Here is a 144179-nt window from a genome sequence, read left to right on the forward strand (position 1 = left end):
AGTGGCTACAAAATCACAGGGCTTACTGAAAGCGTTGGGTGAGAGGATGGCAGTGGGTTGGAGTTAGAACCTCTGACGAGCTTGGCAATTTGCCACCAGCTTCACGGGCTAAAAAACATTTGGTTGGTCTGTATTTAAGAGCACAGATCTTCATTATCAAAACAATCTGGACTGAAAGGGGATATGCCTTCTAAATCTCTTCTGGATGTTTGTTAGTATGAAAGGAAAGGGGAAAGATTTTTCGACCAACCCAGCTGTAATATAAAGGGTGACAGTTCTTCTTGATGTTGACGGTTGCTTGATGAAAAAGAATACTACTAATTTTGATAATTAATTATGTTAGGAATACAGAGATGTTAGATATTTCAACAATTATGCAAGGGTTCCGAAATGCCACAGCCATTTTGTTTCTAGCAGATTTCTAATTCTCTTGATGAATTACGAAGAAGACCAGCGTCCTGACAGCGACTTGCGAAGTTTCTAACTCATGAATAGGCCCATATCTGATGTAAATTAAAGCTGGGATTTGAGAAAGACTGATCAAAACAAAATGTTTGCAGTCAACAATGATCGCGACAGCGGCGCGCCTCTGCTGCAATTTGTTGCCGCCGCCGACCTTCTCTTAACAGCACGGCGCCTGGGTTCTAGTTGTATAGTAGAAATCTCAAAACAAAAATATAATAATATAAGGCAGCGTTATACAACCAGAGGGGAGGGGGCTGGCGCCCCCCTTCCTTAAGGCCCCCCATGGGTAATTTACCTAGCTTTAAAAATTTTGACGACTGCAGGCCATCGTGAATTCTAAGTATTGTACTTTATTTTTGAATTGCAGCAGGATATTCAGCCTCATTGTTTTAGTGATTTATTGTGCATTAGGTCTACTCTTCATTCTCACGGTTCAAGAGGTAGTGTTGATTTCTATGTACCTAGAGGCATTTCTTCCCGTTCATGTCTTTCTGTTTTTTATAGAGGTACACGGAAATGAAATAGATTAACAAGTAATATTAAGATTATTCGAGACCCCCATATATTTAGAAACACCATTAAGGAATTGCTTTTTGTAGAATATGACTTTTGATTGATTTATTTATTTACTGTGGGGGTTATGCTGATATGATGTTCACGGAGGAAAAGCAAAGAAATGATGTTTTCTTTTACACTTATTGTTTAGTATGATGGTATTAGTGGTGTCGGTGGCCAAGTGTAGTTTTGTTTTAAGGATTTAGTTTTTTCTACCTCCCCCACGGACAAATTTTCCTTTTCAGGTGAGGTAGAAATAATTTTTGTTTATTATTTGTTCTGTCAATAAACCCTTCTCTCTCGCATACGATGTTTTTAAATCTCCTTTGGGTCTCTCTCCTTCAACGACACAAGGCCGTTACCTTGGTTCATTATTTGAATAGATTCAGAGCGTAAATTAGATACAAAAAAGAATATTAAAGCCTACAACAAAGGGAGTGAGTAACGTAAAAGAATGTAAACTGGAACCGGTGCCGAAGAAAAAAAATATAATCATGCGTTCAGCGTTTAATAAGTGTAAAGATGAGGCAAAATTAGTGCAGTATTAAGTGTTTATCCCATTTCTGAAAGAAGCACAATCATAAAGTTTGAAAAGTGCCAAAAAATGCCAAGCACAGATGGCGTCGATGATTTTGTTCGACACTAGCGCCAGTTTCTACTTTATAAGCTGCCCATACTCTTTGGCCGATAAAGTTTGAAATTAATCGAAATCATCGTAGTATTAGAGAACTATGGAAGTTTTATCTTAGTTATCGCAATTGATGCCTATGAGTTCTGGAAAATATACCTCCTGAAGCTAATATAAGATGCATTTTGATTACTCGACCAAAGAGGGAAGCAAACTTTGAAGTTATAGCAAGACAACACAAAACTAATAAAGCCTCATTTTCATTTAACGTTTTACAGACTGTACGTCAAATTAGTCAACCAATCAGAAACCTCGTTTTCGTAAGCTGGTGTGAAAGAAAAAGTTGCTCGCAGTTCCATTAGTTGATTTGCTTTCTGATTTTCCATAAATCATCAAATGAAGACACGGCTTAATACAGAACGCAGGCTCATCTATGAGTAAACAGCAATTAATGCAGCCTAGCTTTTTTAAATGGCGATAAGAGTTGTTTAATATTGTGTACAAATAATTTTTAGTTAAACGTAAACGAGATCAGCGCCAATTGCGAATTAATTTTATGTTTCCAGGCCATTATCAATAATATAGATGATCTTATGCAGTTTACTGCAAGTAATAACAAGAAAGTTCATATTTTGTTGATGAAAATCCACGTCTAAAGTTTTGCACTTACAACTGACCTCAAGCGGAACGAACTATTTATGGAAGTTTTGCAACCAGTGATTGAGGTGAGGAAAAGGGGACGACAAGAAATTAATCTTCATGGTGACTCTGAACGGGATTGTCGTCAATTTCTATAAAAGCAATGCTATACAACCAAACCATCAGATTCCCACTATTTTACTTTGGGCTAACGGCAAAATTCAAAGAGACATAAACAGGTAAAGAAAACGACATGTTGAATCCACTGAAACCATGGAAAGGAATTGAAAGCGCAAAAAAACAGTAACTATTTTGCCATGTAAAATGGGTCTGGTTTTTGCTGTTTCTCGGGTCGAACAGATATAATTCTGATTTAGTTATGTTTGTTTCACTTCATCTTAATTTGAGGGTAAAATTTCAGCAACCACATTAAAAGTTCGAAAGTTCTTTCTTCAATCGTATTTTTGTTGTTGATGCAAGATGGAACACTTTGACACAGAGTGAAACTAAGAAAAAATATTCATTACATAGTTTATTTACTTTACGTACCTCATTAGGTAAAGTAAATAAGATAATTGGTTAAAAATAAGATATGGTCCTCTATTACAGCTAACCTAAGTACCCGATAATTTTTTCTGAGGACTATACGTCACTCTTACTAGGAGGTAGCATCCTTGTACAGATATTGTGGCAGTGCTCTCTTATTCTCACCCTAGGGGCAGGATGGGGAACCTTAAGCCAAATGAGAAATACTCAGAACAAAACAAAGCTTTGACCTGTTTTTCAGACCTCTGCTCCCTGAAAAACTTGGTATAGGCCCGTTCGTTCCCTTCAAAACATTTATCTAAAACCCTTGATTCACTTTATTTAAAACATTTTTTTTCTTGAGAAGGAAACGATTATTTTGGTATAGAAGTAGGGTATATATATATATATATATATATATATATATATATATATATATATATATATATATATATATATATATATATATATATATATATATATATATATATATATATATATATATATATACATATATATATATTAACATAGAACAAAAAAAATACGTAAGGGGCTTCATTACCCCCGTAAGCAGAAATTCGTTTTGGGGAAGGGAACGCATTTTTAGAGGGTGTATTTTAAAACATTACGAAACAGGCAAATCATATGAGAACTACATGATTTCTATGATTATTTACAGGAGTACATATGAAGATAGTGATAATTCGGGGTTAAAGCCTGCATCATATGCTTCTCAACTATATACATGCCTGTGTGCTGTCATGGATGACAACTTCTTCGAAATTCCAGCGTTTCCTAAGAACAACGAAAAGAAGGAAGAAATATTCAGGAAAATTTTAAGTTCTTAGCTACACAAGCTAATGATAGCGGAATTCTCCTATTTACAGATAAAATGTGATATTTGCATCTGTCTTAGTTCATTTCTGTGTTAAAGAAGACAACAATTCTTACCCTTGTTTAATAGTTTGAATCCTTTTCTGGAGTAATAATTTACCCTAAATTTTCTTCCACGACCAGTAATGACAATCCACAGATTATAAACCTACTTCAGATCTTAACTGGAAATCAACCAGCTACCAGTGGCTTAAATGTGGTTACAGGCTGAGCTGTACTTTCATGATCATCCCTCTACGGCAGAGTATGGGAAATTGACAAGAGAAAAAAACATCTTCTTCAAGGAAAAAATTAAATAAAATCGGGTAGTGCTTTCCGGCAAAATCATAAAGCTAACCCGGAATACCAGGATAGAAATATTACTTAAATTAATTAATATTTTCTTTTTCATTTTTTTTACTTCTTATTTACATGGGTCGAAGATTCTGGCACTTTGCATAGCCAAAAGAGAGCAAGACGTTATGTAAAGCTTAGCTCATTTTATTTTAGCTTCCCTTTAACTTTTTTACTTTCATTTTACTCAATTTTATTTTCATTCGTTTTTAAATGAAATAATTTTATTATATTTTAACTGTAGGAAGCAGAGGCGCCACCCAACCAGAGTAGAAGATCTAAGAGTAAACCCCATAGAGGCTGGCTGTATCTCTCCAACGAGTCCTAATTGATAGCAAATTGTCTTTTTGGTATTTGTATAGCCTTGTGTCGCATGATAAGGAGACATGTTAAGAAAACAATTCTTACTTTAAAATATGTATAATGATCCTAGTTCTTACATTATCAAACGGGAGAACCTTTATCATCAAGTCTTTCCTCTAAAAATCCTCAAAAGAGAAAAAGTTTCCAAATATCACCATGTTGAAAATTAAATGCTTAAGTATTTTTAAATTGCCTCCTAATAAGTTCTTTTATAGATAGCGTTCATGCCGGTCTTTTTAATATTTTTTTTTTTAAAGAGCAGTGGCGAAGGGCGAATAGCAGTGGCGTAAATACAAAATATTAATAGCAGGGGTTAGGTTAGGTTACAAAAGATGCACGGAATTTTTTTTCACTACTTTTTCTTTAAACATATTTTTTGACACAAGCGCTAAACACGTGCTAAACTCTGTCTATAAAAAAACTTATTTGGCGGCAGTTTACAGCGGCAATTTCAAAAGACTTAAGTAACTTGGTACTTTTACCATGGGTTTTGGAAACAATTTCTTTTAAGTTAGAAAAAGAAGGATTTTCAGAAGAAAGACTTGATGATAAAGGTTCTCCCGTTGGATAATATAAGAACTAGAACCATTATACATATTTTAAAGTAAGAATTGTTTTCTTAACATGTCTCCTTATCATGCGACACAAGGCTAAACAAATACCGTCTTTTTTTTTCTAATGGAATAATTTTTTATATAGAAATAAAATCTTTTTTTTTGTCTGAAATTTGCACTTATTAATCATTAAACTACCCTCTGCTGTTCTGAGGATATTATGGTAGTTTCTGACTATTTCCCCTTTGTGCTGGATCATAATGTAGAAGAATGTTATAATTCAAGTGCATGCTTGTACTGGTATCAATAAAGGAAATAGATTTTGCTTTCTAAATTTTAGTTTTTTCGACAACTAGATTTTTTTCGTTTCCTCATTTTCTAATTTTACTATTTTTGTGTCATATTTTGACATGCACTTTCTAATACGAACATATATGGTTAGTTCTTCTAAACAATCCAAAGATGTATTGCCTGCCTACCCAATTGAATACCTCATAGAAGGTTTCCAGTACAGGTATATTCCTCAATTACAAGGCTTTTGTTCATATTGGATACTGACAAGTGTGGAAGCTCCTTTAAAATTACGTAATTGTCAAAACCTTTATTGCCTCTTCCTATACTATTGTTTTTGCTATGGGACTTAAGCCACAGGGAAGTAAATAACACAAAAAAAGGCGCAACATTTGTTATTTTCGAGTTAGCATACAAAAAAAGAGGATAATAAAGATGCACATTTATGGATATGTAATCGTTATCTTTCGGGCACCAAATGCACTTCAAGCCAGCAGGGGCAGGATGTAACAAATCGTCGAGAATATCCAGGCCCCCAGCCTTTAACAAAGCTAACAGTCACTGAGTCATGCTGACTTTTGTCTGAGATTCTGTAATCAAATAACACTACACTATGCCCATGTTGTATTCTGTGAACTGGCCACTCAGCAGAAGCCAGCAACGAAGAGGTAACAAAAACAGGGTATTTGGATCGGTTGTAAAGGAACACAGATGAACCTTCGTACCAGAGGATCACACCTGAAAAAATAAATTATTATCATTGAAGTTTAGAAATATAAATTACCCGTAAAAGTCGTTTATCTATATGACCAATTTCTATCTAGACTTCCACTGCCAAGCTAAAGTCTCATTACGTCAGAAAGATTTGTGGAGCAGCAGATACAACTACGCCTCGCAGTAAAGCTTGCGTTTTGCATTTCCCGTCAGTTATTTGCCAAAGAGCCAGACAACACCAAACGTTAGTCTTATGCCCAAGAAACGACGATAAAACTCATAAACGAAAAACTGTTTCACTTCTATCTCAAATCACAAAATTTATTGTCATTAACGTTGTGACAGCCTAGACAATTTTCTGAGCTTTGGAACCCCAGTAAAACACTTAGTTTACAATGAGAAGACAAAACTTAGCCATAAATACACCAAGACACTCACTTTACATGGCGCTTTCTTTGGCAGCTCTATAAGCTGTAGCATCGGACACAAACCTTCTAAAAACACAACTAAATTCCTAACTGATAACCCTTACAATATTTAACTGAAATGTATTAAACCCTCCAGGTAGATATGGATGACAAGACTGTAGCCCTTCCCCCCAGAAGCCAAATCTAGCAGGAACAACCGAAACCTCAACTGCAGCTGTTGGCCAGGTTTGGTTGAGCTCCACCAGGCCACCTAGTAACTAGGCTGATGAAAAGGGATCATGGCCCGACCACCACAGGTAACATCCCTGTAAATGATGCTACTAATTTATCGAGCTTTTACAAACCCATTTCCATCCTGCCTCCAATCGAAAGCAGTGACCACGTTAGTTTGATCTTATCTTCTGTTACTAAGACTAAACAACCATTTACAATTACTAAAATTACTTTTAGCCTCTTATTGATTCAAGGACTTTACGATTTTGACTCCGTTGAAAACCGATGAAAAATGTTCAACTTCTTACAATACAGATAACATTTTTGAAGGGACTTCTTCTCTTTAAAATTTATTAAGGTATAATAATGAATCCCATTTTCCAAAAAAAAAATTGAAGTGTTCTAGTGCTGTCCCTTGTGTGAATGAAACTTTAGAAAACCCTATAAGAATAAAGATTAATCTTTTCAAGCAAGGCTGTGTAGCAGAGGTTAAAAGCCTTAAGAAAGTTATTAAGCAATTAATTAGATCATTTGATAATCATAAAAATCACACAATCATACATTTAGACTCCAATAAACCCAAGCAAAATTAAACCGTCCTTTTAAACCTCGTCTATACTTGAAAAGTCCATCTGAAATATATTTTCATCTCACTTAACTTGACAAAGCCCAACTGTACCTCTGCTACTATAAGCCCTAATTCTCCTTCTGCTATAATATAAATAAAATCCACAACCTTAGAAAATCCGGTATTTACCCTTGGGACTCTCGAACTGGTTTAAATTTAGTCTTTATCAGACAAAATTACTGAAAGCAAATGTTTTCAACCAAATTACAAGCTTTGGTGGATTGTCAAATTGTTGGAAACATGGTTTTATAATACCTGTCACAAAGAAATCAAATAATTTGAGTTTTGCCAAAGGTATGCACCAAGGAACCCCTTTGGTATCCAAGGTCCTTTATTTGGAAAAGGGGGCACGTTGTTCCCGTCTCCAAAAAGTGTTTTGGTATTAAAGTGAAACTTTAAGGAAAGGCTGAGATGGATATTGACTTTAAGGAATAAATATCAGTATAGGTATATTAAACTGACAATCCACTGTCATTTGTCTGTTTGTTTTGTTTTTTTCGATAAAGCCTAAATTATGTTCTGGTCTTAAGAAGGCATGGGGGTTGTCAGCACTAGTCATGTTAATTTTTGCTCGTTTTGAGTTTGAATCGGTTATTTAATGTAATTTCTGTTCGTTTTGAGTTTCATTTATATGTTGATAGTAATATTTGGTAGTTTTACGCTTGGAAGAATATTTGACTTTATTTCTGCCCATTTTTGGCTTAATGAGCTCTTTAATTTTCTTTGTAAAACTTGTTTTGTGGAAAAAGTTTTTTTAAAATTAGTACAAATATAAGGCAGCGTCATTCAGTCAGGGGGCTGGCGCCCCAGCCCTGCCCCCTTATGGGCGCCCATGAAAAGATCAATCATGTTTAAATAGGCGTGGCTATAAGATTGTAGTCAGCCTAACCCAACTTTCTGCATGAGGTCCAAGATTAAGAACCTGCTATCGTTGTTTAGGGAAGATACATTTTAGTCAAAATATTTGTCCAAGATCACACACTGTCCAAGTACTGGGGGTTTTTACCCCAAATCCTCTTCATGTAGTAGATATGATCTGGCTGTTCCAGCCCAAATTTTTTGTCATTAACGATGTGACAGCCTAGACAATTTTCTGAGCATTGAAACCTCAGTAAAATACTTAGTTTACAAATGAGAAGACACAACTTAGCCATAAAGACACTCACTATACATGGCGCTTTCTTTGGCAGCTCTATAAGCTGTCGCATCGGACACAAACCTAAAAACGCAACTAAATTCCTAACTGATAACCCTTACAATATTTAACCAATGAAAATCGATGGAATACCAATGAAAATTGTTCAACTTCTTACAATACAGATAACAGTTTTGAAGGGACTTCTTCTCTTTAAAATTTATTAAGGTTTAATAATTAATCCCGTTTTTCAGGGGAAAAAAAAATTGAAGTGTTCTAGTGCTGTCCCTTGTGTGAATGAAGCTTTAGAAAACCCTATAAGAATAAAGATTAATCTTTTCAAGCAAGGCTGTGTAGCAGAGGTTAAAAGCCTAAGAAAGTTATTAAGCGATTAATTAGGTCATTTTATAATCATAATAATCACACAATTATACACTTATACTCCAATAAACCCACGTAAAATTAGACTGTCCTTTTATACCTCGTCTATATTTAAAACGTCTATACTTAAAAAGTCCATCTGAAATATATTTTCATCTCACTTAACTTGACAAAGCCCAACTGTACCTCTGCTACTGTAAGCCCTAATTCTCCTTCTGCTATTATATAAATAAAATCGACAACCTTAGAAAATCCGGCATTTACCCTTGGGACTCTCGAACTGGTTTAAATTTAGTCTTTATCAGACAAAATTACTGAAAGCAAATGTTTTCAACCAAATTACAGGCTTTGGGGGATTGTCAAATTGTTGGAAACATGGTTTTATAATACCTGTCAGAAAGAAATCAAATAATTTGAGTTTTGCCAAAGGTATGCACCAAGGAACCCCTTTGGTATCCAAGGTATACCCCATTACACTTTCCCAATCTTACAAAACTGTACAAAAGCTTTCTTTGCAATTGGCTGCAAATCAAAATTATTCCTCGAATTGACGTCAGACAATATGGCAATTTGAGTTTTTGCGCCTCTACCACTCATTACCTCCTGCAACCGTTACACACCATCTTAAGCAACAACCAAAGGCGAAACGTTAGGCTAAACCCTGCCTAAGTTGGTCTCCAAAAACCCTTTGAATTGGTCGACTTTAACTCAGCCCTCTTTTAGCAAATATCACTATGTCATACAACCAAAAGCCAGACTTTAAGCTAAACCCTGCCTTAGTTGGTTTCCAAAAACCCTTTGAATTGGTCGACTTTAAAATCCCAATTCACTGACTATTGAAGCACTATGAACTCAGCCCTCTTTTTAGCAAACATCACCATGTCATCCCTCTCGAACGGATCGTTAGCGGTAAAAAACAAAAAATACATTTCCCTGGTCCCGTCCTTACTTCCTGTGGAATTTCCCAAAGAACTATGTCGGGGTCACTTTTATTTCTTAAAATAGTTACTTAAATCGGCAACGAGTTACCTTGTCGCCCAGTCTTAAATCGAACATCCACATTGACAATACTACTAAACAGGCTAACATATCCCTACCTCAAAATAAGGATTTTTCAAGATTTGGATGCCTAGTAAATCATATTATTTGCATTTAAATATCATTTGTCCGGCCTTTATTTGAATACATATATTTTTCATTATCTTCTAAACACCGTTAAAATACAAATGCCTAGCATTCATCTTTTAAAGAAGACAACTTTGGCCGCCCTAAATAACAGACGCGAGATCCTTTGCATCAGCTTTAGTCGAAAGGCTATAATTAATTCCCACACCTAGGAACTATTTCCTCCCCGACCTAGCCCAGTTAGGACTTACCTCCTAAGCGGGAAAGGCAAATAGCCTTTCCCGCTATTCCCACTTAAAAAAAAAATACCTCCTAAGCGGGAAAGCACGAAAATATTAAAAATATTAAAGTTAGATATTAAAATATAAAAAATATTAAATTTAAAATTAAATATTAAAAATGTTAAAATATCAAAGTTAGATGAATGCACCATAAAGAAAATTCGAACATAAATATAAGTACCGTATAATACGTAAATTTGTACGGTATATACGTACCCATATAAATGTTAAAATATGTTAAATGTAAAATGTTAAAATATCAAAGTTAGATGAATGCACCATAAAGAAAATTCGAACATAAATATAAGTACCGTATAATACGTAAATTTATACGGTATATACGTACCCATATAAATCACTCCAATCTACTGTCGAACTGAAAAGTATATGAGCAGCTCAATTCCGTCTTTTATTACCAGGATTACTGTTTAGTGCCAATTTAATTGGTGTTTACTCAAGTTTAAAAAGCATATGCTTTCTTATTTTTAGTTGATATTTATCTTTGACGATTGTTTTAATTTAGTAATTTTCATATATTTTGCAGGTTATTTTTCTTTTGCAATTCCTATCGGTTTTCTTCGATTGACCTTTTTGCGTTTCCCTTTCAAATTTGTGTAAATATTTTATATCTTTGTTTTTTTATTGCATTGTTTACCCAGTTGATTTATAGTGATTTAGTTGTGTTAATCTTTTTTTTTTTTTATTTTAATTGACAAAAGACACAAATTTGGCCAGCTTTGCTTGTGATAGTCGTTTTCAAATAAAAGTCATCTTATCTTAAATTATTTGAAAAAAACTACGTTTTCTAAAGAGTTAAAGAGGCTGAGTTACAAGGTCGAACCTTAAAACGTACAGGGATTACGAGGCACAGTTGGGGGGCTTCCGCCCCCAAACCCCCGCTTTCGCAGCCTTTAAATAAAAAAAATAAAAAATTTTAAACTGAAAGTAAGCAGCGACATTAAATCTTAAAACGAACAGAAATTATTCCGTATATGAAAGAGGCTGTGCCCTCCTCAACGCCTCGCTCTTTACGCTAAATTTTTACTTTCTCACAAATCTTTTTTTAAACAATAAAAACTTTAGCGTAAAGAGCGAGGCGTTGAGGAGGGCAAAACTAAAAAACTAAGGTTTTTCGTAAATGTAAATTCGGGGGATAATTTTTTCGGTCTGAAAATATCAAAAGGCCCTAACAGGTCGAATTCTGCTTCGAATGAGTCCTCATTCAACCGGATCCGTGGCCAACTGTGGCCTGTAGGCGTGGCAAAAAGAAAAAAAAAAAGAAATGATGATGAATTTTAAGTGGCTATATTTGGTTTTTTGAAAACAGGGAAGGAGTGATCGGATAGAGCTGAAATTTTGAGGATAAGCTCCCGGGCCCTAGGAAAGCTTAACCTCTAAATTTCAGTCCAATCGGACAACGTTAAAGGGGGCTGTGGTGGGAGGGTCCAAACTTCCGGCCCAGTTTACCCCATGAAGATAAAGTCGGAGGAGGATGAAATTTTGCAAGTTTCTTAGTTTGAGCTTGGGCTACAAAATGTGATTACCGCCGTCTCTCTGCGACCTCTAGGACCTGAAATCGCTTAACATTGTGGTGTGTCGCCTCTTTATAGAGGCACAAGTGTGCCTCCTTGATGAAAAGTAAAGGTTTTCTATAAAGCTTCCAATTTGCCTTAACAGTTTATTTCTTAGTTCTACGAATCGTTCTAACGCTATTATTCTATAAAACACATTCGGGAAAGTTTTAGATTCGAATATACATTTGCTAAAGGAAATAGAAAATTTTTATGCTTTCATGGAAACAAACATTCCCGGTAGATTTTTTCCAATCTCTAAATTCTCAAAAAAGACCTTATGTTTAGCATCTTTTCATTAATTTTAATATACATAATAAAACAGAACCTTACCAGGTCCAATTTTACCCATAGCTTTCACTGATTTTTCGGTGCTATAATTATCTTTGGTTAAGCTAAAGAGACTCAATGTTGGGGCTTCAGGAGGAGTTAGTTCAAACGGAGCGGCGGTTATACACAAGGCAGGACTAGATACAGGGCAGAGGTGACCGACTCTGACAGAACCTTCCCAATAGGCTAATGTAGCCCAATGACCGGGATCTGAAATAAAAAAGGTCGCATTAAAGGCCTGAATAAAAAAAAAAAAAAAAAATGGGAATAGGAGGATATTCACTCTCAGTCATCTGAAACTACTTACATTTTCTACTGTATTTCTGTTGGGGCTTCGAAGTTTCACAAAATAACAAGAACAGCTTAAAATCTTCAAAACAAGGTCTTCAAAATATTCAAACACTCGTGGAAATATTCAAAGTAAGGTTCACAGTTAATTATTTTAATAATTAGCTGCCTCGTTTTTTTTCAAGTTTTATTTAGTTTTAGTTCCTAACACCGTATTCATTCAATTATAAATAAACCGTAAAATCGAGCTTTTCATTAGACCACTATTGGAACTTCACAAGTGAATTAACCAAAATTTAGTGGATTTAACAAATATTCACAAATCATAGTCAAATTTCTAATTGTAGATATAACTCTCATTGGGTACTTGTTAAGTACAGTGACCACACTCAAGAAGTGAAGTTTGGCTAAAATCCTATTGAAACATACCAAAATATGATAAAAATATAATAATTTAGTAACAAAATTATGGAAATTACAACGAGAATTATGGAAAGCAGGCCGCCCAGAACACATTATATTAAATATCTAACCTAACCAACTATACATATTAAATATTTAATCAAAATATACAAGCTTAGTAGTTTATTTCGCTCAGCCTAAGCTGATTATCTCCGAGTACACACAAAGAAACCAACAGAGAAACCGGGTTTAAACAGATCACACTTCTTGAATGTGGTCGCTGTACTTAACAAATACCTCAAATTATTTTCAAATTAAATTTTCCTTGTTTTCTTTTTTTTTGTCTTTTATTTTCTAAAATAATTTAGTATATACATTTAAAAATCTAAAACTTCAGATAAATAATCCGTTCAGGACTTCACCGCGTCTTTGTACATGTTCATGGTATATGGATAATTTGGCTAACGCGACTGTATGCGTTGGCACAATATGGCACAATAATTGTTGGCTAACTATTTATTTGACAAAATATGCCTATCCATTAATTTCCCTTGCCGTAAATGATGCATATTTAATCACTTACTACCAATGGCCACAACATACGTAAATAAAGCAACAGTAAAAAGTAGTACAATAGTAAAAGTACTAAAGTAGTAGAAAAGTAGTAAAAGTAGTACAACAGGAGTAGACAAGTTACAGTATGCAGCTTCTTTGTTTGTTTTTTTTGTTTTTTTTTAATCACTTACTAACACTGGCCACAACATACGTAAATAAACATACTGGCCACAACATACGTAAATAGGAAAAAGTAGAAGTTGAGTAGACAAGTTACAGCAAGTAGCTCCTTTGTTTTTTGTTGTTTTTTTTTAAAGCAAACTTAATAAAGTAACATATATCCATTTTCCTTCTCAATACTACACTAAAAAATAACTTTCCCTGTCACCATGCATAGATGTGCCTTTAAATACAAAAGGGTAGTGGCACATTCAGGGGCGTGTGCATACCAGCTTTTAAAAAGTATTAGAAGATTATTTCAGTGTTACTGTCTTGACCTGAATCACAGCAAGTGTATGTTTAGCCAATTTACTGTTTTTTCTCTTATTTTGTAATATTTGTGTTTCCTTAATATTCAAAAACCATAAATACACAGAAATAATTTGAGTTTATAATTTTCCACTCTCTAGCGATGCAGAAGTGAGGGTAATATTTCAGAACAAAAAAGCTAGATTTTTGAATACAATTCCAAATCGTCCAAGAAACCAATAATAAAAATTTCTTTTATCTGGTGTTCACTTTTATTGAAAACTACAACTAGAAGTGCTACTTAGTAAATTCGTTATTTTGACGCCCCTTGTTTTAATGTAGATACCTTAGGAACCACCTGCCTAGCAACTGGATTTTAGAATGCTAAAGGGGTTCCGGGGGTAAAAATTGAACAAAGAAAAACGCAGAAAGAGTATAATTCTTTCTTTAATTCGGATCTTAGTGATACCATTAATAAAAGAACTAAGAAAGGGAATGTAAATGAAAAAAAAACGGTATAGATTAACTGATTCCCTGATAAGAACTAAGATTTAACTTACAATAATTGAACAAAGACAAAATCAAAATTTGTTTTTTATTATTTTCTAGGAGGAGAAACAAACCTTTATTTTTGCAATTTATATTTTCAGTGTCTTGATTATCTACATAACCCTATCCAGTCTAGAGGGAGGAAGGGGGGAGGAAGAGAGGAGGTATGGGCGGAAGAGTGACATAGACTTAGGAATGAAGAGGTATAGTTACAATCGATTATGGTTACACCATATATTGGTACATACAATTTGCCAGGGAAAAAATAGGACGGTGCTAAGTAACAAAATGAAAGTAGAAATTTAAAAATTGCGAACTGAGTTTTTTTTATATATATACATATGATTATATACGTATATACATGAGGGCCAATAAAGAATTTATCTATCTATTATTACAACTAGTAAGTTCCTGGCCTTTCACAGGATGTGATCTCGTCAACATTGAGTCACGTTCTAGCACCATTTTTCAGCATACCTCGGTGGCAGGCTGCGGCAGATATTTCATTCGTGCCACAAGTGGCAACTGATGAAACTTCAGGTACATTTTCAACTGCATCCAAACCAAAACTGGAGTAAGATGAAGGCGATGAATTTGACAGACGACCTGAAAGAAAGAAACGAAACTCTAATTTGGTAAAGATGCTGTTTTAACGGCCTATAGGGTAAAAAGAAAAAACAAAGAGGTATTAAAACCTCTAGAGGACCCAAATGGCACCCATTGCATATTCCTAATTATGTATATAGCAACGTATCTCCTTCAAATGAAGAAAAAAGTTAGTTTGTACTAATCAAAGTAAATTCTATAAAGAAAAACAAATCGAAACCATTTGACATTCAATAAAACAAAAAATAATTATTTTTAAGCATCTGAAGCTTCTATAAGGAAAAATGTATTCAAGTATATATCCCTAAAGACAGACAAGATGGTCGAGAGACTGGGGAAGTCTTAGACGCCATAAATCAAGATCCCCTGGGATTTTGTACGTCTTATTCCCCTCACGACTCTACTAAATTTATGAAGGGATTTCTCGCCAAGTGCAATCATTTCGACCCCACTGAATTTTGATTAGAGATATGTTGCCTTCAAGTAATGGTTTGCTGGAAATAAACTTATCTCTCAGTCAACCATCGGCTAAGGCGTCGATCATATACACATATGATCGAAACGAAATATGATCGAAACTGGCTTATGATCGAAACTGGCTTAGTATAACACATTTTAAGCCAGGATAGATCCTTTCTTCTAAATCCATATATATTAATGTTTACTTGTACAATTATGTGCAAGCATTCATGGCTGCAAAATGCGACATTTTTAGTACTTCAGGACATTTTTTAGTATTTGGTGACATCAGTACACTTTTCATCTAAAATGAACACCTACCCTTAAAAAATAACACATTTTAAGCCAGGCTAACTCCTTTTTTTAAACTAAATCTATAAATTAAAATGAATGTAGCAGATTGACATTGGATCAAACTCAAATCAACGACAATTTACTTGCTCGAATTTGACGGACAGAGACAACAGAACAGTTGGCCAACATTACTGCCTAACACTTTATTACATTGTGTTTAAGGAAGTAGATATAAGTGAAGCATGAAAGGAAAAGACGAGCATATAAATATTAAGGAAACCAGTTATAATACATGTCCTTTTTTCAATAGTTGATTATACTTTACTATTATGTAGGAAAATGTGTCTGATACATATATGACAATCCTGTCATGGTGACAGAATTAGGAGGGCAAGAGGAAGCCCACAACCTTCACACCAGAAAGAGGGGTACCAAAGGCACATTCACTTTCATGGTTCTTAAACAGAGGAATTAATTTTTTAATCCACCCCCCCCCCCCAGAAAAAAGTCGGTAGCTGCAATGTCCCTGCTTAATCTAATTAGTCATAGGGATAAGGGCAACATTACGACGGATTCTGTTCATGTCTCAAGTTTATATGTAAGGAAAATTTGGAACATTCTTGAAAATCAAGTTGTAATCTGGGATGAGGCGAGAGGCACTACGCTGTGAAAGCAAAGGTAGGCTATACCTAACAAATAATTAAATCAATGAAAAATCGCTTTTTAAGTTGACATTAAAACTCAGAACCAGATTTTCAGCTGGACTTGGGTGATTTTCGAGGATAGTCTCTTCAGATGTGCGAATAAAAAATTTTCGACGATCAATAATTTCACAGAAGAGAAGGGACCCGGTTTAACTTTTTGAAAATTTTGATTGATGTATGGGGAAATTCATATATCAATTTAGATTAGGAGGGGGAGGCTAATAAATGCACATGATTAGATTTATATAATTAGTTGGATTTTTCTTTAATATTGTTAGTTTGCTTGTGATTGTGCCGAAACTGTTAATATATTTTGAATTTACAATAAACCGAATCGAAGAAGACTATGCCCTCCAGTTTTAGCATATTGTGATGGATTTTTGTTGTTGTTACCAAAGCAATTAATCGTGTTAGCATATTAAAAAGTAATTTTGATCTTCTGGATGTATCCCCGAGTTTATTGGTGATCGTAGGATACTAGCAGTCAACTATCATATATTGTTGAATTCGCACCCTTCATAATTTTCAAATATTTTCATTGGCACTGTACTAATTTCAATTATGATAATATTTAAGAAAAAACATCAAAAGGTTTTGCTTCACCAAAATTTTGAGATTTCATTAAAAACAAAAGCACACTAGAAATTGATTATGATGCAATTTAAGCCCACTCGATAACGATGACCATATGGTAGGTATGTCCTTGAGAAACCATTCTCCGGTGATTAAAGCTGATATTGCCCTACAAACAGCAAATTTTGATAGTGTGCAAGATAGTTGAGTTTGACAAGCGGCATCAACCTCCGGGAAAAGTGCTGGTGACCTGGCCCAAGTTGGTAGCTTAGGGTGATAGATTGTCCCACTCACAGTTCCATGGCTGACAGTTTCCCTCTTTGTCAAGCTCCGACTTGAAAGACGCATTAGTGGGTGCAGTCACCGGACCATCTTACAGGTGGCTCCAGTTATCGACAAAACACCCTGTGAACAACGTTTTGGCGCATTCTAGCCATTACCGATTGCTTTGCTAGCTTATATGTGTTCTGCAGAGTTGTTGACCTTCAATATAAGTGAGGAGGGGAGAAAACTTGGGAAATCTAATCCAACTTCATAAACTTCTATATTTCCGTGAATTATAAAATGTGTTTTTGAAAATGCAATCAGGTAGAGCAAAAATACTACCCATCAAATTTGATCGAGTCCGAAAAGATATCCTAATTGTAACAGGGTCTGAAAAATTAGATACAAATGTAGCATAACAAGTTATTTATGCAAATGCATAGCGTCAGTCAGTGGCGGATCCAGAGAGGGGCTAGGGGATTATAGCCGCCCCCTCCTCTGGGTATCCAATTTACACTAGATAAAATGGGTAATTTGTTCTGTTCGGTTGCCAGCCTTATTATTTTTAGTGAGCTTATTATCCTGTTTCTGAATTACTGGAGCATATGGAATCAGATAAGGACTCAGAAACGACACCTAAAGCAGTTGCCTTTGGAGCCGCATTAAGAAGAAGTGACATTATCATCAGTTTAAACACGGCTGTTCATTGCTTAGCTCATACTATAAAACTTAGTAAATTTCTCCAAGACCCCGAACAAGACGTATCAACTGCAAAAGGTTATATAATGTCAATACTGAGTAAACTCAAACAAATGAGATCGGAAGTAGACATTGACTTCAAGAAAGTATTTGCATCTTCACAAGCCACAGCATTGCAATTAGGCGAAGAAGTAATCTTACCCCGAACATGCAGTTGACAGACTCGAAGAGCTAATGTCCAGCTACCAGTTCAAGATGCAGAACAGTATTACAAGGTGGCAATATACATTCCATTTTTGGATCACCTTATTTCTGAGTTCAACATAAGATTTAGTTCCGTAAGTGAGGTTTCACATCTGCAGGGACTAATTCAATCTAACTTTTCTATGGAAGCTGCCATTATCTACTATGAGGATATTTCTGCTTCATCATTAGAGTTATCCGCAGAGATTGGACTTTGGTGAGAACATTGGAAATCGGCAATCCCCAAGAATCTTCTAAACTTCTATGTACTTTTCTAATGTACATTTCTACGTACTTTGAAATCTTCTATGTAATTTTCATCCCCAATAAAGAATTGAATATGATTTTTTGAACTAAATTTATGAAACCTGCCGATGTGACTATGTAAGGAATGTCCAGACACATCATCAAACCTATAATTACTTTCGTATTACCACTAGTGAGCTCTCCTCTGGTCAAGAAAGATAGAAGTTTCAGTCCCTCTACAGTAACAAAGCCTTCTTGCCTTCTTGATTAGCTCGTCAATAGAATTTGGATCAGATAATTTAGAATCTTTCTGGATCAATTCCTTGTACCTTTGAAATATCTGATTCCACTTGTTAGCCATGTGAGAGCTCACTTTCTTAGAAGCACTTTCACCTTGTTACCACTTAGGGATGTTTCAAGGTGAAAGTGCTTCTAACGAGAGAATTCAGCACTTCCTGAAATTGCTTTCAATTCATATGGCAAAAGTGATAGATCGTAAACTTGTACGAGTTTTTCTTTTTTTGAATTTACAGCCTTCCTACTTTGGTTTTACATAAAGGATCGATATAAATCATTATAAATAGGGAATATGTAATGCATTAATGCATTATACTAACTTATTATAAGGTAGAACCACTAAAAATGTACATACAGGTATATTTTAAAAACTTAATCATTCGAAAAATAGTAATATCAGCACTAAAAGTATTTCCGTACTTGAAATAAAAATGTAACAGCTTTCAATGTTCAAAAAGGGTCAGAGCATGATATGTTAATGTAAGCACATTTTAATGGCTTCAAAATAAACTCTCGTTAATAAAGAGTTAAAAAAGGCCTAAAAATGTGTCATTTTACACTTACATTTCAAACGTTTTCCCAAGGAGGGCCCCCAGACCCCCCACCTTGCTGGGGGTATCCAATACCCCTCAGTCCTTTCACCCCCCAAAACGCCTAGCCCCCCCCTGGCCTATTCTGGATCCGCACTGGCGTCAGTGTTAGAGACCAGGGTCAATTTAAAAGACAAAAGATGAAAACTGCTCATTCTGGTTCAACTTCACAAAAAGCTCTGCCCACTGTGTGTGATTCCTCAGAGTGTGCATGATATGGTTAAGCACCCAATCTTTCACGGGCTGCTGAAAAACCAGAGCCTCAGATTCAAAAACTTAAGATACCCTTTATTTAGCTAGAACCTAGTAAAGAACGAACCACATTTTCACTACTTTTACCAAGCCGCTCTTTAAAGTAATCAGGGAATCAGGCAACAGAATCGACCAAGCATGACATCATACCTTTGCCAAAAAGATACGTGAGCCATATCATTTTCTATTTGAAGATATAGTTTTTGTAAAAAAAAAAAAAAAAAAAAAAAAAAAAAAAAAAAAAACTGAATTATTTAACATCCTCTTTTTTTAATTGCAAAAGGTAATAGATATAATAATTTCCTTTTATATGAGTCCTTAAACACCTCTATGAGCAGTACTGAGAAAATTAAGTACTAATTTATAAATCTCTCAATAGTCTTTTACAGACCGTGCATGATATTGATAACTTTTAATACACAATTATAATTCTCTAAAAAACTGAACCAAGCTGAGTTTTCAGTACATCGCAACTGCTTAGAATTCTAAGGATTTGGAAAATACTACGAGTTAGTTTATTTATTCTAGTTTTGTTGATATACCTTGCCAAATTCGCGAGCGTTAACTTTCGTTCGTTTTAAGTTTCAACTTCACTCTTTACTTCTGCAAGAAAAACTTAACTTCTTTAATTTTTTTTAACGTACACATTAAACCTTAAAAAAAATTTTTGTTTAATTTAGGCGATGCAACTAAAGAAGTCAAAATGCATTTTGTTTATACATGACATGGTTTTTATATAAAGGTTATATTTCATTAGGATTAACCTAACTTCACTTCTTGGGTGTGTTTCGTTTAATTAAAAAGTACTCGTGACATTAAATATAGGTTTTATTCCCTACCTTCTTTAAACTTTCCCACAAAATATAAAACTTTGTCACATAACTAAAGAGTACGGGGGGTATTTTGTCACCGGTACCTTTGAGAATTCGCACATATGAACTTTAACTATTCTCATGAAAAAAAAAAATGAAGGAGATTTTTTTGATTGAGTGTTTTTTTTTCAAATTGTGTTTTAGTTTTCGCTTACTAAGGGGACTTGGGGGGGGGGTACACAAAAGAGGGGACTATAAACCTCCGGATAAGGATTTCGACCAGGGGATTACAATGGTACCCGATATTATGCTTCTCATCTTGATCTTGTCTCCTTGTTACATTGATTCAGGACTTTAGCACCGAAGAGGGACTTAGTACATTTTTGCATTGAGACGGAATTTTGCTAGTTTTATGTACCACGTCAAGAATAACTCGTTTTGGACAGAACCAAGTTTAAATTATTTACATGCTTACGGTTTTAACTCAACAGACAAAGTCCCAAAGCACAAAACGAACAATTGTAACATCTAACTTTATTAGATTGGTCTAACGCCCTCTCCGAATGTTAAAGAATGTGTAATTACACTTTTTAATCAATTACACTTATTCCCAAATGCAACGTTATGCTCTTGCCATAGCAAAGATGACAGCCAACAGAAATAATTTCGAGCTTCCTTGTGCATAATACTATTAGAAATCAAATACATATTTCTACCAGCTTTCAAAGTTACATGTTAATCAATGGTGAAATTACCCCAAAGCTCGCATAGGTCTTTGTTAGAGAGGGCCAGGGTTATTGGATTGTGTACGGCACATGCGCGGAATTCTGCTTTATATTCTAAGAGTTGGAAAATCATTGAAGACCCTAAATGAACCAACATTTCAAGCCTTAGAATTTACCTCGTTTTCTCACCAGGTCATGACTTGTTTTGTGTGTAAACCAAACTTTCACAGCCCCATTTTTTTCCTCCAATATACAGGGTTAAGTTCCTTGCATAATTTCGGCTCTAACAATATGCAGTATGCTCACCTTTTCTGCTAATATATATATATATATATATATATATATATATATATATATATATATATATATATATATATATATATATATATATATATATATATTTTTTTTTTATATATATATATATATATATATATATATATATATATATATATATATATATATATATATATATATATATATATATATATATATATATATATATATATATATATATATATATATATATATATATATATATATATATATATATATATATATATATATATATATATATATATATATATATATCTAATGTATGCCCCAGCTTATTCGCATACTTTTGGGCCCTTACCCCTTGAACTGTGTTGCAAGTCTCCTGTAGACCTATTTTTTAACATTTCAAATATTCAGAATGAGGTTGGGATGCCAAATTTTGATTCGTAGTCCAGTGGGGTATAAAGATCCATGGAGGCTAAAAAGATGCGGAAGGGAAAATGTCTGCCATCTGACCATATTTGATCCTTAAAAAGAAGTACATTTTCAATTCCAAATCAAATAGGTTCCCTCCCAAGCTTCTAGGGTCCCCTGTTCTATAACAGAGTATGTCGTACTTATCGCTATTTGGATGGTGCTCTGGATTTAGGATCCTTTGTCCGAGAGGACGACGGTTCGAATTCTAGTGTACCCAATTATTTGGTTTGGGACAGGGATCAGTGGCGTGACTCTGTAAGCTCAGCCAGAGTCGACCCAGCTTTAAATGGGTACCTGGAGAAATCTGGGGAAGGTAAACAGGAAGGGCGTGCGAAAGCACAAGATGGTTGGCCCCCAACCCCTCATTGCACTTCCAGGCTGAAGGGTCATGAAACGGAGATCAGCACTGCCGGTAGGGATTGTAAAGTCCAATGCCGTATTCTTCAGCTTTTACTTATTTGGATATCCCATTTCCCTAATATTGTTTTTTTAGAGCTGACAGATACACAAACACAACTAACAATTTTAAGCCTAACAAAATGCGCTTTCTGTGCCTTTAAGGCAGAAGTAATGTTAGTCCTTGCAAATTGACAAATTTAGAAGGGTAGATTATTCGCAAGGAAAGCAATGCCCTGCAGTTTCTGTCAACAGCTCAGAAAATTATCATATGTTTTAAATTGAGAAAATAGCCGATTATTGGCAAATTCGTTAAATTTTTCATCTCCAATAGAGGATCTTAGTATCATACAATTGAGAATACCTAGATGGCACTGTGGTATGTGAATAAAACTTTCGAGTGAACCCCTTCTACAATTACACTATCTTAAATTCTTAATTTAAGTACTCAGACAAAGAACGACAAAATAAGAAATGAATTTGTTAATTGCATAAAAACATATATTTTGATTTTGACATAAATGCACAATATAAGTGCCTTGCGACAATTTGAATTATCAACTTGGTGGAAGTGATGAAAGACTTAAGCTTATGAGAGTAAAGCCAAAGAAGATCTACCAAGACAGGTCAGTTCTATGAGCCATTTGAAGGTAATTACAGACCAAAAATGATTCAATGATTTATGACCAATCAGCAACAAAGGAGATGTCCATGCAGCATATGAAGCAATTTATAAACAGAATAAAATTAGATAAATTATGTTTTTTTTGGATCTTCATTTAGAAAATAAAATATATTCTTGCCCATCCTGCATTTTCGCGAATTGGCATCACCAACATTGGCTTAGTACCATCTGAAGTATTTATTCATTTTGCTTGTGATTTGACGTTATAAAGGTTTCGTAGAAATAAACTAGATATTTTCAACAGAATAATCCTGGGAAATCGCTGCATTCCCTAAAATTTAAAACAAGTTATTCTCATGAATTTTGCAACGCCATCTAACTACTTGAACTAGTCAAAATTTAAGATAAGGCTTAAGATGGCGTGGCAGGCATCAAAGTAAAAACTACATAAAATGTGGATTTAGAGGCCCTTAATAATGAAAAGCGTCGTTAATCAAATACATATTTACAAAACTGCTTTTTGTAGTACCAAAACATGCACCATCAACAAGAGAAACATGACCAAAAATACATTTCGGATATTTGTAGAAGAAATGACAACAGGGTTATTATGAACAAATAGCTACCATGGATAATCATCAAGAACAAGACAAAATCGCTCTCCCATACTACATTAATTAAAATTTAAGATGTCGCCTTATACCTTCAAACCACGATACCATCCTTAGCTTATCTTTGGATGTTTATGACAAACTTAGAAAATATGTCATTGAGCCATGTCCAGCAGGACCTTATATCACCTATAGTTCCCTTCTTAGCTGAATAAAGAAAAAGTATAATTTCTCCAACAGGAAAACATATATCAAGATCATAGGGGAGAAAGAACATGTTAAGTTCCAACTATTTTCGGGTTCCAATTAAAAAACAGGGGAGGAAAAGAAAAAGTTAGAAAAATGAAAAACCTTTCAGATGGTCGTAAATGGACTGCGATATGGAATTAAGCGGACAAGTAGGGGACGCACTGGGAGAACAATCCTTTTTTCGTGATGCTTCGCTCAAGCTCGATAAGTAGGAATAACCTGAAAATACAAATGCTTACTGTTAATTATAGGCTTTCAAAAACATTAAGCATTAGTAAGTTACCATTAAGGTCCAATAAGTGTTTCTAAGTAACCGTGATTTAGGGGGAAACTATTCCCCAACCCATATTAACATGAATACCGAAGTTTTTTAATTATCTACCATTAACTTGAGGATCTTTCCGGTGAATATACACATTAAATACATAAAAATTAAATAAAGTTCGGTAATACAGACAAACTACCCCAATGAGCCAGCCTTATACATATATAAATGAATCGTGTAGATGATAAAGACCCTAAAATTAGTTGTATCAAATAACAAAAAAAAACAACATAATTTTAAAAAGTTGAGCCCCCCTAATATACATATATATATATATATATATATATATATATATATATATATATATATATATATATATATATATATATATATATATATATATATATATATATATATATATATATATATATATATATATATATATATATATATATATATATTAAATATTTAATTAAAATATAACTGCATAGATACCGTTTATCTCGCTCAGGCTAAGCCTTGCCATCAAAAGTAAATTCCGTGGGGAAAAAAATTGTGCTAGACGTAGCCGACAGTACTAACATATATCCATTTACCCTACTATGTCAACTGGGGTCGTCCACGAAATCCCTATACGTCTTCATTTTCTTTTGTTCTCATTCTGAGCACTATATTGGCGGTCATTTTCCATGTAGCCTAGTATAGTAGTCATTTGTATTTGTGATTATGAAACCGGTTTTCTGAGATCTAATCTAAACGTAATTCTTGAGTGTGTTTCGTTTAATTAACAAGTCTTGAATTTTTAACCAAAGCAGGCACGTACACGGGATGCGCGGGAAACCGCGCATATACCCATCCCCCAAAGTCACAAGCTTTATACCATTTACCCAAGAATTTCTTGTGTTTTCCATAAAATCGTCCATTTTTGTTCCTCTTTTCGAAGTTGTACCTCCACTCCCCAAACTACATCCTACACACGTGCTTGCTCCGGAGTGACCCAAAAACCCTGAATGCTCCCAAACCCTGATTTCGTAGAGGCCAGAGTGAAACATCTAAACAAGGTAGAATCGAAGAGAAAAAGTCTTCTATGACTCCAATGCTTAAAAGTGGCATTGGTTCCTGTCTGAAACTTTAAGTCAGTGTGAGAGTTTAATTTGAGAAATGAAAAAGAGAAACAGTTTGATGAGTAATCTTACTCGTCGGATAGGTACTTGTCGGTTATTCGAAACACATACAAGAAGGAAGTTACGTTAATCATAATAAAAAATAACAAAACATGATGATAAAATAATACTTGAGAAACAAAATTATGCAAACCTAACCCCCACCCCCGCCCCCTAATGTGCAAATATATAGCCCAAGTTATAGAAGTCCAATGCATTCTGTTTAAGTCCAATGCATTGTATCATCCGTCACATGCTTTTGTAGTTATGAAACCGGTTTTTTAGATGTAACCTAAGCGTAATTCTTGAATGTGTTTCCAAGAACCGACAAGTACCGTCGGATATTTTTATTTCAGATGAAATTGTTCATTGTTCAATGAAATTGTTCATCAATTACGCACCACTGACCTAACGTAATTGTATTTTCAAAATTTGCCTAATTCGGCCTATGCCGCATGAAAATGCCATAAAACGCATGAAAATGCCATTTTAGTTTGTTTTTTTATCTTCAAATATACCAAATAGTGATAAAAATCCCCAGTTTTTTGTCACTAGAATGATTGTAATCAAGAACATACTTTCCTGGCATAAAAAAACCGGACATTTTCTGGGGATTCTATGTTTTCAGGAAATTCCATGAGCAGTACTGAGAAAATAAAGCACTAATTTATAAATCTCTCAATAGTCTTTTACAGACCGTGCGTGATATTGATAACTTTTAATACACAATTATAATTCTCTAAAAAACTGAAGCAAGCTGAGTTTTCAGTAAAACGCAACTGCTTAGAATTCTAAGGATTTGGAAAATACTACGAGTTAGTTTATTTATTCTAGTTTTGTTGATATACCTTGCCAAATCCGCGAGCGCTAACTTTCGTTCGTTTTAAGTTTCAACTTCACTCTTTACTTCTGTAAGAAAAACTTAACTTCTTTAATTTTTTTTAACGTCCACATTAAACCTTAAAAAGATCTTTGTTTAATTTAGGCGATGCAACTAAAGAAGTCAAAATGCATTTTGTTTATACATGACATGGTTTTTATATAAAGGTTATATTTCATTAGGATTAACCTAACTTCACTTCTTGGGTGTGTTTCGTTTAATTAAAAAGTACCCGTGACATTAAATATAGGTTTTATTTCCTACCTTCTTTAAACTTTCCCACAAGATATACAACTTTATCACATAACTAAAGAGTACGGGGGGTATTTTGTCACCGGTACCTTTGAGAATTCGCACATATGAAATTTAACTATTTTCATGAAAAAAAAATGAAGGACATTTTTTTCATTGAGTGTTTTTTTTTCAAATTGTGTTTTTAGTTTTCGCTTACTAAGGGGACTTGGGGGGGGGTACACAAAAGAGGGGACTATAAACCTCCGGATAAGGATTTCGACCAGGGGATTACAATGGTACCCGATATTATGCTTCTCATCTTGATCTTGTCTCCTTGTTACATTGATTCAGGACTTTAGCACCGAAGAGGGACTTAGTACATTTTTGCATTGAGACGGAATTTTGCTAGTTTTATGTACCGCGTCAAGAAATAACTCGTTTTGGACAGAACCAAGTTTAAATTATTTGCATGCTTACGGTTTTAACAAGGAGTAGTAATATACCCACCTTTTCTACTAAAATGTGGCAACGAAGAAAAGGTAAAAATCCAAAATTTGTGGGCCCTTGCATCTAGGACTGTGGTTATCATACTGTCCCCCAGATGTACATGTTTGGATGTCTCGGTTATTCAAAAAGAAATCGCTATCTCAAAATTATGTTCCTGCATCACTTAGGGTTATGGAGTGCATGGGATAAAAAAGACACGGGAGGGGATTTAGTTGCCCTCGAATTACTTTCGGCCCTAGAAAAAAAATTCAAACCTTCTATTTCCGATCGTATCAACATCGTCCCCCATCTGGCTAAACTCATGGCACCATCGATGCGCATTGCCTGTTAATATCAACACTGAATCTTTGGCTATGTCTTTTCTTTTTTTTTTTTTTTTCTTTTTTTTTTCATTCAGGCTTGAGCAAATTACTTGCCGCCACAAAATAATAATAAAATAAATTTGGGCTATATATTTGAACATATGGGGGGTGGGGGGGGTATCGCGAGGCGGCATGCAAAATGTATTATCTGTGATTATTCTATAGATTATGAGGTAAGAATGATCAACCTAACTACACTTCTTAGGTGTGTTCTGTATAATAAGTAGTTACCTACTAAGGAATATAGGGTCGATTTCTTAATGTTAGATCCAGTTTTGGAGGTTAACCCTTTCCCCCTTTAATAGGGGTATAACTATTTTTCCTCGTTTGGACCCTCCCCACAATTGAGGATGACCTCCCATCCTCCCATATTCGTGTCAATAGCCCAGTGCTGGGATGCTCACAAGGATTTTATTGTTAAATTTTCTTCTATCCATTTAATAAAAAGGAATCTTAAATTTCATTTAGTTCAGGATTACTTTTAATTAAGCGTCTTTTCAATATGACTAAATTATTTGTTTGGATTGTTGTTCTAGGTGAATGTGGGCCTCTCGGCTATCTTTTAGTATGAATTTATATTTAATAATATTGATTTTTTTTTTATTTATATTTATATTTGGATCCTGGGCTAGGTACTACTTTCATATTATTGTTGTATTCTTGTATCTTTGCCGTCGTAATTATCTTTGTATTGTAGCGTAATTTTTTATTGTATCTTTGTCTAGGCCTAGTTTTTCGAGCTTTTCTCCCCATGGGCCTATGTCAATTATATACATGTATATGTTAATAATAAAATGATTGAACTTGAACAGTACAGAAACATGACCAGGCTGGTTTGCATTGAGGACCAAAGGACAAATAAATGCGACCACAATTTTACACAGCATACGATACAACAATCTTAAGAGTTCCTTTGGTACTCCTTAAATATACCCACTCTTTTATATATCTCAAACTGAAGGCTCGATGAAAAAAACGTTTTGACGGATGATGCAAGACACCGCTGTAGAGAAATACAATGCATAGCGTGGTTTTAATTGCGTATACGATATTTAAAGTGTTATTTTTTTTCGGGGGGGGGGGTTACCTAGATTAGGTTAGGTTTCGTATTTAATATATGCCATGCTTTGCCCCCATCCCCTAATGTGCAAATATATAGCCCAAATTTGATTCTAAACTGTTATATATTCATCCTATTTTATTTTATTTCATTAGCATACAAGCAGTATATACAAGAGTGGATATATCGAAGGAATACCGTTCCTTTCAAAACAGTCTAATAAAGTTTATGGTTACACTTAAATAACGCAAACCTTCTTGAGTTGAAGCAAATACTGAACCACCTTATACATTATCTCCAGACCCTTATAAGTAAACATAAAACAAGCAGGAAAATAGGATCAAGAGGATATGACTTCTAAATTAGGCTACAACTAGGGCCCCCGGAAGCATTCTACGTCTGGCGCCACTCAGTCGGTCGCCAGAACAGGGCTTGGCTTGATGTCGCCTTGGCGAAGCAAGTAACATTACGATTAATGTATTCAAAGCTTTCAACTGCACCGTGGGTGTTGTATTCAAAATGAACGACTTGTAGTCAAGCAACGGAAATAAGAAAACACATTTCACAGTCATAGCGCTTATTAGCCAGATAAAAAGTTTCAGACATGCAAGACTTGGACGAAAAAATAATAATTAACAACTTAGCTTAGTAAATATAATGAAACTTGATTGCGCTAAAAAAAATTGTGAACGACAATAATGCGTTAAGAAACATTTAAGCGATATGGCTAAAATCTGTAGTAGGTTTAATTGCATCAATTTTAGCTGAACTTAACTTTGTGTTAACTTTAACGGTACTGTTCTATTAACTGGGCTCTTTTATATAGCGCTAGTTTGGTTAATGCTAATGAAAAAAAATAGGATGAATATATAATAGTTTAGAAACAAATATGGGCTATAGCCTATATTTGCTCATTAGGGAGAGGGGGGAGGCAAAGCAGATCATATATTAAATACGTAATCTTATCTAACCTAGGTACCTTCCCCCCCCCCCCCCCTAAACCCCAAAAAACAACAATTTAAATACAGTTCTTGCCTTTGTTTACATACCAGAAGGCATTGTAAACCTGTTTTCATAACGCGTTTCGATCTATTTCGTGACTGGTATGCATTGCCGTATTCAAAAGAGCACGATTAATAGAATAGTACCCTTTATTCTTTTTACTTTAAGGCAGGCAAATAACACAAGGGGTTCCTGTCCCCTAGAAAACCTCAAATATTAATAATTTCCTCAATAGTTTCTGACAAATTTAATATAGCCTAATTCACGCATTTTGTCGGTCTTTCAAACCCGACCCGAATCCAAGGGGTTGTTCGCTTCTCACCATCTGGTGTACATTTTCAACAGCCACGTGTTCCAAAGAGTTCCGCCACGCTTGGCACACGCCGCCTGTTGCACATCAAAAGAATCGAATTTGTAAGCTGATTTAAAATATATAAAGTTCAATAAGTTTAATGTTACCCATTAAAAAGCTACCGCTATTGAGTCATGCAACGCAAAGCGTGGTTTTCATTGCGTTTACGATATTCAAACTGTTTTTAGGGGGTTTAGGGGGGGAGGTAACTAGGTTAGGTTCGGTTACGTATTTCATATATGGTATGCTTTACTCCCCACCCCCCTAATGTGCACATATATAGCCCAAATTTGTTTCTAAACTATTATTTATTCATCCTATTTTATTTTATTTCATTAGCATAAACCAAACTTGACTTCTTTAGCAGTATATAAAAGAGTACTTTTAATACTTAAGTACCGATTCAGCATAATAGACAATCCCACTATAGACATTTCAAGCTCATATCTACAATTTTTTTTCCCAGAAGAAATGTCACGGATGCGTTTTTTCCCAAGGATGATCGTATCGAACTGATAGTCCTAGAGGGTTTGAATGAAAATTAAAAGTTCTAGTGCCCTTTTTAAGTGACCAAAAAGATTCTGCCACGAGAGTGACGTCTTCTGCCATTTTATAAAATTATGATTTTGGCTCAAAAAGGACCAAATTGCTATCGATTGAAAATTCTGAGATAGTTATCGATTTCAAAGTATGAAGTAGATAATTTCGAAGACCACACTGCCTTTCCATGACGATAAATAAAAGTTCAAATAGGGATAGTTTTACTACTGATGACGGTCACTGTATATGTGACCGAAATATCTGGTATTTTGTGAATTTCTATCACTGTTATCATCATCACTGTCTATTAAAAGGATTTTATCCCTATTTGAACTTTTATTTATTCAAAGTATGAAAAAGCGTATATTGATCTTCCCAGCTACAGAGGAGGAAGTAATGTGACACGGTGGTGCAGTCGTTCCTGAAAATCCACGAAGTCCATAAAACAAATGGTTAATATCAACATTTACCATAATACTTGATTTAACTAAGTTGATTCACTTGATTTTTCATCAAAGTAAAAAAAATACATTATGTTGAGCTTTGGAAATCCTCTAAAATACGACTAGTAGGGGAAAGATACGGAAAAAAATGGTCGAACCAGGAAAAAATTGGTATAGAAATTATTTTTGCACCACTGTGTTCAGAAAAGAGAGCTCTACAACATATCAAAAATATAAATCTCCATCCCTTTTCGAAATTCCCCTTTTCTCACGTTTTTCGCGCCAATTTCTTAGGTATGTCCAGAATCAGAGAATGAGGAACCGTGAAAAGAAAAGTAGTTTATTGATGGTTTTTCTTTTAAGAAACGACAGTTTTTGTGCTCATTTATTCGACAGAAACATCACGTTTAATCATTTCATTCTTTTTTATGTTTTGTTTTTTTATGAAGTAAAAAAAAAAAAAAAAAAAAAAAAAAAAAAAAAAAAAAAAAAAAATCAAGCGACACACGATCACGGGGTAAATAAGTTTTGACCAGGAAAAAATTGGTACAGAAATTGTTTCTTCACCACTCGGACCGGAAAAAAATGCTTAACAACATATCAAAAATCTAAATCTCTAGCTCGATGCGAAATTGTTTTTTTTAATGTTTTTTTATTTATTTTCTCAAAATCCGGGAAAAAAATTAAAAACGTAAACTATAATGTTTTACACATCTTTTTAGATCAGCTTTTGGCTCTGAATTCATTTCTGATACTCATTTCGTTACCTTACCAAAAGAAAAATATTTATCAGCAAAAAAAAAAAATTGGGAAAAAAACTGTGTCTTAGGGGAAAAAAACTTACCAGCGTTTATCAAGGTCTACTACGGAATAAGGAATGACGAAACACCATGAGACAAGGTAGGTTTTAACTTAATGCGTTCAGAGAAAAGCTTTTATCTTATTTTTCAAATATTTAGAAATTGCACATTATCAAAATGTAGGAACTAGATTTTTCATCATCACAGTTAAATGTTATTCTTCTTCATTTAGTTCTTCTTGAAACTTTGAATTGTTGCACAAGCTTCCCTTACAGGTACGGCAGGCTATAGTACGCTCAAGTCCGCTTTTCTTACAGGTACACTTTTCAGTATCACAGCTGTCAATACGACAAGAGCATTTGATAATTTTCAGCAGCTGAGACGGAGCGGCAGGGAGATCTGTTTTTATTGGCGCAAAAACTTCATTATCCTGCAGTTTCCATCCCAGGCGTAAAGGGTCTACTGGGTTCTCGAGCCAGATTTGAACTTGGCAGTAGACACAGAGCGAATGGTACTTCGCTGTTGCCTGAATTGGTGGCAGTTCTTGTGGAAGTATAAAAGTGGTGGTAGTGCTCAATTTTCTGTGAAAGATTATCTTTCGGGCAGTGACCAAATTCGAAACATCCGGGCAACCGTACAGTATCAACAATGCTCGCTCTCCTGCTGCCACAATATCGTCAAGCGATGTGAGCTTGTCGCCAAATATAGCAGCGCTGTCCCTGAAACTCTTGTTGGAAAGTAGCAGCTGAACGGCTTTGCCGTTTCCTATTCCGAAAAGGTGAGAGGTTGTGTCACAACCCAGTAGGGCATGACAGAGCGGTATCCGATTGCTGACATCTGTTCCTAGCTTCTGCTTCATCTCACTAACACCTCAAGCTGAACTAGTACCGCAAAACGTGGCTTCAGGTGATAAATATAAACGCCTGGAACGCGAATCTGATCGACTGATCAGAAGAACCAAGATGTCAGTATCATCAGCAACCACGATTGTGTTTGTAAGACTAGCAGCTTCTACGGCTTTTTCTACAATCAGAACGTCGGCGTCTCCTTCCGAGTGGAAAATTCGGAAACCAACGGCTTCCAAATGATTGCCGAGCAGCTTCAGGAAACGTCCTTTGTTTGTCTTACATGAAAGAAACTCTTCTTTCTTCATGCAGAGGGTCATCTCTTCGGTGAAAAAGACTTGGCGGCCAACCATCCTTGCTCGACGTAAATGGGTAGCATCTTTGATTGTTGGACCACCTTCATATCCGTCAAACACAACGATCGCACTAGGGTACCATGCTTGTACGTAATGGACGTATGAAGCAAAGATGACCTTGAAGGTTGACCCTACCTTCCATGGAATTTGATGTAGAAGAGAACCACCGTCCAAGACGATACTACGCACAGATGTAGGTCTTGAGGGTGACTGAGACTCAATCCCACAAGCTTGAAAGATCGCTTTTGTAAGCTCTGGCTTATTTGCTTTTCTCATAAGGCCATCACTTTCGAAAAGAGAAGGAGGAATCGTACAAAGTTCGTACTTGAAGTATTCTTCTCGGAGGTCAGTTCGTTGGGCTACTATTATAAACCGCTGGAAAAGGAGCGCCGGATCTATGTGCACTACCACAGAGGACCCCGCCTTTTTGGCATTCATTAGGGTCCCTTGGTCTTCTTGATGATAACTTGATGATAATAGGTCACTTGATGATAATAGCAATTAATCTTTCACAGAAAAGTGAGCACTGCCACCACTTTCTTGCATCCACAAGAACTGCCACCGACTCAGGCAGCAGCGAAGTACCACTTGCTACGTGTCTACTGCCAAGTTCAAATCTGGCTCGGGAACCCAGTAGAACCTTTACGTCTGGGATGGAAACTGCAGGATAACGAAGTTCTTGTGCCAATAAAAATAGATCTCCCTGCCGCTCCGTCTCAGCTGCTGAAAATTATCAAATTCTCGTGTCGTATTGACGACTGTGATAGTGAAAAGTGTACCTGTAAGAAAAACGGACTTGAGTGTACTATAGCCTGCCGTACCTGTAAGGGAAGCTCGTGCAACAATTCGAAGTTTCAAGAAGAAGAACTTAGTGAAGAAGAATAACAGTTAACTGTGATGATGAAAAATCTAGTTCATACATTTTGATAAAGTGCAATTTTTATATATTTGAAAAATAAGATAAAAGCTTTTCTCTGAACACATTAAGTTAGAACCTACCTTGTCTCATGGTGTTTGGCGCTGAGGTGTTTCGTCATTTCTGTTTATTGTTGTTTAGTCTTTTTTTTCTTAGCCTTTCGTTTACATAGCCAAATAGACTACAAGAACGACAAGCTTATTCCGTAGTAGACCTTGATAAACGATGGTAAGAGTTTTTTTCCCCAAAGACACAGTTTTTTTCCAAATTTTAGTTTTTTTTTCTGATAAATATTTTTCTTTTGGTCAGGTAACGAAATGAGTATCAGAAATGAATTCAGAGCCAAAAGCTGATCTAAAAAGATGTGTAAAACATTATAGTTTACGTTTTTAATTTTTTTTTTCTCGGTTTTTGAGAAAATAAATAAAAAAAACATTAAAAAAAAACAATTTAGCATCGAGCTAGAGATTTAGATTTTTGATATGTTATTAAGCATTTTTTTTCCGGTCCGGATGGTGAAGAAACCATTTCTGTACCAATGTTTTCCTGGCATAAAACTTATTTTTCTCCTACTAGACACTTTAACCCTAAAGAAGCTTGTATCCCCAAGGGTTGAAATAGCCGTTCCAGATAGTATATCCAAGCTATGTTTAGTGATGTATAATTGCATAATTGTATAATTACGAGTAAGTAATTGTGATGGAGGGGCTGTGGGTCATTATGTAGGAAGGGGTGTGTGTGACAGACTAAAAACCCATTTCAATACCCAAATTGTCTAACTCTCCAAGTTCTTTCAGATAAATTTGAAAGGGGTATGGAGAGGAGGGGGTAGGAATTGATTTGTCATCTCCTTTCATTTAGACTAAGCCTGAGGAAGGAAATCGAGAAGGGTGATACCTCCCTTCTTATTGCAGACAAATGTGTCTGATATTTATTTTACGGATTCTTTGAACTAAACTGACTTGCGTTTCTTTCATAAAATTAATTTAAAAAACTTTTTCCACAAAATAAGTTTTTCAACAAAAAAGTGAAGATCTCCATTAAACCAAAAATGAACAAAAATAGAATCAAATAATCTAACAAGCATACAACTACCACAAATCAGTATCAATAAATAAATGAAATCCAAAAGAAACAGAAATTAAAATAAATAACAGAGGCAAACTCAAAACGAGCAGAAATTAATATGATTAGGGTTCTAAAACCCTGTGCTTTCTAAAAGCCAGAATATAATTCGTACTTTACTGAAAAAATGAATTTACTGAAAAAAATGTGCATTGTCAGTTTAATAAACATATGGTGGTATTTATTCCTTCAAATCATAATTTATTTTGATTTCTTAAATTTATAAAAATGAAAACATTAAAAAAAAATTCAGTAAAGCACAAATTATATTCTGGCTTTTAGAAAGCATAGAGGTTTACAACCCTACTCATATTAATTTCTACTCGTTTTAAGTTTAAATTTCTGTTCGTTTTTTACATAGTCGTTTTCCCATGAAAAAGACTAAGCCTCTTCTAAAGTTCTCTAAGCCTCTTCTAAACAACCACCCCTTCTATAAAAACCTTAATTACCCCCTGGGCATAACTTACAACCCTTGCCCATAATCTCCGGGGTTTGTTTAAATCCTAAAAGCCTTGTTATAAGATATTTAGACTATTTTGAATAGAATGGCTACCTCAAATTTCTATTAGATGCATTTCAGGACAATACGACGCGGGTGTGTGTGTGTGTGGGGGGGGGGGGGGTAGCTTCCCTTCGATCACTTTGACTCTTAAAAAGAGCACTAGAGCGTCTGATTGCCGATCCAATGAGCCCCCTCTGCGGTTTATATGACCATACTAGTAGTAAGGCAATAGGGAATCCGAGTAGTGCTTGCGTAATTTGTCATACCTCTCGCCTGAGGTATGAATATACAGTGTAGTCTAACCGGTACATTGGCTTACCACGGGTCAGTCACCTATTACTACGAACGGTACTTGTCTTAGCAGACGGGTTTTTATGAGGTAACACCCATTTTCTTGGGGTCAAACGGTGATACAGCGGTGGTTAGTAACTTGACTACTTTTTTTTTTTTTTTTTTTTTTTTTTTTTTTTTAAACTTGGCTACGTATAATGTACTCAAGCAATAACCCTATAAATGTTCAAACACTACATTCCGAATGTCATTATGTTTTAAGACATTGATTATAGTACATTACATTTTATTAACTTTGAAAACAATGGATTTCTCAATTTTCAATGTGAGTACACTTTCACTCTATAGCTGGTATTTTGGGTATTTTATGTATTTATGATTCGGAGCTCCGTTCGGCCCCAATTATAGACGTTCGCTGATGATAAACGCCATAACTGTTAAAGCTAAATATATTGAGTTTAGAAAACGTGAACTTATCAAATATATATTCATAGTTTTGGGTTTTATATTTGGGAAATTTTTAATGTCAATTTATAACAGTAGTCCCTGCAATAAAGCATATTATGGAATAGATGAATTTTAAATTCCCCCTTTTAAAGAACAATTATAACCTTTTTAAAAATTGTCCTTGACACGTGATCATATGCGCGAGTGCCATTTAAGACAGTTGTATCCGTTAAAAGGGCTGTTGGTTAATTTGGGGTAGGACCAAAGTTAGATTCACTTAAGCCTTTGCCGCTTTTTCAGTCTTTTTGGGTAGAAGGACTGCTTGAATGTTGGGCAAAATGCCTCCTTGGGCAATGGTAACCCCCGATCGGAGCTTCTTCAGTTCTTCGTCGTTTCTAATGGCAAGCTGAAGGTGACGAGGAATGATGTTACTAGATTAATATGAAATTGAAAGTAAATCTTTGTTACTAGGTTAATGTAAAATGGACATTCCTCTGAAATATAAGAATTATTATACTGTATTTGGATTTTCTTGGGTCAGAATTCTTAATAAAGTTGGAGGGGAAAAAATTCCCGCCGCCCCCCACCCCCATCAAGTGTGGATAAAATAATTTTGGAATAAATAATTTTTACTTTTTCTGCTCTATTTACGAGATGTCAGACATTTCAATTCTTCTTCCAGCAGCGCAAGTTTCTTTTTCAAACATTCTATCTCCGTTTCAATATCTTGAGTCCGGAGTCGCTTCTGTATTCTGTAAGTTAGAGCATCGTCCGTAGTTCTTTCTTTTGAAATTTTAAAAAAATATTGAGGACAACTCTTAGTTTTCTTATAGCCATTTATTTCAGTGTGATCAGCCTGTGAGGGAGGTGGGTGGGGGTAACTATTTAGTTTAAGAAATTAGTTTACTAGTAGAAAAATGCTTCACTACAGATAGGGCTATTGTGTTTTTCTGAACTTTCTGAGAGAGGTGGGGGGTAACTTTTTAGTTTAAAAATTAGTTTACGAGTAAAAAAATGCTTCACTACAGATAAGACTATTGTGTTTTTCTGAACTTTCTGAGGGAGGAGGGGGTAACTCTTTAGTTTAAAAAATTAGTTTACGAGTAGAAAAATGTTTCACTACAGATAAGGCTATTGTGTTTTTCTGAACTTTCTGAGGGGGGATGGCGATGGTAACTATTTAGTTTAAGAAATTAGTTTACGAGTAGAAAAATGCTTCACTGCAGATAAGTCTATTGTGTTTCTGAACATGTGTTTTTTTCCGAACTTTCTGAGGGAGGAGGGGGTAACTATTTAGTTTAAAAATTAGTTTACGAGTAGAAAAATGCTTCACTACATATAAGGCTGTTGTGTTTTTCTGAACTTTCTGAGAGAGGTGGGGGGGGGGGTAACTTTTTAGTTCTGAGGGAGGAGGGGGGAACTATTTAGTTTAAAAATTAGTTTACGAGTAGAAAAATGCTTCACTACAGATAAGGTTATTGTGTTTTTTTTCTGAACTTTCTGAGGGAGGTGGGTGGGGGTAACTATTTAGTTTAAGAAGAAAAATGCTTCACTACAGATAAGGCTATTGTGTTTTTTTTTCTGAACTTTCTGAGGGAGGTGGCTGGGGGTAAATATTTAGTTTAAGAAATTAGTTTACGAGTAGAAAAATGCTTCACTACAGATAAGGCTATTGTGTTTTTCTGAACTTTCTGAGAGCGGTGGGGGTAACTTTTTAGTTTAAAAATTAGTTTACGAGTAGAAGAATGCTTCACTACAGATAAGGCGATTGTGTTTTTCTGAACTTTCTGAGGGAGGAGGGGGTAACTATATAGTTTAAGAAATTAGTTTACAAGTAGAAAAAATGCTTCACTACAGATAAGGCTATTATATTTTTCTGAACTTTCTGAGGGGGGAGGGGGTAACTATTTAGTTTAAAAATTAGCTTACGAGTATAAAAATGCTTCACTACAGATAAGGCTATTGTGTTTTTTTTTTCTGAACTTTCTGAGGGAGGAGAGGGTAACTATTTAGTTTAAGAAATTAGTTTACGAGTAGAAAAATGTTTCACTACAGATAAGGCTATTGTGTTTTTTTTCTGACCGTTCTGAGGGAGGAGGGTGGGGGTATCTATTTAGTTTAAGAAATAAATTTACGAGTAGAAAAAAGCTTCACGTATTTTAACGCGAAAACAACTTCAACCTTGCCCAGCCCCCCGAGATCAGAAATTAAACTATAAAAAAGTTTCTTCAGCTGTGCGTGAGGAAAAACATCAGATCTTAGAAACGGACAGCCAATAGATTTTTACGTGAAAACAACTTCAACAGTGCCCAAACCCCCGCGTTCATAAATTAAATTATAAAAACTGTTTCTTCAAATGTAAGTAAGGAGTAACATCAAAATTAAAAAAGGACAGAAAAAAAAGGTTTTTTCCAAAATATTTCGAATTCATTAACTTTAGTGTTTCCAGTCAAAAGCTATGAGTTTGAGAAAATTGACTGATTATCGAAAAAAATGGAGAAACACCCTCCAAAAGTCGACAGGAATGGGATTGTCTTGAGGGGGGGAGGGGGAATTTTCCATGGAAGAGGGGGGGAGGGTATTTTTACGTGAAAACAACTTCAACCGTGTCCAGCTCCCCGCGATCAGAAATTAAATTATAAAAAAGTTTCTTCACCTCTTGAATACACAATACCGAAATTTCATTCAACTTTCATGTAAGAAAATTATGGAAAATACAATTCTCTAGTTCAAATGTGGAACTTAAGTCCAGTTTTGGAGAATCATAATGATGAGGACTGATGATTCTATTTCAATATTTTTTTTTATAAAAACATACTTTTTTTTAAACTTCGAAATTATTCAACTTTATTTTTTTATTTTTTTGTTTTTTTATTATTTTTTTTATGTATCTTAAAATGACAAAATATGCTTACGGTTCTAACAATTGTACTCTATGATTTCTCAGAGACACAGTGCGGCTTTCCCACTGGTACTCTATGGCCGGTTATCGACACTACCTAGTTTATTGCATGCATTAAATAAGTATTTTTTACGCAGTGGAACGATAAACACATAAGTCATATCTTAAAAAAAAAAGTGAAGATGGAACATTTTAATAAAGTTTGTTCACATGACAATGTTATTGTAGCATTGAATGCCAACAAGGAGAAGTATTTAAACTATGAAACAAGTACAAGTGGTAGCACTCTTGGAAATGTATGCATGCATTGTCATGACAGTAAGAAATTAAATTTCTTTGGAATACCGAAAAATTTCCATTGTACAAATGGTGGATATGCGAGATTGAGATCTCCGGAGATGATTGCACTCAAAGAGAATGCCAACATAAAGATAATCGTTGATGATAGAGGACAACTCCTTACTGCTTTTGCAGGTAACACATTACGTACTGATACATCTAATTGTCATCTTTTAGGTATTAGCATTCAACGGACGGTCAATAAAAGAAAGGCCTACTCTTCCACTGATATCATGAGCTATATCTTAGCTACTTGCCGAAACTTTTACCTGTGTAAAAATAATGTAATAATAGACAGTGAAATTGCCAGAAAAATAAAAAGGGCATTGTCAGAAAATATCACTATGGAATATCAAAATGAATTGATGAAAAACAAAGTGCAAGCAAACGTTACCACCATTAATCAAACAGTCTATGAATCAAATAATAGCAAAGATGAAACGTATATTGAACCTGTCGGTCACACACCCGTAAATATTGTGTATGACTCAAAATGGAATAATGATTATTCTACCGATTACGAGTTAAGAGAAGACAATAGCTACAATATCAAGAGAGATCATGGTGAACTATTTTATGGAACCGATTCAAAATGTCCAAAGTTGATTATTGATATTAATAATGTATCTTAATATATTTTTGTGTCAATATTCTACATGGTGTTATTTCATTAAAAGTATATTATGCATTACATTGTTACGTTTTCATTATTTTTAGAGTAAGCTAGCATATCAAACGTTTAGAATGTCTATTAAAACATTAGAGATGTAAGAAAAGGAATTCGCATACATCTATTGTCAGACACATGGGATAACATTGTTCTATAAACGGTTCATAATAAAAAAAAATAGTTTGGGACTAGAAAAAAAAAACTAAAATAATGTTGTGAAATCATTTTCAACACTCAGAGCAGGGGGGTGTTGGGATTGAATCATAGAGAAACAACGAATTTACTTTTTTTAATGTCACTCAAAGACGTTTCATTCTTTTCACTGACTTGATACAAACGAGCCAATCAGATGTTACAATCCTTTTGTTTGCTCAGAATTCAACAAAGCAACGACGGTTAGGCTACTTTATTTTGCATGTTATTTCTAAAGCCAATTAAGATGAAGAAATGTATTCAAAGTCAAGGCTATAAGAAAAAAAGTTCTGGATATTTTTTATCAGTTTGTAGTTTACGCAATAATATCAATATCAGTAACGATTCTATTTGAACTTTCTCAAAGTTAATCAAATTTGTCTCTAAACGGTTCATGATAAAAAAATGTTTGGGACAAGAAAAAAAAAACCTAAAATAATGTCGTGAAATCATTTTCAACGCTCAGAGCAGGGGGGTATTTCATTAAAGAAATTATGAAAAAATTGTAACTAAGTAGCAAATTCTTTCTTGAATTCACCTGTTGGATAAACAAAAAGACATTTCGTTCAAGAAATTATGACAAAATTCTAAGTAAGTAACAAACTTTTTATTGTTTTCACGAGTTAGATATACGATGTAGAAATTTAATTCAAGAAATTATGAACAAATTCTCAGTAAGTAACAATTTCTTTCTTGAAGTCAACTCTTGGATGCACAATACGGAAATTTCATTCAAGAAATTATGAAAATATTTGTAAGTAAGTAACAAACTCTCTATTGATTTCACCTCTTGGATATACAGTACAGATACTTCATTCAAGAAATTATGAAAAAAACGCAAGTAAGTAACTTTTTTTTCTCTTTATCACAAACAATTTTCACTTAGCTACAAGATGTAGAAATTTAATTCAAGAAATTATGAAAAAATTCTCAGTAGGTAACAATTTCTTTCTTGAAATCAACTCTTGAATACACAATACGGAAATTTCATTCAAGAAATTATGAAAATATTAGTAAGTAAGTAACAAGCTCTTTATTAATTTCACCTCTTGAATATACAGTACAGATACTTCATTCAAGAAACGTGATTAAATATGTTTTGAAACTACATGCTATTTGCATGCCTTTCCTTGGTACCTTTCCAAACGAGCGGGGATTCCCCACTGGTTCCTACACATTGCAAAAAAGTGAGCAGTACGAAAACTCCACGTTTTCAACAAGACTGGTTTTTTAGACAACACACCCACGGAGATGACACACAAATAGAGACGAGACCCGCACAGACACGACACATAAACAGAGTCAAGTCACCTCTTGGATACACAATGCAGAAATTTCATTAAAGAAATTATGAAAAAATTGTAAGTAAGTAGCAAATTCTTTCTTGAACTCACCTGCTGGATAAACAAAGACATTTCGTTCAAGAAACTATGACAAAATTCTAAGTAAGTAACAAACTCTTTATTGTTTACACGACTTAGATATACGATGTAGAAATTTAATTCAAGAAATTATGAAAAAATTCTCAGTATGTAACAATTTCTTTCTTGAAGTCATCTCTTGGATACACAATACGGAAATTTCATTCAAGAAATTATGAAAATATTTGTAAGTAAGTAACAAACTCTTTATTGATTCCACCTCTTGGATATACAGTACAGATACTTCATTCAAGAAATTATGAAAAAATCGCAAGTAAGTAACAAACTCTTTATTGTTTTCACCTCTTGGACATACAATACGGAAATTTCATTCAATAAATTATGAAAAAATTGTAAGCAAGTAACAAACTCTTTCCTGAAGTCACCTCTTGGATACGCAATAAACAATATGGAAATATCATTTAAGAAATTATGAAAAAATTCTAAGCAAGTAACAAACTCTTTCCTGAAGTCAACTCTTGGATACACAATGCAGAAACTTCATTTAAGAAACTATGAAAAAATTGTAAGTAAGTAACAAATTCTTTCTTGAAGTCACCTCTTGGATACACAATACAGAAATTTCATTAAAGAAATTATGAAAAAATTTTAAAAGTGAGCAGTACGAAAACTCCATGTTTTCAACCAGACTGGTTTTTTAGACAACACACCCACGGAGATGACACACACATAGAGACGAGACACGCACTGACACGACACACAAACAGAGTCACGTTTTGAAACTACATGCTATTTGCATGCCTTTCCTTGGCACCTTTCCAAACGAGCGGGGATTCGCCCCTGGTTCCTACACACTGCAAAAAAGTGAGCAGTACGAAAACTCCATGTTTTCAACCAAACTGGTTACTTAGACAACACACCCACAGAGATGACACACACATAGAGACGAGACACGCACAGACACGACACACAAACAGTCATAGTGAGAGAGATATCCAAAAAGTTGGGTTGATCTAGGTTCACTTAGAGTGGCGCGCCACTCTAAGTGAACTCTAAGTGGCGCGCCACTGGCGCGTCTCTCACAATGACTCTGTTTGTGTGTCGTGTCTGTGCGTGTCTCGTCTCTATGTGTGTGTCATCTCTGTGGGGGTGTTGTCTAAAAAACCAGTCTGGTTGAAAACGTGGATTTTTCGTACTGCTCACTTTTTGCAATGTGTAGGAACCAGTGGGGAATCCCCGCTCGTTTGGAAAGGTACCAAGGAAAGGCATGCAAATAGCATGTAGTTTCAAAACGTGACTCTGTTTGTGTGTCGTGTCTGTGCGTGTCTCGTCTCTATGTGTGTGTCATCTCCGTGGGTGTGTTGTCTAAAAAACCAGTCTGGTTGAAAACGTGGGGTTTTCGTACTGCTCACTTTTAAAAATTTTTCATAATTTCTTTAATGAAATTTCTGTATTGTGTATCCATGAGATGACTTCAAGAAAGAATTTGTTACTTACTTACAATTTTTTCATAGTTTCTTAAATGAAGTTTCTGCATTGTGTATCCAAGAGTTGACTTCAGGAAAGAGTTTGTTACTTGGTTAGAATTTTTTCATAATTTCTTAAATTATATTTCCACATTGTGTATTGCGTATCCAAGAGGTGACTTCAGGAAAGAGTTTGTTAATTGCTTACAATTTTTTCATAATTTATTGAAGGAAATTTCCGTATTGTATATCCAAGAGGTGAAAACAATAAAGAGTTTGTTACTTACTTGCGATTTTTTCATAATTTCTTGAATGAAGTATCTGTACTGTATATCCAAGAGGTGAAATCAATAAAGAGTTTGCTACTTACTTACAAATATTTTCATAATTGTTTGAATGAAATTTCCGTATTGTGTATCCAAGATTTGACTTCAAGAAAGAAATTGTTACTTACTGAGAATTTTTTTCATAATTTCTTGAATTAAATTTCTACATCGTGTATCTAAGTCATGTAAACAATAAAGAGTTTGTTACTTACTTAGAATTTTGTCATAATTTCTTGAACAAAATGTCTTTTTTTATCCAGCAGGTGAGTTCAAGAAAGAATTTGCTACTTAGTTACAATTTTTTCATAATTTCTTTAATGACATTTCTGTATTGTGTATCCAAGAGGTGACTTGCCTCTGTTTATGTGTCGTGTCTGTGCGTGTCTCGTCTCTATGTATGTGTCATCTCCGTGCGTGTGTTGTCTAAAAAACCAGTCTTCTTGAAAATGTGGAGTGTTCGTACTGCTCACATTTTTGCAATGTTTAGGAATCAGTGGGGAATCCCCGCTCGTTTGGAAAGGTACCAAGGAAAGGCATGCAAATAGCATGTAGTTTCAAAACGTGTTTAATCACGTTTCTTGAATGAAGTATCTGTACTGTATATTCAAGAGGTGAAATAAATAAAGAGCTTGTTACTTACTTACAAATATTTTCATAATTTCTTGAATGAAATTTCCGTATTGTGTATCCAAGAGTTGACTTCAAGAAAGAAATTGTTACCTACTGAGAATTTTTTCATAATTTCTTGAATTAAATTTCTAAATCGTGTAGCTAAATGAAAATTGTTTGTGATAAAGAGAAAAAAAAGTTACTTACTTGCGTTTTTTTCATAATTTTTTGAATTAAGCATCTGCACTGTATATCCAAGAGGTGAAATCAATAGAAAGTTTGCTACTTACTTACAAATATTTTCATAATTTCTTGAATGAAATTTCCGTATTGTGTATCCAAGAGTTGACTTCAAGAAAGAAATTGTTACTTACTGAGAATTTTTTCATAATTTCTTGAATTAAATTTCTACATCGTATATCTATCTCGTGAAAACAATAAACAGTTTGTTACTTACTTAGAATTTTGTCATAATTTCTTGAACGAAATGTCTTTTTGTTTATCCAACAGGTGAATTCAAGAAAGAATTTGCTACTTAGTTACAATTTTTTCAAAATTTCTTTAATGAAATACCCCCCTGCTCAGAGTGTTGAAAATGATTTCACGAGATTATTTAGGTTTTTTTTCTTGTCCCAAACATTTTTTTATCATGAACCGTTTAGAGACAAATTTGATCAACTTGGAGAAAGTTCAAATAGAATCGTTACTGATATTGATATTATTGCGTAAACTACAAACTGATAAAAAATATCCAGAACTTTTTTTTCTTACAGCCTTGACTTTGAATACATTTCTTCATCTTAATTGGCTTTAGAAATAACATGAAAAATAATGTAGCCTAACCGTCGTTGCTTTGTTGAATTCTGAGCAAACAAAAGGATTGTAACATCTGATTGGCTCGTTTGTATGCAGTTTCAAGTCAGTGAAAAGAATGAAACGTCTTTGAGTGGCATTTAAAAAAAAGTAAATTCGTTGTTTCTCTATGATTCAATCCCAACACCCCTCTGCTCTGAGTGTTGAAAATGATTTCACGACATTATTTTAGGTTTTTTTTCTAGTCCCAAACTATTTTTTTTATTATGAACCGTTTATAGAACAATGTTATCCCACGTGTCTGACAACAGATGTATGTGAATTCCTTTTCTTACATCTCCAATGTTTTAATAGACATTCTAAACGTTTGATATGCTAGCTTACTCTAAAAATAATGAACACGTAACAATGTAATGCATACTATACTTTTAATGAAATAACGCCATGTAGAATATTAATACAAAAATATAATATGATACATTATTAATATCAATGATCAACTTCGGACATTTTGAATCTGTTCCATAAAATAGTTCACCATGTTCTCTCTTGATATTGTAGCTATTGTCTTCTCTTAACTCGTAATCGGTAGAATAATCATTATTCCATTTTGAGTCATACACAATATTTACGGGTGTGTCACCGACAGGTTCAATATACGTTTCATCTTTGCTATTATTTGATTCATCGACTGTTTGATTAATGGTAGTAACGTTTGCTGGCACTTTGTTTTTCATCAATTCATCTTGATATTCCATAGTGATATTTTCTGACAATGCCCTTTTTATTTTTCTGGCAATTTCACGTTCTATTATTACATTATTTTTACACAAGTAACAGTTTCGGCACGTAGCCAAGATATGGTTTATGATATTCGTAGAAGAGTAGGCCTTTCTTTTATTGGCCTTCCGTTGAATGCTAATACCTAAAAGATGACGATTAGATGTATCAGTAGGTAATGTGTTACCTGCAACAGTAGCAAGGAGTTGTCCTCTATCATCAACGATTATCTTTATGTTGGCATTCTCTTTGAGTGCAATCATCTCCGGAAATCTCAATCTTGCATATCCACCATTTGTACAATGGAATCTTTTCGGTATTCTAAAGAAATTTAATTCCTTACTGTCATGACAATGCATACATACATTTCCAATAGTGCTACCACTTGTACTTGTTTCATAGTTTAAATACTTCTCCTTGTTGGCATTTAATGCTACAATAACATTGTCATGTGAACATGCTTTATTAAAATGTTCCATCTTCACTTTTTTTTTTAAGATATGACTTATGTGTTTATCGTTCCATTGCGAAAAAAATACTAATTTAATGCATGCAATAAACTAGGTAGTGTCGATAACCGGCCAGAGTACCAGTGGGAAAGCCGCATCGTGTCTCTGAGAAATCATAGAGTACAATTGTTAGAACCGTAAGCATATTTTGTCATTTTAAGATACATACAAAAAAAAAATAAAAAAATAAAAAAATAAAGTTTAATAATTTCGAAGTTTAAAAAAAAGTATGTTTTTATAAAAAAAAAAAAAAATTGAATTAGAATCATCAGTCCTCATCATTATGAGTATCCAAAACTGGAATTAAGTTCCACATTTGAACTAGAGAATTGTATTTTCCATAATTTTCTTACATGAAAGTTGAATGAAATTTCGGTATTGTGTATTCAAGAGGTGAAGAAACTTTTTTATAATTTGATTTCTGATCGCGGGGAGCTGGGCACGGTTGAAGTTGTTTTCACGTAAAAATACCCTCCCCCCTCTTCCATGGAAAATTTCCCCTCCCTCCCTCTTCCATGGAAAATTCCCCCTCCCCCCCTCAAGACAATCCCATTCCTGTCGACTTTTGGAGGGTGTTTCTCCATTTTTTTCGATAATCAGACAATTTTCTCAAAATCATAGCTTTTGACTGGCAACACTAAAGTTAATGAATTCTAAATCTTTTTGAAACAGCCTCTATTTTCTGTCTGTTTTTAAGTTTTGATGTTGCTCCTTACTTTCAGTTGAAGAAACTTTTTTTTATAATTTATTTTCTGATCGCGGGGGTCGGGCACTGTTGAAGTTTTTTTCATGTAAAAATCTATTTTCTGTCCGTTTTTAAGTTTTGATGTTGCTCCTTACTTTCAGTTGAAGAAACTTTTTTATAATTTAATTTCTGATCGTGGGGGGCTGGGCACGGTTGAAGTTGTTTTCACGTAAAAGTACGTGAAGCATTTTTCTACTCGTAAACTAATTTCTTAAACTAAATAGTTACCCCCACCCTCCTCCCTCATAAAGTTCAGATAAAAAAACACAATAGCCTTATCTGTAGTGAAGAATTTTTCTACTCGTAAACTAATTTCTTAAACTAAATAGTTACCCTCTCCTCCCTCAGAAAGTTCAGAAAAAAAAACACACAATAGCCTTATCTGTAGTGAAGCATTTTTAGATTCGTAAACTAATTTTTAAACTAAATATTTACCCCCTCCTCCCTCAGAAAGTTCAGAAAAACACAATAGTCTTATCTGTAGTGAAACATTTTTCTACTCGTAAACTAATTTTTTAAACTAAATAGTTAACCCCTATCACCTCATAACGTACATAAAAAAACACGAGCCTTCTGTTTTTTGAATAAGTCTTATACTAGTTAGTTGACTGTTAAAATAGAAAGTTACCCCCCACCTCTCGCATACATTTCAGAAAAAACTCCAAAGGGGGATTGGTAGTGAAGCCGGTTTCTACTCGTAACTAAGTTTTAAACACAATAGTTACCCCCCCCCACCACCCTCAGAAAGTTCAGAAAAAAAACACAATAGCCTTATCTGTAGTGAAGCATTTTTCTTCTTAAACTAAATATTTACCCCCACCCACCTCCCTCAGAAAGTTCAGAAAAAAAAACACAATAGCCTTATCTGTAGTGAAGCATTTTTCTACTCGTAAACTAATTTTTAAACTAAAGTTACCCCCTCCTCCCTCAGAACTAAAAAGTTACCCCCCCCCCCACCTCCCTCAGAAAGTTCAGAAAAACACAACAGCCTTATATGTAGTGAAGCATTTTTCTACTCGTAAACTAATTTTTAAACTAAATAGTTACCCCCTCCTCCCTCAGAAAGTTCGGAAAAAAAACACACATGTTCAGAAAAACACAATAGCCTTATCTGTAGTGAAGCATTTTTCTACTCGTAAACTAATTTCTTAAACTAAATAGTTACCATCGCCATCCCCCCTCAGAAAGTTCAGAAAAACACACTAGCCTTATCTGTAGTGAAACATTTTTCTACTCGTAAACTAATTTTTTAAACTAAAGAGCTACCCCCTCCTCCCTCAGAAAGTTCAGAAAAACACAATAGTCTTATCTGTAGTGAAGCATTTTTCTACTCGTAAACTAATTTTTAAACTAAAAAGTTACCCCCCACCTCTCTCAGAAAGTTCAGAAAAACACAATAGCCCTATCTGTAGTGAAGCATTTTTCTACTAGTAAACTAATTTCTTAAACTAAATAGTTACCCCCACCCACCTCCCTCACAGGCTGATCACAAGGAAAGAAATGGCGAAAAGAAAACTACGAGATGTCCCCAAGAATATTTGAAAAGTTCAAAAGAAAGAAATACGGCAGAGGCTCTATTTGAAATAATCCCGCCGTGCCGCCTTACTCCCGCACTGGACCCACCGCGAGCCTGATTGTCAAATAAACGTTATAGTAGGGACAAAGTAGTGACCTGTCTCAAATCTCGTAAATAGAGCAGAAAAGTCAAAATTATTTATTCCAAAATTATTTTATCCACATTTGATGGGGGAGGGGGGCGGCGGGATTTTTTCCCCTCCACCTTTATTAATAATTCTTACACAAGAAAATATAAATAAAGTTTAAGAATTCTTATATTTCAGAGGAATTTCCATTTTACATTAACCTAGTAACAAAGATTCACTTTCCATTTCATATTAATCTAGTAACATCATTCCTCGTCACCGTCCTCGGAACATGATACCCGATGAAATACTGAAGAAGCTCCGGGCTGGGAGTACAATATACCAAGTATGTTTTTAGCCCGATATTCAAGAGTTCCTTCCACCCGAGCCTACTGACACAGTGGACCAGGATTAAGTGACTCTAATATTGGCCCCACACCAAGTAAACCCACAGCCCTTTTAAGGGCTATAAATTTATTAAATGACACTATAGCATGTGACCACGTGGGACGGACAAAGCTGTAAAATTAAGGAAACGGAATGTAAAAAGGGGGCCTTTCACATTTATCTAGTAACAAAGTTTAAGAATTTACTGGAAGCGAGGGAGATATTTTCCTTAAAAATTGCCAAATTACACCCAAACAAAATCTAAATATATGTTTGAAGCTTGCCCTTTTGTTACAAGAAATAAAGTTTTCTTTCACATTGATCGAGTTGCAAAGCATAGGAATTATAGAAGGGGGGCCGCCATGAGCGCATTATATTAAATACATAACCTAACCAAAATACCAAATATAGAATGAATGTGTACTCACATTGAAAATTGACGAATCCATTGTTTTCAAAGTTAATAAAATGTAATGGACTATAATCAATGTCTTAAAACATAATGACATTCGGAATGTAGTGTTTGAACATTTATAGGGTTATTGCTTGAGTACATCATACGTAGCCAAGTAAAAAAAAAAAAAAAAAAAAAAAAAAAAAAAAAATCAAGTTACTAACCACCGCTGTATCACCGTTTGACCCCAAAAAAATGGGTGTTACCTCATAAAAACCCGTCTGCTAAGACATGTATCGTTCGTAGTAATAGGTGACTGACCCGTGGTAAGCCAATGTACCGGTTAGACTACACTGTATATTCATGCCTCAGGCGAGAGGTATGACAAATTACGCAAGCACTACTTGTATTCCCTATGGCCTTACTACTCATACTTTCTATAAAAAACCTTATATGCCCCCAGGAAATAACTTACAACCCTTGCCCTGAGGGCTGGGGGGTATGTTATCCTCAAAGACATAATTTCCAGGCCTTTCAAATACGTTGAACAAAACGGATATCTTAAAATTTTTATTTGAAGTGTTTGGGGAAATGATCGGCGTGGGGGGGGGGACATTTTCCCTCTGATCACTTTTGACTAATACAAAATACACAAGTTCTCTCAAATTCCAATCGAATGAGCCCTATTTGAAGCTTCTAGGACAAAGCTTTCTATAAAAACGTTTTATGCCCTAATGGCATAACTTACGATCCTTGTCCAGAGGGTTATGGGGGGAGGGTTATCATCCTCGAAGACAGAATTTCCAGACCTTTCAATTACGTTGAACAAATTGGCCATATCCAAATCTTGACCGGAAATGTTTGGGGAAATGATGGGCGTGAGGGGAGGCGATTTTCCCTCCGATTACTTTCAACTATTAAAAAGGACAATAGCCCTCTCAATTTCACTAAGATTTTATCACTTTTAAGGGGTGTTTTCCCTTGTTTTTGAAAATGAGCCAATTTTCCCAGGTTCGTAGCCGTTTAATGGGTAAGACTAAACTTAATGAAATCTATACATATATTTGAAATCAGCATATTAAGCCAATCCTTTCGATATATCTATTGGTATCAAAATTTCGTTTTTTTAGAGTTTCGGTTACTATTGAGCCGGGAAAAACATGGCCTATAACACAATGAAACCTTTGTCTAACAATGGTTCACAACTGACCAAGGTAGAGTCTTCTCACAGGAATAGTAGGACAAACACCTAAGGCCATTGGCACCCGATGGCTCATTGAAGCTAATTTAGGTAAATCCAAAGTCAATTAGTTTTATGTTCCTCGACTGGAACCGAGTGTCCATAGACGAGAACAAGGAGATTTAGGAGGCTTCACCAGAGCCACTGTTCAACCTAATTGCTGGTAAAACTGTCTACGTCAAATCTATAATTGAAAGGTTACACTTTATTTTCCTTAGCACTTATTCTTGACCCTTTTCTCTTTTCTTATCATTTCCTTTTTTCAGATCCAAATTTTGGCTTTTTTGAGTTAGTAAAATAGACACTAAAAGTCACAAAAGTTTCCTGAAAAAAATGTAGACGGGAAGTGAAGATTTCAGGCATAAAGATCACACTAACACACAAAATTTGGCTTGAAGGCATATCCTTTACATACAAAATTCTGCAAGGGAGTGTCCACAGACGGGGACATCCGGTCTAAGAAGGCAAAGGAAATATTGAAATCAAGCTTTTCCTTTAATTCTCTACCAAAATACTTATCTTTCCTACAGTTTTTTTCTTTTCAAGGACGCTCAATGTGAGTCAGACTTAAAGTCAGTGTGTTCTTTTTTATTCTAGTATATGGGCCTCTTTAGAAGCTACCGCAACTGCAAGAGATCTCGTAGCCTAGATCTGGACTATGTTGAAAATTGTCTTTTCCTTTATTTACAAAGGAAGAGATTGGAGTTCCAGAAGGGAAATAAACCAGGATATTGCACTTACAGGTCCTTCAATCAAGAAAGACTACGCTTACTCTCACAGCTCAATTGAAAATGTTAGAATATGCTCATATTTCCCTAAAGATTATAAATCATCCCTTTGTTCTACATTGAAACATTTCCGCAAAATTGAGAAGGTCCTTGGAATCCTATAATCGGTATGGATAGTTTTATGGGCGGCTCAAATCCCAATAATGTATAATATTCTCATCTTTCTAATTTAATTCACCAATGAACTTTTCCATTTGAAATTAGTAACCCGCATAAGATGTGTCTTTTCCCCAAAATATCTTTTGAAAAAACCTAAAATACTATATACCAAAATGTCCATAGGGTGCTGACTTAAAACAACACGTAATAAGACTGGTCTAACTTTATTTTTATGAGTCTTTTTATACAAAATAAGTAGTTCTTCATAGCTTTTGCCCCCTTTAGAGAATTTTTGGTACGTATGTATTATCTCGATCCCAACCAAGAAATGAAGTTAAGTTAATCATAATGAAATATACCAATATATGATGAAAAAATAATACTTTAGAGAAAAAATTTGTGGAAACTACAACAGAATTATGGGAAGGAGGTCGCCCAGAACACATTATGTTAAATACCTAACCTAGCCTACCATAACCTAATCACCTCTATATATTGAATATTTAATAAAAATATACATACATCGTAGTTTTACTCCATGAGACTAAGATAATTATAGCGGGATACCACCAGATGGCTAATTTGACAGTGTATATATATACAAATCTTTGAATTAGCCAACCGACCAACCAGTATTTTAAGCCTAGGAGTCCAGCTGGACATAAGGAAACATATTAAGAAAACAATTCTTACTTGATAATATGCAGAATAATCCTAGTTAACACATTTAGCTGGGGAAGAGCCTTAATCTTCACTTCTATCCTTGTTTTTCCAGTTTTTCTAAGAAATTCATGAATTTTTTAGAACCTATAAAATCACAGAATATATACCCCCACCCCCCTAATGTGCACATATATACCCAGAATTGCATCCTGAATCTAAACATAACATTCATTTGCATAACAAATGAACTTTACTACCATATTAGCCATGTGGTGGATGTCCAATTATAACATACTGCAGATAGACAAACTGTTTTCTCTCAGATCATACAGATCAAAATTCTTGAGTGGGGTCGAGATAATACGCACCGAATTTTTGGTACTTATATACTATATGTAACACACGTGCCATATTATTATAAGGAAGATGCTTAAGAAACTAGTCAAACGGGTTTCTTTCAATAGACAATTGGATTGGAAACCGTGGTTTGTCATTGCGTTTACAATATTTAAACCATTGTTTTTTAAGGAATTAGGGGGGGGGAAGGTACCTAGGTTACGTATTTACTATATGCTATGCTTTACCCCCACCCCCCTAATGTGCAAATATATAGCCGAAATTTGTTTCTAAACTATTACATTTTCATCCTATTTTGTTTTATTTAATTAGCATTAACCAAACTTTTCGCGTGTGTTACAGATAGTACACAAGTACCAAATTTTTTGTTGTATTTTGACCTTTCAGACTAAATAGCCTTGTTTGGCCACGACTGGTCACGAAGGATAAAAAAAAAGACGCCACAATACCATCATAGTTGCTGTCCAATCCCTTTTGTTTTTGGGCTATATATTTGCATATTAAGGGGGTAGGGGTAAAGCATAGCATATATTAAGTACACAACCTAACCTAGGTACCTTCCCCCATCCCTAGGCCCCAAAAACCACAGTTTAAATATCGTAAACGCAATGAAAACCATGCTTTGCATTCCATTTCTCTATAGCGGTCTCTTGCAAATACCCCGTTTGGCGGGTTTCGTCTCTCGTTTCCTTGATACAGTAGGCTATATAGCGGTATCCGCATAATGCAACATTACCTATTTGAATCAGCGTAAATAATAATAATTTATTTGACCCACTATACAGAAAATGAAGTGGAGTAACATAAGAAAAGAAAAAAAACACAAAAATACATTTAACAATAATACAATAATTTTTTTTTAATAATAATAATAATAATAATTTATTTTTGACCGACTATACAGAAAATGAAGTAGAGTAAAAAAAAAAAATAAACTGGAATGAAATAAAGTTGAGATTTTTGTACGCATTTAGTTTCGAAATTTCAGATTTTTAGTTTTAGTCACCATCGACATTGGTAATTCCTTACTTACAGTTCATTTCTTAATTATTGCCTTAATTATTCGTTTTTTATTAGGGGGGGGGGGGGTTATACACTAGAAGCGTCGAATTATTCAGCTCACCAAGAATTATTCAGGCAGTTCTCTAGCTTTAAAAAAAAAATGTCTCAATTGGAAATGATAGGGCTCGTAGAAAGAACACAAGATGAAGGAGAATGGTGACTTTACAATACAATAGACATTGCCTATAGACAGGAGGGTCGTCTACAAGCCCTTTAATGAGAAATAGACAAAATTCCGTCGACGCAACTTAAAAGAGAACGATAGGAATGGATTCAATCAATTTAGAGCGAAGCTTTTAAATAGCATTCGTCAAATTCCTCGTTGGTCGGACATACCGGCGCCGACAGTCTCGATATTATATGCATTCTAAGACTAAAGAGACTCATTCATTAAGGCAATAAGGCTTGTTTTATTTCGATAGGACATTGCACTACGTGGATCCTTAACCAATCAATAAAAAGATTGGCACGAGATTGAAAATACGTGACTGACACAAGCAAATTTTCGATACTGCCCTATTATCTTAGTGATAACGATAGAGTATACGGTATTACATTTAAAAATACAGTAGCCTATGACCCTTTCATTGTTGTGTTGATGGTCATCAGGGTAGTGGTTACAATGATGTACCACAATATTCCTACGTTATATGAAAGATAAGTATGACAATACAAAAAAGTTTGAATAACTAGTGGCTTAATTTTTAACTGATAAAAATCGATTAACAGTAGAAAAGAAAACAGTAGGCTTGTAGTAATTTCCGAATTAAAAAATATGTTTTACACTGTCCACATTTCCCCCTAATCGGGAAGGTTTACGAAGACAGCCACTTTTTATTGCTTTGCTAAGCCCCCTTCCCCCTTAAATATCGGCCCTTTCCCATAGAAAAATTTCTATGTATGTACCTGGTTGAAAAACATGTTTTTCTGAGGGAGGCTGAGGGAGTGACCCTACAAAGAATGATCCTATTCAATGGTGTCAATTCACCAAATTCATGGGAGGGGGGGTAAATCTTTCAATATATAAGGAGGAATTGCGTCATGTTTTCAACTTTACATTGAAAATAACAAAAAAAAGTATTTTTCCAATCTAGGGGGCACAGATTATCCTCTATCTGCAATTGTTTTCACTATTGGTTAAGGTTTGAATCAAATAAAAAAAAACAAGTTTTTTCAACTGAAAGTAAGGAGCAACATTAAAACTTAAAACGAACAAAAATTATGATGTATATGAGGGAGGTTCCCCCTCCTCAACACCACCTTCTTCATGCAGAAGTTTTTCAGTACTTATAAAAATATTTCTCATTGTTCTAATAAAACAACTCATGTGTTTCAGGAGTCTTTCTTAAAGAATTGGGACAAAATTCAAACTTTAGCGTAAAGAGCGAGGTGTTGCAGAGGGGGCAATGTATGATATCCCAACCACAGCAGGTACCCATTTTAAGAAAACCATTTTTACTTAATAATATGCAGAATAATCATAGTTAACACATTTTGCACGCAGCCCCGCTATACTTTACCCCCACCCCACCCCCCGAATGTGCAAATATATAGCTCAAATAATATATTTTTCAATGCATTATGCTAGCCGTAACTTGTTTTTCCAGTTTTTGTTTCGTCACAGTTGATTCAATTTACAGGTACACGGGTTGAAACAACTGAGATGCATTATGAGAATAGATAGAAAATATATAATTTGTGCTATATATTTGCACATCAGAGGGGTTGGGGGTATAGTATAGCGGGGCTACATTCAAAATGTGTTAACTGCGATTATTCTGCATATCATTAGGTATGAATAGTTTTTTGTTTGTTTTTTTTAACATGGGTACTTGCTGTGGTCAGGTTATCATACAAGTGCCCCCTCATCCGCAATAATTTCTGTTCGTTTTAAGTTTTAATGTTACTCCTTACTTTCAGTTGAAAAACTTGTTTCTTTCATTTATTTGGTGATCTTTTTTAAATAATGTCAGGAAATCTGGCTTAACCTCCAAAGAAAAATACCCCCTTTCCATGGAAACATTCTCTAAACAATTCATTCCCGGTGAAAATTACAATTACCCTTAACATCTCCACGCGTAAAATTGAGTCGGCAAAGAGAAAGCAAGACATATATAAAAAATTTCGTAGGCCTACAGGAATTCTGGCAAATTCCCCAAGTGTAAAATTTCCACTGAAAAGTTCACCCCCTGGAAACTTCCCTAACCATAGAAAATTCTCCCCGTGGAAAATTCCCCCAGCAGAATATTCACCCCCACCCGAAAAATGTAAGCATATTTCCCAATAACAAATGCTATACATAAACAATGAGCAAATTTTATAACTTAAAGACCTTTCCCCGGGGGCTGTGGGGGCACATCAAAAAGTTCGCGGTAACGGACTGTAAGTAGGCAGCCCGGCTCAATGGTAACCGCAAGTCTAAAAAACGGAATTTTGATACCAACCGACACATCAAAATAATCAGATTTTAATTCTTATTTCAAATATATGTTTCATCCAGTTTAGTCTTACTCATCAATTTGGCTGATTTTCGAAAAAAGGGGAGAAGACCCCCTAAAAGTTATAGAAACTTAAGAAAGTCACACCATCATATTCAGCGTATCAGAGAACCCTACAGTAGAGGTTTCAAGCTCCTATCTACAAAAATGTGGAATTTTTCATTTTTCAAGGAGGCACACTTGTGCCTCCTTTAAAGAGGCGACCCACCACAATGTTAAGCGATTTCCGGTCCTAGCGGTCACAGAGAGACAGCAGTGATCGCATTTTGTAGCCCAAGCTCCAACTAAGAAACGTGCAAAATTTCACCCCCCTCCGACTTTATCTTCATGGGTAAAAGTGGGCCGGAAGTTTCGACCCTCCGACCACAGCCCCCCTTTAACGTTGTCCGATTGGGCTAAAATTTAGAGGTTAAGCTTTCCTAGGGCCCGGGAGCTTATCCTCGAAATTTCTGTTCAATCCAATCACTCCTTCCCTGTTTTCCAAAAAACAAATATAGCCACTTAAGGTTCATTTCTCTTCTTTTTTTTTATCAGCCACGCCTACAGGCCACAGTTGGCAACAGATCTGGGTGAATGAGGACTCATTCGAAGCGGAATTTGACCTGTTAGGGCCTTCTGATATTTTCAGACCGAAAAAAGTATCCCCCGAATTTACATTTACGAAAAACCTCGTTTTCCTATGAGAGCCCATGTTAATTTTTCCCACCACAGCCCCCCTTTAACGTTGTCCGATCGAGCTGAAATTTAGAGGATAAGCTTTCCTGGGGCCTGTGAGCTTATCCTCAATCCGATCCTTCCTTCCCTATTTTCCAAAAACCAAATATCAAGTTTTGTGAGGATTTGCTTGCGTCAAAAATAGATACAATAGACTAAAATAATATAACAAATGTCTCTGTGGTACAATGGTCGCTGTTTCTGGCTGCTAGGCGGAAGATCCGGGTTCGATTCCCTGTCAGAGAAAATTTTTTATATAATGAATTTAAAGTTTAAAAAAGAAACTCAGTTTCTTTTTTATCCAATCTATTAAATCCTTTTAATCCAATCTATTAAATCCTTCGGCTCAACAGGCGTCTCCAGAAGAATATCACAGTCGGCCTTCAGGTTACAGGTAAGTCTCCACTGCTTTGATAACATGCCGTATACCCGCATGCTCGAAAAAAAAGTTGAAAAAGAAAATCTTACTGTGCATTTGATTTGAGTATTCAGGAATTAAAAGCCTTAACACAAGGATCTTCAAAAGTGGGGGGTTTGGGAGGCGGCAGCCCCCCATCTTTAACTCCTGAAAAGATCAGCTAACAGTTAGTCAAGCAATAAAAAGTAATAAACTGTACAAAAACGTGCAGAAATTATTTGAAAAAAGCTACGTTTTCTAAAGAGTTAAAGAGGCTGAGTCACAATTTCAATCGTTAAACCGTACATGGGTTTGGAGGTGCTGTTAGGGGGCTGCCACCCCCCAAACCCCTGCTTCCGTATATGAAAGGGGCTGTGCCCTCCTCAACGCCTCGCTCTTTACGCTAAAGTTTGACTTTCTTACAACTCTTTTTTTTAAACAATAAAAACTTTAGTGTAAAGAGCGAGGCGTTGAGGAGGGCACATCCCCCTTCATATACGGAAGCAGGGGTTTGGGGGGCGGCAGCCCCCCAACTGCACCTCCTAATTCCTGTACGTTTTAAGGTTCGAACTTGTGACTCAGCCTCTTTAACTCTTTAGAAAACGTATTTTTTTTCAAATAATTGTCAGAAGAAAGATCACGGATGCGTGTTTATTTTATTTTTATTTTATTTTTTTTTCCAGGGGTGATCGTATTTACCCAGTGGTCCAAGAATATTTTAGGACGGCTCATTGGAACGGAAATTAAAAGTCCTAGTGCCCTTTTTAAGTGACCAAAAAAAATGGAGGGCAACTAGGCCCCCTCCTATTTTTTCCCCTCATTTTTTCTCAAATTCACCCTATTGAAATTTTGACATAGCCATTTTGTTCAGCATAGTCGAAAATCTAAAAAATATGTCTTTTAGGATGACTTAATCCCCCACAGCTCCAAGGGGAAGGGCTGCAAGTTATGAACTTTGCCCATTGCTTACATATTGTATTGGTTAGTGGGAAGCATACAGACATTTTCAGGAAGGATTTTTTTCTGGTGGGGGGGCTGGAGGAGGGGGTTACTCAGGAGAATCTTTCCGTGGAGGATGTTCTTTTGGGGTAAGGGACATTTCTATGAAGGGGGCAACGGATTTCCAAGCATTATTTAAAAAACGATCAGAAATTAAATTTAAAAAAAAACAAGTTTTTTCAACTGAAAGTAAGAAGCAACATTAGAACTTAAAATGAACAGAAATTATTACGTATATGAGGGGGTTCTCCCCCAAGTCAATACCTCGCTCTTTACGCTACAGTTTCTTTTTAGTGCTTTCAAAAGAGCTATCTATTCTAATTAAACGGCCTTTGTGATTCAAGAGTTTATTAATCAAATTTTTTTTTAACTTTTAACGTAAAGAGCTTTGTATTGACTAAGGGGAGAACCCCCTCATATACGTAATAACATATACGTAATAAAAAAAACAATAAAAAAAACAAGCGATACGGCTCTATAGTAATCGAAACTTTGAAAACGGAATTTTGATGTCAATAAATGTATCAAAAGAATGGACTTATAATGCTGATTCTAAATATATAAATTTTATCAATTTTAGTATTACTCATCAAAGGCTACGAGCCTGAGAAAATTTACCTTATTTTTTAAAGAGGGGGGAAACATCCCCTACAAGTGAAAGAATCTTAATGAAAATCACACCATCAGATTCAGCGTATCAGAAAACCCTATTACAAAGGTTTCAAGCTCATATCTGCAAAAATCTGCAACTTCGTATTTTTTGCCAGAAGAAAAATATACGAATATAGAAGTTCGTTACGTAGGTTAATTTATAAATTACGTCAGAACCAAATTTAGAGACAGCCATTTAGCAAAAGAAAAGTAAAATTTTTATGCAAATTTTGTTTACTTATTCAATGACGGTGAGCCAAAATAAAAGCTGCATTAACTAAAAATCTATCACAAATTAAATTAAAAAACAAGTTTTTAAACTGAAAGTAAGGAGCGACATTAAAACTCAAAATGAACAGAATTTAGTCCGTATATGACAGGGGCTCTCCCCTCCTCAAGGCCTCGCTCTTTACGCTACAGTTTTTTTTATTGTTTAAAAAAATAAAGTTGTGAGACAGAGTCAAACTTTAGCATAAAGAGTGAGGCGTTGAGGAGGGGACAGCCCCATTCATATACGGAATAACATCTGTTCGTTTTAAGTTTTAATGTCGCTCCTTACTTTCAGTTTAAAAAACTTTTTTTTATTTAATTTTATTTCAAAAGGCATAGTTATTGAGCCTTTGAACTACGTTGGACAGAATGGCTATCTCAAAATTTGGATTGGACGATTTTGGGAAAAAAGACGCGTGGGAGGGGGTCTAGTTGCTCTCCAGTCTTTTTGGTCACTTAAAAAGGAAACTAGAACTTTTAACGTCCGTTAAAATGAACCCTTTCCCAATTTTTTAGGACCACTGGGTCGACACGATCACCCCTGGAAAAAAAAATTAAATAACCACGCATCCGTGATCTTTCTTCTGGCAAAAAAAAATTACAAAATTCCACATTTTTGCAGATAGGAGCTTGAAACCTATGTAGTTAGGGTTTGCTGATACGCTGAATCTGATGGTATGATTTGATTTAGATCCTTTGACTTTTAGAGGGTGTTTCTCTCAATTTTCGAAAATCAGGCTCTTAGCCTTTGATGGGTAACATTAAACTTGATGAAACTTATATATTTGGAATTAGCATAATAAGCCAATTCTTTCGATATATCTATTGGTTTCAAAATTCTGTATTTTAGAGCCTTGGTTACTATTGAGCCGCGTCACTCCTTACTTACAGTTCGTTACCACGAACTGTTTAAAAAAGAATGCTGTTTACCAAAAAGCGAGATTTTTTTTTTTTTTGGGGGGGGGAGATACAACATTTTACACTCTGTGCATACGAGTTTTTATGAAGGTAGGTGTGATGGAGGGGAGGGGGTTAATTCACAATCAGTGGGAAAACACGAAGGGATCTAAAAATAAGTAGCAAATATCATAAACAAACATCTATAGAGATGATTACAGAAACGCTAACATTAAAAAAAAAAGGCCTATAACTGAATAAAACCTTCGTCTAACAATGGTTCACAACTGACCAGGGTAGGGTCTTCTCATAGGAATTGTAGGATAAGCACCTAAGGCCACTGGTATCCGATGGCTCATTGAAGCTAATTAATTAGATTGTCTTCTCCTCGTGATTTCTCAGCCCTTTTCTTTGAAGGGGGGGGGGGGTCCTTCAGAACAATCCTTGGGGCCCTTTTTTCATGTTTCCAAGTATGCATAATTGTATATTTTCAACTCAAGTCCACATAAACATGCGAAATAATGCAAGTAGGTAGGATATTGAGAACAGTACACTTCTTGGATTACTGATCAGAGACGAGGGGAAGGAGTTAGGATCCTTTTCTCTAAAACAAAAGAGCAGTTTTGGCTTACAAAGTGGACTCATATCCTGGTATCAGTTTAGCACATCTCGTTAAAAAAAAATATCATTACACTTTCATCTAAAAATGCACATTTTTGGTGCGAACTCCCTTCCCCAAGGAAACCAGATATGACCTCCCTCCCACTTAGAAGCGGACCTCAGTACATATTCTTGCAAGTTCGAGACTTGTTATTGTTAGTTTCTTTCTATCATAGGAAATGTATACCCAATTAAGTATTCCAGTAACATAAAACAGATTGGAGGGTAAAACAGAAAAAATGTGTAATCATAATTCAATACCGTAGTACATGTTGCATAGTGAAATGGTTCACTTAGTGAATTACCCAAAGACTCTGTGATGTCCAGGAGTATTGCTTGGTCTAGACAATAATTTACAAGCATACTTGTTAGACAAGTCTGCTTGTAAATTAAATCAGGCTCTGCAATATTAAAAACAAGAGAAAAGCAAAATAAATCTTACCAAACGAGTATTCTTTGCTCCAGTGATATGGATTGCAACATATACTTCCATCTTCCTGATGGCAGCAACTTGAAGGCAATCTCCTTAGACACGAAGGTGTTGACAGGCTTGGCCACCGGAACATGGCACACATCACTGCATGAGGTTCTAGCTTCAAGTTTTCAACAGTGGAATAACTAGCAGAAGAATCATTTAACGATTTTTCACATTGAAGCCAATTTTCACACCCACAGCAACCTTCAGGAGAAGGGGATCGCGAAGGATTTTTATCTGGTATATGAACACATTCAGATAAGATCTCACCTTTACTTTCAATAGATCTAAGCAGTGATTCTAGTTGATCTTCAGAGATTCTCTTTAAAATTGAGTGCAATGCTCTTTTATAAGCGCGTTCAATAGCAACCATTTCTTCGTTGTCTTCTTCTGAAAGCTTTTTTACTGAGGCCTTCCAAAGTCTTTTTAAAAGGCTTGACCTTTTACTTTGAAACATAAACATTGGCCGACAGGGGCAATTGCCCAGGATTTCATGACTGGGTGTATTAACAAATATTTGCTGAATGATATTCAGCTAAACCAAAGAATCAAAACAACAACAGTAAACCTGAAATATAAAAAAGAAATTATTCAATTTAAGTAAGCATGCAAATTATACTTACTGTGTTCCAGAGCAACAAATTAGTTTTGCCCTCTTTTGTTTTTTGTGCTATTAATTTCGGTTTATTCCGAGAAAGTGGAAAGGACCTTACCTCTGTAGTTTTTGTTAAGTGTGGAACTTAGACAGAACTTGGGAAGCCACCAACTATTCTTGCCTTTGGCCGAAAACGATGGCTATCAGTTTTCCTTGAGCCAGAGATTATTGTGTGTCAACTGAAGTGGACTCACTCTTACAGTTAGTATCAGAAACAACTATTTGAAGTTATTCCAACAGAAGTTGACCAGCATTTAAAAGTCCTTAAGATGTGCAGTGACTCCCAGGTCTCATCACAAAATACCTTCCTACTTAAATAACTTAAAATGGAAGAGCAGAGGTCCAAAAACAGAAGTAATTTCTTATGGGCTTGTTTCTATACTGGCTGCTTCCTTTTGCAATTTCTATTGAGCCGTCATTTCGTTTTTTGCGTCAGGAACTGAGCCGGGGGAAAGGGTCTGCTTTTGCCTCATAAACTGTAATAGTTTATGCTGATTCTCTCTCATTGCTATAAAAATTGGAGTGCACCATTTGTTCTTCTCTTATTAGAGATATTAGAAAATTGGCCTGCAGCAAGAAAATCTAGATTTGAACCAAGACGAATATACATTTTTAGGACCATGACAGGTAGATATGGTAGGACACAGACAAGGCCAATGGAGGAGGAAGAACATTTGATTTGTTTTGTCATTCCAGATCTAAATGTCAAGACAGGGTACTTACAATGACAATGTTGAAGTTTTGGGTCAGTGCCAAAAACAATATCCCTTCCTGTGTGCAGATATATAGTATCACTTCTAACAACAGTATTAAATCTTTGTAGTGTTTGAAGAACCAACATCATACAATACTGGAGAACACTTCTTGTTCATCTCCCATTACATTTGAAGCTTGCTTCCATTGCCTCCCATGGGTTCTCTATAGTTAGTAAGATATAGTCCAGACCAAACACACAGAGATCAAACAATTTCTTCAGAGGATTAATTTTAAAAAGGAAAGTTATGCCTACAGAAGTAAGGAGCAAGGTTGCAACTAAAAACAAGCTAAGATTATTGCTTTGCATATTACTCAAAATATATCAACAAATTACCTCAAATAAACTGATTTGTGATATTTTGAAACATCTATAGAATCTGTAGCCTGGAGAAAATAAAAGACTAATTTACAAGCCTTTCAATAGTCTTTCACTGATGATAACAGTAAATTTTAATATATGTACAATTGTATTTCTCTAAAAATTCAAGCAAGCTCAATTTTTGTAAAGCAATAATTTTTAGAACTGTACAAATATTGAAGTATCACAAGTCAAAAACTCCAGAGTGGTAAGAGAGGCAAACTCAAAATTTTTTCCTGAGTACAGGAATTGTGAAACAGGGCAGAAAAGTTCCAATGAAGTTTTTCCAGTAGTTTTACAAAAAAAAACTTTTTAAAACACATCAAGAACTGGTTTATATGCATTTTTGTTATATTTTTACTAATTGGACAAATAATCCCCCTCCCCCCTTTAGGGGGATGGGGGGTTAAACCTGGTAACCTCCTCCTGGATACAGCCTTGCCTAGCAATTCTTTTCTAGACAAGATAGAATATTTTCTAATCCAGATGGGCATATAGTAATCTTCTAATAATTGGAGTTGACATTGATTTTCCAAAACTAAAATTCCTTCTGAGACTTTCTGTTTTGAAGTTTTGATTTTGCGGATTCCCTATATTTTTCTAAGTAAAATGTCTTAGTATTGAAGCTGAACTTGTCAGAAATCAAATAACTTTGAATATTTATAGAACTTTACTACCTCTTCAAAAACCTAAGCAAAATTTCCATTTTTCTCATATATGGTATGAAACAAAAACCAAATGCTATGAAAACCAGCAACAGCTGACTCAAAACCTAAGTTAAATCAAAGCAAATTGATGGGGTGATATGTTTCATTCTCATAGACTATGATGCATCAAGCAGTTTTACTCTGATCCCACACAGCAAAAGAGCTGATCAGCTTGGAAAGTCTCATTTGTACAAGTTGCACTTCCAGTCACAAGAGGCCCTACAAAAACCTATGAAAGACACACCTAAAATTGTTTTGAGCATGTACTCATGGAAAAATTCCAGTTTTACCTTGCCAGTACTGCTGCTGCCAAAAATTATTCACCTAGCCCCTCTCTGAGTGAAAACCAAGATATTTTCTCAATGCACAGCTACTGATCATTCAAGTGCCAAAACACAACCCTATAAACTGAAACTGAAGTGGAAGACTGAAGGCAATACCTGCTATCTGTCTGGAAAATAAAAATTGTCCCTTGCACTTGATCAGCAAAAGCAAATGAGTAACCAGATATGAGAGAACAATTTTCCATAGTGTCATTGAATATCAACAGAGGAATCCTAGATAAACTACCAAGCCTGGGAGTACTATGTGGCAACAATCATACTGGTTGCCTACAAGAACATTTTTTTATAGGGGATAATTTAGGTGTCTTAGCTTTTATAGAAAATATTAAAGAACATGTATCACCAGCAAAACCAGTGAAAAATAGAGAGATCCATTGGCAGTCTTGCCATATTGGCTAGGGGTAAATCAGACCTATTGGAAACATTTGATGATTATTGTGCTGTTTTGATTGGTCAATTGGTTGCTATAAATTTGTACTCACTTACATATTACAAAGACCATGACTTGGAATGAAAATTTTGTATGAGGTAGAGGAAAGTCACCAAGCTTACCAGAAAAGTATCAAAAATGAATGAGAAACATCTTTTGATTAGAAAATTTAATTATGATTTTCACAAGGTTTCTTTTAAGAGAGACAATATTTTTCTTGCCATCATACCAGATGGATAAACTGTCCTTGCCAAAGACAATTCATGTTTTTCACATTCCAGAAAAACATCAACTTCAGACTCAGACTGTGCTTTGTTTTCAGAGCCAACTGACTCTGCAGTTTAAGTTGGGTCAGGCAATAATTAGTGACCATGTACTGTTACATCTGGTGTTACAATCAAGAGATCTGTTGTCAAATATCACCTGAAGAAGAGAGTCAAAATTGAAGATCAGAGAATCTTAGGAGAATATAGATAAGACCCTTGACCAATAAGAGTGCAATTTTATACTTGATAGAAAAAAGCTGTTCCATATCATTTGCTCCAGACAAACTGTGGAGCTGCTGAATCTGATTCTGAGGCATGTACAAATCTTATATTTTATTGTGAATCAATAATACACATACTAAGGCATGCTGAAAGAGTTTTGTTGCCTAGTATTAAATTTAGAGCTGCCTCTCAAGTTTGTGGTTGGTAGCAAAATGCTGAACTTAAAGCATATTGTCAGTTGTTCAAGCTATAGCTGCATATCTAGAATAAGTGTGGTAGACTGAAAAATAGGGTTGTTAGCAATACATACCTCTCTGCACAAAACAGGGCCGCGATGTCCCGCGGCCCTATCATCATTAACTGGCGTACACTGGACTCGTCCATATCGCTAGCAAGTGCGATTTAAGGTAATTTAAGGTAGTACTTTGAAAAGGCTTTGAAGGTCCATCAGGTTAACCTTCAGGTGGCTTGAGCTGAAATGATTGCAAAAGATCCAAACAAGTTATGGAAATTTTGTAAAAAAAAAAAAAAGTCATTCAAGCCAGACCTAGAGCCCAATTGATGAAAAAGTGGTGCTTGTATTTCTGAAATGAGGTTGCTAGCTACTGCTGCAACCCAGAAAACACTTAAAAAAGGAAAGCCTGATTCTGAATGTTACCAACCTATTACTGTGTCTAGCATAGTTTCAAAACTATTTGAGCTGATAATAATTGGTAATTTAAGAGATAATTGTTATGCACCAGATTTCAGTTTGGGTTTCAACCTAACATTGGTCACTACCACAAAGTTTGTTTAGTGTATTCATAAGTTTGAAAAGTTTGTTTAGTGGATTGATAGATGCTGTTGACTCAAGTAAATCTTTAGCTCTCTGGATTTATGATGTCAGCAATGCATTTGACTCTCTTCTATATCTGTAGCCTATGACTAAATTGATAAACTGAGATGTTTCTGTCAATAGGCTAGACTAAAGCTGTTGTAATATATCTAGGCTACTATAATTTAAAGGCTAGCATGCATATCCCTGTCTCTAATGTTGTATTGACAAAATAACTGTTTTATTGGTGCATAACAAATCAGAATTATTTAACCTGTCAGTGTAATAATGCTAACCTCCCAGGACAGAACAAATTTCTCTCAGTGCTGTCTTTTCAAAGGAAAAAATTTTGTGATTCAAAAGTTTGTTGTTAACAATTCAGGGTATATCCCAATTTGGGGTATATATGTGCATATTAGGGGAGTGGGGATGGGTAAATTTTGCAGTAACTTTGCAGTGGGCCATATAGCCTAATTTAGATAGGATGAAAGCAAAAACATAATTTGATGCTTTTTTTGTGTTCTTTCATAATTCATATAAAGGTAAAGTTCTACCAAATCATATTATTGACTTATGCACAAAGTGAATATACCACTTGATGCCTTTTTTATGCTGATTACAAATATAGTAGCCTAATCATTTCTATCAGAAATGAATTTCAGCCCCCCCCAATATATGCCGATTCAGGGTATATATTTCTACAACCTAACCTAACCCTGAATTGGCATATATAGGGGGGCTGAAATTCATTTCCAATAGAAATGATTATTATATTTGTAATCAGCATAAAAAAAGGCATTGAATGGTGTATTCACTTTATTCATAACTCAATAATATGATTTGGTAGAACTTTACCCATATAAAATACCTTTGGGGCCCCTTTAAGGGCCCAAGATGCAATTAGCCCCAGGAGCAATTATTGAATTACAAAACAGCATAAAAAAAGGCATCAAATGACATTTGCACTTTCATCTTAGCTAAATTATAGTGCCACTTAGAAATTCACCAAGGATTTTATACACTTTGGCCCGTCTATCTCTAAACCTACTAGGCTAGTTTCCCATACAATTTTGGTGGAGCATCAAATAATTTTTCAATTCCCTTGGCAAAATGCCTTGTGTACTTATCAAAGTTTTAACATATTTTATGCTTGATCCTCACACGCCATAAATGAATCAAAAAGCTGAACAGTGATTATTTCAGATTAAGGATAACAACGTTAATAATAACATGACCAATTTACCAAAGCAGCAATTAAAAGATTAAGATACTAGCTTGGTTATTCCTCTTTTCTTAAACTATTTATGGGCTGCCATCTAAAGTGAAACTTGACTCAATAATAGAGGGCAAAATACTTCATTCAGGAAAAACTTGAATTTAAGGGCTAGGCACACGTAGCTGATTTCGGGAACCGATTTCAGCATCAGTGGACAAACGATAGCGGTAAGAAAAATTTGTTGAAAGAAAAATTTATTGCGCAAAATTTTCAAAACAAAAAATCATGGACACAAATAGTCAACTGGAGTCTGTTAATAGTTGTTTGATTGTTCTCAGTTTAGTTCTCAGCTCAGTAGTGGGGTTTTTCACCACAGATACCTCTGGCTGACTATTTATTTTTATTCATATTTTTTGTGTGATGATCATGATGAAAATCAGCGCTAATTTTGTAAATCGGCGCCAAAAACAAGAAAACATTTCAAGCTCAAATCGATACCGATTTCTTTTAAAAATCGGTAATGATTTGGAAATCAGTTCCCGAAATCAGCTACGTGTGCCCAGCCCTTTACTTCTCATTTTATCAGTACAAATCAATAATAACTTAACCAAAGCCGTGCAGTTCAAAGTGCTTTAAGCAATATAGCCTAACATGAGAGTTCTTACACGGAACATACCTGCACCTAAAGCCACCTCACCGTATTTAACGTAATCAAAAAAAGGCTGGTGATTCTAATATCTTCTTCAATATTTTACCAGAAATTAACTACATTATTCTTTCAACCTCAAAATTGGTCTTCTTAAGACTTCTTGTGTCTTCTAATGTACGTCGCCAGAATTTTTCGATGATGGAAAGAGTTTTTTTTTCAATGACACAGCCAGTAATAATGATGAACGACTAATATCGGCATTATATCCTATTTGATTATCATATCTTTGTTTGTCATTCGATAAAATTATTCTAAAATCTGTTTGATTACAAGAAAAAGTTAATTAATCAATTTCCCGACCAGAAGTTTTCGTATGAAGGTGACCAATAGAATCTCTCGGATGTTTCCTTTGAGAAGGGTTGAAGGTGCATCTCCAGTAAAAAAAAAAAAAAAAAAAAAAAAGATTTGTTCGAAGAGCTTCTCTTAACCGTAAAGCCGTAAAAATCAGGGCCCAAAAATTGTCAAAGTATCGTTATACAAGCCTGAAACTTGAGTCTAAAAACGTCGATTAAGTGGGGGAGAGTGCAAGGACAGCAATTTTTTTAGACAAACTGTGAAATAAAGAGCAACCTTTGTCAGCAGAAACTAATACTAAATGTGCAAAATTCATTTATTCTAAGTTTCTTCATCCAAAATATTTGTGCATGAAAATTTGCATAATTTGAAAAAAAAAGGGTTACATAATCTCTAAAATGTGTTACGATCTTGCCTAAAATTTTATAATGAAACTCAAAATGTATGAAAACTCCAAAGGTACTATCTTCAAAATATAAAATTGAGTATTTTTCTATAGAATGATGGTCACGCAATCGTGTTTGCCCTTTGCTGTTTCACCAAGGGTGACCGTACGGAACCAATAGCTGTATATTAGTGAAAGGATCCTGAAGAGGGATCATTTGAACGAAAATTTAAAGATCTAGTGCCTTTTTTAAGTAACAATGGAGAAAACGCCACTGCAAAGTGCCTATTTCGGGCGTTTTGTCCCGAAAAACAAAGATTTTTGTCCGAAACTATCGATTAAAAATTATGAGAACTATTGTAAGGGTATTTGTGTGGCCTCCCGGCCTTAAATGCCACTATGGCGAGCCGTACAACATTTTACCTTAAACATACATTCAGTCCATAAAAAATAAACTGTTATTATAGACAGCTAATCCAATAAAATTATCAGTTATAAAGCATAGCATAGTTGCACGTCTACTATTAGGATAGAGGCCAGCGGATTCCTTTATTGGAAGGTTATCTAAGGCCTCAAAAAGGGGCTTTATGTCCATATTTTTTAACCTTCCTTAAGAGTCGCTTTAGATGAACTGGATGAATATTAAGACAAATATGGATTTAACCTCTGATCTTCTTTCACTTAGAAGAACATATGTTTGGATGGATATACGACGATGTGTCCAGAAAGGGTAGGGTATGGAGGGGTGTAAGCTTCCCGCTTATTCAGGAGACACAGTTTATTCAGGAGAATTCAATTTTATTTTGAAAAAAAAATAAACCAAATGAGCGCTTTTTCTCGAAGCACTACTCTGCAGTGTTAAACTATAATATAAAGAGTGACACTTGTGGGGGCGGTAGCCCCTGGATAACCCAGTGTAGTGTGAAAAAATGAACAGGAAATAAATATAAAAATAAGTATTTTCAAATGAAAGTAAGAACCGACATTAAGTAACATTACCACTTGAAACGAACAGATATTATGCTGTGTATGAGGAGGACTGCCCCCTAAGCCCCTGTTCTCTACGCTAAACTGTGAATCATTTCCCCAATACTTCAAGAATGTATCCTCTAACACAAGGCCAAAAAGAAGGTATAACAAGCATTTGCACAATGCCTCTAGAATGGTTGGACTTAACTAATGCTCAGTGGCGCAAATTCTCTGTTCAAATGTTGTTAAAGGCAATCGGTAAATAAAAGACTTGTGATTACACGATAAATGTACCTGTTGTACTCAACAACGATTTCAGTAAAGCAGTTTAAAAATTTAGCGCAAAGACCAGTAGGGTATCCTCACTCAAGAACAACATAGCTTCTGTTGGTTTTAATTCATAATGTCATTTTTTACTTTCATTTGAAATTAATTTCCTTTTTTTACTTTTGAGTTCCTTTGGACATAAGATCATTTTTTAAGTTTCGTTTCATATTTCATTTTTTAAATGGTAGAAAAGTCCTTAAAAGACACAGAAAGAACACAATAAAACGGTCAGTTGTTCATCTGAACAAGCACAATTCAAAACAAGTGAAAATGAAAATACCAGTTTGTATCGCCTTAATCTCTTGTATGTCCATTCATGGAGGTTTCTATTTAAAACTTAAATTTGTCGGTCTTTTAAAGGTTGGTCTAACAGGGAGAGCCCTTCCGATCGCGTCTCTCGTCTTTTTCAAATTAAGAAAAATAACAAACACAAAAAAGACACGGGTATTAAAATAAATCATGTAGAGCTTAAAACAAACACAATTATCACGAATAAGAGCAGGGCTACCACTCTCTTAAACCCTCCAAAGGTAAGAGTCATCATTTTGTACTTTAATGAAAACGATTCTCATTTCCGGCAGTCTGATTTTTATTTGTTATGACATCAACAACAATTCAACAACAAAATTAAATCACTTTGCTAATAAGTTTAAAGTAATAACACCCAAAAACAAGAGCGGGGCTACCCCTTCCCCAAACCCTCTAAAAGGCTTGAGTGTCATTTTTGCTTAACTTAAAAATTATATGTATTTGTGACAAGATGTTGTTGGTTTTTTTTTTTTTTTTTTTTTTTTAAAAAAAGCGAAATCACAAAAGAAGAAAATAAAAATACAAATCCAAATTAGTGGAAAGGAAAAAAAATCTTAGAATAATTATATTTGTGTTTTAATTTAATTATGCCTTTTCAGAAGGAAACTTTTTTTCAAAAAAATTTCCTGTTGATTCTACTTCATCCAAATCTATAACCTATAACGAAAGTTTTAAAAGCGGACATTGATCAATTTTGCAGCAATTATTTTAGTTTGCTGAAACTATATTTTGAATTGTCAAATCCATGATTTGCCAATTATCCATACATTTGAAAGGAAAATTTTTTAAAGAAAGAATATATGAGCAAAAATTTGCAGCATACCAAATTAATCAAACTAAGGTGATTGTTTAAAAGACAATTATATTAATTCGTGGAAGTCACAGCAAGGTTTGTTGGTACTTATGTACAATCTGTAACACACGCGCCATATTATATAGGAAAGAAGCTTAAGAAACTACTCAAACGGGTTTCTTTCGATAGACAATTGGATTGGAAACCATGGTTTGTCATTGCGTTTACAATATTTAAACTATTCTTTTTGGAGTTTATGGGGAAAAAAGGTACCTAGGTTGGGTTAGGTTAGGTTACGTATTTAATATAAGCAATGCTATGCTTTACCCCCCCCCCCCCCCCCTAATGTGCAAATATATAGCCGAAATTTGTTGCTAAACTATTATATTTTCATCCTGTTTTTGTTTTATTTCATGAGCATTAACCAAACTTCACTTTTCACGTGTGTTACAGATAGTACATAACTACCGGTTTGTTTCTTCAATTTTGGGATGAAAACGTCACACATTACGTCATTTGCTACATCCCTGTTACTTCCATACATAGCTCATTTCTTTGTTCATTTTTCTTGCAAATTTGGATATTTGTTTGGCTAAAAAACAAAAGTAAAAAGAAATCATTCGAAATTAATCTTGAGCTTTAAGAACATTTGCCGAGCGAAATATGATTGTTGCAAGTGGCGGTGCGACTCTGGCCAAAACTAATTATTTCAGAAATTAATAGAATATGAAAATACAACGTTCAATTATAAGCGATTATATAACGATTATAAACATGATGATAATATAGTACTAAAGAAACACAGTTATGGAAACTACGACAAAGAATTGTGAAAAGAAGACCGCGCAGAACGCATTCTATTAAATACCTAACCCCTAACCACCTCTATATATTAAATATTTGATAGAAGTAGACACACATTATAGTTTTCGTATTTAAAATAAGCAAATCATAACCGATCCAGGAAGGGAAACCGGTTTCTGTTAGATTGTACAGAGCATAATTCATGAGTGCGTTCCGTTTAACAGACACGTACTGAAACTTTTAACAAATTACTAGTATGGGAGAGTGCTCAATTAAAAGTTGATCATAGCAAAAACTGAAAAAAATTCTGTGTGACTTTTCTAACAGTTTAGAAAATAACTGGTAAAAGTAATGTTTCACCATAAAATATCACCTGTTCATAGGAAAACTCCGACTAGTTTACTTAATTAAGGAAAAAATGTTTATTTAATGCAAAATAATCACAAATTATCCAATCTAACAATGGCATCAGTTCATGAAAATTTAGGGGGGAATATGTTTTTTCAATATCTAAGGGGGGCAAATTTCTCACTTTTTCAATGAATATAACAAAAACAGGCATTTTTCAATGAAAATAACTCAGAAAAAGGCATTTTTGAAAATCTAGGAGGGAAAACAAAAGATCGAGGGGGCAAAAACCCCTTCTCACACTCACGCTTTCCTAAATTGATGCCACTACGTTCTAAACAGAACATTTGGATTTCCAACAATTAAAAAGCAAAAATTCTACAAAAAAAATTTGTATTTTACTGGCTTTTCCTTTTTCACATGCAAATTCAATATTTGAAAAGAGACATGCTAAGGTACACAACACAAAGTCTTATGTTTTCAGTAAAAATGCCTAATTTATGACAAAGAAAAACTTGTTAAGTTAATTTGAAATGCTTAAAGAAGGCTTAGTTTATGTTTAGGTAATATTGTCCCCTATTTATTTTGGTTGACACATTCCTGAGTATTTCTAGTGAACTAAAGGAATACAAAAATTAAGTAAATAAATTAAGCTTTCTTGACTGAAGTAGACAGCAATATTGAAACTTAAAACATAAAGAAAATAGCCAAAACACGCTGTATCTTTCCGCTGTAGCTGCTAAAAGTTTCTTTTGTCAAAAGTTGTTCATTTTTACTTAAAACACAGAGCTATATATTGGAAGTTTTGGCTTCGCTTGTCTTACAAATAGAAGAAGCCCGACCAGACAAGTATGCACGGGGTAGCCTTCTGGTCCAGAGCCACATCCACTAAAACTTGATATTTTTGTCCTCCCCCTCTTCCTCAAAGTAAATTCCTGTGCACATGCCTGGGCCTACTAATTTAGCAAATTGTTTCCTTTGAATTTTCTGAATGAAACGTATAATGCTTTTCTTTTTCATAGCCTTTTGAGAACTGAAATCAAACTAAAAAATATGGATTACTTACTAATTAAGACGTACTTGCTAGACACCATAATTTTTAGAAATAGCCGACAACGTCATAGAAAAGAATTACCCCATATTATATTTTAAATAATTTTAAAAGGTATTTAGGCTATATCAAACAGTTCGTGACAACGAACTGTAAGTAAAGAGTGAATAAGGTCAAGAGTAATCGAAATTCTAAAATAAAAAGAAATTAATAATTAATCCCTCAAATGAATTGATTTTTTATGCTGATTCCAAATTTATAAAATTCATTAAGTTTGATGTTACCCATAAAAAGCTACGAGCCTGAGAAAATTTGCCTGATTTTGAAAAAGGAGGAAAACCTCTAAAAAAGCAAGTGATCTTACTGAAAATCATAGTACTATATCAGCATATCAGAGAACCCTACTGTAGAGGTTTCAAACTCTTATTTACAAAAATGTGGAATTTTGCATTTTGTTCCCAAAAGAAAGATTACGGGTGAGTGTTTATTTGTTATTGTTTTTTTTTTTTTTTTTTTTTTTTGGCACGGGCGATCTTATCAAACCGATGGTCCACAGTGGGCTCGGGAGAAGATTGGGAGATAGCTCACTCGAACACAAATTAACAGTTCTAGTGTCTTTTTTAAGTGACAAAAAATACTCTGCCTCAGGAAAATGGCGTTTTCTGCCATTTTATGGCACCAACCTATGATTTTGCCCCAGAGGGGCAATTTATTGAAAATTCTGATAAAGCCAATCACTTTAAAAGTACCAAGAAACTTCATATTGAGCCTCCCAGTTGCAGACGAACTAATTCTGCACGATGGAGCATTCGTTCCTAAAAAATCACCTGTACAAGATAAATGGTGAACATGGACATTTTCTTAATGCTTGATTTAAACAGGTTGATTGACTTGATTTTTCATAAAATTATTTTTGGTGATGCATAATTGGACATCGGCTATTATGAAGAAGAGGCGGTGGGTCATTGCGTAGGCGGGGGAGGGGAGTTAGACTAAAAGAACACATTTAAATCCTCAAATTGTCTACATCTCCGTGAACTTTCAGATAAATATAGAAAGGCGTATGAAACTCCTCACCAGGAGTTCTTTTTAGGCGGGGGGGGGGGGTAAGTGCTACCAGGAGCTTTGTTTTCAATGATTAAAAGAAAACCTTAAAGGTAGGCTACTTCAGATTCTGATTAACCAGTGACAAATTTTATTCTTCAGAATATTGTGCTCTTTACCCGAGTCAAGAAAACTTTGTTGCTGTTTTTCATTGAGAAAGGGTCAACAAAATTTTCCTTGGCTGTGATAGCAATCACGAAATCATGATAATTCACTAGGGATGCTCTTTGCATGTTGAAATGCATCTCAAGAAATCTTGCTGGCGACCTTCGATGTTAATACTGATAAGGCATTGACAAAGGAATAGGCCTATGGACATATTGGGATACCTTATTACGGTATTTTAGTTACGGATTCTAGATAAAGTAAATAGCCCTTGTGTTTTTTGTAAGAGGGTAATTGCATCAATGATTACCCTTGGCTCGATATATTTATGCTTCTCGAGAGACAGTGAATACTGTCTTACACTGTCAAAAGTGATAAAAACAAAATTTGATCTGCAAAAAGCACCCCATTAAAGACAAATTAAAAAAATACAAAAGGACCTTTACTCGCAGAAGATTCTTCGTTACAAATATCCAACCTTTTAATGAGTTAAAAAATGCGCCTTGATGCAATTTGCCCTGATACGCCGTCCTGGCAAAGTTATCCATGTGACCGTGACGACGACAGCTCAATTTAGGACCAAAGCAATTTAAGATGAGTCCATCAAAACAACGTAGCAAAAGTGTACCGGGTGGGTAGGCAATTATTTTCAATGCTTTTTAACGCCTTATGTCAAGGTAGACAGTTTCACTAAACACTGCCAACTTTTTATTGCTTCGAGTAAATTTGGTTGAAGATGCAGATGAATTTTTCTAGGGTTAGTCAATGCTTGATCAATAGATTTCGGATGTAAGGCAAGAGAAAATTAAAAACGAATTAATCCGTAGTAAAGCAAAGTTAGCCATCAGTATCAGTTACAAGGGGCTATTCTAAACGAAATAAGGGAATAAGAGGGAGGTGAGGGTAAGCATTAAAGTATGAAATAAGGAGATGTGGATTGGAGGCCAGGACTAGAAATTCTGAGAACGGTTATATACTGTGGTACAGACAATAGCACCAATTTGCAAAAGGGTAAAATTCTACTTCAGCTACTTTTGGCTATCTTGGAAAGGGGTTAGGCTAGGAAAATGAAATTTTCAGGGATGGGTCTATAGGCTAAAGTATGTCCCTGAAGGTATTTTGGTAAAGTTCTACGAAATCATATTATTGAGTTAGGACTAAAGTGAATACACCATTCGATGCCTTTTTTTATGCTGATTACGAATATAATAAGTATTTCTATAGGAAATGAATTTCAGCCCCCCCCCCCTATATAGGCTATACCTAACCTAACCTAACATAACCTAACCTAACCCTGAATTGGCATATATAGGGGGGGGGGCTGAAATTCATTTCCGATAGAAATGCTTATTATATTCGTAATCAGCATAAAAAAGGCATCGAATGGTGCATTCACTTTAGTCCTAACTCAATAATATGATTTCGTAGAACTTTACCGGTATTTTGAAGTACCTACCTACACTACTTCTCCCTCAAGGGGGTCCTGAAATTTGCCTACATGGCAGGTCTATAGGCCTACCTATTGTAAATTTGACAAAACAACATTTTACCTGAATTTTCAGTCATCGGTTTCTTTTTCTCTGGCTTTAGGTCTGGAAATGCAATTCCTGTTAATTGAGTAGAATTTCAAGCAACGTCAATGTTTTTTTTTCAAAATTTAGGAAATGTATTTGCATATCTTTAAAACCTTATAAATTGGGATTGAGCAAAGTTGTGAAGACGAAAACAATTTTGTCGCACTTCATTTAAGTCGAAGATCTATTTTGGAAGATTCAATTTTATAACACACAGATTTTTAAAGGTCATCAAAGGCCAGGACCCACTAGAGGGAGAAGGAGTTGAGGTAGGTACTTCAAAATACCTTCACTGGACATACTTTGGTAAATTTTTCGTGATTCATATTATTGACTTATGAATAAAGTAAACATAGGCTACCACTCTATGCCTTTTTTTATGCTTTTTCCAAATATAATAATCATTTTTGTAGGAAATAAATTTTACCCCCACCCCTATATATACCAATGCAGGGTACATATTTGCACATTAGGGGGGTGGGAGAAAGTTTAAACTTACCTCTCATTTACATCAGAAACAAAATTTACCCCCCCCTCTCTAATGTGCAAGTATATACCCTGAATTGGTATATATAGGGGTGGGTGTAAAATTCATTTCCGACAAAAATCATTATTATATTTAGAAAGAGCACAAAAAAAGGCATCAATTGGTATGTTTACTTTATTCATAAGTCAATAATATGAATAACGACAAATTTACCCATACTTTAGCCTGGGGACCCATCCCTGAATATTTCATTTTCCTAACCTAACCCCATTCCAAGATAGCCAAAAGTAGCTGAAGCAGAATTTTACCAATTTTCACTTTTCTCGATTAGTTTCTAGCTAAAAGATTAACATAGGCCTACCAGTGACGCGCCTTTTAGCACTGATTCCAAGTTTTCTAATCACTACCCTCGCAGATCCCCCTCCACCCAAATGGGTTCAATATAGCCCTTATCTATAGGCTATACAAAACGCTGCTGATTTTGTGGGTTTGCATTAGTTGGCACTATTGCTACATTTATTCTCCAGAAGGTAACATTAAATTTCTTAAAACTATTTTAACACGTCCTAAAATACTTGCTTACATCATTCCTTAAGGAGGACGAAAAAATCTGAACCTCCCGCCCCCCTTCCCTCCTTAATGGTTAAGTTTATACGCCGATAAGTAGCCTATATAGGCTACGCAATGAAATTCCTATACGGGGAAATTGTTGCTGTTTTGCCGTTCTATTTATTTGAAGATAAAGTCGGATGGAAAATTCATTGCATACATACAATTCGAAGTATGTATCCTAAAATGGGAAATCATACTTACATAGGCCCAGAACAGAACTCGTGTTATATTCCAATAAAAAACGAAATTTTACAAGGTATTAGCCATGTAATGTTTCACTACAGTCTTGTGAATGAGATTGAAGCAGAAAATACCTGTTCTCTTCAACGGAAACAGTCCGGCTTCAGTGTTATTGGCGTCAACAGCGTCCCATCAAGACGGTTGCGTGATTATCCGCCTGTTTGTCGGGCGCCTTCCTGCCTAGCCGGTATTCCACTTTGTCATTATCAGACTTTTGTTTAAATGGCGCCTCAATGAAATTTTCCCGACATAAAGTGGATATACTTTTTTGTTCTATCTATATGTTGACGTGACTCCATGTTTTTGCCAAAACATTGTCAAATGACGACGCCTCGACTTAAAATCAATTTTGATCTGTCGGTTGAATAGAGCCGAGCAATTTAGTGGATATTTAATGACGATAATATTTTAATTCCATAGCACTATCTCAAGACTGGAATTCAGAGAATTCTTCTCTTATTCCAAGGTAACATGTCCTTTATATCAAATTGTCTCGAGTCAATTATTTGGATAGCTTCCGTAAATTCTTTGTTTAGCAGTAAAAGCATAGGCTTAACTCAACAAAATAGTGTCAAAACGTTGTTTTTTTTGTTACAAATGTACTACAGTCTACAAATAGATTAGTGTCATTATGAAGTCTATAATTAAATGGCGTCTATTATAAGAAAATCATTTAAAAAATGGAGTGTATTTTGGAATCGTACTGAGACAAGTGAGGTATCATCGGTATTTATTAATCCGGTACATTCTCATTATCTGGGCCCCTCTAAAGAAGTCCAACAAGAGATGCTACAGTCAAACGGGGAAGACGCAATGAAAAACCCGTTTTTACAAGATGATTCAATACACCGCAGTAGAGAAATACATTGTATAGCGTGGTTTTAAGATATTTAAAGTGTTGTTCTTTGGTGTTTTTTTTTTTTGGGGGGGGGGGGGGAGGGACCGAGGTTAGGTTAAGTATTTAATTTATCCTATGCTTTGCCCCCCAATCCCCCAATGTGCAAATATATTGCCCAAATTGGTTTCTAAAATATTATATAGTCTTCCTATTTTATTTCATTAGCATTAACCAATCTTGACTTTTTAGAAAGGCCCGGATAATGCGAAAGTACCATTAATCCTTAATCAGAGAAAAAATAAAAACATTGCTGAGAATCGACGAAAATTCTCGTTAAATAGCGTGAAAAACAACACCACGTCTTATGTTAATGTTTTAGTCAGAAAACGAAGGAATAAAATACATTCTACATTCCAATAACCTTTATTTTATCCGTATTTTTTTCGTTTTTTTCTGTATTTTGTTGTGTTTATTTCTCTTTTCTCTTAGTGTCACTTTATAGTTTTTGTAGTTGTAGATATCGAGGTAAATATGCGTAATAGTTTCCGGTTCAGTCACTAATAAAGTATCTATTTATATATCTTTTCAATGACCTTAACCAGTAAACAGAAGTTTATTAAGGGATTCACCTGAACAGCGAAAAAATTTCTACAGGGCACGTTCACATAGCTTTAGTACAGAGGAGCACGTTATTTGGAGGCTAAATTTGAGAAGTTACAACCTGGAGATTTTGTGACCCTTCACTAGACGTGGACGCCTGAGTCCAATTGCATGCATATTATAAGGCAAAGTCGATATAACATATTGTAAATATTATGATAGTTTGGGGAAGGACACCCTATGACCATTTGCGTGCGCGCTTTACCTACACCGTTTATCTACGACCAGTAACGTTTTGGCAGAGTTTCGCCAATCTGTCCTCAATGCCCAAAACAAAGGAACAAAAACACACACACACACAAACTAACCTTTTGAAATGAGGATTAAGAAAGTAAAAGAAAAGTTAGCCCATCATGAATTATTATTAAAATTTCTTCGTCTGACGATTAAAGAAACATTTTCCAAAAAAAGAGTTTTTCAAAATAAGCTAGAAATCCAAATACGATCAGAAATGAAGTCAGAAAGTAATTCGAATTTAAAACCGACACAAATTTGCTTCCATTGAGCAAGTTAAACCCAAAACGAAGAGAAATTACAATGAATAGTCACATAAAATATAAAGAAAGATACTGCTATGGATGGATTAACGAATCCAAAACTAAGCAAAAATTAAATACCCGGTGAGACACTGTAAAACAAAGGGTTTCTCTCTCCGGGAACTATATATAAACTTTAGTTTTTTTGGGTTTAGGGGGACTAAAAGGTACCTAGGTTGTGTTAGGTTACGTACTTTATATATGCTATGCTTTACCCCTACCCCCCTAACATGCAAATATATAGCCCAAATGGTACTCTTCGGAAATACAGGACACATGCGAGGAGTGAAGTTTGGTTGATGCTAATGAAATAAAACAAAATAGGGTGAAAATATAATAGTTTATGAACAAATTTGGGCTATGGGGTAAAGCATAGCATATATTAAATAAGTAGCCTAATCTAACCTAACCTAGCTACCTTTATGTCCCCCTAAACCCCCCAAAAACTAACGTTTAAATCTTTTTCACGGAGTGAGCAATATCTCACTATGCCGCGGAAACCTATTTATCAATACCGGCTTTGAGATTTCGATGCGGTCTATCTTTCATGGGTCCTGTATTTCAGAAGAGTACCGCACAAATTTGTTTCTGAACTATTATATTTTCATCCTAATTTGTTTTATTTCATTAGCATTAAAGAAGCTTCACCTATCGCCTGACGTGAATAAACAAGCCAAAGATAAAACAAACAGCAATTACCACAAAGAGAACTAAACCTTCTAAGGCCCATATCGTCATTTGCGCTTTATTGCAAACAAATTTGTATTATGAGTAGCGTATTTTATATATTTTCATAGCATCAATAACAACACAAAGCAAAAATAAGGTCGTAAGGCGAATTAATGCTTATGAATAAAAGTGGTGCTAACCCCTTCCGTTTCAAATATTTATTTTTGAGTGTGGTCTTTATTTGTCAAAGCACTGACAGAAAAATCATAATAATAATCAAGATTGCTGGTAAGAAGTAATGAAAGTAGACTGATTGTTGAATATTCAGTAATACTTTTATTTTCTATGCTATAATTATAAAAGGGAAGCTGTTTAAAATATATTTTGTTTTCTGTAAAGTACAAATGACGCTCTTACCAATACAAGGTTTAGGGAACGGTAACCCTACTCCTTATTGTGGTAATTTCTGTTCGTTTAAGTTTGACTTTATTATTCATTTTATTTTTTCTTCCTTCTGGGTTTCACTTATTCATTGATTTAGATTTGAATTATTATATGACTTTATTTCTGTATCGATAGCTTCAAAATCATTTTGTTTTCGTTGAGTCTACCTCACCCTGTCTACCAAGTTGCAATCGGTGACGTTACAGTCTATGATTTTTTGTGGGATCACAAATCAACACAGCAAGTATTGTTCTCTGTATGTGTGTCCATCTGGTCAAGAAACTAAAGTATGTCATTTTCAGATGGATTGGAGGGTCAAAGATCTAAGACCTCGTATTTGTACGTTCAGAATATTTCATACTTTTGATCTGGAATGATCAGCAACAGTCTAAGTCAGGTAACTGGACTAAATAATAGTACTACGGCACCTAGCTGGTCAGAAAAAAAGTTGGCCCATTTTTACAAAACAAAAGTTTTGAAGCTTTTTTCTGTGCTTATAGTTTACCGATAAAAATTTGAAGCTTAAAAGAAAACAAAACACCGGTTGTTGTTCGGACGAACCAATGCTTACGTAACACAAAGGTTTTTAACTGTGTCCCTTTCCGTATACTTAATATCTATAGTCTCCTTGCCCTCCTCAAAGAATCTCTGAAGTTTTTAATGAAGTCTGAAGTCTGATTGAAAACACAGTCTTCTGATTTACTTCAGTACTGCACTATTAAGAGAATCAAAGCTCCATTGTAACAAATAGTGCCAAAACATCTAGGCAGACCGGATGTTCATATTTCTTAGTCCTTACATTTCCTCCATTTAAACGCAAAACATGACCTTGCCTCGCCCCCCCCCCGAATACTTAAAGTTTCTGCTTGCTCCCCAAAAGTCGTTCATAAGATGCAATAATATCACAGTTTGATAACCTGGATGCATTGTTTCTTTTGATTTACCTCTGCCAAATGTCAAAATATAAGGTCGCCTTGACCTCACAGAACTCTTGAAAATTTCAGCTTGATCCCTCGCAATGTGCCTAGTATGATGCAAATATGCTATTTTAATAACCCTGGAACCCATGTTTTCTTTTGGTCTACATCACCACTTCACCGGGAATAGATTCTAGTAATGAGTGCATAATTGAATCGAGCTCATAATGCCAACAATTTTAAACAGATCGATGATCAAAATATTTAGAACCTGCCCCTCTTCCTCTTCACGAAGTCAAGATTCGAGGCACAATTGCCCCCCCCCCCCAAAAAAAAAACTACCCTGAAAGCATAAACACGACCCCTAAAGCCGTTCCCATTACACTGCAGGTGCGCCGTTTTGTTATTCTGGAACAATATACTGTCAAATGATTTGCTTCGCTACTTACCTATGATTACATCATAGGTTCCATAAGGGCTTGTGAAGAAAAATAGTTTAAGTTGGTTGGAGAAAAAATTTCAGCCCCTCTCCACCCCCCTCTAAGTCTAAATTTTAGGTCCGCGTGGTCCTCCTGCAATCTTTAAAGTTTGAAATTGATACCCCGGGCCATTCTCGAGACATTACAGATATACTGGTATTGTTTCTAATTTCCATAGTGACTTGTTTTGCAAAAATGTTTAGGAGTATAGGAGACATAATTTTTAGCCATCCTCCTTGCAAATAAATTGAAGTTTGTTTGCCCCTCCCCCTCCACACACACACAATACTTGAGCATGTCAACTACAACCCCCCTCCCCCAGCCGTTCCCAATATATTGCAGATACGTTTTGCAATATTTTCATAGTCTGGATGCGCGAAATGTTTTAGGTTTTACCTCTACCCACTCCCAAAATCAAACTTCACCCCCTTGAAGTTACAACTCAATGTCTCCAACTGTTCTTGAGGCATTGTGGATGCTATGCTTGTTAACCTTTGCATGTATTGAAATAAAATATATTTAACCCTTCTACCCCTCAAAATTTGACATTCACATGCACCCTCTCCCCCCAAGAAAAAAATCATTGTGAGTTTCAACATAATCTTCCAAGCTGTTTCAAAGATGTTGGGAACCTTGATATTGGACAGATTGGAAAGAAGTTTAGTCTGACCAGAGAATAATCTTATTTAGCCACCCATCCCTTAACCTCTGACCCCATTCATAAAACAGAGATTAAACATTCAACACTGTTACTACAGAATACTATCTTGGAGACAAACGCCAATGCGCGTCGGCTTAGGTTAGAATAGAAATTGCAAAGACGGATGGTACTGTCTGAAGAAAAACAGTAAAAGTAGGGCCTAGTCCCTACTCTGGCAGTAGATATTCTCGTAGGGGGAGACTTTGGAGACACTAGGAATCTTTTATCCCAAAAAATGACTTCTATGACAGTGAGGAGGGACGTGGTATTCTGCAGGAGAGTTGGAGAGACGGAAATAGTGTGGTCGTCGTTTCTAGAAAATGAAACACGTAGTGTTCTAGTTTCAAATAAAAAGGCTTCTGGATGCTTCGTGGCTTTGCATGTCGCCTCTTGGAAAATAATAAAACTAAAAGCTTGTCTTACCGAAATGTGGCATCCAAAGGTAGACACCAGTATGACGCACTTAGTGCGCCAGACAAGGTTTAGAAAAAGTTTAAAGCGTGTGCTTTTCCTCAGAAAGTTCGAGAAATTGAAGTTCATTATGACAAATTTAATGCAGGAACCCATTTCCCATTGCACGATTTCCCAGCACGAGTTGCACGGTTGAAAATGAAACTTCTAGGTGGGTGTAAAGAGGGAGGCTTTGAAAAGATTGAGATAGAGTAGGAGCATATGCAACCGGATTGGCCTTAGGCGGCTCAGTGATTCAGTGAGTTGTTAGTAATAATAGTAATAATTGTTTCTTCGGCAAAAGTAAAGAAAACTAAAAAGAGAGAAAAGAGCTGCGAAACGAAGCTATAGTTTAAAAATTCATTCGGAAATAGCAGACACTGGAGTCCAATTCCCATTTGATTTTGACTGAAAAATTGAGAAGAAGTAGAAAAAAAGAAGAAGTAGACATCAGTCTACGATTAAGGTTGCAAAAATTTTACCGGAGCCATTCTTGTCAGCTGGCACCTGCGGGAAAAGAAGAGAACTTAAGGAGTTGGAGGAAGCCTCCATAGTCTTGGTGGAAAACCGAAATGGTCGGGAGTTAGAATTAGAAGGACTACAACGCCTTTTGGAAAAGTAGGACAATATTGAGGATGGAGTTGGGAGGGAGTTTAAGGTTTGTCCTATCAACTTCCTGATGTACTTGGTTCTGATTGATGTGAAGAAGATTCACTTCGAGAGATCAGGAATAGCAGTTCAACGATAGTGTTTACAGCCAACAACTTTTTAACCAGTTGTGATTAATTTACCATTGCCTAGCCTTTCCAAAATATGGTCTCCGGGAGATGTTCTTTCCTTTACAAATTAGCAAATATTCCCCCCAAACATTTTTCTATAGCTCTATAAAGTAGTTTTTCTATAAGTATGTAAGTAAATTTATTGCCCGAAAATTCACATGGAATTAAAACGGAGTATAAAATGGAAAAAGAAAAGAAAAGAAAAGTCACACTAGGGAACATCACCAAAGATAAATGATGTACATTAGCAAAACTACTGGCACAGGATGGCTAGCAACGGGTTTGCTCTTCCCTTGGCGTTTTTCAAAAAATTCTTGGCGTCACCGTTAACACAGACTGTTGGATCGGATACACCATAATTACATATAATATAGGAGTTACTTGTCCTTGGTGGAAGTCTCAGAAGGAACTTCGCGAATCGAAAAAACAGAACTCTGCCTAATGAATACAAAACCCACACCGTGCTGCCATCTACAATTTAGTCTAACGCTGAACCTACATAATTTATGCATTTTTTTTATGGTTTTTGTCACTGAGAATGAAAAAACATGATTTTTCTCACTTTGATGTATTTTCATGGTTTATTGATTCTAATGTGGTCAATGACACTTCTTTCAAGGTCGATTTATTTGTTGTTTCCAAGTGTATTGTCTCCGGGGTGAAGTTTGCACATGCGCATTAACGGTGGGGAGTGTATTGATCTAGGACAAGAGGGGGGAAATGGATATCCGAGAAATTGATTGCGTAATCGACTAGGACAAGTAAATTTCCGATAACTTGATTTACATAATCGAAGGGAACGTGTTGATCGATTCGAGGGGAATTTACTTGTTGTTGTTGTTCGTCCAGGTGTATTTTCTCCAGGACAAAGTTTGCACATGCGCATTAACAGTGGGAAGAGAAGTATTGATCTGGAACTCGAAGGGGAAGTAAATTTTCGAGAAATTGATTTATATAATCGCTAGGGGGAATGTATTGATCTAGGACAAGAGGAGGGAAGTGAAATTCCGAGAACTTGATTTACAAAAATAAAGGGGAGAGGATTTCCGAGAAATTGATTGCGTAACCGACTAGGACAAGTGAATTTCCTATTAACTCGTGACGGGGGTCCATATATGGGCATAGAATACTACGCGAACACATGTGCTGCCATCTACAATTGAGTCTAACGCTGACGGGACATAATTTATTCAAGGATTATCGATCGACTCTAATGGGGTCAATGACTCCTCTTTCAAGGTCGATTTATTTGTTGTTTTCAAGTGTATTGACTCCGGGACGAAGTTTGCACATATGCATTGACGGTGGGGAATTTATTGATCTAGGACGCGAGGGGGGAAGTGAATTTCCGAGAAATTGATTTACATAATCGGTGGAGGAAATGTATTGATCTAAGACTCGACTAGGACAAGTGAATTTCAGAGAAATTGATTTACATAATCGCTGGGGAGAATGTTTTGATCTGATAACGGGAAACAGGATCACGTGTCTCCTTCTAAGCCAATCAGGGAGTCGTTTACATCTCATTCTAAGCCAATCAGAGAGTCGGGTACATATGGTTTCCCATTAAATCATAATTCGCCCTTGAGATTTCGAATATTGCGTTGTGATTAAATTATCATATAGTTCTAAGACACAATGGATAGAGCATCTGAAATTATTGACAAGGAAACTTCATCTACATTGATTAACAAAGTGAGTTCTGTTTAGTAAATTTTCATACTTTTGTTTTCAAATAAAATTATTTTACATAGTCACCCTCCAGTAAATTCAAATTCAGGTAACCCACCCCCCCCACACAATAAAAACTCCACTATGTATTGTTTATACTCGCTAGAAAGCTTAAAATATGTTCTTTTTTACCACGTAAACGTAACCTCCCCCCTCCACCCCCCCTGTTTACGACGATAAATTTATTCTTTCTGTAAGCCTATCTAAAAGTGACAGTCAACTTCTGTCAACCCTTAGCTATAAATATACCGTTTCCATTTAAGCCGCAGCTAACTTGACTTAAACATTTCCGCAATGATTTAATTTGCTGATAATTAGCTGTCACCCTTTTAAAGTACATCCGCCCTCTCAATCCTTACGTTAACGGTTTAACCAAAAGGTTTCACAGATCAAAAAGGATTGTTTTCCCCATCGAATTAAAACAGTTTCAAGCAAAAAGAGATTGCGATAATTAAGCTAAGCCTACGCAACCTGTATGGAAGTAGAGAAACGAGTTATTTCCAAATTATGGTCTAACAATATTTTTTTTAGGACATTATGTAAAAAGGGGGAAGGGGCAATGCCTCAATTCTAACACATTCATTGTAAAGTGAAAACAAAGTGTTTCTTTGCGTGAAAAGTAAGGGGCTGGGATTTCTATGAAAAAGGTACATAACTTTATTATGCGTAAATTGAATAGCTTTAATTTCCAAGCATAGTATATTTCTCATAAAATTTTACTTTTTGCTTTACTGAAAATGGGGGGAGGGGACTTCTTTACTATAAATGCTTTCTAGTCAAAATTATGGTTAGGGCGTTGGAGGGGGGGTACTAATTTTTCCTCTGTAAAAAAGGGAATCATTATTTCAATACTAAATTTTTTCTTCTTTTAAGGACAATTATGAGCATTGTCCCCCTCATGAAAAGAAGGCTAGGAGCACCGGCCTACCCCCGTGCAGCGTTCGGAGATAGCTGACACATCCAGGACCGTTCTATACCAGTCCCCTGTCCCTTCTCCCCTGTCCATTCAAGGTTGGAGTAGAAGTGCCAAGGGGACATTAACTAGCCCTAGAATGGAATGAATATGCACGTGATCTATTAAATGACATTGAGAATAAGAAGGAGATCACTAATATCACCAAGGAAATTAAAGACATTGTGTTATAGATTTCAGAAATAAATCTTCATATATTTATTATTATTATTTTCTTAGGCTTAAGGGTCAAGGTTTGAGAATTTTAAGAGACTATTTTCCATATTTTAATATATTTATTCAGATGAATACTGACTCAATACGGAATAAAACCAGATAACCAAATTCAATATTTGTTATCTACCAGAAACTTCATGAAAAATGAACGCCACCCCACTTACTGGTAAAGGTTAGGTTAGATTGATTTCAGACTGAACAATGTAAAAGGGGAAAAACATGAAATGGGTTATAAGAGAATTAAATAAAAAGCAATAACCATTGCAATTCAAGGGAATATGAGAGGAGAGGACTCCGAGGGAGGAGAGAGTGTCTTTGAGGGACGGAGAGCAGTTTTTGGTCTACAGCTCAACATTTTTTTTTCCGCTGGATCGTTTTCAGACTGGACAATACAAATGATGAAAAACATGAAATAAACATGAAATGGGTTATAAAAGAATAAAAACAATAACACGCTCAATTTAAGCGAAAATGAGAGAAGAGTACTCCAGGGGAGGAGGGAATGTCTTTAAGGGACGGAGGGTAGTTTTTGGTCAACAACTCAACATTAAATTTTTTTCCGCTGGATTGTTTTCAGACTGAACAATACAAATTATGAAAAACATGAAATGGGTTATAAAAGAATAAAATAAAAAACAATAACACGCATAATTTAAGGGAAAATGAGAGAAGAGGACTCCAGGGGAGGAGGGAGTGTCTTTAAGGTTCAGAGGATAGTTTTTTGGTCAAGAGCTCAACATTAACTTGTTTTTCCGATGGATCGTTTTCAGACTGAACAATGTAAATGATGAAAACATGAAATGGGTTATAAAAGAATAAAATAAAAAAAAATAACACGCTCAATTTAAGGGTAAATGAGAGAAGAGGACTCCAGGGGAGGAGGGAGTGTCTTTAAGGGACTTTGGGCAATTTTTTGGTCAACAACTCAACATTAACTTTTTTCCGCTGTTATATTTATCATTCATTTTTTGTTGTGCAAAGCAGTAGTTTTTAAGTGTAGATTTAATGTTACCCAACCTCCTTAAGTGAAAATGTTTTATTCTAAGAATGTGAGCTGTAGGCTATTTGTTAGAGTTTCAGAAACATTACATATTTATTTAATTTAAGCCCTTTTTTTTCAGCTGTAATAATGTTTGGTGTGATTGACACAGAATATATTGGTCTGAAATATTCCTCAACTGGCATTATTTTTGAAGCAGCTTTCTTTCTCCTAGACGAGCAACGGCGTGAAATTCATAGTTATAAATGGAACGTCAGGTACAATATGTATAAGTACGAGAAAAACAGATGGAGTCCAATACTAGATTTTATAAATCGAAACGGCTTTTACGTTAAAACCATAAGACCTCGTAATGAAAATGGCAATGAAATAAAACATGTACAAGAGGAAATTCAGGAAATATACAGTTTTTTCGGTGTGCAAGCTGTATATGCTAAGGGAAACGTGCCAACTGATAAACTCTTACTAGAAAAATGTGATAAAAACATAGCATCATCCAATTTAGAAGACTTCAAATGTGAGAAATACCTGCATTCAGTACATGACCCGGAAGATGAAGTTAGATATTTCGCTCAATGGGTACCGGAAAAGATACCTGACATGAAAAAATGCATCAGATATCCAAAGACCTAAACTCTTGCTCTTCCTCTTATCAAATGGATTAAGCGTTTTTTTTAATATGTCATTATGCATTTTTTCAAATGTTTTAAATATGTTTAAGCAATAAATATCTTAAGTCTCAGCCGTCTTTATTCTTTAAAATAGTTCACCGCCATGGAAATTATACTTTCAGATTCAACATGCCAGGGAACACACTTTCAAGTTCACCGTGTAGGAAAACCCTAAATAGTCATCCTCAAAAAGGCAATTTAACTCTAAAAGGTTAAAGAATTTTTCTTAAACCACGTTTCCAGATTCGGTTTGTCAGGAAACACACTTTCACGTTCAGATTGTAGTAGAACCGCAAATGCTAAACCCTAAAAAGGTAAGTTAGCCCTACATGGTTAAGGAACTTCTCAGAAATCACACTTTCAGATTCAGCATCTCAGGGAACACACTTTCAGGTTCAACATGTTGGAGAACCCTAAATGCTCATCCCTAAAAAGGTATGTTAACCCTAAGTGGTTAAAGAATTTCTCTGAATTTACATTTTCAGATTCAGCATGACAGAGAAGTTATACATTACTTTTCAACTTCTTTTATATCTAAACACTAAATTTTCGCAATGAAAAAGAAATATATTACAGATCAATTCGCATTTTTTTCTGAGAAAATAAAAATCTTCCATATCAGTTCTTTATTTCACAAAGACATAAAGAAATTTAAAGTTCTATTCTAAATTTTTCGATGGAAGATAGAAAAAGTAATACCATAGTTGTGAATATTTTCAATGAAGATAAAAAGTTTCACTTTAATTCTAAATTTTCTTAAATTCAGTTTCGATTTTTTCCCAAATACATAAACAAATTTAAAGTTCTGCTCTAAATTTTTCATAGAAGATAGAAAAAGTTATACTTTGATCGTGAATATTTTCAATGAAGATAAAAAACTCCAGTGTGAATATTTTCCCGAAAGACAAAGTTGTACTTAAATTTTAAATTTTCTCAAAGAAGTGAAGAAAAGTTCAATTTCTCTTCTGAATTTTACCAAAGAACACAATTCAATTCTAATTTCTACAGAGAAAATAAAAATCTTCCACTGCAGTTCTTTATTTCACAAAGACATAACAAATTTAAAGTTTTATTCTAAATTTTTCGGTGGAAGATATAAAAAGTAATACCATAGTTTTGAATATTTTCCCGGAAGATAAAAAGTTCTAGTTTAATTTTAAATTTTCTCAATGAAGTGAAGAAAAGTTCAACTTCTCTTTTAAATTTTCTCAATGAAAAAGAAATTAGTTATTAATCAATTCTATTTTTCCAAATAAAATAAAAATTTTCCACTTCGGATTTTTCTCAAAGGGATGAAAAAATTTAAAATACTGTTCCAAATTTTCTCAACGAAGTGAAGAAAAGTTCAATTTCTCTTCTGAATTCTACCAAAGAACAAACTTCAATTCTAATTTCACCAGAGAAAATAAAAATCTTCCACTTCAGTTCCTTAATTCACAAAGACATAAAGAAATTTAAAGTTCTATTCTAAATTTTTCGATGGAAGATAGAAAAAGTAATACCATAGTTGTAAATATTTTCTCGAAAGATAAAAAGTTTCACTATATTTCTAATTTTTCTTAAATTCAATTCCGATTTTTCTCTAAGAGATGACAAAATTTAAAGTTCTGTTCCAAATTTTACATAGAAGATAGAAAAAGTTATACATTGATCGTGAATATTCGCCATGAAGATAAGGAGCTCCACTTTAATTCTGAGTTTTCTCGAAGAAGTGCAAAATGTTCAAGTTCTCTTCTGAATTTTCTTAAAGAAGAGAAAAGGTTAGCTCAATTCTGAATTTTACCAATGAAAATGAAAAATGCTTCCACTTCAGTTCTTAATTTCTCAAAGACATAAAAAATTTAAAGTTCAGTTCTAAATTTTTCTCTAGAAGATAGGAAAAGTTATACTCTGATTGTGATTATTTTCCAGTGAAGATAGAAAGTTTCACTTTATTTCTAAATTTTCTTAAATTCAGTTCCAATTTTTCTCAAAGAGATGAAAAAATTTAAAGTTCTGTTCCAAATTTTTCATAGAAGATAGATAAAGTTATACTTTGATCGTGAATATTCACCATGAAGATAAAAAGTTCCACTTTAATTCTAAATTTTCGCCTCGAAGAAGTGCAAAATATTCAAGTTCTCTTCTGAATTTCCTTAAAGAAGAGAAAAAAGTTAGCTCAATTCTGAAATTTACCAATGAAAATGAAAAAGCTTCCATTTCAGTTCTTAATTTCTCAAAGACATAAAAAGTTTAAAGTTCTGTTCTAAATTTTTCATAGAAGATAGAAAAGTTATACTTTGATCGTGAATATTCTTCATGAAGATAAGGAGCTCCACCTTCCATTTCAGTTCTTAATTTCTCAAAGAAATAAAAAATTTAAAGCTCTGTTCTAAATTTTTCCGTTGAAGATAGGAAAAGTCATGCTTTGATTGTGTTTATATTCCATGAAGAAAAAAAGTTTCACTTTATATGTTATATTTATTAAATTCAGTTACGATTTTTCACAAAGAGAGGAAAAAATTTAAAGTTCTGTTCCAAATTTTTTATAGAAGATAGAAAAAGTCATATTGATCGTGAATATTCACCATGGAGATAAAAAGTTCCACTTTAATTCTAAATTTTCTCAATGAAGTGCAAAATGTTAAAGTTCTCTTCTAATTTTTCCAAGAAAATAAAAAGGTTCCATTTCAGTTCCATTTCAGATGAATTCCTCACCCAAGCCCACATCCCGGTGGAAGAAGCTACGATCCTGGCAAGCGATAGGTCAACCTGGAGGCACCTAGTCTCATCGTTCTCTACGCCGAACCCTCGGCAGGAGCCTTAAGTCAAGTAAGTAAGTCATTTCAGTTCTGTTTTTTTTCTCAGAGAGATGAAAAATTTAAAGTTCTGTTCTAATTTTAAATTATACTTTAGCTCCTTTTGTCTTAATGGATTTACCCCTCAAATTTTCAAATCAGAAAATTAGTGCCTCGTTCTATTACTAAAGACAATCGTTCAAGCTCGTTCATCTAACCTCCAGAACAATAGGTTAGGTTAGGTATAAATAAATATTAATAAATAAATAGAAACATTTCTCCATATTTAAGTAAGGTTAGGTTAACTTATCATGAGCAAAGTCGACCTGGGGGGATTTTCCGGCGAGTACGGTTAGGTTAGGTTAGGTTATAATAGATTAAGTTAGGTTAGGTTAAGTTAGGTTAGGTTAGCCTACGTACGCGCGCGTATCTTCAATCGAAAAATTTAGAATAGAACTTTAAATTTCTTTATGTCCTTGTGAAATAAAGAACTGAAGTGGAAGATTTTTATTTTCTCAGAAAAAAATTAGAATTGATCTGTAATATATTTCTTTTTCATTGCGAAAATTTGGTGTTTAGATATAAAAGAAGTTGAAAAGTAATGTATGACTTCTCTGTCATGCTGAATCTGAAAATGTAATTTCAGAGAAATTCTTTAACCATTTAGGGTTAACATACCTTTTTAGGGATGAGCATTTAGGGTTCTCCAACATGTAGAACCTGAAAGTGTGTTCCCTGACATGCTGAATCTGAAAGTGTGATTTCAGAAAAATTCTTTAACCTTTTAGAGTTAACTTACCTTTTTAGGGATGAGCATTTATGGTTCTCCAACAATCTGAACCTGAAATTGTGTTCCCTGACATGCTGAATCTGAAAGTGTGATTTCAGAAAAATTCTTTAACCTTTTAGGGTTAAATTGCCTTTTTAGGGGTGACTATTTAGGGTTCTTCTACATGCTGAACCTGAACGTGTGTTCCCTGACATGCTGAATCTGAAAGTGTGATTTCAGAAAAATTCTTTAACCTTTTAGTGTTAACTTACCATTTTAGGGGTGACTATTTATGGTTCTCCAACAGGGTGAACTTGAAAGTGTGTTCCCTGGCATGTTGAATCTGAAAGTATAATTTTCATGGCGATGGACTATTCTAAATAATACAGACGGCTGAGGCTTAAGATATTTATTGCTTAAACATATTTAAAAACATTTGAAGGAATATATTATAACATATTTAAGAAAAAACTTAATCCATTTGATAAGAGGAAGAGCAAGAGTTCAGGTCTTTGGATATCTGATGCATTTTTTCATGTCAGGTATCTTTTCCGGTACCCATTGAGTGAAATATCTAGCTTCATCATCCGGGCCATGTACTGAATGCAGGTATTTCTCACATTTGAAGTCGTCTAAATTGAATAATGCTATGTTTTTATCACATTTTTCTACTAATAGTTTATCAGTTGGCATTTTTCCCTTAGCATAAACAGCTTGAACATCAAAAAAACTGCATCTTTTTTGAATTTCCTCTTGCACATGTTTTATTTCATTGCCATTTTCATTACGTGTTCTTATTGTTTTCATATGAAAGCCGTTTCTAGTTATAAAGTTTAATATTGTACTCCATCTGCTTTTCCCGTACTTAAAATATTGTATCTGACGTTCCAGTATATACCTAAGAATTTCACGTCGTTGTTCATCTAGCAGTAAGAAGGCTGTTTCGATAATAATGCCAGTTGAGGAATATTTCAGACCAATATATTCGGTTTCAATCACACCAAACATTATTATATCTGAAAAAAAGGGCTTAAATTAAATAAATATGTAATGTTTCTGAAACTCTAACAAATACACCTCACTTTCTTAGAATAAATCATTTTCACTTAAGGAGGTTGGGTAACATTGAATCTACACTTCAAAACTACTGCTTTGCACAACGAAAAATAAATTATAAATATAACAGCTGAAAAAAGATAATGTTGATATGTTGACCAAAAATCTGTCCTCCGTCCCTTAAAGACACTCCCTCCTCTCCTGGAGTCCTCTTCTCTCATTTTCCCTTAAATTGAGCGTGTTATTGTTTTTTTTTATTTTATTCTTTTATAACCCATTTCATTTTTTCACCATTTAAATTGTTCAGTCTGAAAACGATCCAGCGAAAACAAAGTTAATGTTGAGCTTTTGACCAAAAAACTGTCCTCCGTTCCTTAAAGACCCTCCCTCCTCCCCTGGAGTTCTCTTCTCTCATTTTCCCTTAAATTATGCGTGTTATTGTTTTTTATTTTATTCTTTTATAGCCCATTTCATGTTTTTCATCATTTGTATTGTTCAGTCTGAAAACGATCCAGCGGAAAAAGTTTAATGTTGAGTTGTTGACCAAAACACTGCCCTCCGTCCCTTAAAGACATTCCCTCCTCCCCTGGAGTCCTCTTCTCTCATTTTCCCTTAAATTGAGCGTGTTATTGTTTTTTTATTTTATTCTTTTATAACCCATTTCATGTTTTTCATCATTTGTATTGTTCAGTCTGAAAACGATCCAGCGGAAAAATTTAATGTTGAGCTGTTGACCAAAAACTGCTCTCCGTCCCTCAAAGATACTCTATCCTCCCTCGGAGTCCTCTCCTCTCATTTTCCCTTGAATTGAAATGGTTATTGCATTTATTTTATTCTTTTATAACCCATTTCATATTTTCCCCATTTACATTGTTCAGTCTGAAATCAATCTAACCTAACCTTTACCAGTTGGTGGGGTGGCGTTCATTTTCCATGAAGTTTCTGGTAGATAACAAATATTGAATTTGGTTATCAGGTTGTATTCCGTATTGAGTCAGTAGTCATCTGAATAAATCTATTAAAATATGGAAAATAGTCTTTTAAAATTCTCAAACCTCGGCCCTTAAGCCTAAGAAAATAATAATAATAAATATATGAAGCTTTATTTCTGAAATCTATAACACAATGTCTTTAATTTCCTTGGTGATATTAGTGATCTTCTTCTTATTCTCAATGTCATTTAATAGATCACGTGCATATTCATTCCATTCTAGGGCTAGTCGATGTCCCCCTGGCACTTCTACTGCAACTTTGAATGTCCAAGAAAGAGATTTCATAGAGGGCGCGGTGATTTGAAAAGGGACAGGGGATTGGTATAGAACGTTCCTGGATGTGTCAGCTATCTCCAAACGCTGCACGGGGGTTGGGTCGGTGCACCTAGGCCTCTTTTCATGAGGGGGACAATGCTCATAATTGTCCTTAAAAGAAGAAAAAATTTAGTATTGAAATAATGATTCCCTTTTTTACAGAAGAAAAATTAGTACCCTCCCCCCATCCCCCTAACCATAATTTTGTCTAGAAAGCATTTATCGCAAAGAAGCTCCCTCCCCTCTTTTTCAGCAAAGCAAAAAGTAAGATTTTACGAGAAATATACTAAGCTTGGAAATCAAATGCTATTCAATTTACACATAATAAAGTTATGTACCTTTTTCATAGAAATCCCGGCCCCTTACTTTTCATGCGAAGAAACACTTTGTTTTCACTTTACAATGAAGGTGTTAGAATTGAGGCATTGCCCCTTCCCGCTTTTTACATAATGTCCTAAAAAAAAATATCGTTAGACCATAATTTTGGAAATAACTCGTTTCTCTACTTCCATACAGGTTGCGTAGGCTTAGCTTAATTATCGCAATCTCTTTTTGCTTGAAACTGTTTTAATTCGATGGGAAAAACAATCCTTTTTGATCTGTGAAACCTTTTGGTTAAACCGTTAACGTAAGGATTGAGAGGGCGGATGTACTTCAAAAAGGGTGACAGCTAATTATCAGCTAATTAAATCATTGCGGAAATGTTTAAGTCAAGTTAGCGGCAGCTTAAATGGAAACGGTATATTAATAGCTAAGGGTTGACAGAAGTTGACTGTCACTTTTAGATAGGCTTACAGAAAGAATAAATTTATCAAAAACATAATTATTTCCAATGGAAGAAATAAAGTCATAAACAGGGGGGGTGGTGTGGAGGGGGGAGGTTAGGTTTACGTGGTAAAAATGAACATATTTTAAGATTTCTAGCGATTATAAACAATATATAGTGGAGTTTGTATTGTTTGGGGGGGGGGGGTTACCTGAATTTGAATTTACTGGAGGGTGACTATGTAAAATGATTTTATTTGAAAATAAAGTATGAAAATTTACTAAACAGAACTCACACTGTTAATCATTGTAGATGAAGTTTCCTTGTCAATAATTTCAGATGCTCTATCCATTGTGTCTTGGAACTATATGATAATTTAATCACAACGCAATATACAAAATCTCATGGGCGATTTGTGATGCATTGGGAAAATATATTTAACCGACTCTCTGATTGACTTAGAATGAGATGTAACTGACTCCCTGATTGGCTTAGAAGGAGACACGTGATCCTGTTTCCCGTTATCAGATCAAAACATTCTCCCCAGCGATTATGTAAATCAATTTCTCTGAAATTCACTTGTCCTAGTCGAGTCCTAGATCAATACATTCCCCCCCCACGGATTATGTAAATTAATTTCTCGAAAATTCACTTCCCCCCTCGAGTCCTAGATCAATACATTCCCCACCGTCAATGCACATGTGCAAACTTCGTCCCGGAGTCAATGCATTTGAAAACAACAAATAAATCGACCTTGAAAGAGGTGTCATTGACCCCATTAGAGTCGATCGATAATCCTTGAACAAATTATGTCCCGTCAGCGTTAGACTCAACTGTAGATGGCAGCATATGTGTTCGCGTAGTATTCTATGCCCATATATGGACCCCCGTAACGATTCAATAGGAAATTCATTTGTCCTAGTCGGTTACGCAATCAATTTCTCGGAAATCCTCTCCCCTTTATTTTTGTAAATCAAGTTCTCGGAATTTCACTTCCCTCCTCTTGTCCTAGATCAATACATTCCCCCTAGCGATTATGTAAATCAATTTCTTGGAAATTCACTTCACCTTCGAGTTCCAGATCATTACATCTCTTCCCACCGTTAATGCGCATGTGCAAACTTTGTCCTGGAGACAATACATCTGGACGAACAACAACAACAAATAAATTCCCCTAGAGTCGATCAATACATTCCCCTCGATTATGTAAATCAAGTTCTCAGAAATTTACTTGTCCTAGTCGATTACGCAATCAATTTCTCGGAAATCCATTTCCCCCCTCTTGTCCTAGATCAATACACTCCCCACCGTTAATGCGCATGTGCAAACTTCGCCCCAGAGACAATTCACTGAGACGAACAAAAAATAAATCGACCTTGAAAGAGGTGTTATTGACCCTATTAGAATCCATAAACCAAGAAAATACATCAAAGTGAGAAAAATCCTGTTTTTTCATTCTCATTGACAAAACCCATAAAACATGCATAAATTATATAGGGTCAGCGTTAGACGAAATTGTAGATGGCAGCACGGTGTGGGTTTTGTATTCATTAGGGCCTCTCTACTAGTGGAGGCTTCGACCGATTGGTAAACCAAGGTAAGTAATACTTCCAGATGGTTTCACAACTGAATCACCCAAATGGATTTCTTCTTCGCACTGCACCGCATTGAAAAACAAGACGGCAAATTTTGACACATTAAACGACAAACCTACTTTGTTGTATTCCCTATTCAACACATCGAAATTTTTCTATAGTCGATCAGCGGACCTGTTCAAATTAAGCAAGTCGTCAGCATAAGTCATCAAAGAATCATCAATCCCTTTTGAAACACAAGACGTAGCTACTTGGGCTTGTGCCGGCAGAACACTATTGTTGTACAAACTCGGAGATACAACCGAACCTTGTGTGACTCCTTTACGGACTGGTACAACAGCGGATTCAACCGGATTTGAGGGCATTTTGATTTGCGCTCTAAGGCTAGTGTACATATAATATAATACTCTGATAATGCACAAATTTAGCCCTTGTTTATACGCTTCTAGAAGGATCTGCGCGTGCACTGACGACTCAAAAGCCCGACTCACATCAAAAGAGCCAATAACTAGTGGATCCCCCTTTGTCTCAGAATCAGACATAATAGCAGCAAGGGTGAACAGAGCATCTGCACAACCGAGCCCCACTGTAAAACCAAACTGGTGGTTTGGCATTTAAAAACAGTGTCTAACATTTGCCAATATTAGCATTTCTAGAAGCTTGGATAAAACTGGCGACATATTAACCGGGTGATACGAGGAGCACATGTTAGCTGGTCTCCCCTTTTTCAGGACGGGTGTAAGTTGCCCTGTACAGGAAACATCGGGTACAAAACCGACAACAAATATGATCCGTTACAATAATGTTAACATTTCATACAAAAGACGAGTACCGTTCACAAGGTAAATTGCACAAAAACCGTCAGCTTCACCTGATTTTTCTTTTTCAACCTATAGGTATTTGCAGTTACATCCGAAACAGATACGGTAAATTCCGGAAAACTCGATTTTGATAGCAAAGATTCAAGTTCTTCGGTATACGGTCTAGCTACACTGGGATTCGCGGCACTAAATTCACTCGTAAAGTAAGCTCGCCAGTCTTTTGGATCACTAGGCATGGACTTGTTTGGACGATCTTCCATGCGGTCTTTCCATAAACGACATGGATCATTAATCAAGATTCAAGATTCAACAACTTTACTAAAAATGATTCATGCCGGCTTTACGACCGGTTACAAATAAAGCACATATATGCTTGAAAAACGCAACCAGTACACATTTACTAAATTATAAAACTAACCAAATCATCACTGAAATAAACACAAATAAAAAAAAGAGATAATAATAATAATTACTGACTAATAAATTATGAGAAAAAAAAAACATAGATAAATAGTAAAAAATAATATAATAAAACAAATATATTAATAACAGAACGAAAAAAAATTTACTTAATTTGTCCTCTCTCGTCTTCCAGCCCCACACTCACCAACTGCCCGCAAGGAGATGCTTCTTTAACCGGTTTTTAAATTGCGGGACAAAAACTATCCCAGTATAATCATTTTTCATATTCACGCGGGGCTGCTTGAGGGCTTTCTCGAATTTACGTTTTGTGTGTATATGAAGACAATTCAGAACACCGAATTTATGACGGCCACTTTCCCTCCAAACTGACAACCAGAACTTAGCATCCTGACATGCTTTCACTAGCTTCTTTGAGAACCCCGGGACGGGATTTCAGTTCCTTTACGAATTTTCGTAATGGGAATAGCAGCATTTTCTGCGGTTAGTAGTGCGTGCATGATTTCAGCACAGAAAGCATTAACCTGTATTCTAGTTTCCTGTATTTTCCTATGCACGTTGGCTTGTAGGAGACTAAATGGCACACTGATCTCCTGAAGCGTCGTGTCTAGCACTGTCTGATAAAGCGGCAAGTCGGCCTTTGACCAATCTTTTATTTCATACCACTGTGAAATACTTTTGACCTTTGGGATACACACATTAACACATGCTTCAATTGGAATTCGGTCGGCGGAGTGACTTCTCATTAGTATGCTCACTGTGCCACTCACGTTTGGTGTGCATGCCACATGGTCTATATTTGAGACTGAACCACTAGTATGTACAAATGTGAAATCTTTGTCTTTTGGGAGCACACGATACCGACTTTCAAGTGCACTTAGGATCAGCTGGGACCGAGGAGACGAGTCGTCGACTAGATTACAGTTGTAGTCTCCGATTATAACGCATTCCAGTTTGGACAACATAGGCACTTTGCAAGAGCTCGCACTGCTTTCGAGAATCGGTTATCCGATTCTTCGTCACTGTAGTTAGTGGAAGGTAAACGTTGACAATCAACAGGTTCCCAACCCTTATAGCCATAAAGTTTTCAGCTGCATGAAGACTCTCGGAATCAATGGCAGAACTACATACGATCGCTAGTCCACCTGAGGGCCTCCCGCGTTGACGAGACTTGGCTGGTACAAAATAAAATATATGATTGTCTGAAAACTTGAGTAGGCTGAGGCTATCATTTGTCAGCAAATGTTCTTGTATTGCACAGAATATCGCTACGCCGACATAGTTCTTCAATTACACGGTTTATGTGAGACACACATCCACTCATATTACAAGACATAATCCCAGTATTCTATTCAATCATTAGAGCGTTTTTGTTTTCCAATTTGCTTTTTCATCTCAGGGCATTGGAATGACTGTCATGTATGTTTTGTCGACTTACATGCTGCACATCCAATTGGTTTCGTGCATGGGTTACTAGCATTTGCCTTATTGTCTTGGACACCACAACGTGGAAGAATCCAGGAAGCGGAGCACGCCGCTCAAACATGACCATGTTTTTGACAATTAAAGCATCGTTTTTGGAGATACACAAATTTTCCAATCGGAAAACGTTCAAAATCTGGTTTTGGCGCGCTTTTCATAGCCAGATCTACCTGATAGTGGGGGGAAAAGTACAACTTATAGGTTTCGCTAGCAACACACTGCTCTGCCCTTTCGCAACCTGAAATGAAGGCTTTCACTGTGTCAGCATCATATGTGGTTCGGATGTTTTTGATCACGCCAATAAGAACTGGGGATTTCACCTTAGCTTCTACACTTTTTGATTTCTGGTTGATGGAATAAGCACTGCTGTCTGCCTTGTCCTTCGTTTTAACAAAAAGTCGCCATTCAGATCGGTTTCTTTTCAATTCAACATCATCGACCGATAAATCTTCTCCGCATATATTCGTAAGAAGTTGTTTTCGTTCTTCTGGCGTGTTAGTGGGGGGCGGGTTCTTCAGAACTACGGAATAAGGTAGTAGAGACTGTCTATCTGGGGTGGGATTAGGTTGGCTTCCGTCACTTACAGAATTGCCGGGCGGCCATGGGAGTGGAACTTGGTTATAACGCTCGAGAAAACCCGAGAACTGCCGTCGCATTTCATTCACCGACGATAGATCACATGCACCTACTTCTGCTCCACTGGCCGGTACTCCTTGGGGATCAAATATAACGAACTTGGGGTGTTCTATTCTTTCTTTAGCGCATCGTGCAAGCAGCTTAGCAATATCCACTAAATTATCCTCATCTTGCACACATTTCTTAAATCGATCCACCAGTTTTGGCCTCCTTAATTAACAGTTCTTTTACCTTTAAAATCGAGTCTCTATAAAAAAATTCCACAGCTCGTTTTAAAAACACTTCCTTCTTTATTGTGAAGGCCATTGATCGAGACCTATAGTTCAACACGGCATTTAGCATTATACTCTCTCCCATACTTGAAACCGGTTTAACCCCACTAAACGAGGGAAGTGTCAGCCTCCGTTCAACCTGATCCCCGCAGTTTAAGGGAGACTCTCCCAGCAGGTCCTACGGCACTTGCCACGGGTTTATTGCCCCTCTTCTGCTTGTCAATTAGAGTTACATAAAACAGCATGGCACACTATATATATATATATATATATATATATATATATATATATATATATATATATATATATATATATATATATATATATATATATTATATATATATATATATATATATATATATATATATATATATATATATATATATATATATATATATATATATATATATATATATATATATATATATAAATGTTCAGAAATTAGGTCAGTAGATCAGTAGACACAAATGAAGGTTACAAATATGTCAGGATTATACGTCACTAATCCTTATTGCGAAAATTTTATTTTATGCACTATAACTTACTGAATTATTATTGTCCGTATAATATCCAATTTTGATGTTGACACTTAGAATCCAATTTTCATTCTCAATTGGCATCGACATTTGTTCCTCTTTCGACTATCCCATACGATGGGACTGAAAAGAGATTTCTTCAAGTTTCCCTCAGGTTTGTACCCCATTTCCTTGTACCCAAACAAATCATGGTACACTTTGCATTTGCATCTTTAACCATGGATAATGTTGATCTATGAAATTGGTACTCCTTCGATATACCCACTCTTTTATATATCTCAAACTAAACACGCGATGAAAAACTAGTTTTGACGGGATGATTCAACACACGGCTGTAGAGAAATACAGTGTGTAGCGTGGTTTTAAATTGCGTAAACGATATTTAAAGTGTTGTTTTTTGGGGTTTTGGGGAGGAAAAAGGTACCTAGGTTAGGTTAAGAATTTAATATATTGTCTGCTTTGCCCCCCCCCCCCCCCTAATGTGCAAATATACAGCCAAAATTTGTTTTTAAACTATTATATATCCATCCTATTTTATTTTATTTCATTAGCATTAACCAAACTAGCAGTATATAAAAGAGTGGGTATATCGAAGGAGTACCATGAAATTTGACAAGTTTTGTTTTGATTCAGATGCGGATGTGTTTCCACCGTTAGAGATTAAGAGGCTAATTCAACCAATCACGCGTGATACCTGTTATAGTTCCACATACGAGAGCCACATTCTTTATTTCTGTAAAATAAAAATTCGAAAGGGCAAGAAAGTTTCTTATTTAATTTCAATGAAGTGCACATGACGCGATAAGCTTTAGTCTTTTACGGTTAGGGAAGGGGGAAAAGGGCAGTAACCTAACTCATATTTGTTGTCATTTTTGTTCGCTTTAAGTTTGACTTGAATATTCAATTTAATATTTACTCCGTTCCAGGTTTATTCTTACATCTATATTAGTACCTGCTAGCTCTATATTTTCTATGATCTTTTATTTTGACTTCTTTTCGTTTTGTGTTTCATTTTTTTCTTAATACAGATTTTTTAATTAATTTCATTTTGTTTCTGATTGCCAAAGTTTTGGTTTATAAAATAAAATTTCTTCAGTTTTTCATATCTTCACTGTGATTAAAATATCTCATTCTAATTTAATAGTTCTAATTAATGGCCTCTGATTTATTTCAACAACTCTTCAACATTCCCTGAAAGTTTTAACTAAGTGCCAGTAGCCGTTCGTGGGATATTTCGGATACGCCCTTCTGACAACCATAATGTACGTAATATCTTTTGATTGAATATATTGATCCTTAGCCGCTCCTAAGATATTGCAGGTATACTCTGCTGATAACCTGGATCCACATTGTGCCTTTTGCTTTAGTGTAAAATCCCCTAAGCATTCCCTGAAGGTTCAGACACTGTTCAACATGCCCTAAAAGTACCAACTTAATGGCCTCAGCCGTTCCTGAGATACTGCTGATACGCCCTTTTGAGAATGAGCATGCACACAGTGTGTTTTGATTATGTTTAACATCTCCTAACATTCCCCGAAAGTAGTCACAAGCAAATGTAGTACTAGTTGCAAGCAGTCGCAGTCAGAGTCACAAGTTTTCACAGTCGGAAGTAGCCACTGTCACAACCAATCGCTTTTGCAGCCGCAGTAGTAGTAACCCTGAAAGCTTCAAGTTAAAGGTATAGTTACTAGACCCGTTGCCTGTTTTGAACAAAATCGCTTTTCCAAATTTTTATCAGTTTTGGAGGAAGGGAGCATCTAAAAAGGGCAAGGGGGACTTGTAAATAGGTACCTCTAAATGTCGATCAGATGTCCTAAAGGGTAACAAAAGGACCAGATGTCAAAAACAGTTTTAGGACAGGGGCTGGTTTGTCTCCAATAATTTTTGACTTATGAAAAACGACTAGAACACTCCATTTCTGATCGAATGGGCATCCTCCGGAGTTTCTAGGACCTCGTGGAAGAAGTTAGAGATGAGGAAGAAGCAGCCCCCTCCTATGCGGAATGAATTCTGCTAAATTCGAGTTTTAGTGTTAGTAGTATCCCCTAAATCCATCCGGCCGCTAACCTCCCTCACGGCATTCTCCAAGACGCACAAAGGTTTCAATTCAATTGAACACTGATAATTTATTTTTGTTGTTGACTGGGTTGTATACAAAAGAAGGGGAAAAGGCCAGTGCTCATCGAGAAAAAATAACCAGTTTGGCCATAGAAACCTGTCTAGCTATCAGGAGCCTAGCTTCAGCATTTTTCGGGGGGGGGGGGGGGGGGGGGGGGGGGGGGAGGGTCCAAATCCGGAAAGTCAAGGCGCTTGGGCTATGTAACAATTTTTTCTTCCAAATTATTGAAGGGGGCAACTGCTCCCTCCCTCAAACGATGCCACTGCTAGTTACTCTCACTGCATTTCGTTTTCCTCTTAATCATGTAGGATAACTCTAACCTGGTAAAAATATTGGCTATGACTAGTCTAAAATAAGAGTATTTAAGCTAAAAACTGTAGATCAACCCAAGTAAATGCAGTAAATTAGATATAAGATCATACTATGTCTTATGGTTGTACCTAATTCACTCTAATATGATACTAATTAAAAAAAAACTAAAACAAAAGTAAAGAGCAGCATTAAACCAAAGATGAGTAGAAATAAAGTCAAAGACTTTTTCAAGCGAAAGACTAGGCTACCTTTTTCAGTAAAGTAAAAATTACATTTTGGTCTTTAGAAGGCACAGGAGCGGTAGCCTTCCTCCTCATTGCGGTAGTTTCGGCTCGTTTTTAGTTTGATTGGGTTATTTATTGTAATTTTCTTTGTTTTGGGTTTCATTCATTTATTGATAGACATTTATGGTTGTCTTAAAATTATTTGACTTCACTTCTGCTCATCTTTTGTTTAATGTACCTCTTTACTTTTCTTTGAAAACTTCCTTTGTGGAAAAAGTTTTGTTTATTTATTTCTGGTCGTTTTTAATTGACATAGTCTTTTCCATTGGCTAAGAAGCGAATATTTAAATCCTTTTCGGTTTTTCTCTATAAGAATCCACATTTTGGCTTACAATTTATATGCTGGACAGAATTTTGCAACAATTTTTAATAATTGTTGCACTACAATGCTTTGGGTTGATAGGTACGGGAAAGATATTAAAGTAAATGGGTTGAAAATCTGCCTGAACTTTAGGGCTCTATCTGGGTTAGGGAATTCTGATCCCTATCACTTTACAACCTAGGGTATATATAAATATTAATCAACTATTCCTCTCCATTTTTTCCGAACGTTACAACTTAATTCCCTTAACCTTTCCCGAGACATCACAGCTACACCCTTTTAGCTACTTTGGATGCACATGGTGCATTTTGATCTAGTTTAGTTTCCCCGTCAACATGCCCATACAATTTTACCGTAATACCCTTAGCCGTTTCTGGGATATCTCCGGTATTCCCTTTGGCTAATAGTGGCTGCACATAGTGTCGTTTAATTTAGTATAACACTCCCAAAACAGACCATGAATTCTCGACGTATAACCCTGGTTTTCCCCGGAAGTATTATACCGATACCCTCATATGTTGTTTTGATTTAGTTTTACACCCCCCTCAACTTTTCCTGAAAATTCCAACTTAGTACCCAATTCCATTCCTGAGATATTGCATCTGTGCCATTTTGACAACCTGGATGCAGTTGGACTCTTTTGATTTAATTTAATAACAGTAGTAGTACTAGTAGTTGTAATAGCAGTAGTAGCAGTCTCAAGTAGCCGCACTTGCAATTAAAAGTAGTTACCGTTACGTGAAGTCGTACTCACAGTTCTAAGTGGTCGCAGTAGCAGTCACAAGTAGTCGCAGTACCAAGAAGTCACACTCACTGTGTTAAGTATCCGCAGTCACAATAGGAGTCGTAAGTAGCTACATACGCAAGTATTTGCGTCTTGCAGACAAAGTCGCATGTAGTCACAATCACAGTTCCAAGCAGTAACAGTCGCAGTAAAAAGCAGTTAGAGTCACAGTTACAAGTAGTCGGAATCGCAATTAGTCGCAGTCACAAGTATTCACCGTCAAAAGTAGTCAAAACGCAAGTAGTTACAGGCAGTCACAGTCGTAAACAGTCGGAGTAGCTGTAGCAGTAGTAGCATAAGTAGTAGTTGTAGTAGCCCTGAAAATTTCAATTTAACACCCTAAGCTGTTCCTGATATCTTGCTAATATACCCTTTTGACAACCTACATGCATTCAGTGCGTTTTGATTTTGTTCAATATACGCCCCCAACACCCCCTGAAAGTTTCACCTTAATGCCCTTAGTCATTCTAGAGATGTTGCGGATAGATCCCTCTAAAATCCATAGTTAGTTTAACACCCCCCTCAACATGCCATGAAAATTTCAGCATAATACCTTTATATGTTCCTAAGATGTCGCAAATACACCGTCATGACAAATTTGAATGGACATTGTTGTCTTTTGATTTAGCTCAGCATCCCCAATAACATGCTATTAAAGTTCCGACGTAACAATCCAAGATGTTCCTGGGGTATTGCACATACGCTATTTTGAGAGTCAGGATACTTTAAATTTAGTTTTACACCCCCGTCAACTTTCTCTGAAAAATTAAACTTAATACCCTATTCTGTTCCTGAGACTCTGTATCTATGCCACTTTGACGCACTTTAACCCTTTTGATTTAGTTCAATAGAAACAGTAACAATATCAGTAGCAATACTAATAGTGGTTGTAGGGTATTAAGTTGAAGAGTTTCAACTTAATACCCTAAGTCGTTTCTGATGCATCCTTTTGTCATTTTTGGTGTTTTATAACAACCTTTCCTTGAAAGTTTCTACTTTGTATCCCCATTCTAGTCGAAAGATATCCTGCCTATGCCATTTTGAAAACCTGGATACATTTAAACTATTTTGATTTAGTTCGATAGTAGCACTAGCAGTAGCAAAAGCGGTAGTAATATAAGCAGCCCTGAAAGCTTTGCCTTAATGCCCTAAGGCATTGCTGGGGTATTACAGATACATCCCCTTGATAACCAGCATGTACATAGTGGGTTTTAATTTAATTTAGGACCGGACTCACCATTCCCTGAAAGTTTCACCTTAATACCCTTAGCAGTAGCAATAGTAATAGGAGCAGTGTCAGTGATAGCAACAGTATTAGTGTTAACATGGTGCCTTTGTGGTTAGTTTAACCACCCCGGACTTGGCCTGATTGTTCCAAATTAATACTTTATGCTGGTCCTTCCTGAGATATTGTTGATATGCTCTTTCGAGAGCCAGCACACACATAGTGTTTTTGGTTTAATTCAACATCCTCCTCAACAATCCTTGAAAGTTTAACCTTAATACCCTTAGCCTAAGCAATAGTAGGACAAGCTGCAGTGGCAGTACTACTTCTAGTACTAGTATGCACATCGGGCCTTTTGATTAGCTGATCACCCCCCTCATCATGCCCTGACAGTTTCAAATTAATAGTTTAAGCCTTTTAGTTAGTTCTTCTTCCCCTTGAACATGCCCTGAAAGTTTCAATTTAATACACTAAGCTATTCCTGCGATATTGCCGATAAACCGTTTTGACAACCTCTATGCGAATAGTGCGTTTTGATTTAGTTTAATATACTCTACAAACAGTCTCCGAAAGTTTCAACTTAATACCCTTAGCCTCAGTAGTGATAATAGTCTTAGTTATAGTAGTATCATAAGTATTAGCCGTATGCACGTAGTGTCTTTTTTTTAACATCCCCTTCAACATGCACCAGAAGTTTAACTTAATACCTTAAGCAGTTCCTGTAAGAGCTCCATTAAATCAAAAATGAGCAGAAATGAAGTCAAATAATCTTCAAAGCGTAAAACTACCACAAATCACAATCAATACATGAAACCCTAAACGAAAAGAAATTACAATAGAAAGCCGAGTCAAACTCAAAACAAGCAGAAATTAACAAGAATAGGACTGACAACCCCCATGCCATTTCATGACTGGAACATAATTTGCACTTTATAGTACAGGCAAATGGAGGTTTGACCCGAAACAAATTGCAACAGAAATGATTCTTACACCATCTTGTAGCGAAAAAAAAAAACTGAACAACATATCCATTTTCTTATATTCGGGGTCGACACAAAATAACCGTTTTTTGGCTTTTAATGCGATTTTTTTTACGTTTTCCGAAAAAAAAAGTTTAATTTTAGTATCCGACCGTTTTTCTTGAAATGAAGTATGATTCGGATGCAGAATGACAAGCTGAGACAGAAAATGAAGTCAGATTGGGTGTCTGGTGCAAAACAAAAAGTTTCACTATCATCAATATGCGTTGCGGTAATTTTTGTAAAGACAATCAATCGGCACTTGTTATTCAACAAATGATCGGTTGTTCGTAAAAATACCTGAGCTAGGCACTAGTATAAGACACTTCGAAGGCTACGTAATGCAATAAAAATGAAAATCGTCACATTCATCACTCGGTGTTTTAATGATTTCAAAGTTTATTCCCAAGATTTGACTGAGAAATTAATTAGACGAAGTCCTCCCAATTTACTCCCGTCGCAACCTTTGACCAACCCTTGTGGTGGAAAGCCATGAAAATGGTCGAAGCGGCTTCACCAGGAAGTGCACTTTCAAGTCATCCTGAAAATTGGCGGATTCCATACCATGATGAGTTTTCTTGGAGAAATGGGTTACATCATGGATGGGTATGGACTCAGAGAGATTCTTGAACACGTGTATGCGCCCAATACTGTTCCCCACCTTTTCAGCGGAAAAGCGATCGCTAGAGCAGTACGTTGACATTTACTTATTGACGCTGCGCTACAGACCATTCTGCTTTCTGAGGTTTTTGCCGACAACCAAGCTAGTGTTGATGAGCCAAGACTACAATCCGAAGAAATTGTGGAACTCAGAAACCTATACGAGAAACTGATGAATAAGGAAGTAGTTGCTGAGGTTGAAGGCAATCTTTCCTTAGAAAAAATACAAGAATTCATCAGCAGCAAGAGAAAAGAACTGCTCCAGTGTCGAACATCAAAGCTTTGGTTCCAGTATTTGGAAATGGTTGCGATTCTAAGAAACTTTGTAAAAGGAGAACGAACTGGGTCATGGGAGCTCCATTTGAAGTCTACCTCAGACAAGTTACCTTACCTGACGGCTGCAGGACACAACCACTATAAGAAATCATGCCATCTTTACCTCCAGCGAATAGACAAGCTCCAAGATACCCATCCTACGGTCTACCAGGCTTTCCAGAGTGGCATGCATGTAGTAAGACGATCTGATAGATTCTGGGATGGACTCTCCACAGATCCTGTCATTGAACAGGAGCTTATGCGCTCTCTTAAAACCTCTGGTGGCCTTACCAACGGCAGCAGCATGACAGAGGCTCAGAGGTCCTTATGGGTTTTGTCACGACCAGTCTGCTCTACAGTAAGCCTTCTGATGGAACGTATCTCACTAATTCTGTACGTTACAAGCGATCAACACAAGGAGATGTCAGAGCCGATGCAACTGAGAGACTGCAAAGATACGCAGACGATTATCGAGTTTCTGGAAAGGGGTTCATCATTGGAGGGAGATGTTCAGTTAAGAAGCATAGCAAATGGTCTAACTGCCTATCAGTCTGCCAACGTTGATTTTGCCAAAGATGTTGGCCTAAAAGTCTTTGACGCCATGTCTGGACAGCTGGTCTCTTACTTTTTTTTTCAACTAAAAAAACAGGCAATCCAGATGACCACCAAGAAAAGTCTACGCGTAGACTGCAAACGAATAGACCCGACTCTTCTTTTTCAGAGGTTTATCATGATTGCGAAAAGGATCAATCTTACGGAAACTGAGTACTTTCATCACGAACTGTGTTCCTACCCAGCATCACTTTTTGACAACTCCTGCATGCTCCGGACTGCGAACAAACCAGAACTTGCGAAGGCCATAGCCCAGGCGTGCAACCTTGAGTTGAATTCATTTCCCCGCCTCGAAGGCACTCGATATATCCTAGACGGAAGAGCTCTGCTGCACAGGATTCCATGGACAAAAAATGAAAGATACCTGGAGATTCTAGACCATTATGCAATTTACGTGACAGGAAAGTACGCTTCTGCCACTATCGTTTTTAACAGCTACGATATTGGGGCTTCCATTAAAGATATGGCTCACTCGCAGAGGAGTCGTGCATTTGGCCGTGAAACCTTCTTCAAAGTATATATACAGCTCAAGGTGAAAAAAGAATATTTCTCATCTTGCAAGAAAAACAAAACCAGGTTTATCAGCGCTTTGGCTGATCATCTCCGTGCAAAGGGTGTCTCTGTCTCCCAGGCATCAGGTGACGATTGTGGAAGCTGCTGTTGCCTCTTCACGGTATCACGACACTGCTGTGGTTGGGGACGACACCGATCTATTGGTTCTCTTATGCTACCTCTGTGACTTGTCAAGCAAGAAACTATTCTTCGCATCTGAGCCAAAGTCGAATAAAGCTCCCCGAATATGGGACATACACACCCTGAAAGAGAAGCTGGGACAAGATACTTGTCATCTGATCCTTTTTGGTCACGCCCTGTTAGGCTGTGACTCTACTTCGCGAATCCACGGTGTGGGAAACGGTCTTGCACTCAAGAGGCTGATAGAAGACAATGATTTCCGAACATCAGCTGCAGTGTTCATGCAGAATTCCGCGTCGAAGGAGGAAATCAAGACCGCTGGTGAAGACGCCCTGCTGATCATATACGGTTCGTCGAAAGGAGGGAACTTGAACAAACTCCGCAGAGAAGTTTTAGAAAAGAAAGTGACAACGGCAAACTCTTTTGTTCACCCAGAACATCTGCTACAAACTTCTGATTCATCCACGTTTAATATCTATAGTTTTTTTTTTTATAAAGTCCAGGTAAGGACTGGGGAGCCGGATCCGGAACTGAAAGCCGAGGAATGAGGATGGAAGAATAAAGATAACTTCTTGTACCCATTAACAACTGACCACCCACCAGCCCCGCGTATGCTCCTAAAGATCGTGAAGTGCTCCTGTCGTGTACAGTGTAGTTCAGCGAGGTGTAGCTGCTTTAAAAACGGCTTAGTTTGTACTTCAGCATGCAGAACCTGCAAGGGAACAATGTGTTCCAACTCCCCAAAAATTGACAGCAACCATGATGAAGAGAACCTAGAACCCTAGTCGTTAATCCATTCCAAATGAAAAAGTTGTGAAACTAGTCGGAATCTGATTCTCTATTTTGTATTTTTTATAAGATTGATTCTATTTAATAGACTGTTAAGATTAGACACTATGGGTTGACCCTAAATAGTATACGAAGAGTGTTTTAAGTGTGATTTACGATACTGACCGCTGAAAACTAGTTCAGTTCGTAATTCACTTTCCCTAATTATTTTCTAAAAAAATGTAGATCATTCTTTAATGATTACGATTTTTTTTTCTGGTTCAGTGAACAACCTATTTGATTCTACTTTCGGTCTCAGGTCGTGATTCTACTTCAGAACCACAATTCCATTCAAGAAAATCGGGCTACAACGAAAATTGGATTTTTTAGGCGAAAAAATACAGTTACTTTTTGTATAGTGCTTCTTACGCTAAATCCGACTTCGTTTTCGGTCTCGCCATGTTATTTTGGGTTAGAATCATACTTCAGTTCAAGAAAAACCGATATCCACGAAAATTGCGATTTTTATTCGAATAACGGAAAAAAATAACATTAAAAGCCAAAAAAACGGTTATTTTGCGTCGACTCAGAATATGCGAAAATGGATATGTTGTTCAGTTTTTTTTCTCTACAAGATGGTGTAAAAATCATTTCTGTTGCAATTTGTTTCGGGTCGACCTCTTTTTGGAGCTCATTTTCCTGTACTATTACTGAAAAAACAAAAACAATGTAGATTGACAGTTTAATATACTTATACTGATATTTATTCCTTAATCTTAGTAATTTTTTTTTTGTTAAAGTTAAAGAAGTGAAAACATTTAAAATGCATTTAGTTTTCAGTAAAGTGCAAATTATGTTCTGGTCTTGAGAAGGCATGGGGGTTATTAGCCCCATTCATGTTAATTTCTGCTCGTTTTGAGTCTGACTCGGTAATATATATTTTAATTTCTGTTCGTTTTGGGTTTCATTTATTTATTGATGGTAATTTGTGATAGTTTTACGCTTTGAAGATTATTTAACTCCAAAAACCACTCGTTGTTCGTTTAATGGAGCTCTACTAAGATTTTTTTTATTAATTTCTGTTCGTTTTTTGATTGACGAGATCTTTTTCATGGAAAGAGACCATCTCATCTTTTTTTTTCCAATAAGAATCCCTAGTTTCGATTGCTATTTCTACATTGAAGAAAATTCTCCAACAATTTTTTACAGCATACAACCTTTCGAAAATCTGGACACAGATTGTATATCTTAATTTAGTTTTATACCTCCTCAAATTGACCCGAAAATATAAAACCTAATACCATTCTCAAAAAGTCTATCTATACTTTTTGACAACCTGGATATGGTTACACTCTTTTAATTTAGTTAAATTGTAAGAGCAGATATAGCAACAGTAGTAGATCGGAAAGTTTCAACTTAATACCCTCGGTAATTCTTGGGATATTGCTGAGATGTCTTATTGGCAACCAGCATACACCCAGTGCCTTTTGATTTAGTTTTACAGCATAATGAGCAAATTACATAGCTTTGGGGGGGGGGGTGGTTGAAATACCCAATATCCCTAAATATTCACAATTTTGATCAGATACGTTTGGGGAAAAGAGGACACGGGAGGGGGCTATTTGCCCTTCTATCACTTTGGACTCTTAAAAAGGGCGCTAGAACTTCTGATTTCAAACCAAATCAGCCCCCTCCAAAGTTTCCATATAACCCTTATATGTTAATAATAGACAACTAATACAACTTATAGCCCTTGCCCTGAAGGCTGTGGGGGTTGTCATCCCCAGACATAATTACTGGACCTTCCGATTATGCTGAACAAAATGGCTATCTCAAAATTTTGATGTGTTTTTGGGGAAATGATAGGGATGGGGGGGGGGGGGGGTTGCTGGTTACCATCCAATCATTTTTGATTCTTAAAAAGGGCACTAGAACTTTCAATTTCCAATCTAATGAGCCCCTTTCAAAGTTTCCAAAGCAACTCCTTCTATACGAAGTGCCATGGTCAGAAAAAAAAAATAAGTACATTGTGCCCACAATCGCTCTTCACTTACGCAGCGCTGCCTATGATTTTAATTACGTGACGCAATGATTATGGAAACCATTTCCATGACTATTTCAGATTGAAAAAAAAGGAATAGACGGATTATTAATGCAGTAAAAATGTTCATAAGTGACATGCAATTGCAATGATATTCCTTTTTAAAAAAAAGAAATGTTTTCAAAATGAAGTATGCACACCAGATCGTGAAGTAAAAAAAGCAGTTATGTTATAATGACTAAGTTGCTAAGGCTAGGAATAAGTGAAGACGAAAATGTAACGTTGGGTAACGAAAATATTGATCAAGTGGACAGCTTCATTTAAGTTGGTAGTATTATTAGTAAAGACGCTGGGAGCAGTGAAGATGTTAAAACTAGAATAGCTAAGACTATTGGAAGCTACAGTGATAACAGTGGTCAAATATGATTCTGAAGCATGGGGTCTCTGAAACGGGGACGAAGATTTTCTAGATATTTACCAGAGAAATTGCCTACAGATTGTTTTGGGTACGCGACTCACTGACCGTAAATCAAAACAATTGGTTGCAGAAAAAGTGCGGTTCAATCACGCTTTCAAGGGCTATAATGAGAGAAAGGTTGAGATTACTGGGGCGCGTTCTGCGGATGAAGGATGACAGATTACCGAAGACTGTCCTTTTTGGCCAACCGTCTAGGGCTTAACGGAAAGCAGATTATCCGCGATTTGGGTGGGAGGATGTCGTAAATAAAGATTTAAGGGAAATGCTGATGATTTAAGCATCCTAGATGAAAGTGTGAGCAAAATGAATGAAGTTTTAGAGGTTTTGCGAGTTCATGGTGCTAGTATTGGTTTGAAAATTAATGTTAGGAAGACTAAGTCACTAAGGCTAGGAATAAGTGAAGATGAAAAGGTGCAGTTGGGCACTGAAAATATTAATGTGGTGGACAGTTTCCCTTACCTAGGTAGTATTATAAGTAAAGATGGGGGGGGCAGGGAAGTTGTTGAAAATAGAATGCCCACGCCTCAGGGTGATTGTTCACAGTTAAAAAAAAGTTTGGAAGAATACGAAAATAAGTCTGCAAACCAAGTTTAGAATCTTAGAAGCTACAGTGATGACAGTGGTCAAATATGGCTCTGAAGCATGGACGCTCCGAAAAGCGGATGAAGATTTGCTGGATGTTTTCCAGAGAAATTGCTTAAGGATTGTTCTGGGTACCCGGCTGACTGACCGTATTTCAAACAATAGGCTATACGAAAAATGTGGTTCAATACCGCTTTCTAGGTCTTTAATGAAAGAAAGGTTGAGGTGGTTAGGGCATGTTGTGCGGATGAAGGATGACAGATTGCCGAAGATTGTTCTCTTCGGCCAACCATCTAGGGCTAAACGGAAAGCAGGTCGTCCCCGTCTGGGGTGGGAGGACGTCATAAAGAAAAATTTAAAGGAAATGGGAACTTCGTGGGCGGGTGTAAAAAGGGAGGCTTTGAATCGATTGAGGTGGAGGAGGAGCGTGCGTAGCTGTGTTGGCCTCAGGCGGCTTGGTGCTGCGATGAGTTGTTAGTAGTAGTAGTGCGTAGCTGTGTTGGCTCCAGGCGGCTTGGGGCTGCCGTGGGTTGTTAGCATTAGTAGTTTACTTTAATTTTGCACATAAAATCTAAAGCCCCTTTGCCTCCGTTACTTTCCCCAACAGAACCAGAAAGTTTCAACTCCATTTCCAAGCCTGACCCAGGATAATGCAGATATACTACTTCGATGACCTGGATACATATAGCATTTTTTAATTTTCATCTGCTCCCTCCCCGACCCAAAATTTGATGTCCACTTGAACCCCCTTTCCCCAACACCCTCAAAGTTACAGCTCAATCCTCCAAGCCACTCACGATATATTGCAGATATATGAGTGCACACAATGTCTATTGATTTGCCTAGGTACGCGCATTGTTTCCACAGTATACCCTTGGGAGACTCTGGGAATTTTGGCCTTGTGAATGATCCCTGTGAGCTCCTAGCTAATCGGAAAACTAAGACCAATAACATGAAAGCCTTTTCCACTAAAAATTTCCTATCAACAATTTACAAAATTAAGACCATTGCCACTGTGGGTGTGGGGCAATGTCAACCCATGAAGCAAATTTATTAAACTTCTTGAAAAAATGGCTATTTCAAACTTTCGGCCCTTTAAAATGGCATTAGAGCATTCAATTTACAAACGAAAAGCCTCCTCCCAGCTTTCTATGAACACCCCCTTCCATACAACGTGGTCAGAGAAAAAAACTTTTTCACCCATTTCTAGTCCTTAGTCGAACCCTTTTTTTGGGGGAACAAATACTTTTTTCCTTTCTGTATTTCCTTTTTATATAGAGAAATATATAATTTTTTAGGAAAGTTTTTTGGCCTTCTATGGGTTCCATTTTTTTGGGGGAGGGGGGGGGGTGCACCAAACGTTTTTTTTTACATTTAGCCCCTCTTGGCCCAAGAACATACGGCCGTAAGCCTCAAATCTCATCAGGGACAGAGAGCGTTTGGCACACCCTCGGACCGTCCCCCCCCACGTCCCACAAAAAAGTTTGCGATGCTTTTGAACCAGACAATGATTCCTGATAGATAATTTCTATTCGTTTCTATTAAATATATCAACAAAACCTCACTGTCCCGAATTCTTGCCAAACATTTCGGATGTATAAATCTATATGAATAGTGTGGTATATAATGTTTTTAAGGAATCAAGCCTTCCAAAATTTTCCTAAGGTGGGGAGGCGGAGATTCGGGAAAACAAAATGTTGGTTAAGGAAAAATGTCTTTTTAGTGTATTTTTGGTCTATAATGGCAGGGGGAGAGGGATAACTAGTCTACCACAATCCTCTCAAGAGTACCCTCAGTTTCTTTCCTAATTAAACCAACTATAATTTCAAATAGAAAACAGTCTTTTAGAGAACTCCATCATGCCAGATACTTAAAGCGAAGAAAACCAGTAATAATCACAGAGGTGTTTATCACTCAGAAGTATACCGTCGTCCGCAACCACTAGGAAATCTACTGACATTTAAGTTTCGTAGGAACTATGTTTCCTCTACATCGCTATCATATTGGTTATTGATTGTCAACAACAAAATTTAATAAGACCAAGAAACATCAATAAAATACACAAAATGAGTATAATAATTCACATGTACTAATCACTATTTTATACGAAAATAAAACAGGACTGTCATAAAGTCTTTATATACAAACAATTATTTGCATAATAAACATATATAACAAATCTCACAGAATAGAAAATATAAATTCTAAAATATGTGTAGGCTTCTAATGACTCCTATTTGCTGATTCATTAAACTATAAAGTTATATAAACATTATGTAGACGAATATATTTTTATTTTATTAGCTGTGTTGCTACCAAGTTTGGCGTCAATGCCCCAAATTTAACTTAAATGATTTAGATTGGGGTCGCCGGGACATGCAATAGACCTGTGACGAGCGCTCAAGACGGTTCAGGTTCATAGACCTCCCCCAGAAAATTTCTCGGTGCTTGTGCCTTACCCTAAGCCTAATTGAAAAGAAAATAGTCTATAGTTGCTTTGTTCTCTCGCAAAAAAAAGTTTTAGTTACTTAGCTATTGTGTATTTATTTGGACTTTTTCTTATTCGAAGCAGAAGTATCACAATTAATAATCTAAACTAACAACATCTAAAAAGTATTGTTGAGTCTTCACGTAGGCACAAAACGTATTAATAACCCATTCTCATCAATTTTTTCCCAGCCCCCCACCTGGTAACTCCGCCTTTATTAAGCCAAAATTTACTTGTGCTGGTAAATCATGAGTAGGTCTCGAAGGACTCTGGTACAATTGTTTAACGGAACTTCAATGCATTTTGTTGTTCTGCAGTACCAGTTATTCAACTATAATGATTAGAGCTAACAAAAAATAATACACATAATTTACATAGCTTATTAACAGGTGTAGATCTTTAAAAACGATAGAGATCGACCATACGAGGAATGGCAAAAAACATAATTTACACTGATATGTAACAAACAATGGCAGGCTATACAGGTTACACTTATATAGAAATTTACAGACAATTATTCTTAGTCCTAAAATAGTCCGGTGGTAAGATATCATACGTACATAAACAGCAAAGTAAATCTATTTTCTCAACACAGTATCTTCTCCTTAGGTGATTTATGACCTTATTTTCCCAATAAAACAAGGCAAGACCTATTTTCCCATGAACACAAAGGATAGAAATATTACGCTAAAAAAAAAAAAAAAAAAAAAAAAACGGAAAGAAAAATGCCTGAAGTCAAGAGACTAAATTCAAATTGGCAAGGTCAATCCTGCAAAAGTATTGGATCTAGAGTATCTACTATAATAGCCATGGTATCAACATTATCACATGGAAAGGCCTTAAATTCTGAAAATAAATTTCTCAAAAAAGGCGACAACAGCTAAAGATATAAGCATCATGATTTTATAGGCTGCGGTTTGATATTATAATTTTCATTTCTTAAGCACAAATCGACTACCCCTTGTCCGAAAACGACATTAATTTTGTCGCGTCACTTTCAGCGATATCGCATTTTAATTTTTGTTCTCTTTATTTAACAATAGAGCTTTGGAAATATGTTATTGGTTTTAATCATTTCAACCTTAATTCTGGACAATCATGTTAGGATACAACTTCATTGTAATGGAAGTTTGCTATTGCATCAATAAAGAAAACAGATTCCTTTTTCAAATTATTCTACTATTAAAATTCTCTCACTCACTTTATTATTATTTCCCACTTATTTCTGATAGTCTTTTCAAGTTTTGATAATCACCTGCTAATTGGTTATAAAATAAGAATAGGTGGAACATGTCAAATACAGGGTATCCGCAGGCCGTAAAGCCTCATTTTACTTCTACTGATTGCTTTCCCAGAGTTTTCAGTCTTGACATTCTTATACAGTTTGTTTCAGACGAAAGAAAGCAAACTCACAGAACTGCTGAAAAATTAGTTTCAAGAAATCATTTTTTTTCAAATTTTGCAATTTACTGATTGAGCCAATGAATATATCAAAAATCAAGTCAATGTGTGAATTAATCTTCAAACACCGAGATATTGGAGTACATTCAAAATGAAGCCAATGAATAAATTTATTTTAGACATTAGCACAACTGTGTAAACAGCAGTGAAAAAAAGTGAGCATAAGTAGACTTCCAAAAAAAGCGTAGGTCCCTAGCCCAGGTCTTTAATAGCCCTTTTTATGCCAAGAAAAAATTATAGCAATAGTTTTTATTTTTTCTTCTGCCAATCCTGTGGTTTTCGAAGTTCAATAGCCTGAAGGGCCACTTAAGAAAAGGAGGGACGAAATTTTTCTTCCAAACCTAAGGCCTTTGGTTATGACATATATGCTATAATATACCGAAACGAGAAAAATGAATGTATAAAAATTACAGGAATAGTGAATTATTATTATATTACTAAAAGTGATCAACAAGAACAACCACGTTTCCTTCTCCTGTCGATTTCAGGTCTGGCGGCAAAGAAAGGTGCCTCCATTTGTTCTCTTGGTCTATTTCTTCAGTGGCACCGCTTTTTAAAGCAACACTCCATCGATTTGATGAGCCTACGGGTCGATGTGGGAGATGCAATTCAACAGGTTTTAGGAACCGCAGACCATGAGGACCACACATTACTAAAGGACTCAAAAGTTGTTCACCTGAAATGCAAGAAGAAAACTGATTGAAAGTTATGAGAATCAGGCAAGTCTCATTGCCTGTAGAATGTACAAATATGTCATTTGATTATCAATCCCCTTTTCTCAACTGTTTAACTTGTTTTCATTCTACATTTCTGTATTTATAATTCTTGAAACTGAATTTTGGCTCACCGGTTAATTTTCAATTATTCAAACCAGCTTAAATCTGGTGGCAATACACTTCAGCAAAAAAGGGAGAAAAATGTGATACAGACTTAGATATTTCCGAAAATGATAGAAAAATTTTGGAAAAGACAAATTTTATCACAATTCATACATATTATAAATATTTAATAATTTATGAAAATGCTGGTTTTCAGTATTTTTTTTTTTAATTTTACCCTCTTTCTTTTCTCCAGACAGCTTTAATTATAAAAAAAGACAAAATAGAAGTGAAATATGGCAACAGAACGCCTTTTTTATTCTTTCTGAGAGTAAGGTGGGACTCAATTCCCTTGCCATAAATTATATATTCAACTTATATAAATATATATAATTATTATAATTATATAAACTTATATATATAATTATATATAATTATATATTATATAAATATATTATATATTATAAATATATTATATATTATAAATATATTATACAACTTATATATAATTATATAAATTATATATTCAACTTATATATATTAAATTATATTTATAATCAACAGCAAGGGTAAATTCTCACGAGGAAGATACAACAAAAAAAAAAAAAAAAAAAACGAAAAAAAAAAAAAAAAAAAAGACAGTCACGCACTAAAAGCAAATACATAGCGAAATGAACAACTAAAAACGTAAAAGGATAACTTTCCAAAAGTAACAGAGTTTGGGAACTCCTGAACCCGGTAAATAGTATAGACTTTTGAAGTTATTGAAGCAACTGGAAAAGTGAGCATTTACTTAAACAAGTTTACACAATATCATCACACCCCTTCTACAATTGGAATAACTTTTGTAACTAATAAATAGCAGAACCAACAGTGGATTTAAAAATACAGGGGGAGTGGGCAATTATTTATGACCGGCACAATGTATTTCTCTATATTTGAAAAATAAGAGAAAAAGAAAGAAATCATAGTGTTTCAGCGTAAACTCAACAAAAACACAGCAGATCTAAATCATTTAACCATCTCGTAACTAAGTTCAGCAGCTGTTTGTGCGTCTAACCGAGCATGGATTAATACTGAAGTTAACAAAAAGACTAGAAAAAAACAAACAAACACAAAACACAAAAGGCTATAGTACTAGAACCTGACCACATATTTCTAAATAGGGGAAATTACTGTCAGAATTAAAATGTCCGTATTCATAAAACATAAAATTATAAGCGAAAACATGATTTTGGGTCCTCCATTAACTTATAAGTACTAATTAGAATCATTAAAATGATTCTAATCTTTAGAGACAAATTTAAAAAGTGCAATATTATTGAAGAAAACAACAAGCGTTACTCAGCAGACATTAACAAGTCTAAGAAATAATTTCATCTAAATGTATAAAAAATTATCAGAATAAACAAAAAGAACGCAAAATTTTTAGTCAGGTGTCTATCCCATCAAAGTTCTAACATTTTCTAAGTTGTACAATTATAGGTTATTTCGTATTTCCGCTGTAGTTTTGTATGAATGGCAAAAGTCGGGTAAGTCGAAACATTACCTCTTTTCCTTTATAAGCTTATATGATGTCAAATGTCTTGAAATTACTAAGCTGTTTGAGTGGAGGGGTTGCCTACTCAAAGCGGTCGCCAAGCATAGGACACTTCGCGCAACGCCTAAGACGCAATGCTCACGGATTCGATTGCTAAATTCAGTTGCGAGGACTACGTTTTCAAATTATCCTACTTTATCTGGGAAGACAATACACTTTTTTTATTTAATTTAATTTTTTTTGTCTTCAACACTTCTATGACTTTAATTTTTGAGCCTGCTTTAGAAATAAATTTATCATCTTGGGAGTTATAGAAGTTCATTATTTGGAGTTTGTCTTCAATTTGATGCACGATATTGCTATGATTATGAACTTAAATAGTTACAAGTCATGCTTGACTTTTTACTGTTGTTTCACTGACTATTTTTCCGTCCCAGTTTTCTAATTACATTAACCACTTTTTTTCTCAAAAGAAAAAAAAAAATCAAAGAAATCTACACAATGATGGGGCCGTAGTTAATTATACCCCAAAAATCTTCATACTCGTATATCTGCAGAGTCAAATGCACTATGTTACATCCTTCTCAATATTGTCCCTGAAATTTGTCATCATCAGAGGTAATTTTTTCCCAACTTCCTACGGGACGTTAGAAAACAGAGGAACAACAATTTATAAACATGCAACATAAGAGTTTGTTCATACTACTTCGAGAGCCTGGGAAAGCGTTAGATCACTGCTTGGTTCATACCACACCCGAAAGCAAGACGGCTACTACATCAAGTACTGCTTTAAAGTTATTCAGGTTTTTAAACTTTATATGAAAAAAAAAAACAAAAAAAAAACAGAAAACTTTTAAGGAAGAAAACCTGACATTTCTTATTGTTTTCCTTGGATCATAAAAACAAAATTCCAGACGATTTTTTTCAATAAAATAGCGATTATTTAGTTGTTTTTTTTTACCGAATGGATTTCAACCAGATGTACTCTTGGCTATACTCTGATTGATTCGTCTTGACAAGTAGCCAACAACTTTTAAAATAGATAATACAAATAGACAGAGGTTAGAATAAGCTCAAAGCACACTGAACAGACCCATGCCATGCAACAGAAACAAGGTCACAAAGGTTAAATGCATGTTATACCTTTTTCCGCATCCAAAGGAGGCATAAGTGCAGAATCCCTACACACTTTAAAGAAAATCTGCTGCTTTACACCGGAGGGCAGAGCCCCTGGGGGAATATGAAGTGAGACTCCTGCTTCACGAGATTCAAGCGAGCCTCCAGTGGAGGTGAAGACCCCCTCTGCAACTGCAATTACTGACTGAGGAGATGGGGAGCGAATATCAGAAGGAGACGTTCTAACAGAAGAAAAGAGGATGTTAGGAGTTATAGAAAGAGAGTTTTCTGTTGATAACTAGTTTTTCTAAGTGATATACGTTTATACGCCTCATGGCAATGGTTTAGGAACTCGCATGATTAAGCTATGTTAGTGAAAAGCCTACAATTAGTAATAAGACATATGACTACACTCGTTTTGATATAGCCCAGATTTAACAAAGGGGTCTAGATATTTTTTGGGCATTTTTTCGCCAACGAATTTTCCATCATTTTTTTTTTGCCAGGGAATTTTTCATCGCGGTATTTATTTCGAATAATATCCCAGGATGGGTCACCGAGATTGTAAGAACCTTCTGTCAAGCTTATATATATATCATGTTCTTTGGCACAGAGCCTGGCCTTTTGGAGACATCAAGTGGCTGTTTTGTGGCTTTTGGAATCTGCTTTATCATTTCTTTCAGTCTTGTAGTTCAAAAATCATAATTTTGGACACCAGAAGCTTGCTTATTGAGCTGAAGTTGATAAAGAATGGGTCCAAAATACAAAGCTATAAATCAAACACTCTTTTTTATATTGACTTAATCCTACTATGCTGAATTAATGAAAAAAAAAATTCAAAATATAGCACTTTACGCTTAAGGGTTTTAGTATATACGACGTTAATGTAAAGATACATAACCCATCTATGCTTACCATGAGAAATGAATACTATGACAATATACCTTACGATAAAAGGTGTTGACGAAAGTCTTGACGAACCGAAACTTGATCAAAACACGAGTCATCAAGGCATAAAAAAGGCTTGTGATGCTGTTTTATCGTTGAAAGTAAAATATTATACTTAACATTAAAAAATTGACTCAATATTTTTTACCTAAAAAAATGAAATACCTTGAAAAAGAAATAACACCTTTTTAATTTCGTAACGTACATAGCCCAAGCTTTTTAATTTTAATTTATCATGGTTGACACCAGCTGTCAATGGTGTATATATAAACTTCTTCGTCATGTTCGGTGCATTATTTTCACAGCAAAATTCTCGGCTTCAGCCCCATTAAGAAATAAGAACCTTTCCGTTAATCCTCTCCCTAGTTCCGATTCTAGGTTTTGTGGATCAAAACCTTCGTCTGAATTTTAGACATAAGCCTTTAATGACCAAATACCCCACAGAAAAAATTTCAAATGAAATTACAACACAGAACAATGCAGTTTCTCAAGTAATGCGATATAGATGCTTGCTCCTGAAGGCAGGAAAAACGAACTGTGTCTGCGCTTAAGGGCTGATTATCTCTTTAGTACCACTTTCCTGAACATTACGGATGTAAGCAACCCTGGACACTGGACCAAGGAGAAAGTACTGACCCTCGGGATCTGGGACGTTGTTATCACCAAAAAGTCGTGGAAGAGTGATTTTGCTATTCGAGTAACAAACTCTAGCACGCTGAAACCCACTTTAAATTTGCCCATTGAATTCCATTATTTCTTATGTTGAGATTAGAGAAGTTGATTCTTACGACCAAATGCTTTGAAGAGGACCATATTGACGTTAATTAGCTAAATAAAAAAAGAGGGGCTGTTTTGGAACCCGAAGATATAAAGTTTACAAATCAAACAACACACTACAATATACAAACAATAAATTAGATAAAAAAAAACCATAATACATCAACGACAGCATTGCCATCCAGCAAAGAACAATTTCAGAAAAAATATAACAGGAGAATGCTGTTTTGAATCTAAGTCCCGTTCAAATTTCTAAGAATGCTGGTTATATCCTATTTTTTGAGAATTATGGTCCAAAGATACAAGATTGATGCATTACATGAACGAGAGCAGTGGACCGCGTTCACCATCCTGCTTCTGTGCGAAAACCCGACCGACAAAGGAACAAATGATGGAAAATAGCAAATTAAGTTATTGTATACGTTCCTTGGGTCAAATTTTCATGCTGAGTTGATTGGTGTAGTTTGCCTCTATTCCATCAATTAACTAAAGCCAGAAGGTTAAATCAGTGACATACAGAGGGGATAGGCATTAGACCCCCATCCCCGAAACCTTAAATTTTCTCAAACTTCTAGACACTTCTTATTCAGATTATCAAATTAAAATATTTTTCACTTTTGCCTCCTTCCCCCTTCCAAGCATAAATTTCACTTTTGCCTCCTTCCCCCTTCCAAGCATAAATTCTTTCACACATGCCTGGGTTGAAGCATTTCCGTAGCGTCTGTACCATGACGTAAATTGTTGATATCTCGCTTCTTTTCTGGCATTTCTTTTCAAGTAATCCGAACTTTATGAAGCCTGACTATACTCCTTCGAGTGACTAAAGCAAAAAGGGGATAGCAATTTCACAGCCCCAATACTATGTTGCATACTTTGGATATCTCGCTTCTTCTCCAAAATGTTTTTTGTAATTAATTCAACCTTTACCGTTACGATCACGACAAAAAGAACGATGTAACTGTTTGACCTCATTATGACCTTAATGAATGTGATGTCAAAGTGATATTTCTTTTCTTCACTAAAATGTACAATTCATCCTTATGGCACGGATGAGGCAATACATATTGACGATTTTCCAGCAGCTCCGCATTAGACAGCATTTTAAATCCGTCCAATATTTCAAGATATTTACTAGGTCAGAACAGAACATCTATTTTTTCCTATAAAGGCCCTATCCTTTTGCCCACAAAAAAAGACAAATCTCTTGTTTTGGCAGTTTTAAAGCAGAATGATGTCATTCTATTATTAGTTAATTATTAGTTTTAAGGTTTCATTCTTATAAATAAGAAAAAATGTCAGGGGGTACTAACCAATTGACTTAAATTCGGTGCATATATAATAACACATAAAGCTGTGTTTGTAGTCTCCGACCTAGTGGAACTGAAACATACTTTTTTTGTATTACTACCCCGCCTCTTCTCTTTCCTCCCCTGTGAAGAAAATCCACTTTTGCAAATCTAATCAATCAATAAAAACCCGACACAAGGAGATCTTTCTCTCTTACCATTTAAAAAACAATATTTTTTTTCGGGTAAGACGAGATACACCTTTTTCTTTCCACACTCTACGTCCAACAAATAAAAATTTTGAGTTACAAAATATGGTAAGATATGGTGCACAAAACTCCAGTTTTTGCAAGACTCTTTTATGGATTCAGCATCATAAAACAAGCAGTGGCACAGGGGCGTCAATTCAGTAAATACAGTGCGGGGAGGGGGGGGAGTTTTGTTGTTGTCATTTCGATTTTTTTTCAGTCAAAATGCCAGAAAAAGGTATTTTCACTCATAATACAAAAACGATATTTTTCCAAATATTCGAGGGGAAAATTATTCCCCCCCCCCCTTCTCCCCGACTGAAACACCTGGGGATTCACTAAAAATCAATCTCCATTAAATCTGCAACACAGGCTCCGAGATGTAACACTTAAACCGCAACGATTTTTGATGACAAATTTTAATGGTTGGAAATCTTTGAAAAGAAAATAACCATCTCAAGTTATAGCCGAAAGCTTGCCCCAAAGCAAATAGTAATAATAATAATTAATCATGCAGCAAAAAATCCCATTTGAGTAGAAGCTTACCTTCCATTTTCTGCACTAGGTCCAGCAGACGTAGAGCCGTATGACGGTTTCCTATACAGCTCAAATGCACTTCCTCGTTGATCCCTATGTTGCAAATCGATAGGGCGATTGTCTCTTGGAGGAACATTATAATAATACTGATTCTTGTTATTTGAACTAGGAGGTCTTACACTTAATCCTCCATAACTTTGTCTATCTAAACTGCTCCCGTGACCAGAATCAAATCCATTACTGTCTTCTTCATACTTTGGATAATTATTGTAACTATTATAGTAGTTATCGTAGCTCCGAGGGGGAACTGGAGATTTTGGATTACTGGATGTACTGGGTGAACTGTGACTCCAGTATGTCGCGCTTGGGTCACCATTGCTAATACTCAGAGGAGGTGGTCGATTATAATTTCTGGGTTTGGGTGGTGGTACTGGTTTATAACTAGACGGAGGTCCAACAGATGCACCCTTCGGAGGAGGGGAAGGCTTGTAGTCATATGTCCTGAAGAAGAAAATGTCAATTTAAAAGCAATATTTGGTGTCATATATGCAAAATTAAAAATTAAGGGAAAGCACAGATGGGAATAAATAAACATCGAGATAAAACTAAAGGGTTTACGAATTACTACGCAGGATATCTTACTAGACATACGAATCTAGATCTAAAACGGCAAAGATTGGCTTCCTTTCTCTGTACATATCTTTTATCTTTAAACAAGCAATAATTATACACATGTATATTACCGTGAAGGTTCGATATTCGTAAATGTCAACATTCATCGGTGAATGTCCGAAATACCTTTTTTCTTCCTTGGATTTAGTCAGCGTTACCAGCAGAGTTGCCACCTGCAGCACGAAAGTACTATTTTAGTACTGTTTAATCATGTGCAGCACTGTCACACGCGCTACATTGAATAACCAAAAAGTAGCACTTTCGTGCTGCAATTTGTAGCAGTTTCGAACTACAATTTTTCTTGTTGTCGTTGCGAAACATTGAAGATTTTGAAAATGCCGACGACCACCAAAAAAAGCGAGGACCCCCTTTATCCCGTATTTGTTTCGAAAGATTACGCAAAGTTTGATGTAGCCAGAACCGCCTTTTTGCGTGTTCGCTTCAAAAGATTGGTGCTAAGTTTGAAATAACCAGACATAAAAAGATTAAAAAATTGACATAAAATTAAACAAAGTACAGTTAAACAGACGATGCGCCTGTCATGGCGCAAGCCGCAACACGTGCAAAATTTAATTTACTGTAGCACTGAAAATCACTGTGTAGCACGCAAATTTGAACAATTTTAGCACTTTAGGAGCTGACCGTGAGGCAACCCTGGTTGCCAGTCAGCTTTTTCAGTTTAATGCAAGGTTTGATGATGACAGGTTAAGTTTGGTTAGCTTAGATTTATAAACCACTTCTGATATTCATAACCAAATTTAACCTAACCTAACTTTTACCATCATAGCTTGCACAAGACTGGAAAAGCTTACTCGCATATATATATATATATATATATATATATATATATATATATATATATATATATATATATATATATATATATACATATATTGTAAAAATGTAAGGATAATTTTTTTCTGAAAACTGGCATACTAGCACTTTCTGGTGTGGAAAAACGATCTAAATAGGTCACGAGTTTGGGAAAAATTCGCTTTTCTCCTCCCAGCACCCATAGTATTTTTTTTCTTAAATTCTCTGCTTCAATCCTATGTTATCTGAAATTAGATATCCAACAGTCAGATAAAACTGACAAAATGAAGTTTGACAGTTGGACAAGGATGAGCGAATATCAGTCACGCCACTAGTCTCTTTAAACGTTGTGACCTGAATTAATTTTGCATTGTATTTGATATTATATTCCTAGTCAATTCGTATGGAGCGATTATTTAATTAATCAGTCACCCTGCAGGTCAATTGAACCTATCAGGTTGACAGAAAGGGTCAACTGAACTTTGAGCAATCTCAACACGATACCCGACAAAAGATATTGTTATTTCAGACTAGAGTATTGGTAAAGTAAGTTTGTTTTTACTTGTATAGTTCGGAGGTAGGGGAGATAGGCCCAGGTTTGTCACAGCCCAGGTTCGTCATTTGCATTTAATTAGGGAGCCATCTATGAAAAGATTCCCATAATCTACCGTTTAAGTTGCCATCTAGTAGCGAAAGTTTGAATGTATCCAACTGAGTTGAACCTCGTTTCTCAGATTTTGTAAGGTAAGTTGATTTTTAGGGCTTGAAAAGTAAATTTTTCTGTTAAAGAAAAATGAAAAAATCGGTCTCGAACGCAAAGGTAAGAGACAACTTTTTGTCTCGACAGAAACATCTGAGACTTAGTAAACTATTAATGATAAACATTTATCGCCATCTACAATAACAACTGGACACTACCGATTTTTCTCCAAAAAGGGAAAAAGCCCACGTTTACCACAAAAAAAAAAGAAAGAAGAAAAACATGCCTGATTCGCAACTCTAGGACTGGCGAACTAGGAAAGCTAAATTTTTGCAACACACTTCATTGACATTTACTTTTGTCAGATACACTCAATAAAGAAACGAAAATCCCATGTACTTTAGCCTGGAAGATTCAGTATGGTTGGATCAAACCTTACTTGGCCCAGAAAAATAGCATGGTGAGGAAACTTAAAATAAACTTAAACTAAAACTAAAAAACTTCTCTGGCTTGCAATACTCTAAACTTATTTTAGGGCATAATGACGCGAAAAACTATTCCAGCAGAAGAAAGGAAGAAGGGGGGTATTTACTCTCAGCTGGTCCAAGCAGCTGTAATCGAAGTTATTATAAAGAAACAGAACAAGAAAACGGCTGCAAAAAACATGAAATACCATATACAACTCTGGGGGATACATCACCAAGGCTGAGAAACAGGATGTGGATATTGAGCTTCTACCTCTCTCATTTTCCTAACCACTTTATGCTACAAGACAGATCTTTACAGAAGAACAAGAAAATACTCTTGCTAAATAATTGCAAGTCGTGTGCCATATGCATTGTGGTTTCACACTGCTTGAAGTTCGTCAGGTTGCTTGCAGGTATTCTCTTGCCAAAGGACTTACCATCCCAAATTAACATGGATAAGCAACGACAATCAAAATGCTGCAGGTGAAGATCTTGGCAAGTCTTGGCCTTGCAACTGCTTTCAATTGTGTGACAGTTGGGATATTTTTGAAAATCTTGGTGATGTGTACGAGCGCCACAAATTTACCACACAAAATATTTATATTGTAAACAAAACCGGACTATCAACAGCCCACAAGCTAGGAAAAATTATTGCAGCAAAAGGACAGAAACAAGTTGGCAAGGTAACGTCAGCAGAAAGAGGGCAGAATATTACTGTGCGTTTGCGTCAGTGCCATGGGTAATAGCACCCCTCTTATACTCATTTTTCCTCACAAGAATTGCCCCAAATTCTTGTTCAAAGGAGCGCCGCCACGCACTATTGCTCACGGATCAGAAATGGCTTCTGGTTGCATGTGTAATGCTCTATTTCTTGTTTGGATAAACCATTTTATCAGTCATACAAGACCGAGTAAGGCTAAATCTGTGCTTCTAATACTTGACATTCACATTAGTCGTTACAGTAGTGAATCGCTTGACTTAGCCAAATAAAACAGAGTCAGCACGCTCACCGTTCCACCTCATACAACGCATAAGCTGCAACCACTTGACAGGTCAGTTATGTTTCCTTTGAAGGCTTTCTACAACAGGGAATCTGCGACTTTTATGGCAGAGCATAAATGCAAGAATATCTCAAGGTATAACATCTGAGCTTTCTGGAAAGCATATTCCAAAGCAGTGACCCCAGGAAACACAATCAGCGGTTTTTCCCGCACCGGCATTTTCCCTTTCAATCCCCAGATTTTCAAAGATCAAGAGTTCCTCAGTTCATATGGCTCTGATCGACCATCTACTTCGAATTATGGTAACATGACACCTCCATCACCTATTGCTTCTTCTGCTGACGATGAAGGGGCTAATCAGCCCACCAACCATGAGAACGATACCCAATCTTTCTCAGGATTCCCTTTAAGCGGACAATCTGAAAAAAGCTTTCATGAACTAGTCAATGTGACTCCATTTCCGAAAGCTTATCCGAGAAAACAAATCAGACGTTCAGTAAAAAAAAAAGACCACCAAAACTTTGACTGATACCACAGTGAAGGAAAGCATCCTCCAGGAAGAGGAACTGAAAGCTGCAAAACGAGGAAGAGAGAACAGAAAACCGAGGAGAAGAAGAGCGCAAAGAAAGCTAAATTGCAATAAGCAAGCAAGTAATTGTTCCTCAAGATTGAAAGTGAGTCTTATCACGTTGAGATGGAGCTTGACGATTAGTTTGAGGACAGTCTTAAGCTAGAAGAAGATGAGGAAGATGTGGGAAACAAGCCAATAAAAATGACTTTGTTTTAGCTGGACTTGCAGGTAAAAAGAGTGCTAAGTGCTTCTGAAAGTTTTGAAGCTGCAAAAGTTCTGAAGGAATATCCAGTTGAACTTGATGTTCTATTCTTGAAGTGCGTAGGACAGAGAAAGTTTGTGCTTACCGAAGAAGAATCGTGCGTCTTGAAGTCCAAGGTTGTAACAGGATTAGGTAAGCACTCAGTCTCAGGTGGGACTTCAAGACTTGGTGAAAGACTGAAGTTTGGTCGTGTGAGAATCGTGTGTCTTAAACTCCTAGGTTGTAACAGGATTAGGTAAGCCCTCGGTCTCAGGCGGGACTTCAAGACTTGGTGAAAGACTGAAGTTTGGTCGTGTGAGAATCGTGTGTCTTAAACTCCTGGGTTGTAACAGGATTAGGTAAGCCCTCAGTCTCAGGCGGGACTTCAAGACTTGGCGATAGACTGAAGTTTGGTATTGACCTTTGAGAATACAAGATGCGTTAGTCGGTAGTAGTGTTCAATCTAATGAGATGGCCTTCAACAGTAAAATTAACTAGGATTTGATTTATAGAAGGCTGGTTTTGAATAGGCTTCTGTCCTAAGCATGTTTATTTTTTGTATCTGAATTCTGAAAGACAATTAAAAATCTGATAAACAAAAAATTTTAGGACTAATTCTAGAGGAGTAAGAGCTTTTCTTGACTTGAGTTAAGACGATGGCAAACCATAGACGTATTATTAAATATATACCAGACCACATGGGATTTTGCGAGTTCCTTGCACTTTTTCTTCTTTGCCTCCAGTACACGCGTTAAAGACCGAGAGTTACATGAAAAACAGGCTTTCTCTGCCCTGTCTCTGCCTTGTGAGGTGTTGCTCACTCCGTGGCAAAGATTTAAACTTTAGTTTTTTTGGGTTGAAGGGGCAAAAAAAAGTACCAAGGTTGGCTTAAGTTAGATTAGGTTACGTATTTAATATATGCTTTGCTTTACCCCACCCCTCTAATATGCAAATATATAGACCCAAATTTGTTTATGAACTATTATATTTTCATCCTATTTTGTTTTAGTTCATTAGCATTAACAAAACTTCACTTTTTGTGTACTTACTGGATTCTTAACAAGTACCAAAACTACTCCTAAGACACAAGAGCCGATTAATTAGAATAATAACCCTTTTCAAAAGTTCTAAAAAAGTCAAAATTTAGCGTAAAGAAAGAGGTATTGAGGCCGGAGCAACCCCCCTCATGTAAGTAATGATTTGTTCGTTTTAAGTTTTGATGTTGCTTCTTAATTTCAATTGAAAAAACTTGATTTAAAAAAAATCTAATTATATACAAAATAAACGAGAAAAGTGGCGAACGTGGGCCGGTCTCCTCTATTAATTCACGAACTTACAAGGCAAAAAAATAAGATAAAATGAATGTCAATACAACTAAATCGATAAAAACTACACAAGTTTTTTTTGCATGAATCAGGGTGCAAGGAGATCTTATTTCCGAGGGGGGAGGGGAGAATACACCGGAAGTACGTCTAAAAAATTCACTTCACCGAGAGAAGCTCGTCCTCAGGTACTGTTCCCTAAGTCTTCAAGTTCTTCTGTTTTTTGACAAAATATCTTAAGATTACTTATGAATTGGATCTATCAAAAAACATATTTAAAAAATCATTCTATCTACAAAGTAGAAAGACTTTAAGATATATAAACAACACAAATTTAGCTAGAAGTGAAATGGTGACATCAATTTAATTAGGGGTGGTATCACGTTACTATAAAAGTATACTGATAATTTAAGGTTGTCCTGTAAGCCCTGTAACAGACCGATCAACATCTTTTAATCAAGTGTTAAGCCAGATTAAAAAAAAGAAAAGTGCATACAAATAATTCTATGGGCTATAGCTTAGAAAAATTTTCCGCCGCCAAAATCCAAAAATCTTCAAGAATTTATATTTAGTTCTCATCCAAACTCTCAATCTCTCAATTCAAACTCTCATCCTGAGCACACTACTTTGGAGATTCAACGACAAGAGGACAAGAGGTTGCTAAAGAACGACAAGAGGTTGCTAAAGAACGACAAGAGGTTGCTAAAGAATTAAGTTTTTTGTTACCCATAATTGCCATTCAGAGCCAGCTCTTGGGAGGGTGATCCAGGAGGCGGGTTTGTACTAGATCCAGGAGGCGGGTTTGTACTAGATCTTGAGAATCTATATGGATCTGGGTGTCTGGCGGTGGATCTCCCTCGATCTTGAGACTTCTCTTTCGAATATCGAGATTGATCTGTTGGCTCTCGAGTCCGAAAACTTGAAGCGTTAGGAGTTTGACCTGACAAATCGCTATGACGAGGATACGCTTCTTGCGAAGATGTGCTTTCATAGCTCGCCTAAATTATAAAGAAGATAAAAATTATCTGCAATGAAATACTATTAGAATTCAAGCATTCTCACGACGTAAAAGCATACTACCAAATAGGCTATAATTGAAAGTATTATTAGAATGATTCTGTTTGGAAAGTTTTATTAAAATTAGCCATATAGAATGTTTCTATTTAAGAGAAGAGAAGAGAGGTAATTTATTAGAGGACAATAAAAAAAAAGAACAAATGTATAAAAATGGTTTACCATTAAGCTCTAGGGAGCCTGTACGGCAAAAATTCACAACGAATCCTCCATAAAACAACGAAGAAACACCCCCCCCCCCCCACAAACATTTTTTTTTACAGAAACAAAGAAAAAAAAATTTGGCTATGAGTACAAACTTGCCTTTCAACAAAAATGTGGAATTTTGTATTTTTTGCCAGAAGAAAGATCACGGATGCGTGTTTATTTGTTTTTTGTTTTTTTTATCCCCAGGGGTGATCGTATCGACCCAGTAGTCCAAGAATATCGTGAGAGGGCTCATTCGGACGGAAATTAAAAGTTCTAGTGCCCTTTTTAAGTGACAATAAAAATTGGAGGGCAACTTGGCCCCTCCCACGTTCATTTTCCCGAAGTCATCCGATCAAAGTTTTGAGATAGCCATTTTGTTCAGCATAGTCGAAAACCTCATAAATATGTCTTTGAGGATGACTTAATCCCACACAGTTCCCAGGGGAAGGACTGCAAGTTATGAACTTAGCCCATTGTTTGCATATAGTATTGTTTATTGGGAAGTATACAGACGTTTTCAGGAAGGGTTTTTTTCTAGTGGGGGGGGGGGGGGTCGGAGGAGAGGGTTATGAGGGAGGATCTTTCCTTGGGGAAAGGGACATTTCTATGAAGGGGCGCCAGATTTCCCAGCATTATTTAAAAAACGATCAGAAATTATATAAAAAAAAATCAAGTTTTTTCAACTGAAAGTAAGGAGCAACATTAAAACTTAAAACGAACAGGAATTATTACGCATATGAGGGGGCCCACCCCCTAGTTAATACCTCGCTCTTTACGCTAAAGTTTTTTTTAATACTTTCAAAAGACCTATCAATTTTAATGAAACGGCCTTTCTGATTCAGGGGTTTGTGATTCGAACAAAATTAAAAATTTAGCGTAAAGAGCGATGTGTTGACTAGGAGGCGAACCCCTCATATACGTAAAAATTTATGTTCGCTTTAAGTTTTAATGTTGCTCTTTACTTTCAGTTGAAAAAACTCGTTTTTATTTAATTTATAGGGAAAGCTATGGTCAAACAAAATTAATGTTTAATCAAGTATCTGACGCTAGAATCAAAGAAAAATGTAAAGACTGAAAGTTTTTAATTAGATTTTGAACGTTCATTTTGTACCTCTGAATGGGTGTCAAATGAAACAAAATTATGATTGAATGAGAACAGAAAAAGTACAATGGCTAACAGGTCGAAAGATAATGGATTGACTACTACTTTCTTTCAACTAAGAAAAAGACCTCTAGAGTAAATTCATAGCCATTAGAACTGTGAAATAGCTTTAACAGATCAAAATGCCTTAAAATTCGCCAAACAGTGCACAGGTGTACGGTATTTTTTTTTTCGTTTAATAAGTAGAATAAGCCACTTTTCATTAAAACAAACTAAGCGTAGTATACATTTAACCCTACCTCACGATATATATAGAAAAAAATGCTATTTTTTTTATATTAATATTGCAAATTTTTCAAAAAAAAAAAAAAAAAAAAAAAAACCGTTTCGTTACCCAACTTTGCAGAATATGCCCCACAGTAGACAGAATATACCAGTAAGCTTATCGCAGATCATTTCTGGTCTTCGTTCTCGGTGCGAACAAAAAGCTCCTCCCACTTATTTCTGCATTAGCGGGAATGCGGGTTAGTCTTTTTCCGATTGTTTCAATGCACTTTGATGTAAACAATCGGAAACAGACTAACCTGAATTCCCGCTAATCTGACTTTGCCTATGTTTATATCTGCAAAAACGTTCTCCGGAGCACTCGCACCCCGGTCCGGGTTTTTATAATGGGTGAGATAGAGAATGATCATACTGGATAATTATATGAACAGTGATATGCCCTGACAAACAAGCCGTTTCCAGCTACAAAAGCAAGAGCAATCACATTACAACTGCCAATTTGGAGAGCAACAACTTACTGTTTTCTTATCTCTACTATCTCGATCTACAGAAGTACCCCTCCTCGCGCTACCAGATTCACACCCTCCTGAGTCAACATAGGCCCGAGGCTTACTAGCTCTGTCAATTTTAGGAGGTGGGGGATCCATGGGTAAGCCTGTTTCTTTGACAAAAGGCTGCCTGTGATTTGATCCAACGCTATGCCGGGAATTTGGATGATGACTACTAGGTCGCGATGAATAACCTGAGTCGATGAATCCATATTTACTTTCTCGGTCCATTCGGCGAACATCAAGCCCCTCCGAAGATGGCTAAAACAAAAAATTAATTGCAAATTCCAATTAAAAAGAATCTTACAGTTAAAAATGTTATAGTTCTAAGGGAAAGTACCATATTCAGAAAACCGTAAAACGATACTATGATTCTATAAACAATAAAATAAAGAAACGAAAATAAAGAGAGTATCGTTTTTTCAACTCATCTTTGTTCTAAGATCTTACAGCACACTGATGTTAGCAAAAAACACGAAAGACGCCATCTTTCTGCCATATAGAACACTGATGAGAGAACTTTGATGATATACTCATCATTGTTCTCAGACCACTGATCACAGCTGATTGATAAAAGACTTTTGAATAAAAACTAAAAAAGATTTAATATATTAGCAAATTGTTGAGTTAAAAAACGGCCCTATTGACTTACAAGTTTCAAGAGCATTTCAAGCATTCAGGGACAGAGGGTTAAAACAACTTTTCTGGAGCTTGGGTGCTGTTAGCAAGATTTTTCATTTTTTTTATGCATTTATAATGGGTCTGTATGTAACGATTCTATTAGAGAAGAAAAAAGAGAATAAAAATATATCACATACGAAAAAGTACATTATAACTAGTAACGAACAGAAATTATTCTGTATATGCAGCGGGTTGCCCCTTCTTCAAACCCTCAATCTTTGCGATAAAGTTTGACTTTTTTTGTCCAAATGCTTTCAGAACAACTGCTCAAACACAATAGCCGTTTATTTGGAATAGGAAGCTTTTTAAAGCACAAAAAAAAACAACCTAAGAATGAAGACCAATGGATAGAGGAGGGAGAGGACCCCTGATATTCGGAATAATTTCTGTTCGTTCTAAGTTTGAATGTTGCTTCTTACTTTCAGTGAAAAAAAAAAAAAAAAAAAAAAAAAAAAAAAAAAAAAAAAAAAAAAACAGAGCTTATTCGATTTTTTCAGACTTGATAAATCAATTCAATCAATGCTTGTAAGATTCCAAAAAAATTTTGATTGTAGCACAGTTCGGCACATCTCCTGATGTCTACTTGAAAAATTTTACTAATGTCTACTTGTCTAATAAATTAATACTGAAGAATTCTCTACTTGTGTCCCCTAATATTTTGAAGAAGACAACTCTGCAGTGGGTATAGATCGACTCTCAAAGTAACCTTTCATTGGAATCACTCACTTCAAGCAATAAAAAATATTTGGCCGGTTTTCCTAAGCAAAAATATCCAATGTTGCTTCAGACTGGTTTACGAGTGAAGGCAATTTTCGACTCAGCATATTTGTGCAAGATTTCATTTTCAAGGAAGGAAACAAGTACAGGAACCGGTTGAATGATAAACGTATAGGAACCGGTTGCAGTTATCCAATATAGGAACGATAACTGCATTGGGATTGGAAATCCCAATGCAGTTATCCAAACGTTTTTCCAATTTGGAATGGCAGCTAAGACATATGAGCCGAACGTAAAAAAAATTGTTCGTGACAAAAATACCTGCAATCCCTGAGATTAAACCATGTTTTTTTTTAGATTCTAATATTTTTTTAACATCAATTGAAAATTATATTTAATGGTAACAAACATGTACGATTTAAACATAACATGCATTATTTTCCTACTTTGTTGGGTACCACAGGCAAAGTTTTATGAGTTTTAATGTCACTCAGTCGCTCAAAATTTTGGCAAACACAATTCTAGCATAATCTGAGGCGCCCATTTATTGGCAGGATTACAGGAAAAGAAAGATAATGATTTTAACATTTAAATTCGCTTTTGGCTGGGGCCATAATTGCACTGTTTTAAGCCTTTTTTCTAGGGGGTGGGGGGGGGGAAATTATCAAGTTAATTTATCTCATTGTTCTGGTCAAGACTTTTTTCGAGAAAGCTGTTGCAACATTACTACCAACTTGTCACAAATTTCAGCCAATTTAAGTTGATTTACTTGATGAGTGTATGAATACATATCAGACAGATCGCGTGTGATTCAAGTATTTTTATGAAAAGTTTTTTTTTAAACAACAATTCTTATTAAGTTTAACTATTTTAAATTATTAGACTATTTTAACTCACTCTACAAGCCTTTCATCAAGACCTATTGCCGAATTTAAATTTCCACTTTCTGCTTCCAAAAACCCTGGTTGCACAGCCCTAAAAGATATTTACGAGTTAGACAACAATTTCTGAAGGGGGGGGGTTCAAACCCCCCAACTCCCCTTCCTGAATACGGCCTTGCAACTACATAGTAGAAGGTCCAGTCTAGGCTATTTCAAAAGTAATACACTTTTCTCCATTTTTTGATTTGACATTGACTTTAGGAATGAATGCCATCCAATTTCCTAATAACAGATTTATATACCAAAATTTTATTTTCACTAATTCGCCTGATTCCCTTATGTTTCCGGTACTTTCTCAACATGATCGTGAAAAACATCCAATTAGAAACAAATTACAAAAAAGAAGCAAATTTTCAAGAGTAGAACGAGAAATTGTTTTAAAGTGAAATAAAAAGCTATAGGTGTACATAATGATACGAATAAACAAAAAAAGCAATTGACAAATCTGTATAACTCAGATTGCTTGTTGCTAATAACACTTCCAAAATATTGCACAGATAATTACCTGCTTGGTTGAGGTTCTCGGGTAAGAAGGTGGTGAGAAACTTGGTGCCACTTCTTCGGGACTGACTAGAGATGGATCACTGCTACTTCTCATCAATCTTGTCTTTTTTGGCTCCACCTTTGGCATTCGAGGCTCGGGTGAAAGATCGACATCAGATTCAGGCGAGGAAGCGTATGACAGGCGTGTGTTCATCGGGAAAAGGAAGTCGTCAGCAAGGTTGTAGTTATCCAACTACAGGGGGTGGGAGGCAAGCAGTTAGTTAGAGAACAAACAGACAACACAACAACTCGTGCAAATAAGTGATTGGTCTCTATCCTTTTTAGAGATAGTGCGTGTTTTGTGACATGCAAAGTGATAAGGATTGGGAAATCTTATCAAGCCGCTTTCAAAAACTACGCTCGAAGGCTTTAAAGCATTCAGAAAGCCAAATCACTTGACTTAGCTAAATAAACAGTCAAGCGGATGATCAACTCTTATTTTAGTCTGTTCACAATTAAATTCCCTACTAACCGGGATTAATGCCATGAAATATCCATTCGGGGGCATAATTTTCTATTTCAAGGGCAATTAAGTAATGAACAGTACAATGAAAAGCTACACCTTTAAATGTACAATGAACACAAAATAATTACCCATATGACAATTGAAACAGAAAAACCAAAAACGGCTGTTCATAACAACACGGTATATTAACCAGGATTGCCAGTGACAGGTCTTTTTTTATGATGATCCTACCGTATAATGAAAAATTACAAGACTTTTAGCCAAAACAACGATTTTTTTACTCCTTATCCTAAACCTAGTACCTGAAATGTGATTCTGCGCTTAAACCTGTAGTGCATCATAATCTGATCATTTTCAGATTGTTCCACGGAGGATAAACGGAATATAATAAACAAAGACCAAAGAGTTTTAACACAAGGTTCGGTGACAAAACACATTTCTAGTATACTGGAGGCTGTATGCTCTAATCTGCTTATGGCTGAAGCTTCACTTTATATTCCATAATTTCAGTTAAATAATTAAATGTAAGAGACGAATAATAATGAGCTAATTGACAATTAAATAGCCAAATAAATATAATTATTATCTCATAGGTATTTATGATTCAAAGTCATATTGTTACTTAAAAACAAACAAAACTGTGCTTTATACAGAACACGTGAAAATCACACATAGTCAAAACTAGAGAATGAGTCATCTAAAGTAGACTCCTCTGCTATTGGTGGAAGTGGTGATGTGCAGCAACGGTTGTTATTAATTTCACACGAATAAGCGGGAAGTGGACTACCAAAAATAGGTAGAGGGGGTATGGGATGGGGTTGATCGGACCAAAAATACTGATTTGAATTTGATGTTGCAAACCAAGTGTCAGTTAAGAGTTGGATGCGCTAAAATGGTAAAGCAGAATGCAAATTTGTGAAAATGTATAAGGTGGATAAGTAACAATTGACTCTAGATATGAGAAACTCAAAATGTGTTTAAGCACGTGTCATTTAAAACTTTTCCTCTTGTTAAGGTAGAACGATCAGTTTATAGTTTTAGCCAAAAGAGGTACGAAAGAAGAGACGCTTTGAAAAACCCGTTTTTACAAGATGATTCAAGACACTTCTGAGAGAAAACTGGACTTTTTAGAAAGGCCTATATAAAGGGATTGGTACCGATGAATCTACTGTTTTGTCTATTATTGTCTTTCTTTTCAAAATAGAAGATAAGACATGAACGAAAAACATCTTTTGAATTTCTTTACGTTTTTTTTGTATATTTTGGGTACTGAATCCAAATCAAAAAAGGAAAAAATACCACTTCTAGCATTTAATAATGTTTTTTTTTGCCGGAATAAAATATTACAGCTATGAATTTACTATGAAAAGTTGCATTCAGACAGACTTTCTCATTGGCGCCAATTCAAGGAAATGTAAAGAAGGGGGAGGGGTTGTTGGTTTTCACGATTTTTTTTTTTTAACGATAACACAAAACTAAGACATTTTTAAATGCAAATACATAAGAAAATCAAATACTAGGGGGAGGGGAGGGGAGGTGGTGCCCCCTGACAATACCACTAAACCTTCTAAATAGTGGATTTTTCCATAATTAAAAATTTTAACTGACATTTTTGAGAAGAAAATAAGAAGTACGATACTGTATTAAACATTTCATTGAAACTTCTGTGCAACTGTTCAAGTAGAACACTATATCAAACATTCCAGTGAAACTAGAGCAAACTGTATTATTTTCCTTACGAAAGACTGCTCTCTGTTTATTTCATTAAATATAAACATTTCTCTTTAGCACTACAAACCCGTCTTTTCATGAAAAATTTTAAAACCTTTTTACTGATTTTGCTTCTTCTTCAAATTCATTGTCAATTCAAATAACAACTGGAATTAGTGAAAGGTCTATTAACCTTTACCTTTTAAGAATTCAAAAAATCCCAGTTAATAGCATATTTGATAAGTAAGTGTAACGTAAATTTAAAGAGATCCGAAGATTCTTTGGCAGGCCAGTGTAATGCGTCTGTAAAGAACATCTATTCTTATTTAATTATCTAATTATCTATTCTGATACTGTTTCATCCACTCGTATCTATATATAAATTGTCTATATAGGCAAATTACAGAAAACTTACATTACAGAAAAAAAGTACTGCAGTATCTTCTTTTTAAAAAAGAAGGAAAATATAACGTCTGGTAGAAGTAGAAATAAAACGATAATAGAGCTAAGAAACAAGAAAAACGATGTTGTCCAAACTTTGCATTAGAACAGTTTAATTTACTTTAATATATATTCAAACATTTAGCCTCATCGGCATAAAGACGCGCTGGTACACAAATAGAGTAAATAATAAAAATTGCCTTTAAATCTTTAAAAGAATATACACTATATTAGGTTTTATGGTTCTCTTAGCGGATTCCACCTCCTAAAAAAAACAAAAAAAAACTTAAAGTTATCCGACACTTGCAAATAAAACTAGTCCAACACAATCAATTTTTACAGTATTTCAATGTTCTTTGGTAGGTGTGGAATTTCATTCAGTGCACTTAAAACATAAATTTTTATAACTTAATTGACGAGAAAATAACCTCATTAACCTTCTACCATAGATGAACATTAGTTAAAGCGTTTGAGACGGGGACAGAGGGAAGGAGGAGAGTAGAGACAAACAAATGTATTGATCAACTCCCCAAATTTTTTTTATCTCTTATATTAGAAAAGATTTACGTACCAAAAATTCGGAATAAGTATAATGCCAATTCAGTGCAAATTGTTACATTTTCATTTACATAGCCCCCCCCCCCAAAAAAAAACCTAAAAAATAAAACTCGGGGACTTTAGGTAGAACTTCAGAAAAGAAAAACAATTTCGCAAATATTTCAAATGTATATACAACAAGATGTAGTCAGCACAAACGAGAAAGCGAAAAAAAAAGAAAAAAAGAAAAAAGCTAAAGCGAGAAAGCGAAGAAAAAAGTAAATTTAAAGGAAGAAAACTCTGATTTTCATTTTATTTACCTTATTTTATTCTTTATAAGTCTGCTTTTTCTTTAATTTTCATTGCCTTTGCATTTTACGAACACTAGTTACCGCTGAGGACGCATTGTTGCTTATACAAATTGAAATATTCACGAAACAGTTTTCTTTTTTAAACTCCACTGGCAAAAAGTCTCCTTTCTTAATTATTTTTATTTTTTTATAATTCTTTTTTTTTTACTATCAGGGCTGTTCAAATCAGGTTTAGATTTTTCTTTTTGGTCATTAACTCTAAGCTTATTCAGCAGCATTTTAACGCAAAAAGGGACACTTTGAGGGTCGTATCAGGTGTTATATCATTCTTTAATGACAGTTTTGGTTGACGAGGATCTGTTAAATTGCCAAAGTTTAATTCAACCATTGAAAATCCACTCATTTGAGAAATAAAATTTGAAAGTAGGAGAAAATCAAGGCTAAAAAAAAAACAAAAAAAAAACTTAAAGTAAACATTGTCAAAATTAAACATTAAGTAATTAATTTTTCTATACTTCCTACTTCAACTCATGTTTATGTTTAGTTGATGGACCTGACCAAGTTGAGGGGACAACTTGTCTGTTTTTGCTGCATCCGACATGCTGGAACTGTTTTACGCCAGAAAGGAGTGTGAAATCAGGATTTTTAAAGAGAAAAAAAAAGGAAAAGAAGGAGGGAAAGAGAAAATGAGAAAAAGTATAAAAAAGGGCAGGGGCATTTGCCCCCCCCCCCTCTACAACAATGTGGAGAGAAAAAATTATTATATATCCCATGCCCCTTGACTATCCGGATATGAAACCGTCTCCCCATCCCCCCAAAAAATGCTGGAGATTCGCCCCTGAAAAAGAGGGTAAGAGAAAGAAGACTATGTCAAATTCCTCACCAGCCAGCGTGGGAAGACCTAAATCTAAATAGGTAAGACAAAGAAAAGACACTTACTTTGTTTTCAGACATCCAGACTGCCTGATTTTGTTCTCTTTCAATACACTCTCGCATTCTCTTATACCAGGTATCAGCACTAGTAACTGCTACAGTGGTTGTAAATATATGATTCCATAAACGGTCTAACTTCTGAGATTGTTCTAGCAGCTTTTTAGTACTTCGATGAGCTGTCCTGAAAATTATTAAATTGTGTAACAAGAGACTATAAAACGGAGGCACGGACGTTGGAAGTAAGCTCTTACCCCCGTAACCTTTGAGTTTCTTCTCAAGTGAAATTTTCAATTTTGGTATATAAAAAAAAACACTTCAGCTTGTACCTGAAAAAAAAAAAGCCATATATCCACATTCTAAGAACAAGTTTGCGAATTAAATTTGGCAGAGAGAGAAAGAGAGAGAGAGAGAGAGAGAGAGAGAGAGAGAGGGAGAGAGAGAGAGAGAGAGAGAGAGAGAGAGAGAGAGAGAGAGAGAGTGAGAGAGAGAGAGAGAGAGAGAGAGAGAGAGAGGAGAGAGAGGAGATAGAGAGGAGACAGAGAGAGGAGAGAGATAGAGAGAGAGGAGAGAGAGAGGAGAGAGAGAGATCAAAATATGACTATCTATAGGTATTCAAGTTCAGGAACTAATTTGAACCATTCTACGTGAAAAAATAGTGAGCGATTATATCGATATCGATATTTCTCATCATTTTTTTTTGCTCAGATTAACTTTAGGGTTTGGCAAAATTCAATAACAAAATTTGCAAATAAAGAGTATTTTACACATTTTAATTTAACCTTTATTTGCACATTATTTTAAATTTTTAATAAAATAAATAAACTTCCATTCCGTGAATGAACAATACAAAAACCTTGATTTGGAATTACTCGGGCTCAAGATAAAGAAAAATAAACCACTGGCCGTTTTACCACTGGCCGTTTTTGACCATTCAAATCAGCAACATGTCAAAATTTTCCCACTGAGAATTGGTTCAGATTTTCAGTGATTGAAAAACTTTTTTTTTCAACTGAAACTAAAGAGCAACATTACGACTTAAAAGAATAGAAATTTTCCCCTAAACAAGGGTGATAGCTCCTCCTCAATATCTCGCTCTTCACGCCAAAGTTTCTTTTTGTATTTTAAAAATCCCCTGACTCTAATTTAAGGGCTCTTGTGTTTCAGGAGTTGTTCTTAAATAATTTCGAAAAAAGTTAAAATTAGCCTAAAGAGCGAAGTATTGAGGAGGGAGATCCACCCTCATACACGGGGTAATTTCTGTTTGCTTTAATGTTGCTCCTTACTTTAAGTTGAAATTTTTTTTTTTTTTTAATTTAATTTCTCATCGTCTTTCAAATTATGCTGGAAGATTCACTTTTTCTCTCTATGGAAAATCTACCCAAGAAAATGTATCCCTTGAAAGTTTCTCCCGCGTAATCCCAGAAATCCCCCCCCCCGTGAAAAATTTATCCTGGATATTCTCCCCACCCAATGTCTCAATGGAAGGTTTCTTCTGTGTAAAATTCCCCCAAGGAAAATTTATCCCGCGGAAAATTACCAACCGAAAATATCCCCCAGACAAATTTGAAAATTTTACCTGGGCTGTTTCCTCGAATTATCTTCAAATATTAAACTGAAATGGCAAAGAAAAAGTAGGTCAAATAAAATGAATTTCTTATATGAATTCTGGTAAATTCCACCGTGTATAGTTTTGATGTATGTATTATTATCAACATTCCGCGTTTTAGAGTTTTGGTTGTTATTGGGCCGAGTTGCTCCTTACTTACAGATTCTTACCAAGCATTATTTGATTAACTGATCCGGCTTGAAATCAACTTTCAGAAAGGACATTGATGGCGGACATAGGCTCTAACTTTATGACAAGTTCGTATAGGTATTTCTGAGACCCATATTACAAAGACTTCCACGACTTGAGTGGATCAGTTTTTCTTGGAACTAAAGACTCCCTACTGAAAATCTGGAGAGCCGTGATAGATGCAGCTGCTGATGAAGCTTGCTTTGCATTGACTACTGAAACTCCGTCATGTGCTTCCCACAAAACTGGCTAAACTGATTTGAATCTGTAGTGGCTGAATCACAGGGACTTTGACGGCACTTGAATCTGCTGATACAGATTCCAGTAAGGCCCAATCCATGTCTCTTGCTATTTTGCTTTCAATTTGGAGATGATCGTCATAGTTAATACACAATTTCTAGAAACGTGAATTGAGGTATGTGGCAATCGTGACCTGACCTGAAGTATGATCTGAGCAAGGCCTATAAGCTTAGAACATATTTTATGTAGTCATGTCTTTTGGAGGTTATGAGTAACATTTGAGAGTCCTCCCACACTAAACGTAGTTGAGAACAGGCATTTGTCAACTTATGGATACAACTGTGCATGCTGTCTATCAGCATATATGAGTCAGTGGATGGAATACATAATTCTTCTTTTCGGCCATTTGCGAAATTAATTTCTATGTTTGATATTTTCTGCTGGACGTTCACCGGTAGATACCAGAAAAAGCCGAAATAATATCGTTTTCGACTTCGATATTTAGGTTTCGATATCGATATTTGGTGCGATATATCGATATCTTATATCGCCCAACACTAACATGAGGCAGTTGTTGCAAACTTATGAATTTAACTGCTCGGAGGACTGAAGTTGCATGGACTATTTTATTCGCACCTGTCTTTCCTTAACCTTTCTGGTCTAGTAAATCTCTCAATTCAATACAGGATTTCAAGCAAACATTGCTTTCATTCTGTTCTGTTTTCATCATCTCTTTTTATTATTCCTTAATTTTTACCTACTTTCTATTTTCCATCACTTTTTAATCTGACCTCCTAAGAACCCGCTGTTGCCTCTTTGGCTAGTCATTATCACTTTTGACCAATAAGAATAGTTTACTCTAGTACAAACAATTCCTTCAGTTGAAAACTTAAGCCAGATTACTTTTGACGATCAGAGCTTCATGTCTCTTATATAAGCAATATAGGCATATAATAAACAAAACTTCTTTTTGTTTCTTTTCAAACCGAGAGCTATTTATTACAAGCCAATTTCTTAATTTATGTCAAATTATTTTTCTTTAAGTATAGGTAGATTCTTAAGATGAACATAAAGTGCTCCTAGTTCGATATGTGCGTAGACATGCAGTGAGTATATAACTTACCAACGAAAAAGTCCAAGTTTGATCAAGACAGCACTAAATAAAGTAATATATAAATTCCAGTGGGCACAAAAATGCTACCGAATAAGGGAGGTGTCTGAAGAAGTAACTTGGAAGCAGTATGCATTCCCCAAGACTACGTCAAACATGAAAAATATGCAGTGCGTTGCATCTTCTGTAATTTGTGAATAAATCCTTCGTCCCTTTTTCTTAAAAAAGGGACCCTCCCGCCTCCCCCTCCACCCCCAAAAAAAATCAGAGTAATATTAAAACCAAAAACGAGCAGAAAAATTGTTATACAATAATAGAATTTTCTAACCAACATAAATTTAGTATGAATAAATAAACGACATCAAAACTAAAGGAAATTAGAATAAAAAATCCCACCAAACATAAACTGCCATAGATGAGTAGATAAGTCTAAAACGAACAGAAATTAGAATAAATGATCAACCAAAATTACCGAAACTACCACCAATAAGGTCCTCTTAAACCTTCTAAAGGCCAGGGCGTCATTTGCGCTTTGCTGAAAACTATTTATATATCGTACAGTATCCTTTTATGGACAGCATGGACAACACAACAAAAAAATAATACCACAAGGCTAATCACGGTTTTCAAATAAGAGATACCGCAAATAAAAGTGAGGAGCTGCTCCACCAGTTAAACCCTCTAGGCGGCTTGAGTGTCAGGTGCTTTCTACTGAAAACGATGTCCATTTTGGACAGTTTTTTTTTTATCTAAACATCGACAATATATATTAAACACGATAATAATCAAGACTACAGCAAAGAAAAAGTGAAAGTAGGCTGATTATTTAAAATATAATGACATTGATTCTTGGTAGGCTGCATTATTTTAATTTTTCTATATTTTGGTCATAAAATAAAACTATTTAAAATACATTTTATTTAAGTGAAGTGCAAACAATACTCTGGCTTCTGGAAAATTAAGGAGGGCAATTAAGGAGGGCAATTCTGGAAAATTAAGGAGGGAAAATTAAGGAGGTTCTACTCTTATACATGGTAATTTTTGTTCGTTTTGGGAATCCTCTATTCATCCTTAGCAGAATCTGTTATCTCCATGTTTGATGTAATTTTTACTTTAATTTTCTGTTCGTTTCGAGTTTCAGTTGGTTTTAGGCTTTCATGTGACTTTTTAATTTTCTTTGAAAAACCTCTATTGTGTCGCACATTTTTCAATTTAAATTATGTTAATTT

The 144179-nt window shown here is 35.5% G+C and overlaps 2 protein-coding genes, 1 long non-coding RNA gene and 1 pseudogene across 7 annotated transcripts in view; 1 reads left to right on the forward strand and 3 right to left on the reverse strand.

Moving 5' to 3' along the window:
• LOC148943486 (uncharacterized) overlaps positions 1–4400 on the forward strand; it is a 21265-nt gene extending 16865 nt beyond the window's left edge. The window contains exon 3 of the long non-coding RNA XR_016142953.1: positions 4284–4400. This is a non-coding gene — a long non-coding RNA (uncharacterized LOC148943486). The remainder of the gene's footprint in view (positions 1–4283) is intronic.
• Positions 4401–5626: 1226 nt separating this feature from the next.
• Positions 5627–76670, reverse strand: LOC148943487 (SMAD family member 6-like). 2 transcript variants are annotated; one of them, XM_089101418.1, is made up of 6 exons: positions 76568–76670; positions 60695–61295; positions 23813–23929; positions 14793–14921; positions 12057–12263; positions 5627–5985 (listed from the first exon to the last, which is right to left on the reverse strand). In XM_089101418.1, the coding sequence occupies exons 2-6, from the start codon at positions 61188–61190 to the stop codon at positions 5708–5710; spliced, it is 1227 nt and encodes a 408-aa protein (XP_088957544.1). In that variant the 5' UTR covers positions 61191–61295; positions 76568–76670; the 3' UTR covers positions 5627–5707. The 2 variants fall into 2 exon arrangements, with proteins under 2 accessions (XP_088957544.1, XP_088957543.1); XM_089101417.1 differs by lacking the exon at positions 76568–76670 and adding an exon at positions 66523–66565.
• Positions 76671–97584: 20914 nt separating this feature from the next.
• Positions 97585–106874, reverse strand: LOC148943488 (uncharacterized; annotated as a pseudogene).
• A 7459-nt stretch (positions 106875–114333) lies between these two features.
• The window catches only part of pyd (zonula occludens-like protein polychaetoid), a 253318-nt gene continuing 223472 nt past the window's right edge, over positions 114334–144179 (reverse strand). For 3 of the 4 annotated variants that reach the window (XM_089101630.1, XM_089101631.1, XM_089101633.1), the window contains 7 exons: positions 139811–139985; positions 135369–135599; positions 132495–132785; positions 130053–130324; positions 123549–124040; positions 119771–119985; positions 114334–116945 (listed from right to left, as the gene is read on the reverse strand). In XM_089101630.1, coding sequence (XP_088957756.1) covers positions 116707–116945; positions 119771–119985; positions 123549–124040; positions 130053–130324; positions 132495–132785; positions 135369–135599; positions 139811–139985 — 1915 coding nt within the window. In that variant the 3' untranslated portion in view covers positions 114334–116706. The remainder of the gene's footprint in view (positions 116946–119770; positions 119986–123548; positions 124041–130052; positions 130325–132494; positions 132786–135368; positions 135600–139810; positions 139986–144179) is intronic. The other variant, XM_089101632.1, reaches the window with a different exon arrangement.

The sequence above is a fragment of the Artemia sp. Qi Xiang Cuo genome, chromosome 15, assembly GCF_049724085.1.
Source record: "Artemia sp. Qi Xiang Cuo chromosome 15, ASM4972408v1, whole genome shotgun sequence".
Taxonomy (NCBI): domain Eukaryota; kingdom Metazoa; phylum Arthropoda; class Branchiopoda; order Anostraca; family Artemiidae; genus Artemia; species Artemia sp. Qi Xiang Cuo.

What these genes read in the sequence shown, in the direction of transcription:
- LOC148943487 (XM_089101418.1), bottom strand. Translation starts at nt 61,190, where the DNA reads ATGTTTATGTTTCAAAGTAAAAGGTCAAGCCTTTTAAAAAGACTTTGG. An exon ending in GAGCAAAGAATACTCGTTTG is followed by an intron (nt 23,930 to 60,694) that starts GTAAGATTTATT and finishes TTGTATTTTCAG; the next exon opens with GTTATTCCTACTTATCGAGC. An exon ending in TGCCGCAGCCTGCCACCGAG is followed by an intron (nt 12,264 to 14,792) that starts GTATGCTGAAAA and finishes TTTTTATTTCAG; the next exon opens with ATCCCGGTCATTGGGCTACA.